Here is a 113,534-nt window from a genome sequence, read left to right on the forward strand (position 1 = left end):
GCAAACCCACTGTCAGCCTCCAGGGAGATAGAGAAGGGTTTTCAGCTCAATAATTGCCCCACGTGTTTCCACCACCAGTTTTAAGGGGATTTGCATCCTGCAGAGATGAGGTTTTCCAGGTGTTTTGCTTTCGTCTTGGTACTGAGGCTGTAAGCTCTGGGTAGGAGATAGAATCATAAAATACTCTGAGTTGGAAGGGACCCAAAAGGATCATTGAGCCCAACCCTTAAGTGAATGACCCATATGGGGATTGAACCTGTGACCCTGGCACTATTAACACCAAATCTTTTGTGTCATGGGTTTGCCTCCTCCTCCTTGGGATGTAACACACATCCATGAGATGATTTCCCTGCCCCTGTTGCAGAGGGGTCCACGTTAGAGAGTGATGAGACCACACAGCCAGGGCTCAGGATGCAAAGCTGATGAGTATCCCAATCTCACCTCCTCCTCCAGCATGGGGGGGATGGCCCACAGGGCCAGAGCTTGATGGGAATTGGTGGTGACGCTGCTGTGCTCAGCAGTGGGGATGCTGCAGCTGGAGCATGAACTGCACATTCCCAGCCGGTTCCAGCTGTATCCCACACTGGATGAGCCCCTCACCAGGCTCCTGCTGGGTGGTGGGCAGTAATACTGGCTGCAGAGAGAATTGACAACTGAATGATTGGGGGGGTTGTCTGTAGAGTACAGATGTTGAATTAGCCCAAGGAGATGCCCTACACTTGCTGTACAATTTCCACTGGTACAACAAAGCCCAACCTCACCTGAAGTCCTCTGTACCTGGAGAGACTTCACCCACTGCTCCAGGTCTTTGGTCCAAGCACTTCGGGGATGTAGTGACCAAGGCTGTGTGATGACACCAACCTGTCCAGGAGCCACCTTCTGGCCCAACACAGACCTGGAACCCCACAAGGGTTAAAAGCTGTGGAGGCGGAGAGGAGAAAATTTTCTTCTGATTTGCTTAATGAACGTTAATTAAGAAGACAGAAGATAGCAGATTCCTTCAGGGTAGAGATGAAAGGCCCGTTAATTAAATCTGGAGAGCGAGGAACAGGGCCGACTGATCCTCCTTCTGATCAGACCTGACAAGGCAGGCGCGGGGCAGGAGCGAGGTGTGCCGGATCCCACAGCCCCTCATGTCCCACAGCCCAGCTCGAGGCTGGCAGCTCGGCCAGGTTTTGACAGGGTGCGTGGGACTGGGTGCCACTTACCTGCCTCCAGCACCCATGAGGCTGAGGGTGGCCCCATCCATCCCCTGGAACTGGGATGAGAGCTGGGTCACTGCCCCTGGCTCCACTGGGGTGGAGCTGGGGCGGTACTGTGAGATGGGCAGCCCTTAGTTTCCAGCAGGACCTTCTCCAGAAGGGATGAGCTGACCTTGCTGGAGAAAGGGGAAGACAGGATGGCCAGCTCCACCCTGAGGAAGAAGAGGAGAAGGAGGTTTGGTCACCCAGCTTGGTGGGTTGCCCCAGGTCCCACCACCGACAGGAGCTGGCCACAGGTTAAATGGGAGAGGGTCAGAAAGGCACTGACCACCACCTTGTGCCATGGAGGGACAAGCCTCTGGGATGGACACCTGCCTGTGTTTCAGCACACACGCTGCCTCACCTTTCTGGAGCGGGCAGCTCCTACCACCAGTGATTTGCCAAAAATGGCTTTTCTGCCTGGAGCTGAGACCTGGAGGCTGTGGCACAGGAACAGGATTCTGCTGGCAGCCTGCTGCCTCCGTGCTCTCCTCCAGCTTTCAGCACAGGCTTATTTTTAAAAGCAGAGCAGTTGAGCATCCCAAATCACAGCCCAAAACCACAGCAGCCCTACCTGACCCTCCCTGACACTGTGGCCCGGTCCCTCTCCCACCCCATCCCTCACCCTGGGACTGGGGCAGGGGTTGCAGGCAGGTTGAGCTGCAGGATGCCAGGAGCATTTCAATGAGCACAGACAATGCTCTGCCGCTCTCCTGGCATGCACAGCCCTGTGAGGGGGGACAGCCGGGGTGATGGGGTGCTCTTTGTCAAAAACAGCAGCCCCTTGGGCACAGAGGAGGAAAGGGCAGCTGCCAGCACACCCCCCAACTCTGGTGACCACAGAGTGAAGACCCCACCTTCAGAGCAGCAGAAAACTGCACACGCAGTGTAAATGATGGCTGGAGCATCTCTCGTGTGCACTGGCTTATTTTGTAAACCTGAACTTTGCAAAATGTCACAAAATGGAGAAACGAGAGGCCTGGGATGAGTAAATCTCTATTAGAAATTCCCTGGGATGGCAGCAGTCATGTTCTCACTCGATGATGGCACATTACAGCCCAGCCCGGCTCGGGGAGCGGGGTCATGCATGGCGCTGATTGCGGAAAGTATTTAATTAACACTGCTGTAAATACGGCGCTAGCGGTGCCAGGCAGACCACGGTGCTGCTGAGCTGCGGAAGTTTTGCCGAGGCAGATGGGAGAAGATGAGGGAGGGCAGAGAAAATCCAGCAGATTTTGCTCCCTGTTTTGCCACAACACTTGGGGGGCTTCAAGGTGTGAGGGGAAGATGGGACAGTGACACTGTCAGGATGTGCCCTGAGCAAGAAGTGCCCAGACGAGTGGGGAAGCCCCATAACGGGGAAAGCTCTCCCAAAGCAATTGTTGGGCCCACATCACCATCCTCTTCCCTGATGCACAAATGGTCTGAAGTCACCTTTTCAGAGATAATCATCCCCAAATTCTCTCAATACCTGGCAGACAGTGAAAATAGGAACATCTCAGCTTCACTCGTGCATGACCAGAAGCTCATCATCTCACTGATGAGCTGAACAACACCAGATCTGACCCAGCTCAAGGACACAGGGTGACAGCCAAGCCATCACCATCCCCAGGACACACATTTCACCCATCCCACGGGACTCAGGAGGTCGGGGACCACAACAGGAGGAAGCACCAGGTCAGAGCAGGACCAGCCAGTTTCAGGCACAGCCAAAAAGGACCTTTCCTCGCCTGAGCTCATCAGCAGCTTAATGACACTGGCTAAAAAGCTTCAGAGTCCCTAATCGCTCATCATATTATGGCTGCTCACAAGTGAGGCCAACCAGTACCAAGCTCCTCGAAGCCTTCTAATTAACAAGCAGAGGCTTAGGCTCTCCCAGCCCAAAAGCAGCATCTCAGATAAAACCAGCAGCCTCCTGCCAGCCCCGCTTCCCTTGATAAACCCCTTTAATGGGCTTGTCAGCATCACCTGAAGCCACCCCATTGGCTAACGAGGCACATCTGTCTGTCTGCCCTCCCCCCTGCCTCCGTGCTGTGGGTGGGGAGATGTCCATCCATCCATCCATCCATCCATCCATCCATCCATCCATCCATCCATCCATCCATCCATCTCCAAGGTGGCAGGAGCCATGGGATGTTCCTGCCTTGGCTGCCCCTAACCCTCTGCTGGATCCCTGGACATGTCCCCTGTGTACCCCATCCACGAGGTGTCCGGATTTCCCCTTCGCCAGGAGGGTGGGTGACAGCTGAGCAGCAGCAGATGCCACCAGATGGTCACCACAATGAGACACCCGGCTAAACCGGTAACTGGGAGGACACTGGAGCCCCTCATTTGCTAAGTGACTCCTGTACTGGTCCCAAGGGGAGTGAGCTCGGGATGCTGGATGGTGGCACTGAGCTGCTGCCCACAAAGCCTCAGGCACTGGGACACCTGCACTGGCACTGTCACAACGGTTTGTGGCCACAGTCACAGCCCTGAGAGTGGCTGAGCACTCACATCTCATCACAGTGATGGGTTCTCAGGGGCTTTGGAAGATCAGGCTCACAAAGCACTTAAGCACTTTTTGAGCCTCCTTTCCCAAAGCCCCCCAGAGCCCATCGCTGTGATGAGCGGGGAGTGCTCAGCCCCTCTGCCGGGGGCTGCCTCCTCCCTCCCTCCCGCCCCCATCAGTCGGAGATGCCCCAATACACTCTGTGACAGATAAGGAGTTGTTGTGATACCTTTGACTTTAAAGTAGGAGAAATGACTCCTCTGTAACGTGATCTACCGTGTCTTTATATTCCCGAGCGTGTCTCCCCGGATCGGGGCTGGGGCTCTGATTTAATATTCTCATGGAAACAGTGCCCTCATCCAATTACCACGGGGATTTCAGTGCAGGCAGCAGCTGAGCCGCCGGTAGCCCCCAGCATGGGACTGAGCCCCACGGGCGACCAGGCCCTGGGTGACCTCACTGGGGTTACTCCAGAAGTGCTGCAGGGGGACCCAAGTTAATTTGGCACCCCCAGAGAGCGGCTGTGGCAAGGACTGGGTTAGACTGGGAAGCACTGGTGGGAACTGGGAGAGCAAAGGAACGGCGAAGCCTCGCTCCAGGCGGCGGCAGAGAGCTCTGTGGGAAACATCCCTGGAGATTTCCACTTACCACGGGAATAAAATCCTTCTGTTTCGAACTGGAATGCCTGCTGCTCCACATCCCCCTCCAGCCACGAAGGCTGGATGCTCCCTGGTAATCCTGCATCATTTATTTTCATTGGCTGACAGAAAAAAGTGCAGTCAGAAAAGTGATGTTAGCTATGCTGGCTGGCATAGAAAATGTTGCTTTAATTGTATTTTATTTGGCAATAAGAAAAGAGAAGCAAGAACAAACCCTCCAGATATTCCCTCTCTCCCCCCATTTAAAATTTCAATTTGGTAATTTTATGACAATGTTTCTGATAAAACCCAACAAAGCACATTAAAGTGAGAGAAGTGATTTATCCTTTTCAGTGGCACATGATCTTTGGACACACTTCCCAGTCTATATATATTAAGACAGTTGGAAAAAAAAACCCAAACAAACTTGTTTGCTTCTTTTCCCTGTCAACTGTTATTTTTCAACCATAAACCCCGCTATTTTTTCCAACCCTTGCTTCCTGCTTTCTGATCTCTAAAGGGAAAACCAGGGAAGGATTGTACAGCCCGTCTGAAAAAACCGTCATGGAGCAACCCCACTTCCTTCAGCCCAGGCCTGGCCATCACACCATGTCCTGCTGTGATTTTACACTTTCAAGGCCGTTTTCCTTGAAAATTTCCCTTCCATCCTATTCCCAAAAAAACTATGTCATTGATTTGCTGTTGAAATTGGAGGAAGAGCTTGGCTCGAGCTCTGCCTCTCCTGGTGCCAATGCCAGCTGGGAGCTGCATGGGCTGGCCACGATTTGGGGGTTCCCTGACCTTTTCCGGGCATCTCCACGAGTCAGGAGGATAAAACCTTCAAAGCTAACGTGACATTTAGAAACCAAACCATCAATACATAAACCTGAGGGTTTCTCTGTGCCGCCTGGAATCAAACACTCTGAGTCTTGGCCAACCAGCCCGGCTCAGTTCTCCCACCCAGCTGAGCATCCCGAGCTTCCTTCCAGCATCCTGCAGATTTATTTGCTGCATAAATCCCTGCTCCCACCCAGTGTGGCAGCCACGCCTTCAAAGCACCGGGTGTTCCACACGGAGTGTGGGGGGCTTGGGAAGGGGTTAATGGGTGGGCAGAGGCAGCGCTGGGGAGTTGCTAGGAAACTTGGGGCTTTGGGATGCTGGATGTGATGCTCAGCCAATGGAGGAGTCCTCTGAGGAGTAAATCTGCTAATTTGGGCGTCATTGACTGCCAGGGCTAGGGGTGGATGTGGGTGCTGAGCAGAGCTGACCCCGACCCCCTCCTCCCAGCCCCACAGTGATGCTTTCCCATCCTGCTCCTGTGGTTTCAATTAAGGCACTGAATTAATCTCTCGCAATAAACTCAGCTGCTATTGTAGTTTGCTTTGGGATTCATCACCACTTTTGCAGCAAATACAGCAATTAAACAGAGCGGTCTTGGTAGCTCAGGAGGGAAAGCTGGGTTCCCCCAGGCTGGTGTTTGGGATTGGGGTACCCAGGCCCCCCCCGGGGTTAGTTTTCACCAGCCCAAAGCCCTTTCTGGGGGCTGCTGAGAGCGAGGGAGCTGGAGGAGGCACCACTGCCCCCCCTCACCTGCATATGCTCCTCCAGATGGCCCAGGCTGCTGCTCTCCATGTGGGAAAAGGTTTTAAATTAAAATCTTCCCTGTGTTTTTTGGCGAGTTTTGGCTGGGTTTCTTTCCCCTCACTTTCCAGCTCTCTGGCCCATTTGCCATCATTAAGTGTAGATGCAGTGCCAGCACGGTGGAGCTGGGTGGCTGGGTGGGCACAGGGGGGTCTCCAGCCAGAGCCCACAGAGGCAGGCGTGCACCCCACAATGAGCCCCTTTCAGGCTGGGGTCAGCCCTATCTCTCCACAGCCCTCCTTGGCTGTCAGGAAATGGAATTGTTCCTCTCTGGAGAGCCCTGCTGACCACCCCCAACCAGCTCCTCTCCCCCCTGTCATCATCCCCTGCTCTCCCAAAAGGGCAGGAGAGCTCCTTCAGAAGCCCAGCACTCTGGATTTCCATCCCAGTGGGATCTGATGTGGCTCTGCTCCAAACCAGTGCCTTTTCCCACCCATCAGCTGCTCATGGTGATGCCCTCACCAAGTGTATAGCACCTGGTTTTGGTGGGATGGGATGGGATGGGATGGGATGGGATGGGATGGGATGGGATGGGATGGGATGGGATGGGATGGGACGGGGAGGCATGCAACCTTCCTTCTATCCACAAGCCTGGCAGAGGAGCAAGACCCACATCGGGGCAGGATCTGGCCCCTCCAGGGACTCTGGGATGCCAACTTTTCACAGAAGCACTGGATTACAGCACATCAGCTCCAATCAATACTTTGCCGTGGCAGAAAGCAAAGGGAAAAGAGGAACAAAAAGAGGTTTCTCATTTGTGGGGGATTTGGGGCTTTTTTTGTGTTTGGAGGGAGGAGGAAAACAAAGCTTGAGAAAGGGCTGGGAGGGAAGGGCTGGGGATGGGGACAGAGCAGCCCCCACCCCTCTGGGACACTGCTGTAGGGTGGGACTCTCTGAAACGCTCGGGGTGCCAGGGAGAGCACATGGGCATGGAGTGGGGATGGGATGGGTACAGGGTGGGCATGGGGTGATCCAGTGGCACAGAGAGTTTGATTCTTTCCTCCCCAGACCATGGCACCTGCAGCAAAGCCCTCCTGGCTCTGGCCCCCCAAGAGGGGCAAAAGGTGGAAGAAAGGATTTGGCAGAGGAGAGAGAGGAGAAAAGGTGCTCAGCCCCTGGTCTGGTCCCGCTGAGACCCTCACAAAGTACAAGCAGGCTTGGAGACGCTTTAGACAAAACAGGGCTGTTAAAGGAGGGGTTTTGGAAACCCAGGTATCTTGCAGGGAGAAGAGCAGAAGTGATGCCCCAGGAGCTGCTGCCACTGACCCCGTGCTGGCTGCAGCCCAAGACCTCTTTGTGGGTGGTTCGTCTCATTGTCTGAGCCATCGATTCCTCCCGTGGAAGAAAAAGGCCGTGACACAGCGAGCGGTGTCCTGCCGTGTCACTCAGTGATGGACAGAGCACTCAGCCCTCGGGAGAGAAGCTCCTTCCCCGGCAGCCAAAACGGCCTTTCCTGCTGAACGAGGGGGACAGGGGAGCCTGCACAGGGCACTGCTGGGAACAGGAGCTGGGGACACCGTGGGCTGCCCTGCTCCTATGCAGGGACCCCCCCAGCAGCCAAATTCCCAGCAGGGAGAGCACCCAGCGGGGACCTGGCAGCTTTTTGTCATTCCAGGTCAGCGGCCTGGTGAAGGACCAGCGAAGGACCATCCGGGCACCGCAGCGCTCTCCCCGCGGCTGTTTGGGATGAGGCTCACGCGTCTCCTCTGCATTCTGCGCTCTCGCCGGCGCGGGGACGAAGAGCTTTGAAGGAGCTGCCCTTTCATTATTAATATGATGATGATGTCTGACGCCGTGCGTGTGCAGCGACGGCTCTGCCTCCCGTGGCTCCCTGCCAAGGAAAGCACACGCTGTTCCTGGGGGAGGGCTCGGTGTCCCCCCCCAGCCTTTCCCCAGCCCCGGCACTGCTCCGTGTCTCGGACAGTCCTGCCCTGCACAGCCCCTCTCTGGGCTGGACCCACGGGACATCGGTGCTCTCACCAGCTCTGGCCCCTGGCACCCTGGGGATGCAGACCAAGTGTGGCTGAACACAACAAAGAGGGGAAAGTGCCACCAGGCCCCGTCTTGTGGTGTCCCGCTCTCTGGAGTGTCCTGTCCCCACGGCGGGCACAGAGATGACCCGAGCCCAGCCCCTGCCCGCCAGCCCCGCTGCAACTCTGGTCGCTGTCTTTGACCGACCACAACGTAGAAGACAGAGTCTGAAATGTTTAAAAAAGACTCGGTTTAGAGCTTGGGTCTGATCCTGTGTTGCTTCAGTCATTTTCTTCCCCCAGGCCAAGCCGGGACCCCGGGGCAGTGCGGGCAGAGCCGGCTTCGAGAGGGGAAACGCTGCCAGGAGCCGCAACTCCCAGCAGGACTCGCAGCCTCCCGGCATTCTCACATCAAACCTCTCTCCCGTTTTTGCCCTCGGGCCACAGCCTGAGACATGAATCATCCTCTCCGATGCCTATCGATCCGGGCTGGGCTGCTGACAGAACCCCCTCCTCACCCCCTCCCCCGCCAGCCCCCGGGGGGAAGGGTCCGTGCCCATCGGTGCCGAGCCGCCGCCGTGTGCCCAAGTCAAGGTGCACCCTGAGCACCCAGTCCCTCCCGACACAGCCTATGGAGTGGATCCAGGGCTGTGGGGCCGTGGGTCTCAGCTGGCCATGGACGCCCCTACCCATCACGTCCCCAGTTCCACAGCTACAGCCGGACCCTATGACAGGCAACAGGAGGTGACGCGGCTCGGCGTAAATCAGTGACGAGCCAGGCCAGTGTTCCCGCTGGCCCTTGGCCCTGGCAGGGCTCATCTCTCAAGCTCCCAAAACCACGGCCCCCTCCGCCAGGCAGGCGGCCTCCATCCCGCTCACCTCACTGCGTGGAGACCGGCAGCTGGGAACGGCACTGGGACCCGGGCGAGCCGCACCCTGCACCTGCACCCTCGCAGGCACCCGTGTCAGGGTGCAGTGGGGACACCCCACACACGGCAGGGCTGCGAGGGGCCAGCCCTGCTGGCACACCCCGGCCAGCAGGCTCCCAGGCATCCCATCCTGCACCACCTCCATGATTCGGCTGTGGGTAATGTCAAGGTATGTTGGATTGCAAATTAACCGTCAGCCCGCTGCACGGTCCCGGCTCCATCTGCAGAAAATGAGTTGCTGGACTTGGAGAGTGTCCAGTTGTGCAGCTCGGCGTGCCTAACGCCCAGGGCTGACAAGCCACTGAATCACTCCTCCCCGCGCTGCCAGGCCACATGAAGCCAAGATGCATTTCTTTTTAATGATAAGTTTTTATTGTTTGGAGTTCGGCTTAAACAGCTTCCCGGGGGCCAGCGCCTCCTGCTTCCAGCACGGCCGAGTGGAGCGGGGAGCCGAGCCCGGCTGGTGTGGGCGCACCGAGCACCAGTGGCACGAGTTGGCCAGTCTCAGCTGTAAAGGGAAGTCCTTGAAAACCGTCCATGGGGAAGGAGCTGGGCTGCCAGCCACGAGCATCGCCCGGTAAATCCACACAAAACATCTCTGCAGCCAAAGGCAGGATTTGCACCTGGCCAGGAGACAACACACACACACACCCCACACCACACACACACGGGTACCGACTGCTTGAGGCAACGCCTGTGCTTCCCTCCCCGCCCCAGACAGCTCTTTGGGAATATTTGCCAGCCCAGCACGCATCCAGCTCTTCCAAAAATAGGGTGTGTGTCCTGGAGAGAAGCTGCTTGGACCCCTCGTCCCCTACACATACCACCTGCCACCCCTGTGCCACACCTGCCCCCACAGGGAGGCAGCCCCCACCCCAGTGAAGCTGCATGAGAGCTGCTGGGAGGTCCTGACTGGGGCTGAGCTCCAGGGAACAGAGACCCAGGGGGGTTTGGAGGAGCCACTGTGCCGCCTGCCCAGGGGACAGCCTCATGCTGTAGGACAAGGGGCTGCAGGGCTGCCCAGGAGGTTTCCCAGGGGATTCTTAGCATGGAGAGAGAGCTCAGCCTCCCCCCAGCCGGATTGAAGCAGCGCTGAGCCATCGCTGCTCTCACGATGCTCCTCTGAACCTCTCAGCAACGCTCCTGCCCGCAGGTCAGACAAGTGGCAAATAAAAGATTTACGGGAGGTGCGGCAAAGCTATGGGAAGGAAAACCAAATCCACACGGGAGTGGCGGCACATCAGGCCGGGAGGGAGCCCTGGCACGCAGGGCTTTGGGCTGGGAACACCGGGGTTTGGGCATCGCTGTGACCCTGGAGGGGGTGGGGGGCGGCTGCTGCCTCCCCCCGCCAGACCAGCTTCCCACAGTGCGCTGGGCTTTGCTCAGAGCCTCCCAGCACTTTGGCTACCCTTGGGCACAAAGGTTTGGGGGGGTGGCAATGCCAATGCCAGCCCCCCACCCCCGCCCAGCACCCTGCCCATCCCTGCCCACCGATGGGATGAGGGGTGTTCCACGGGAGGATGTAGGGGCGTATCTTTGGAAAGGGGGTGAGCGGGTTCCGGGGCCATTCCCCCCTCTCCCCCCGGTCGCCTGTAGCACCCCCGATCCCGCTGGTACCAGCCCCCGCCTTACCTGCTGCCGCTCCTCCAGCTGTGCTGCCACATCTGGGCAGCTGCGGAGCCCGGGGCTGGAGGGGGGTCCGGGTCCGGGTCCGGAATGATTGGGGCGGCCGGGGGGCCGCGGGCGGTGCTGGGGGGGGCGGGGAGATCCCCCGGGGCATCACCGGGCGGGGTGCCCGAAGAGGGACCGAGGGAGCCCCGGGGGGGATCGGGGCGGGCAGGGAGGGAAGATCCACCCCCGTGTCCGTGCCCGTGTCCTCCCTCCCTCCTCTTCCTCCCTCCCTCCTCCTCCTCCTCCTCCTCCTCCGCCGCCGCCGCCGCCGCCGCCCGTCCTCTGCCGCGGCCAGCCGGGCAGCGCGGGCGGGCCGGGGGCTGCGCCGCCGGGGAGGAGGTTTGGGGGGGTCTGGGGGGGTCCGGGCACTTACTTAGGCTGGAAGTTGGCGGCGCGATGGGGAACGAGCGTTGGAAAACCGTGGGAGGAGCCTCGCAACTTGAGGATGGGCAGCAGGAGAAATCACAGGTACGGGGCGGGGGGCGGCGGGGGCCAGGGGGGATCAGCCAGCCCGGGGGTCTCAGCGACCCCCCAGTGTCCCCAGCGAGCTTTTCTCCCGGCGCACCCCAGCGTGGCGAGCTGCACCCCAGTCCCCCCCGTGCGAAGCCCCCCGGGCTGCACCTCCTCACCCCCTCCAATCAATGTGTTTATTAACCTGGAGCAAGGGCTTCCTCCCAGCCCCGGGGCTGCCCCGGCCGGGCAGCGGGCGATGCTCCGGGGCTGCCACACGCCTCTGCTGAACCGCTACATGCTCTGAACTGCTTAAATAACCCTTTAAAAGGGATTTGGCATCTCAGCTCCGCGCCGCAGCCGGAGTCATCCCTCCCGGTTCGGGGGCTCCCGGCCGCCCGACCCGCTCTTAACCTCCAGGAGCCCCGCTGGTTTTTGGGGGGAGGCCGGCGCTGCGGCGGGGTGCGGTGGAGCGGCGGCAGAGCCTGCGGTGACACGCGGGGGATCCGGCACGTGCCGGAGCCTGTTTGCACATCCCGCTGCACGTGTGCCAGCTCCACCAGCCCGGCGTGGCCGGCCACCAGCCACCGAGCACGGCCGAGCAGGTAGGGAGTCCGGGAAGCCCAGCGTGGTTCGGCTTGGAAGGGACGTTAAAGATCACCCAGTTCCAACCCCCCTGCCATGGGCAGGGACACCTTCCACTAGACCAGGTTGCTCAAATCCCCATCCAGCCTGGCTTTGGACACTTCTAGGGATAGGCACAGGCATGGTTGCACGCTGAGTGCAGGCAGGGTGGGAAGAAGGAGCGCGGAGTATGGGCAAACGTGTCTGGGAAGAGCTGGAGGACAGCGAATCTCCGGCGAGCCTGTGAGTGGAGGGAAGGAGCCAAGAGCTGGCAGTGCTGCCCTTCCTCGGCACCCAGGAGCTGGGCAAGGATGGGGGGAGCAGACTTGAGACACGCTCCACCCCAGGTCCGCCACTTCCCTGTCCCCTGACATCCGCAGCAAGGCAAGAAAGGGGCTTCTGCCTGACTTCTTCCTTCTGCACACCCTTCCCTGCGCCCTCATCTCCCCGGACAGCCCCTCCATGCCGAGTAGCTTGCGCGCCTCTCTGGAGAGGGGCTGCGCACCCCAGGAGACTTCTGAGCCCCCGAGAGAGAAACCACCCTACCCTCGTCTCCCTGGCAGAGCTGCCTCCCTGTGCGCAGCCCCTGCCCGCAGGGATTCGAGCAGCGCCATCCGTTTGGAGCTGCCATCCCCGGCTTTGTGCCCCCCGCGGCCCCGAGGGTGAGCCGGGCAGGGTGGATCCAGCCCCACCACCCGTGCGGGGCTGGAGAACCCAGCGCGGGGCTTGATGGTTCAGGGTGGGTTGCAAAGGATGTACAGAGTTTGCCGTGCAGCCGGAGCTGCGATCCCAGCTCCCGCAAGCTCCGGTGCAATCCCATCGCAGCCCGCCCGCATGCTCACCCACAGAGCCGGCTCCAGCGCGCTCGCCATCCTTCCCTTCTCCTCTCCTCTTCCCGATCCGCAGAGTATGGTGTGCCGTGGGAGCGGTCGCAGGCAGGCTCTGGGTGACGGAGGGAGAGTAGGAAAAGGGGAGCGGGATTCAGTTCACCTGCTCCGTGCCCGCGGGGAGCCGGCGGAGCGCGGCGCTGGGCTCCGGGAGGGCGGCCGGGACACAGCCCGGGCCCAGGGCGAGGGGACGGGGGCTGCAGCCCTGCGCCAGGCGGAGCAGCAGGGCGGAATGGGCAGGGAGGGTCGAGAGGGACGGAGCAGTGGAGAAAAATGATGCAAAATGAGCTGCTCTGCTCGGGCAGCTCTGGATGAGCGATAGGTTCGGGATGAGGGACTGACCCTTGCTGCCCTGGGGCGCCTATAGCGCTGGGTGGACCCCGGCAGGAAGGTGGGGGTACCTGGACTGAAGTTTGCACCAGCAGCTGAGCCTGGGCAATGCAAACCACAGTGTCCACTTGCCTCGGAAGCAGGACACAGGTTCTGGTTCTGCTTCGTACCTGGCTGAGGGCACAGACCAGAAGGAGAGCAGCCAGGCTGCTGGACTGCTGCCTGCCGTCCCACAGCAGCGCTTGTCTGGTGAGCTGGGGAGGAGCAGGGATTTTGGCAGGAGCAAATGGGACCTCCTCATCTTAGAGCATCTCCCAGGGCAAAGCTCAGCCTCTCCTGCCACCACTCTCCATCCATGCCCTCCAGGGACCGGCCACCTCCGGGTGCTCAGGGGACAAGCCAGCTTTTGTCGTTCCCTTCCCACAGGCTGCACGTGCTGGAGCTGCTTGTCTCCATCTCCAGCGCTGGCCGAGTAGGCTGGGAGATGCTTTGAGGGGCCTGATGGGGTCCAGAGCTGCTCATGAAATGTGGCTGGGTCACCAAGGACCCAGCCCCCACGGGTGACCAAGCATAGATCTACTGCCTGTGCCAGTGCAGAGCACGGAGAGCCCAACTCAGCTTTGCACTGAGGACACAACCATCCCTCAGATCCTGCCTGGGGCTCCCTCCCAGGCTCCAGAGCAGGTTTGCAAGTGAAGATCTGCTCATCCCAAGCGCCACTCAGTCTCACAGCTTCTGGTCTCCTTAGGAACGAGTGATTTGAAGATACTGGGACCTCCAGCCCAATGGATGTCCCCAGGAGAACATCAGTAACCAGGGAAGGGTGATGTCCTATAGCTGTCCAAAAGTCTTGGCGAGAATTCCAAGGCCATGGAACAGACAGCAGGAACCCTAGGGATCATGAGAGCTGTGGTCATGGTGAGGCAGGAGCGTGTGGCAGGGGTATCTGCAGGGTCCCATGCCAGCAGCTGGGCATGCTGCTGCAGTGTTGCTGTGCTGGAGGGGCTTGGGGGGACCCCCACTCCAGTTTGGAGTGTTGCTGGTGCCACTGGCTGAGTTTCCCTCCTCTCCCCACTGCAGGTTGCCAGGTAACACAACCTGCCAGCAAAATGCGTGGGACTCATGAAGCTGCCGCCACTTAGGATCTTGCAGTTGCAAGCAGAGGGGATCATTTTGGAAGGGGATTGGCCCCCAATTCCTGTTGCCGGTGGGAAGGCAGTGGTTCTGGGGCTTGAAGGCTGGAAAACAGCTGGATACAGCTTCCAGTGTGGTGGTACATCCGGGCAGAGCTGCGAGATTTTGGTGTGTTACAGCCCAGTTGGGATTTGTGTGGCTGTGGGAAGCAGAACATCATCTGTTCATGGCTCTGCTCTGGGAACTCTTACTGCTCAGAGGGAACCCTTGGCCTTTGCAGCCCATCCATGTGCCCCTCAAGATGGGGAAGGCAGCAGTGTTGGGAGCAGCAGCAGCAGGATGGGAGGGCACAAAGTCCTGGAGATGAGGGTGCTGTCACAGCCAGGACCACCACAGGGACATGGTCCCTGCTCAACCTGTAGATCCCAAACCACCTGACAGTGGCCTTTGGTCAGCAGCCACCCCTCCTGTCACTTCTGTGCTTGCAAGCTGCTGAGGGGCCCAGCTGAGCCCAGGTCGTGAGTGTCCACACAAGGATCTCAGCAATGAGCATCTCCCACCCCTGTCTGCCACCATCCTGCTGCTCCTGGGTGTCCCCTGTGCCCCCAAGCCAGGGCTCCATATCTACACACACCAGACAAACTCCTCAGCCTGCTTGCCCTAAACTTCCCTTATTGCCTTTGACATCTCCTTTTAACGTGCACCGAGGGGCTGAGCCTGGGCCTCTCTCCTCACAGAGATCCCTGCAGGTGGGTTCCCATTCGGTGCTGCAGCCTCACTCCTGCAGAGTGGGGGAGTGGGCGAGAAACCTGGGGCATACCTTGGGGCTGGTGGTGCATCCTTGGCCCCCCAGCCAGCCCCGCTGCCTCTGGGGTCACCTTAATGCAAATGATTGCGTGAGCGTGAATGGAATGAAGGGTGCTTGAAGGAAGGTGTCACTCCAGATAGATGTGCACGGGAGGGGACAGGGCCTGGGAAATCTTTGCAGATGCAGCAATTTTCCCCTCGTTTCTGGGGAAAGTAGTCTTTGTCTCTCTGAATCTGCAGTTTGCTGCCAGCCCTGCAATTCCTTGTGACAGCCGTGGCCAGGGTCAGGGGAAAATCACAGCCTCTGTCCTGCAGGTGTAATGAGGAGGGGAGGTGGAGGGGGACTGGGAGCTGACGGGATCAGGTGGCAGCTCACTCGCTCTGCACTGCCTGCGCTGGCACTTCAGGCTTTGCAGGTGAAAAAGGCTCTTGGTGGGCATGGAGCAGCTCCCATGGGCTGAGCCAATGGGTCTGAACAGCAGCGGAGCTGCCAGAGGGGCTGGGGGGGTCAGAGACCTTTTCCACAGCAACTCCCCCTTGCTGGGAGGCTCTGGGACTGATCCAAAGGCTCTGGGAGCAACTCTTCCCCCCTCCAGCAGGAAATGAGGTGACAAAGGGGACGGAGATATGCGGCCTGCCATAGCTGGGAGATGCCACGTGGAGAGCAGGTCCCCACGATGCTCAAGGCAACGTGACCCCAGCACTGACCCACAGCCTGCCTTTGTTGCTTTCCCTGCGGTCCCTGCTGTGAGGGACACGAGGTGTTTTCCCCTTTCCTCCCCATATTTGTGCCCAAGGCAGCAGGGAGCCCCACACGCATCTCCCAGGGAGCCAGGGCTGCTCCAGCCGAGGATCACCGCCGTAAATAAAACATGCCAGCGGGAGCCGGCGGCTGCTGTGCCTTCGCTCTCGTTATTATTTCATACCCCACTCCCAGGTGGGTTTAGCTGCTCTGCTCACTCGGTGTTTGCCTGTGGCCTCCACATCCCTGGCAGAGCCGCAGGGCTCCCTGGGGTCCCCACCCTCCCTCCTCTGCTCCAACGTCATTGCCAGACCTCCCAAAGCCCGTGCGGGTTTGACCCTACCTCTGGGATGAAGGGGCGCGGGATGTGTCTGTCCAGAGGGGTGCTGATGGTGTGTCTGTGTCTCTGCCTACAGAGGATGAGCTGTGGGTACATCCTGTGCACCGTCCTGCTGTCGGTGGCCGTCCTCCTGGCGGTGACAGTCACGGGGGCCATCCTCTTCATGAACCACTACCACACGCCCGTCACCGAGTCGCCCCCCGTGATCAGCACCAACCCCGAGGAAGCCAACGCGCTGGTGACCATCGAGAAAGCCGACAGCTCCCGCATCAACATCTTCATCGACCCCAACTGCCCCAGCGCTGCCGGCACGCTGGGCCGCATGGAGGGGCTGCAGACCTCCCTGCTGCGCGCCGTCACCGACCACGATGCCGAGGCCAAGGCCACCAAGAGCCAGCAGAAGGCCCTGCTGGTCACAGTGGCAGACGAGGTGGCCAAGCTGCTGACCCACGCCGTGCAGCTGCGCGCCGACTGCGACGGCCTCAAGAAGGGGCACAGCGCCATGGGGCAGGAGCTCAGCGCCCTGCAGGGAGAGCAGGGCAGGCTCATCCAGGTGAGCCGGGGCTGGCAGTGCCAGGCAGGGCTCCCTGGGGATAGAAAACCCTGTCCCAATGTCCCCGGGAGTATGGCTGCTTGCAGCCCCTGCCCACAGTATCCAGGGGAGAGCTCCAGGAGAAGGAGCTGAGATTGAAGGCAGGTGCTTGGGAATTGGAAGTCGGGAAGTGTCTCCCTGCCAAGCCACCCCAGTGCCAGTGAGCATGGTGTGCAGCCTCCCACGCTGGGGCCTCCCAGATCCAGGTCCAGTTTGAGGGCTCCAGTCAGAGCCAAGCACAGCACAGAACCTTCTCAAGGGCAGTTCATGCAGCAATCAGCCCCCCCCTTTTCACAGTCCCCAAAATTTCCCAGCCAGTGAGCTGTGTTGAAAGCTTACCTGAGTATACCAGGGGTCTGCCAGGTGATCCTGCAGCAAGATCCAGGCATGGCTGGATGCTCCAGTACCTCCTGGTACTCAGCTGCCTCTGTCCAGAGCTGCTTGTTTCTCGGTGCTTCACTTCGTTCCTCATCCTCCTGCCGTGCCACGGCCACCCCGTGTCACTCTCCCAGCCTGGGTCACCTCAGGGGACGATGAAGAGCTGGCAGCTGCCTCAGGACACGGCTATTCCTGCCGCCTCCGTCATCCTGTCCTTTGCCGAGAGATGCTCTTTATCCCATGGGGTGGCAGCACCAATGCACCCAGGTTTGGGGATTTCTCCTCCCTGGTGGCAATAGGTGCTTACCTGGACCCTGGCCCCTGCCAAAAAGCAACAGAGATGTTTTATGGGATCTGCTGTGGATTTATGCCCCCACCAGCCCTTACCCTGGCATTGCTGAGCGGTGGGAGCAGGCAGAGTGGTCAAGGGGCTGGGATGTGGAAGGGATTTACCAATTTAGCCACAATTCTGTGCCCCTCCATGTGTCACATAGCTGCTCTCGGAGAGCCAGACCAACATGGCTCGGCTGGTGAGCTCCGTCAGTGACGTTCTGGACACGCTGCAGAAGGAGCGCGGCGGGGCCCGGCCCCGGCTCAAGGCTGACCTGCAGCGAGCGCCGGCCAGGGGAGCGCGGCCCCGGGGCTGCTCCAACGGTGAGCCTGCATCCCTGCCAGTCCCTGGGAAGAGGGATGTGCCTGCAGCTGCCGTGGGAGGGAGAAAACCACCCAGGGATGGGGCAAACCATCCTGGAGAAGGGATTTAATACAGTTCAGGGGCTGGCAAGGAGGTGGAGAAGGAGGGAGATGGGAAAGTGTGTTCTGGAAGGGGAGGTTCTCACTGTGCAGCCCCCAGATGTCCATAAACCAGAACAAAAGCCCCTTCACACCCCTGCAAACCCATCTGCTCCCAACAGAGCATAGCAGGGGCACAGGCAGAGCAAGGAGCCACCGTTCACCTCCATCAGGTGTGGAGGGTGGCCCTACACGGGCTCGGCATAAACAGTCACATTCCTCAGCATTGGGTTGAGATGCAGCTGAGTGAGTCCATCCTGGAGCTGGGAGCATGTGCCCACAGCCTCCCTGGGCATCGACTCTCCCTTGTCCCTGTCTGGGCCCCATCTTGCCCTTGGCATCACCACGGACATGGGGTCAGTCCCTACCAGCTCCTGGGGGGTCCCCATGGTGGCTACGTCCCCCTGGGCACTGCTGGCCCTGAGCATCAGAGGAGAAAAGATGGAAAGAGCAAAGCACCAAGCTGCCAACTAGAGCTGGAAGCAAGGTTGAGAGCCTGGCAGAAACGGCAAGACATTAAATTAGATCATTAATTAACCAGCTTTCCCCTCATCCCACCCCATCCCAATGCCACGCTGCAGGCTCCCGGCCCCGAGACTGCTTTGACATCTATGCGAGTGGACAGCAAGAGGACGGGATTTACTCCATCTTCCCCACACACTACCCCGACGGCTTCCAGGTCTACTGTGACATGACGACAGACGGGGGCGGCTGGACGGTGAGCTGCCACCATGCTGGGGACACTGGGTGATGCCACCGCCAGCCACGGGCTGGCCCTGCGCCAGGGCACTGGGGGTGGGAGATGTCACTTCTGACACTTGGATGTGTCATCAGGACGGACAATAAATGTCAAGGGGGCCTGACTGTGCACCCAGAGCTTCCCAGCGGTGCCACCAGAGCCCTGAGCTGAGGCCAGTCCCTGCCCTGGACTGGGGAGCTTGGCTGGAGCTGGAGGGGGGTTTCAGGCAGGGAGTTGGATGCCACCACTGGAATTTGTCCTTCTCAGCAGGACTGGGGCATGGTTGGGGCACAGTGTGGCTGTGGCTGTGCCATGGGGCATGTGGCTGTGCTTTGCCCCATCCTCATGGACCCAGTGAGCCGGTGCTGGGGCTCAGGGCAGACCCCAAACCTGGCACGTTTGGCCTCATCTAAGGCCGGGGTGCCCGGGGCACCTCGGATGCTGCGCTGATTCACTCCCTGTCCGATTCACTTTGCCACGGCAGCTGCACTGGCCCTGTAATCACAGTAATGGGGGCAGGGAGCAGGGGGATGGGGGGACATGGCACTGCCAGCCCCAAGCCTGGAGCCCCCCATTGCCCCAGGCACCACTTGGGTGCGAGCAGCCTCTCTGCCCTGGAGGACATTGCTCGGTGGGCCAGTAGGACAGAGAGGGGGTCCCAGGAGGTGGTGGGGTCTCAGCAGGAGGGGTGGGCAGGCAGCGTCTGCCCTGAGGACACGCTGCATGAGCCGAGCTGGACAGCACCCCTCCAGCTGGGTGCTCTAGGAAACAAATCCCCACGATCTGATTCCCCTAAGCAGCTTTGAGCAGCACCAGGAGGGAGCTTAGCCCCCCTGCCCTCAGGCACTGATGAGCCTTCGACCTCCCAGAGCCCACCCCGGGCTGGAGGAACCTGTGGTGTCTGGGTCTTACCAGCAGCTCCAGTGGGGAAACTGAGGCACAGCACAGCCCCGGGACCTCAGCTCTTGGGGGCTCACAGAGGGAAAAGGGGGGACGCTTCTGGCTCCTCGGGGTGCGGAGGGTCCTTGCAAACCCCGTGCGCAGTCTGCACAGCCTCCACCAGCCCCAGCCATGCCTGAAGAGCAGCCCAAGGTGATTAGCGAGACACTCAGAGGCTTATTTAAAGCTGCTGCAGGCGGGAGGGCTCGGGCTGGGCTGGGCAGGGGGCACGGCGAGTGATTCTAAGCCCGGCAGCACCGGGGGGTCTGGGCATGGAGTGGCACAAACACCTCGGCTCAGCCGTGCCTTGATGAGGCAAGGAGCCAAACCAGGGGCTGAATCGCAGTGGTCCAGAGACAGCCAGAGCAGGGTTGAGGGTGCACACCCCAGGCTCCTGTTTCTTGGGGCTGCTCTGCAGTAGAGGGTCCCAAACGTGCCTCCAGCCCCTTGGGTGCAGGGATTGTCTCAGCCATCTCCCAGGGGCCGGGGGTGTGGGGATCTGGCTGATCCAGGCTCCAGGTAAGCCATGGCACGGCTGGGTGCCGTGGTGCGGAGCCTGGGAAATTTCCCTTCCCTTCCCTTCCCTTCCCTTCCCTTCCCTTCCCTTCCCTTCCCTTCCCTTCCCTTCCCTTCCCTTCCCTTCCCTTCCCTTCCCTTCCCTTCCCTTCCCTTCCCTTCCCTTCCCTTCCCTTCCCTTCCCTTCCCTTCCCTTCCCTCCTCCTCTCCTCCTCCTCCTCCTCTCCGGAGCGATTACTCCTGACATTTGGGCTTATTTGCATGTGGGTGGGTGGGTGGAAGCGATGGCAGCAGCTGAATCAATTTTGACTCGGGAGCTTGGGAGCTGCTGAGCTCAGCTTTAGCCTGCCTGGACAGCTCAGAGGCCACGGGGAGTGGGGCAGGGGGAAGAGCGCAGAACCTCACTGTCCCCATGGCATGATCCACAGAGGCAGGGTCCTGGTTGCTCCCTGTCCCCGTCCTCGGGAAGGCTGAGCAAGGCACGGCTGGTTTGTGCCCCCTCGGTCCTGCCCACCAGCAGCAGGGCCCCGATTGCAGCTGGTGGGGATGTGAATCTGGGTCAGTGCCCACCGGTGCTGATGGGAGCATCCAAATCCTGTGCCCAGCACTGACTGTGATTGCAGTGACTGCCCTGGGACTGCCCAGCCCAGCTCCCCCCTTGACACTCACCCCTGGCACTTTATTAGTAATAATGGGGTGACAGAGGTATGGGGAGGCTCAGCATCCCAGGAGGCCTCAAAAAGTTGCCTTTTCAGGTGATGTTGTCTTCAGAATGTCTTTGCAAATGCCCCACACTCCTCCCAGTGCCCCTGAGCCTCCATTACTGCTCATCTGGGGCGAAATCCCCTGGGATCAGCATCTCAGTTCCATAAGCAACGGTGCTCTGTGTGCCTCAGCATCATTTCCACACACAGCACGTATTGGGAAATGGTGGGAAAGCTGAAGGATGCAGAAGAAAAGGCTGTGCCAGCAGGACGAGGGCTGTGGTAACATTAAGTGACAGCTTCCAGCTTCAGGGGCACCTGCTGTGCTGGGACACTGGTGGGGAGAGCTTCACCAGCCCGGTCATCCCCCAGTGGAGAGGGCCTGGAGAGGGATGGGGGCTGAGCAGACACTGGTGCACTGACACTGGGCTGGGGTAAACCAAAGGCAGGGGGTGAGAGGAGCCTGGAGAAACACGTGCTGTTTCCAGAGGATGTGGTTTATGTGTCACCACAAACGGGGACGAGACAATTGTGCTGGCAGGGCCAGGCAGGAGCAGTTCCTGGGATGGGCAGTGCTGCCAGCTGTGGTGCTCACAGGCTGTCCCATGGGATCAGCACTTCCTGGAGACTGGCTCTTCTCCCTGGCTGAGCCCAAAGATGGTCTCCCTGCTGTGACAGGGCTCAGAGGACACCTTGGGGACAGGGCTGTGGGATCTGCACCATGGATGCCAAAACTGGACCAAGAGCCTGAGCACTGCAGTGGTGGTGAAGTGATGGCTGAGCATGTCCCCAGCTGGGGAGTTTCAAGCCCACCAGGAGTTTGGTGGAACTGAGGGAGAGGAGGCTGCCAGTGCCATGGCAGGTGCTCCCAATTTTCTCTGCTTTTAACCCATTTTTCTCGGCTGGCAGCTTTGTAGGAGCCTGTCCCTTCCCCATGGGCACAACTGGAGGAGGCAGAGAATGAGGGAGATAAATATTTCAGCCTTGCCCTTAAAGAAGGGAGGGAAATCCTTTTTGCTTAAGAGGGGGTGATGCATATTTGATGAGGAGGAAAAAAGCAGCGAGGCAAGGCTGGGAGCACGATGAGCCTGTGGGTCACCCCAGCCTTCCCAGCATCCTGGTGCAGGGGGTGAGCAGGAGGCTCCCACATCCCTGCCTGCACGTGGTGGGTGCACAAAAGAAGCACGGAAGGGACTGTGCATGGGAGATGATGAGGATGGAGCAGAAGACTCAGGAGGACACAGAACCTCCAGCACTCACCAGGTTTCAGCAACCAGTCTGGTTTCAACCCCCTTGGGGCTGAGCCTGGTGGGCAGTGCGGCACTGAGGGCTCCTCCAGGGCGATTCCTGAGCTGTGTCAAGGCTCAGCCAACGGGGCCCTGTCCCTCATGCTTCCCTGGGCACCACTCAGGCAATTGGCCTATTTACAACCGTGGGTCAAAGCCGATTAAGAGGGAGCGCTGCTGCTGCGTCCACCGCCTTCCCCACACAGCAGTGCCGGAGCCAACACTGGCCAGGGAAAATCAGCTTCAGGCTCCTGTCCAGCCACACCGTCCCCCTTTCCCAGCAAGCCTGAAGAAAGCCCCTTTAAAAGGGCTTAACCACAGCTTCTCAAGTGCTCAGCACAGGGATAAAAATTAAGGCTCTAATTCTAGAAGGTAAGTACAGCAGGATCAGAGCCGTGCCATGCCGAGGAGTGTGCCGGAGCCTCAGCCGGCACACGCAGCCCCAAAAATGCCCATCTGGGGAGGGGCAAACCAGTGAGAGGTTCACAAGGTCCTTCTGCTTCACACGCCAGGATGAAACCCGGCATGTGCAGGAGGGCAGGAGCAGCCAGGGGGAGCAAAGCATGGTGGCTTCCCAGCTGTCTTCGGGGCTCATCTGCATTCCTCAGTCCTGGGATGCTGGAAGCTCAACTCGGCAGCGCAGCCGAGCTCTGAAGATGGGGTCCTCTGGCCCCTGGGCTGCCAGAGCATGGGATGGCTCCGAGTGTCCCAGCTGTCCTCACCACGGCCTCGGGAGTGTGGAGATCGGTGGGAGTGGGGCGGGCTTGCTCAGCCAACTTTAATGCAATTAATCCAGGGCTGGAGGCTTAATTAAGTTCAAATGGTCGGGCATGAAGCAGCATTTCCTGGATCGCTGTCAATAAATCAAACCCAAAACTATGGATAAAAGGGGATGAAAGTCACAGAGCACACACGCCGATGAGCAGATGGGAGAGGAAAAGGGAAAGGCTCCGAGCAGAAAAGCTGCGCTGAGCCCTGGGATCTGGCTGGGATCTGGGAACTCTGCAGGGCTTGGGGCGGTCAGTGCCCCACAGTTAATTTCTCTGGAAGACTAATGAGGCTGTCACAGAGATGATGCTTTATGATGGGGTGCCTGCCCAGGAGAGCAAGGAGATCCAGGAGGAAGAAATCAGCTGCTGGGTTCTTACACAGTCCTGAGCAGCCACTGCTGGCAGCGGAGCTCCAGCCTGGGGGTCTGCCGTCCGTGTCTCTGCTCCCATGTGCGGTAGCAGAGCCGGGCTGTTCAGAGGCAGGTGCAGGGTGTCCACCACGCCAGGGACACCCAACGACTTCCCAAGGAGCTGCAGGTTCCCTGAGCTCTGCTCACATTTCCAGACAGGATCCGCTGAAGGATCGGTTTTATCAGAACCGACTCACCCACCCCTGGGAGCCGGCAGGCAATGATCCAGCATTTCCCCGGGGACCTCTCCCCAGCATCCCTGAGTAATCACTGAGCCGACAGGGTTTAATTTGTGCCTGTGTCTAATTAGGCGGTGGCAGGGGGAGGTGGGCAGCACGGTGGGGAGCAGAGGGGTTGCCTGGGGTACACAGGCTGAGAGCAGCCCCACAACTTTTTGTTTGGCCTTTTTGTCTCCCCAGGTGTTTCAGCGGCGGGAGGATGGCTCTGTGAACTTTTTCCGTGGCTGGGAAGCCTACAGGGACGGCTTCGGGAAGCTGACAGGAGAGCACTGGTTAGGTGTGTGGGGTTGGCTGTGCTCGATCCTGGGCAGGCTGGCAAAGTCTGGGCTCCCCTGCGGAGGTCTGGGGTTTCCTTTGTGATGGAAGGGACACTGAGACCCCCCTGGACAGCACCCATGTCCTGGGAGTGACGGGCTGGGCAGACACGGAGGGGATGGGGTGGCTGCAGAGGGCAAGGAAGCCATGGGGCTGTTTGCCCCCGAGCTGAGCACGTCCACAGAGCGAGGGGTGGAAAGTGCGAACTGCTCCCTGTCCCACCCGGCACTCCCTCCCCGGGGACTCCTGGCCACCCCATCCCCACGGGGTCCCCACACTCACCCCTTTCCCTCTGCCAGGGCTGAAGAGGATCCATCTGCTGACGGTTCAGGGCAGCTACGAGCTCCGCATTGACCTGGAGGACTTTGACAATGGCACCGCCTTCGCCCACTACGGCAGCTTCGGGGTGGGACTCTTCTCCGTCGACCCCGAGGAGGACGGGTACCCCATCAGCATCGCTGACTACTCAGGGACAGCAGGTAGGGCAGCAGGATGGGGGGGCACACGTGGGCCCATGGGCAGGGGGAGCCCACAGCCACAAAACCCCTTTGCTGGGGTGCTCCAGTGTCCTCTGGCAGCAGCAGCGGCTGCATCCCTGTGGCCTCAGGGAGCTGCAGGCACAAGCAGGGCTGCGGTTGGGCATCTGCTGGAGGAGCCCTGTTGGAGGAGCCTCACTGGGGTACCCAGGGAAGTCCCATGGGGCAGGGACCTAGTCCAAGGGCAGGAAGTGCCCATCAGGACTCCTCTTCCCTGGGACAGGTGACTCCTTCCTGAAGCACAACGGGATGAAGTTCACCACCAAGGACCTGGACAACGACCACTCGGAGAACAACTGCGCCGCTTTCTACCACGGCGCCTGGTGGTACCGCAACTGCCACACCTCCAACCTCAACGGGCAGTACCTCAAGGGCCACCACAGCTCCTACGCCGACGGCATCGAGTGGTCCTCCTGGACCGGCTGGCAGTATTCCCTCAAGTTCACCGAGATGAAGATCCGGCCCATCCGGGAGGAGAATTAGCTGATGGCATGAGCCCCCCACACCGTGCCCAGTCCCCTGCCCTTCCCCACCGCCCTGCAGACCCACTCCCTCAGCTGCCATCCTCTCTGAAGGCTTGCCCACCTCTGAGGGGCCCCTAGGGAGCACCTGCTGCCAGCGAGGGTGACTTTAGCTCCTGGGCACCCACAGACTTTGCCAGACCTTTGCTTCCCACTGCCACGGCTCCCCTGCAGCCAGAATGGGTGTCCTGGCCAGAGTGTGACCCACGGCCTGTGCTCATGGCTAGGGCAGAGAGGATGCAGGGACTTGGGCAGAGGTGCCCAGAAGGGTCCTGCAAGGAAGGGAAGGGGCTGCCTGGAGGGAAGGAGGGAGGGATGCAGCAGCCCAGGGAGGCTGAGCACCTCTGGTCGCCTCTGCTCCGGGCACTGACACCAGGCAGTGGGCTTGCCAAGCTGGCAAGGGAATGGGGGCACTTGCCATGGGGAACCCCAGGTCCCCCAAACCCACAGGACTGGAATGAGGCTGCTGCTCCACAGCTCCAGCTCCCCCCATGGTGCTACTGGTGATGGGGAGGGCTCAGCTGGGCCAGCCTGACTGTGCCAGCGATTCCCTCTCCGGACTGCGGGACGCTCTCCTCCACCCCTGCTAGAGCAACGCAGCTGGGGAGGGATGACCACCAGCTCATTAGTCCCTGTTGTCCCTGTCCTGACTCCTGGAGCCTCCCAGCAGGTCAGAACACCCCAAAGTGAGCCAGCACAGTGCTGCAAGGACGCACACCCAGAACCAAGCACAGCACAGAGCTGTTTTGGCAGTGCTGGGGAAACAGGGAGCACAACAAGGAAGAGGAGCAGGCGAGAAAGGCTCACTTCCCACCACAGCTCTGCCTGCATTTCACAGCCCTTCCCTCCCAACCAGACCCATTTGGATTCATGTTGAACTTTCGTCGTCCAAAAGCTGTGACCTTTCCCCAAACCCTTCAGGCAGCACAGCCACATCTCCCTGTGAGCCCTCTCAGCTCGCTGCTGGCCTGGGCACCTGCATTCCTCTTCACCCCGGCTGAGCCGCGGTGCTGGCTCGGCACCTGCAGATAACCAAAGCCTTTCATTTCCTCAAATCCCGTTAAGGTTTTGCAAAAAAGAAGCCCCGAGTGGGGCTTAGCATCTGCAGGGCCCTGATAACCAGGCGGCAGCACCAGCTGGCCCAAGCAGGAGCTGCTATGGGGTGCGGGACTGATGTCTCCTGCTGGCTCTCTGGAAGGACTCAAATGGGGGATTTTGTCCAAAAAAAAAAAAAAAAGAGAACCAAATGTGAGCAGACTCTGAACAGGGAGGGGAGGGGACAGATGGAACCCTGCCACCCTTTACATCATTTTCTGCCTGTGCTACAGCAGAGCCCTGGCCCCAAGAAACACCATCGGACAGGCAGAAGGACTGAGGAGGGGAGGAAAACTCCCCCTGTCCCCATTTCCAGGGGGGCTTAAAGCATGGGGAGATCAAAGGCTCAGCTTCCCGACTGTGCCAGGTTTCTACTTCCCTCTGTGATTCTTCTTTTTGTTAAGCCTTCCCCAGCTTGGATCTTGTGCTGGACAAGCTCTCTCACCTACTGGGTGAGTCCCTGTCCATCTGCCCTGACAGGGAAACAGGGACAAGTGATGCATTGGGATCACCACAGCTTTTTACTCTGCCAGAGAGATTTTTCAGAGCCCTCAGGTGAGGATGAGCTCTGAGTGAAGGCACCAGCTTTACCCACTCCATCCATGCCCGGAGTAGCTGGCCAGGCTGGCTTTCTGGAGCGATGGGAACTGGGGGAACTCAGCAGTGGCATTTCTCAGCACAACAGCAGGAGCTCTGACAGTTTCCAAGGAGCTTCCTGCATTCCACTGGACCTCTCAGGAAAGGGTCCTGCCTGCACCCATCTTTACTTTGCGATCAGTTATTTTGGTGGATTAGCTGTAACTGGCTTCTCTGATGCTTTGGGCAGGAGTGCACACAGAGCCATGTGCCAGGTGGGAAGGCTCAACCCCTCCCCAGACCCCTCCGTGGTGTTCTGCCATGCCAGGGAGGGAACATTGTACGTTGGTTTGTTGGTAGCACACCCTTGTGTAACTGCCCGTGTCACCCGGGACCCCCAGAGACTTTGACTTGCACGAGAGGTATTTGATCCATGCCAAGATGCAGGATTTCCCAGGATTATTCCCAAGAGCTCACACATTGCCCCATGGCCCCAAATTAGGTTAAACCCATCCGTGGTGACACCTCCCTGGAAAGGGGTGGGCAGGGGTGACCGGGGGTCTGGGATATGGCCATGAACCTTCCCAGAGAAGCCCTGGGCCAGGCTGTGGTGTGTAGCAGTGCCGTGAAGTCTAGGTTATGTGTGAGTGTGTCCAACGCTGTACATGTGGACTTTCTAAACTCCTTAATAAAAGGATCTCATCGTTACCCACCGTGTGACAGCCGTGCCCACGGCACAGCGCGGGGACACGGCCAGAGGGACCTGCTGTGGTGACAGCAAAGGGAGTGACAGCGGGTCACTGCAGCTCCTCGCTGCGCTGGGTGATGGCTCCTTGCCCGTGCCAGGCTCATGGCATGGCATCCCTGGGAACGTGCCCACCACGCTGAAACCGCTCTGCAAAACAAGAGCTGGGGAGACCCAGGGAGCAGAGGAGGCTTCTCAGGGCTCCAGCCCAAACCCAGGCCCTGCGGGACCTCGGGGTGGCCCTAGGGCTGGGACTGGGAGGGTGGCAGGTGTCTGTGCCAAGGGGACCTGCTCCCTGCTCCAGTGGACAGAGCACCGAGCGATGCCCCCAGGCCCTTCCAGCTGCCCCGGCTCCAGGCTGTTATTTTCCATTCAGTTTTACCTCCCCTCCACAGTATTAATCACCAAGGAGCAGGAATGAAGGGCCTGGAATGCTGCCTCTTCCCAGGCACCCCAGGCACCCTAAGGTGTGCTCAGGGGAGTTCAGGGATCCCATGGCCCCTCACCTGCCCCACATCACAGCCTGGCAGGAGCCCCTTTCCTGACAGAGGGTGTCACATCCCACTCTGCCACAGCCCAGGACAGACCTGGAGGGGACAGCAAGGTGCCTTGGGGACCATGTCCCAGCACTGGTGGCTGCGTGCGTTGACCAGAGAGGGTGGGAGCACTTGGGCATGTCCATGTGGGGCCAGGCTCTGGGTGGGTTTGGGGGTGCAGGGGTCTCCAGTGGTGCCTATGCACCCATCACACACACTTATGTGTGGGACCCCCAACAGCTGCACGCAAGGACACATCAGCCAGATGAGGGGGACACACTTGGGCCCCCAGACAAGACCCTCCCTCCCGGCAGCATCCCTGACAACTGCCAGGGACACAAGGCCAGCTCCCAGCTGCTCCTCCAAATGAGGCAGCAAACGAAGGCGGCGCGTTAATGAGTGGCGTTGCCGCGCTCCCATTGTGGCAGCTCCACCAGCCCCTGCCCCCTCCATCCCCCTCTTCAGCCCCCTCCCCGAGGATCCCACCCTCTTCTCTCTGTGGCCACACGTCCAAGGGGTGACATGGCAATCAGCGCTGGTGACTATTTAATGGCCCAAGGTGGGCTGGCCACTCATCTGGACGCAGGGTGGACAGAGAGGTGCCAGGGCTGGCAGCACCAGCCAGTGCGGAGGAGCAGAGGTGAGTGACCAGTGACCGTGTGTCTGTCTGTCTGTCTGTCCCTGCTTTACACCCCTGCCTCGATGGGCAGCACAGCCAGGAGGAGGCAAAGGCTGGTGGGAAGCAGCTGGGGACCCACCGGCACCCCCAGACCCCAGGACGGGACTCAGCAATTTGGCTCCACGACGGGCAAAGGGGTGCAAAAAGGACAGAGCAGAACAGAGGCAAGGTGTGAAAAAGGTGGGGAGTGAAGCCCAAAGAGAAGCCTCCAGGCTCAGGAGTGTTTGGAAGGGCAGGCAGGGGCTTGAGTGCACCTGGGTCTGGTGCAGGAGAGAGAAACAGCCCCCTCAAGCCAGCATAGAGCAGACACCCTGGCCCCCAGCACCTGCAGCAGCTTTTAAGGCAATATCTCCAGATAATAGTAATAGTAATAATAATAATAATAGTAATAATAATAATAATAATAATAATACAACCCGTTTCCTCTTTCTGAGCCTTTGTGGGAGGAGGAAGGGAGGCAGAGCAGCCCTCCCCCTGCTGAAGGTCACCCCCGCCTGTGGCACTGCACGAGGCTCAGGACTTCACTCCCTTCTGCTCTGCTCAGACCCCTCTGCCAGGGCAGCTCCGAGCCCCATAAAGCAGAGGGATGTCGAGCACCTTCCTCTGCCCCTGCGTCACCCGAGCGGGATCCGCTCGTGGGGACGATCAGGGCGATGCTCCCGCGGTGCCTCCAAGCGGAGCGGGCAGCTCCGGAGCCGATCGCCCTGCCCGGCTCTCAGCCCCCTCAGCCCCCAGCCCAGCGCTCGGCAGCGAACCAGCGGAGCAGCTGCAAGGCTGGAGCGTGTGAGCACGGACTTGCTGCCGATGTAGGGCAGCGGGGGTCCAGGAGGCAGGGGGGAGCTCAGGCCCCCAGCAGCCCCGCTGGTGCTGGGTGCTGGTGTGGAGGCTGCAGAAGGAGCAGTGGGTGACTGGGGGGCTCTGGCAGGGGCGGCAGGGCTGGTTTGGGGGTGCCGCAGCAGGGATGGGGAACTGCCGAGGGCAGCCCGTGCTGCGGCCTCAGCCGCTGCCCGAGGATGTTCGGTGCTTCACTGACATTCCTTCCCCTTCCTGTGCTTCCCCCAGATGAGAGCACCCTACTCGCTGTCCTGCCTCTTCCTCCTGAGCCTGGGAGCCTGCTTGCCTCCCGGCGAGCGGTGGGAGCCGGGAGACCCCGGGGAAGGGGCTCTGCTCGGTCCCGGCTGGCAAACGGCGGCGGAGGGCCGGGGTCCCGGCTGGAGGGCAGGGGCAAAGCGGAGGCGAAGCGAGGAGCTGGACGCGCTGCTGAGCATCGCCGGGGAGCTGCGGGGATACGGCACGGCCGGGGCCGGGCAGCGGCCGGGCAGGCGGGGGGACCCCGAGCTGCTGCCCGTCGGAGGGGAGAAGCGCAGCGGCACCCTGGGGAACCTGGCCGAGGAGATCAACGGCTACAACAGGAAAAAAGGGGGCTTCACCTTCCGCTTCGGGAGATGAGAGCTTGGACTCGATTCCCCACGTCCTGCGGGTCACCCCGTCCCGTCCTTCCCTTCCGTCTCACCTAGGTTTGCTCGGACAAAAGGATATTGGGGGGCTTTGCTGCTGGGGTTGCCTTGGGGAGGGGGGACGCTGCGTTTGCTCCACTCCCAGCTCTGCTCTAGATCTCCCATCCCTGTTCCCAACCGATGCAATGGAGGAAGACGAGGGTGCCTTAAAGAGAAATCACCAAATCCCTTCCCTGGTCACACACAGCTCTTGTCGGGGCACAGGGAAAGGGCCAAGTGCTGGGTCTCCAGTGCTGCAGACCTGGCAGAGAGCAGGGATGGCACACGGGCATGGGCAGAGGAGGGTGGCACAACGGGATGGGCAGTAGGGCCGGGCAGCAAGGCTGGAGGGTTACAGCAGGATAGTCCTGGTGGTGACAGTCCCCAGGGAGTGCCTGTAGTCCAGGGCCAGCTGTCAGGGAGGAGAGGGTCCCTCAGAGCTCTCCACCGAGTGGCTGCTCTCCTGCCTATTAAGGAAAAGTCCCTCCGGCAGCAAATTCTGCTTAGTGTCAAATGCCTCTTACACGAGGCAGCTCCTGCCCGCAAAACCAGGGCAGAGCAGCGGGGTTCGAGAAAATCTTGTCCTTAACAACCCCTGGCGCGCGCACAGAAAGCTGCCCTGGCATCGCCAGTCCTGCCACAGCCCCACCTCCCTGCTCGTGCCCCGAGCCCCAAACTCCTCACCCGGGTGAGACAGTGATGGCCAGCCTTCAACGTCCTTGTCACATCACCCCGGCTCCTGCCTGACAGCCTGGCCCTTCCTAATGCCTTCCTGGTCTCATTACCACCTATTCCGAGCTGTAGCTACTGCAGAACTTGAAGTAGGACTGACCTTCAGTAGTAGAACTTCAGAAGGACTGAAACAAGGACTTCTGCACCTACTGGGGCCCCTGAGAGGTGCTCGGTGGTTGTCCAGTCACCAGGGGTGCAGCTTTGGGAATCATTAGCCCCAAAAGCCAGCACAGTCACAGTAGCACGGAAGAGCCCCACTGCCCAGCCACTGCCTTCCCCTCCTTTGGGCAGATTTAGCTCTGCCAATGCCGGTGTTTTCTCTGCGCCTGCCAGAGGTACCAGCAGTTAGAGCTCTAACTACCTGCTGCAGGCACTAATGGCAACTTACACACTGAGCCACTGCTGGTATTTCATTGCAGGCACAAAAATGAGCCAGGAGATGATTTGCAAGCGCTAAATTGCACCCTCAAAAATCAGAGACCGTGGCAGGATTTGGTTGGGGGAGTAAAAAGATAAAAAAAACCCTTAAATCAGGCTGCAAGAGGTGCATTGTAATATCCATCAAGCAGACAGACCACTTAATGCAGTGCTGCGTGAGTTGTTCTGGCAGCAGGAGTGGTGACTGAGGCTGAACGGAGGAGCTGGAACCCAGGGGAAAACAGTTGTGGGGCAGCAGGTCCAGGGAGGAGCGATGGATGCACAGGACCAGGCTCATCAGAGCCGTGCAGAACGGGAGGGACTCCAGGTTTGCAGGGACACAGACAGTGGCAGGATTTGGCCCTCACACGAGGACGGCGCCGGCTGCGAAGGTGAGGAAGGGCATTTCCTGCCCCTGCATCCCTGCTGCCCTGACCGTCTCACACTGGGGAGCACAGCAGCGACCGACGGCACTCAGGGTGGCTGAGCCCACGCCAGCCCCCACCCCAGGCACCCCCGAACCCACCTGCATCCCTCTCAATTCCCGCCCCACCGAAGGCCCCCTGTTTGGATCGGGACGCAGGCGCCGCGCTCGCATCACACAGCGGAGACGGAGCTTTATCGATGTTTCTACGGCAACGGCTTCCCCCCACCCCCCCTTTCTTTTGAGTGTTCAAACCATCAATAAACACGCACTGATCAATTTTACCCTGCGCTGGAGTCGGGGGGAGGGCTGGAAGGGAGGAAGGGGGAAGAGTTTTGGAGTAACTCTGGGTCAGTGAGGGCCGGTAAATCCCTGGCTTTGCTGTGATGGATCATTGCAGGGGAGAGTGGCACTGACTGCTGCAGAAAGGGAAAGGAAACCTGCTGGGCAATGCTGTGGCTGCGGGGATGCCTGGGCTCTTGCACTCAAGTCCGGGAAAGGAACAGGCTCAGAAGAGCCTCATAAAAGCACACACATAACGAGGCTTTGATTGATGTGCAATAACGTCGGTAGAACTCACTGAAAATTGGAGCACTTACCTGGCAGGTGGGACAGTTGGGCTCCGCCCCCACGCCTCAGGGCTCCTTGATGCCACCAGGGCAGTGCCATCACCCTCTGCACCCTCTGTTTGGAAAGGGGCTCCTGCCAGGCTGTGACGTGGGGCAGGTGAGGGGCCATGGCATCCCTGAACTCCCCTGAGCACACCTTAGCGTGCCTGGGAAGAGGCAGCATTCCAGGCTCTTGATCCCTGCTCCTTGGTGATTAATACTGGGGAGGGGAAGTAAAAGTGAATGGAAAATAACAGCCTGGAGCCTGGGGGTGTGTCTGGGAGGAAGGAGGGGGAACATGCCAAGAACCCCTGCACACTGGCCACGGTATCTGCCACCCAGCTCCCACAGGAAACTACACCCCTTCCCAGTTCCTCTCCTCCTGAGGAAGGGAGCAGCTCCCGAGGGGACCCTGAACACCTTTGAGAGGCAGAGAGCTCTCAACCCGCCCTCACACCAATCCCTAAGGAGCTGGATCAACCAGGCCCTGGATTCCTCTACACGCGGCCAGTGCACCGAGAGAGCGGGAGCCGATGCAGACACTGCCATCACTGCTGGGACTCTCCACGAAACACCCCGCTAACCTTCCCTGCCCAGGCACAGCCCTCAGCCCTGCCCTGGCCTCTGCTCATCTGTTCCGCTCCCCTTTCCTCCCCCCGGGCAGACCTGCAGCACTACAAACACACACAACGGGAACAGCGAATCTCAGAAACCCAAAGGATGCTCTGCAGAAGAAGAGCCTGGTTTAATTGCGTCCAAGGGACTCATGAAGAGGCTCTGTGTATCATAACTGGGTCATGCAGGCTCCAGGAGCACAGGTGGGACCTTTACCAGCAGAATTGATGGTAGGACAAAGAAAGAACCCTCAACAGGGAGGCGATTGCTGGGAAAACATTCAGCATGGCCGGGTTTGCAGGTCAGCTTTCTGCTGAGCTGGATCTACCATTGAGCACTGAGCAGCACTGCCAGGCAGGACAGCTCTGAGCCCGGCCTCAACACTGAAATGACTGAGGGCTGTCCCTCACCCACAACGTTAGGAGCACTGGCACAGCCAAGGCATCAGGACTGACCAGGAATCGATCCAGGAGCATCATTCTCAGCAGCCCACCCAGGCCAGGTTTCATCCTCAGACAAGGAGTGTGTCCCACTGTGCTGCCAGTCCCCTTTTAGATGCACAGGTGATGACAGGAGCCCTCTCCTCAGAGATGACACTGTGCTTAGGTGTATTTTCCTCTCTTTTCAATTGTGGAAGGATGAATGTGAGCCAAGGAAGAGGCTGTGGGCTGTCCCTGACCATCCCAGGTGACAGGCAGTGGTCTGGCACATCCAAACACACCACTGGCCCAGCCAGGCTGCCATGCCAGCCTGACCATAAAAACATGGGGTTTGTAAGAAGAGTGAGCATAAAACACTGACCAAATTTTACACCTTGTGACAAGCAACTTCTCAACAAAAGGCAAGATGACATTAAAGGAAAACGTAAAACAGGGAACATTGTAATTTCAACGACACAAAACCCAAAACAAAACCACAAACAGCTATTTTTCCCTCAGAGCACTCTCACTTTCAAGCTCAATAGCCTTGAAAATTGGAGCAATCAAACTGTTAAATGCATCGATCTGTTAAATCAACTCCTACTGTACTCAGCTAAATTTAGCCTTTAATCCCCCGTCCCTTACTCCCAACACCACAGATCTGGGGGCTTTCCGCAGCCAGGTCAACCGGCCTCTGCCTTCCCACGACACCATGCACCAGCCCCTAAGCCAGCAGAGATGCAGATCATCAGGAGTGGCTGCACTTAGGGGCAGGTTAAGCTTCTCCATCTTACCTCAGCCCACAGCTGCTCACCACATTGAAGTTTGGACACTGACCTTTGCCAGGGTGTTGGTCACCATCCCACCCAGACCTCGCAGTGCTGCGGCTCCGCTCACTGCAGACCCCTTTGCTGTGCCTGCACCTTGCCAAGTGCAGGCCATGCATGGTGTTTATACTCACCAGTGCACCTTCATGCTTCTCCTTCACCTTCTTCAGCCTCACCAAAAGCAGCCCAATGCAGTTGCTGTCACAGGAGGCCAGGGTTTCTCATGAGCATTGCTCCCCCAGCCCAGGAGTGAGCAGATCCCAGTGCCAGGCCCCACAGATTGCACCATAGACTTACTGAGGGAATTAGAAATGGGAAGAACTGGGTTATAACCCTAAAACATCACTGTGGAATGGTGGGACCTCGGGCACACCACGCACTGTCACCCGCCGTTGTTTCCTTCTCATCCTTTCTTTAGTCTTTAGCATCTTCATTAATCAAGGCAGTGGCTCATTTTAGAGGCTGCTCAGTACCTGGAAACATCCCTCCCTCATAATTTAGAGCCTTCAGCCAGAAAGGCTGAAAGGAAACAGAAAATAAGAATGGGCAACCAGATATGAGGGAGGGAACTGTATGAGGAGGGAAACTCATGGGTCATTTCATAGCAGAGGAAGAGGTAAACACAACAGCAGCTGAATTGCAGAATACAAACCATTAACAGAGGAAAAGTTCCATCAAATCTCTTGATTTAAATCTCCTTGAAGACAGCAGCAAAGTCTTTGATTCAAAAGAGGTGATGACACAGTCTTTACTCTGCGCATCTCTTTTCTCTCCTGACTTTTCAGAGCCAGATCAAAAGAACATGGAAAAGGGCTGCTGGCCTGGCTCTGACCATCCCACTGGGCTGAACCCCCCGATCAGGGAACTCCTGGTTTTGGAGGCAAAGTCTAAGGGAAGTCAGCTGGGTTGGGAAAGTCTCACTAACAGACAAACACAAGTCTTCTTCAACATTGATTTATTTTTAAATATACTACGCAAGAGAGACTGGAATAAAAAACAAATCAAAAAAAATGGAAAATAGAGAAAGAGAGAAGAAAGAATTGAAGTCGTGTACAGAAACAATCTGTACTGGACTAAATTAAAGGGGAAACGACCCCCTTAAGTATCACAGAGATGAAGGACAGAGCTATTTACACACTGTAAAAAAGACAAGTCTACAAAAGTGTGTAATAACGAGATACAAATGTATAATATAGTGGCACAATATGTTATCAAAGTAAAAACAGTACCTCCAGGAAAGAGACAATTCAAGGGTTGGGTTTTTTCTTAAGTTTTTAAAGGCAGCCTGTGGCAGAAGTGTGTATTTTCTTTTGAACATTTGTCACGTGTCATGTCATGGCTGTTTGTGAGGGCGAGAAGTGGCGTGAACACACACGAGTGAACTACTAGAAATCATATACAAAACAAACAGTTCCAAAGAGAACAGCATAAAATACAATTGAAGGCAATCAGTGTTTAAGATACACAAGAGGGGTCACAAGTTACAGGGGAAAAGAAAATGGAAAATGTGTTTTTCTCATGTTTGGAACTGTTAAGAGGAGTTAAATTGCACTGTTAATAGCCCTAAACCTTGTTCTTTCACTATTGTCATGAGTCACAGTTAGTTCCCAGCATTAATTGGGAAGGTCACAAGACCTTGGCAAGGAAGGCCAGGAGTCTTGCTGTCAGCATGTTGTGGCAGTTTCCTTGGGAGATGCACCCCAGAGAAGTGTCTGCAGTCTTCACAGATCCTTTTTTATGCTGGATGGAACCATGCTGGCATGAAGGTAGAAATGCTTTTAACCCAAGTACTGGCACTGGACCTCCTCCCGGGGGGTTCCAGTGGCACAGAAAGGCAGGCACCACAACCCCTCAGAGCACAGGGCTCTGCAGGAGGGCTGAGGCCAGGCTCCATCTCCCTTCACAAAGTTGGAAATCCAACTGGAGACACAGCAGTTCTCACCCACTGTGATGTGCAGGGTCAGCCAGAACAGCTGCTGGAGGCACAGCTGTGTGCTCCAACAGAGCCCAACCCCTCCCTTCCCACTGCCACCCTCCCAGCTGCCCAAGCTCTGCACCCCCACCCCAAACACCAGCCCCATCAGTGTCAGACATCACGAGAGTGCCACAGCACATCCTCCTCCAGACCTTCTCCAGGCCTGTTCTGCTGCCGAGGGAGCTCTGCAAACAGGCTCCTGAGCTGTGACATCCAACACTGTGAGCCCAAGCAATCCACTGGAGCTGAAGAACATTGAGAAACTACTGAAAACACAGAAATTAAGGGTAGCAGGTGGAATCAGAGGAAGAATTTGGGCAATCATCACTTGTAGCATTCTGTCATTAAAAAAACCTTACATTAATAATTTTTCCCCCTTCCCTCCCAAGCACCAAATCTGTTGCATTAGTGTCAGACAAATGTCAGACTTGGGCCAGGGCCATGTGCTGGGCAAACTCTCCCAAGAAATACAGTGGGTATATTGCTATCCAAACACTCATCCTCATGTATAAGGGGGCAGAAGGAGGGGACAAAAAAGCAGTACAAAGTCCTCCTGAGGAGGATGGCATCTCAGTGTCCACCAGTCTGGCTTCAGTCTTAATGGTCTGTCCAGAACAATAAAATATTAATAAAAAGGCATGATGTGACATCAGCATTTAGACTCGTAGTCCACAAGGCAAGAACTCCACAGATAAGACGATTACAATTATATGAAACACAGGGAATCTGAGTTCAGAGGGTGGGAAATGCCTCCTGAACACAGCCCTGCCCTTGGGAGCTGGGGTGTCCATTCACAGTCTGTGTCCCTGGCACAGCCCTAACCTGAACGCCCTGCTCCTTTGTCAGTCCACACGTTACTCCCTCCACAGTCGGCTTTGGCCCATTACAATTGATTGATTCACTTGTTTTGTTTTTCAACCTGGTTTCTTGCTACCTCTGAACAATGTCGCTGATTTCTTTCACTGAGCTGAGCAGTTTGCTAAAGTCCTGGGTGGCCGCAGGGCCGCTGCCAGCGGTCGCTGGGCAGATCTGAAGCTCCCGTAGGTTGTTCTCCAGCTTATTGATGGCCTCCCGAAAGGCAAATTTGTTCCTCATCTGCTGAATGGAGTCCACGTAGCTCACGCAGAAGGTGTAGAGGTTCTTGCCAGCCTCCAGGACGGCGCTGTGGCTGGCCATTTGCTCAGAGTTCTTGCTGATGGCGAGCCGTAGAGCCTCGGTGCTTTCCAGCACCACCCCTTTGGTGATGGTGCCACTGGCAATCCTCTCTGGGGGCTGCCGGGTTTTCCGCAGAGAGACCCTGGTGGATATGAGGGGGATGAAGGCTGTGGATGACGCCTGGTCCCCGCCTGGGGCAGAGGGTACGGATGAGGAAGAGGCAGCTGGGGTTGCCGTGCTCAGCAGCAGCTTTGTAGAGGACTGTGGCTTTGGTACAGAGGGGATCCCCAGCTTTTTCACACCTTCCCCTGACTGGTTTGGCTTGACAGCATCACTGCCTGCAGCCTCTCCAACCTGAGTCAACTGTTTGGATTTCGGCCCAGACACCACATCTGCTGCTGCTTCATGGCTGGGACTGTGAGAAACCTTCCCAGGCTTGGCAACGGAGGATGAAGACAGTGGGAGCGGAGGGGCTGGTTTCAGCTTCGATAACTTCCCTTTGTCCTTCCCTGCCGACTCCGAGGTCTGCTTGAGCCTCCTCAGGCGTGGCTCCTCAGAGGAAGCCCTGCTGGCCCCCACGAACCCAGCAAGGTTGGGTTTGGCAGCAGAACCTTGGTCCATCGTCACAGTGGTACCTAAGGCACTGGATTTGACTCCATCGTCCTTGTGGAGCCCACTGGAGGAAGGAGGCGCAGCAGGTTGCCTACGGCCAAGTTTTGGCGTCAGGGTGGGAGGGCTGGAACCAGGGCTCGACTCTGCATCTTTGAACACGTCATCAGTGGTCTCTTCATTCTTCTTAAGCAGCCGTGGAGGAGGGGTCACTGTTCCCCTGACAGCAATGTCAGTCTTGGCCTCATTCGCCCGCTTCCGAGGCAGTGCTGGCTTTTCACTTTTGTGCCCCCCAAAAGTGGAGGAATCAAACTGGCGTCCCGTGGACTGCAAATCCCGAGGCAGAGTCACAGATTTCCACTCTGTGTCCTTTGCTCCATGGGGCACACAGGAGGCTGAGCAGGACCTTAGGAAACGCTTGCTGGAGTTGGAACTGCTCTCCTCCTCACCAGCCACCCCTCGACTGCTGCTCATCGTGCTGGACTTCTTCCGTAAGTGGGGAGATAAGAACCCAGAGTTCCCTGCCACAACCCCATTGGTGACACCAGCCCCATTGCTTGGGCTCTGGAACTTGGAGAGGTCAGCTGTGTCTGCAGCGGGGGCAATGAAAGCTCCATTGCCAGCATCCCTGCACTCCTCCTCCCCGCCCGCCCTGCGCTCCGAGTGTCCGTCCATCTCCCTGAAGGAGCTGCTCCGTTTCGGAGGGGTAGGGGCAGTTTTCTTCTTCTTCTTGATCAGGGCACTGAAGAGGTTGTGTTTTTTGTCTTTTGGAAGCAGCCGCTCATCTTCATTCAAACTGCTCTCCAGGGCCGCCCTCTCCTTTCGTGGGAGCAAGGGAGAAATAGCAGGTTCATGATCCAAGGGGTCTGCATGGGAAAAGGACAGAGGTTTTGAGCATTGGTCCAAGAGCCAGGATAACCCATTTTCTTACAGGATCAAACCACTGCAAGCACCTCCAAAAGGTGCAGGTTTTCTAAACAGACACAACTTCAGAGCAGAAATAAAGTTAAGTGCAGTCACACTCACTCCTAGACTGAACATGGTCTGTGATCCTGCTGCATCCATTCATTCCTGAGGTGGCTTGCCAAACTACTTTCCCTGTGGGTTTTTGACTGGAAGAGTGACATACAAACACTACATGTTTGTGTTCAGATTCCCATCCTTGCATCTGGAGACTTGTCTTAACTTGACATTGTGAAGAAGATAAATACGAAGAGGCCTTTGCTTTAGTCCCTGTGCTATTGCTGTCTTTTGAATCACTGACCCTCTGAATTAATAAGGCACCTCTGTAACCCACCTCCATCCCCAGGCTCCTCGTTCATTTTCCTGATGTCATCCTTTGTGGGGAATGGAAATAACTGTTTCATGAGCAGAAATAGAGATCAAAATATGACACTTCAGGTCATACCACTGCGAAGATGCTCAGCTTTGTACCGTAACAGAAAAGGGGCAGTACCAGCCTCCTTCAGCAGCACTGCAGCAGAGGGAAGCGATGGGGTGACCCTCTCTCCACTTACAAGCAGTAGTTAAAAATGAATAATGGTTTATAATAAATTCATACAGAGTCCTGAAGGTCTCTGTGTCTGACTGACAGAGGGGCTCGTTCCTAGGCCAGGCACTCCAATGGCATTCTAATCCAAAGGAGGAATGCCTGCAGGGCAGCATATACATTTACAGCTTGACTAGGCAGCAAGAAGGGAGATGAAGCAGAGTCATAAGGAAGGATGCTTCTTAGTCACAAACTGGTGATCATCATGCTACGGGTAGGATTTTGGCTGAGGGATGGATTTTGGCTGAGGGGAGAGAATTCAAAAAGAAATAGTTGTGTGCTTTGAGAAGACAACATGTTTGCACTGCAGTTACACCATTCCCACAGGACTCGGGGACCTGGACAGCCAGAAGAGCCAGGCCGTGGCCTTACTGAGTACAGACACAGTGGAGCTGCAGAAATCCAGAGAAAACTAGCAGCTAGCACTGAGGATCAGCTTCCAGCTGCTGGACTTGCTATGGAAACACTGACAATTGAAGGGAAACTGCAATAAAACTTTATTGTGAAAAAAATTCTTTCACAGTAAAGAGTGAAATGATTCCCAGCATAATGTTAAAAGCATATTATGCCTGCTGTACTTGAATTTCTCAAAGCCCTCAAGTATTTAAATGAAATTATTTTACTTCAAAAGCTTGTAATAATAGGCAATTATATTTCCTATATATGGTAAATAACCTTCCTTCCCGAGTCACTGATACTTCTTTATCCAACATTTTAAATACCCTCTTTTTTCCACCCCCCTTTGTCTAGGTGGACATTGGTTACTGAGACATGTACTACTGGGTGAATCTGACATTACACAGAAAAGGTCAGTCACAAGAACGGTCAGAAGAGGCAACCTCAACAGGAGTTGGAAAAAACCCCACTGTATTTCATTTTACATTCTTGTTTGTCAAACACAGAGCTAGATACAAATCTCCTGTACTCATTCAGCTGTTTACCACTGCTTTTATTACCTCGGAATGGAAGGTAAGTGCCTGAAGAAACTGATTGGAAGTTTAATTTTATGGAAGAGTCTGTAAATACCTCTTTGTCCCTTGCTGAAATTATATTTGGTGCCTGCCAAGAGTAATACTCTTCTGTGCTGCAAGCACAAATCTGGTAGGATGGAACAGTGAAGAAACCTCCCTGATGGGGCTTGCTAAACCCTAGCTATCACCTTGCTTTAAATTATGCAGTGTGGTAGTGTAAAGTGGCTTGAACACAGCAGATTACCAGCACTCAGATGCAGTGGGAGATCCCACTGATAGCTCCTGCCAGGGAATGGGAAGAGGATATGATCAGAGAGCTCCGTGCTCAGGGTCTGGTCTTTAGGGAGCTGCAGGCAACAGCCATTAAGCTAAAAAAACTCCAAGGGCTTCTCTAAGCAAAGGCAGGGAGAGCATCAGTCCCTCAGCCAGTTAAGGATTCACACTCCCAGCTGCTGTGTGTATCTGGCCCCAGAATTAACAACCTACCTTTCCAAAAACTAATAAAAGCAGTTCTGGACCCAGGACAGCAAACTCAGCAGCCTGTCACCCAGAAACACGGTGCTGGTACAGAGAGATGGCACCTGTTATTAGGCACAGCTTTGCCTACGTGAGGGCCTGGAGCTAGATGTGCATTTTGTTTCCCCCTGTATTTCCTGAAGGAATAATGACTTTAATTAAAACCTACCACATTCCCCCTGGCCTCGAGCATGTGCAGTCTCCAAGCCCTCGTTGGCATCTTTGCTTTCAGCAGCTCTCCTCGATGTTCGCGTTTTGGTTGGCAACTCTGGGGCTTGGAGGAAATTGCTCACTACACTCCTCATGCCCTTCTTTCCCAATTCCTTCTCCACCTCTGCAATGCACAGAAGAAAAGCAATCATTGCAATCAACTGAAGATAAAAAACTATTGCTCTGTTTGGAATTAACAGCTCAAAAGAAAAGGAAACAACATGAAACAGGGGTTCCTTGGGGTTGTTCAGCCATTTGGCCCTTTAAAATGAGATGTGTGCCCAGAAAAAAACCCCCACATGTAAACAAGTAACTGCTTTCTACATCATTTACACCAGGTTGTATAACACAGGACTGAGTTTCATTGCAAAGCAGTCTATGAATAATGGGCAGAGTTCAGGATGCAGTCAGCCCTTTCCCCACCCCAACAGGGACCCAGACCTACCATCCGATATGCTGGATTCCTGAAACATCGTTTCAAAGGCCTGATGGATCTCAGCAAAGGATGGTCTATCAGAAGGACTCCACTGCCAGCCTGAAAAAAACCACACCACCACTCAAAACTTCCCTCCAGCAGCAGACACGCAGAACCCTGCACCAGGAGGAGCCAGAAATCACAGTTCCCTTCCAATACACTGAGATAAAATACTGACATGAAAATCTGATTTACAGGGTGCTGGGTGTCTGCAACCACTTTGGCTCAGTGACAGCTGCAGACACCCAGCACTCCCTAAATCAGGTTTTGGTGTCAGTGTGTGACAGTAGGTGCTGAGCACTGCTGGGGTAAAGTGCAGGGCACTGAGTCATGTACCAAAAGGCCACAGTGAAGAGTCACAGTCAGTCCTGCAAGAAGCCAAATGAAGCTCCTGCTTCATCCTTGGAACACAAGCTTTTCTTTAAGTTGTCAGGAAAAAGGAGACAAAGGAAGCATTGAGATCCACAACAAATCTCCTCTCCGAGCCTGTGGGCTCCCAGTGGAGATGAACAGCTGGTTTCATAGTGTGTTCATCCTCCAGGGAACACAGTTTTAACCAAACACTTCCACACAGCACTGCACCTTCCCTGCAACAGGCAGGGAGTTCTCGTGCCTTGCTGTACATAGCCAGATCCTTGCACTTTTACTGCACCTCTGCAGACCTAAAAAGCAGCATTTGCAGGGCTAAGAAACACTTACATGCTCTCATGAGCTCATAAACTTTCTCAGGACAGCCTTCAGGACGCTCCATACGATAGTCCTTCTCCAACAGCTCATAGACTTGAGACAGGTCAATCCCAGGGTAAGGGGACATACCGTAGGTTGCAATTTCCCACAGCAGAACACCAAAGGCTGCAGTAGAGAACAAGAGGGAAGAAAAAAAAAAAGGGAGGAAAAAAATCAATAAGCTTTGTTTTCATCTTGAATTTGAGAGGATGTTTAGTGGGAGTAGTCACTACACAGTGCTGCACACTTAGACCAGCTCTGGATGGCTCAGATCCCATGCTCAGCAGCAGCTTAAATGTTAAAGAAGCGTAACAAGCCTCTCCATCAGCACAGACAAGTCTCCTGCGATATGACAGGGTAGAATTAGACTAATTTTCAATGTATCAGTTGTCTCAAACCTGAACGCCTTGAGATCCTTCAAGTCCTATTAGAGGCACAATTAAGAGACTTCACAGTGGATTAGCTGAAACCGCTTCACTGCTGCACTGCAGTCGCTCCCTCAGTGTGACAGCTCCTCTCATTTGCAACCTCTCCCCGGAGGACTCGCACATTTTAATAGCTCAGTGTTTTTGGGGTGCCCTTGTGTAGCTGTAGCGTGGTCTAGAAGGGAAATCTGGGAGGCAGCAGTGAGAGGAAAATTTCAGCAGTTGCTACCAACAAGATACAGAGAGGGTGAGACATTTTGGTCCCAGGGAAAGCTGAACAGGAAGGGGAGAGCACAAAAAGGGTCTTGGAACAGGCGAGGCATTCAAGTGGCAGCAGTCAGTGGGGATGCAGGTCAGCAGCGGGGTCAGGCAGCTAACCCAGGAGTCAGGCACACAGAGTAAACCCAACACCAGTTCAACAACCTGCATGTAATTAGTTCAGTCACCCTATTCTCTTCTTAACCTGAAGAGAAAGCGATTACAATTCTGCATAAGTAAGGAAATCACATCACATTACATGGCAACGCCACCAAGGGTAATTTACATTAGACATTTCTGTGCACAATTTTCTTTGATTGCTGTCTTGAGGCAGTGAGGTGAAAACATCTAAACCCTGGCGTGCCCAGCAGCAGCCCTGGCCTCCGGGGACAGCTGATCTCTGATGAGATCACAAAGTCCCCTGCCCCAACTCTGCTTCCCAAGGTTACATTAACCCTAACTAAAGATACCCCGTATTCCTTTGGGATCTTTCCTCCCCTAAGTACTCTGCTATTGAAATGCAACAGGGATCCTGCAGCCACCACAGCAGTACAGCAACATCCCAAGACTGTGGCAGATACTCCGCACCACATGGAAACCCAAAGCAGCAGAAACACCTTGGTCAGCAAGCACATACTCCTTGAGAGGCTATTTTGGCTTTTCCTCCCTCATCTACAAAACATTTTACATCAGCCATCTACCTAAAAGTTTCTCCAACATGAAGCCTTTCTCTGCACATTTTCCCCCAAACTGCAGAAAACTTCATCTCTGCTTCACTACTGTCTGTTGGTTTATATATAGAAGATGCTCAAGATATCATTTTCCAAGTGCCTTTGGGACCACATTCCACAAACTTCTATCTCATGTCACTGGGCACTTCTGAGAATTTGACCAACAGCTATGGCAGAGATACAAAACCCAAAGACAGGCTGATAAAAGTACAATGAGATTTTCTGTGGTCAGATTTGATACAATACAGCTCCATTTAACTAAGCCTACTCTTATCACCGGCACTTCAGGGCTCTTCAATAACCATTTGTCATCAAATTTTCCCTCTGCTTCTCCTCATCTCATTCCAAAGATTATTCTTTTAAAATGCAGAAAGATGAGCTTGGAGCTATCACTAGACAGATACACACATAATTATTTTTTTTAACATAAAACGAACCAGATTCCCTCCTCCTTGAAGTAGTTATAAAGTTTTTGGCTTTATAACAATGTATCACTTCATAGTCTTGTGCCAGGACTCCATCAAGGCAGTAGCACTGGTGCCCTCCAGCTCTATTTCATACATTTCTACGAACACCACAGTATCCTTTACTTTCATATTTGCCAACAACTCGGATATATCTAAAATCAGGTCGGCATTCTCTGTGCTCTGCTCTGAGACTGCTCAAGCAGAGATTAGGTCCTGCACTCTGACAAGCTCATAGAACAACGTGGCTCAAACCAGGAAACCTGCTGCTCCCTCCTGAAATGCTCCACAACGGCCTAATTTCACATCCCTGGAAAAGAAGACTATCATCTGCATTCATCTGTCCATGCAAATTCTTACCCCAGACGTCGGATTTAATGGAGAACTTGTTGTAGGCCAGGCTTTCTGGTGCAGTCCACTTGATGGGGAATTTTGCTCCGGCATGGGCTGTGTAGGTGTCACCCGTCATTAACCTGCTCAGGCCAAAGTCTGCCACCTTCACCAAGTGGTTCTCCCCTACAAGGCAGTTCCTGGCAGCAAGGTCCCTAAAAAGAAGACCAAAAATAGGCAATGAGAAGTCTTTACCATCTCACTTTTAGCGATAGCAAGGAAGCCTGCTGTTCCCAAAGAAACCTGGGCCTGTGTGATTATTTTGATCCAAATATTACACAGAAATTCTGGAGTTACATGCACACACACACAAGAGGGAAAGTTATTTTCCATTCCGTCTTCGTAAGACTGTCATTCGAACTTTTTTTTTTTTCTTCTAATTTGAAGTGAGAGCTTCAAGAAGCCCCCTCACTTTCAATAAAAGCTGCCACCCTCAGGATAAAAATATTTCAAAGAAATGTCAGTGCTCAAGTTATCAATAGCTGGGGATGAGCACTGAATAAACCGAGTTTCAATTCCTCACTTCTTGCCCACCTCTGTAGTGCTTCAGTCACCCCAGTCAACACCAGTCATTCTCCAGAACTCCTTTTCCAGTCCTTGCTCAAGCACCAGAGTTACCTCTTAGGTCTGCTCTTCCTTCTCCCTGGTGTACCACCTTTTACCACACAACTTGTTCACAGTCAGCATATGGCCTTGCAAACCTGCTGTAGCCTCTGCTATCAGTGCTGGCATTTTCAAAGAACTGGGCAATAAGCAAATTTAACTTTTTCTCCACTTTTTTTCCACCACTGGCTCCACCCTGGCAGGGGAGAGATGTGCACATTGCATTTACCACCTCCCTGGCTTGTACATGCTGTTTGCATTCTTGGAAATGCTTCAGGAGGATAAAAATGTAAAGCACAGAAGCACGTTTCTCCTAATATTAGGTTTTGTTAAAAACACTTTTCCAGATTATGTCACATTGAACTAAAAATTGATTGTACCAGGAAGCTCCTGTGAGATCTTTAGATATGAGGCAGACACTGCTGTTTCTGTTGCTTGTTCTGCTCAACTGGAATAAATTAAAAACCAGAAAAAAGTACATCTTACTAGATGCCCATTTAAATTTCACGGTGTTTTTGAATGTACCTTCTTATCAATGCTGATTACTACAATGTGTATCTAAATAAAAGCTCCTCTCCATAATCAAATTCTTCCTTCTTCCTGATTCATTAAATGAGGTCAGAGCCCAGCATTTGAATCCATGGATGTGAATTGTGACAACTCTCTTCAAATAATTGGGTAGGTGGTTATGGGGCTGGCTGATAAGGAAAAACGCTACTATTTATTTTAGATAAATGGGTCATCAGAAGTAAGAAGAAATGAAATGAATGGCAGAGAAGACAAATGAGATTCACACAAAGGAGTTTTTAAAGTTTACTTCCTGTGGGCTGAAGGGACAAAATCCTTTCAACAAAGCAAATCAAAGGCTGGAAATTTTAATTGGCAGCATCACTGTTCAATTTACTGACTGATAGCAGTACTTAACCAGGCCTTTCAAGCAGCAAAGGCAACTCATCGCTTAGAGGAGCACCTAGAACTTTACACACGATCTTCATATTTGTCTCTATGAAAAAAACCACGTGCTAATTCCATATTCCAGTTAATTGGGCAGGAAAGGTCATGCTACGACACCGTGAGCATCTTGTACAAAGCTCAGCCACTCTCCAGCCCTGCTGCAGGATGTGTCATTACATTGCCAGGAGCCCATTTCTGCAGACGAGGAACGCAAAGCTCCAGCCATAATTGCAGCACACTTTAAAGGTCAGAGTCCCTGAGACTTTTAAGACAGCAGACATGCTTATTAAAGTGAATACACAATCTGGACAATAGCAGGGAACAATCCCTGCAGCGGAAAACAAAGTGAACCAAACCAGAAAGAACAGGGGCTGAGGTGGCGCTCCGAGGGTGATTCTGCTGCAAGGACCTGCACATACCCAGCATCACCAACTGCAGCTGGTTTGAAAGGCTGTTAGAAACAATGAAGTGGCTTGTCTGGTTCATTAAAAGTCCATTACTTTGGGCTTAAATTTACATTTAAGGCCTTGCCCAAAATAGGTAAGTACTGATGTGTCTTTCACCTGCATCTTGCCCTTTTCTCCAAAGGCAAGAGAAAAGCCCTGAGAGAAAACCCATCCTTTGGACAGGTTAATAGACTGTGTCAGATATGCACTAGTGTGTTAAATATATGACACCAGTCAATGCTGTGATAGCCTGAAAGGCAGGAAAATACATCATGGGGTGCTCTGTGCTCGAGATTCAAGGGTGCTCACTGTCTTTCCCACCTGTGGATGAAGTTTTTCTTCTCCAGGTACTCCATGGCCGAGGAGATCTGAGTTGCCATGTACAGCAGCACCACAGCATTCACCTCCTGCCTGTTACACTCACGCAGGTAATCCAGCAGGTTCCCATATGTCATGAACTCCGTGATGATGTAGAAAGGAGGCTCCCGTGTGCACACCCCTGGGGAACAACATAAAGCTGACGGTGAATGTCGGAGAATATCAGTGAATCTTCAGCTTTTGTCCTCGAGGGCAATTTATACCTCCAGAAGGCAGAAAAATGGGGCTCATGGAAAGAATGGATTCTGCTTGGAAGTGGTTAATAGAGGGGTTTAATTTTCTGCTTCAGGCTCTGGCAAATTAAACATTAGGAAGACGAGATCATTAAAAATCATGTATTAGTGGTACAAATTATGAATTTTGCCAGACAATAAGTGTCTGTATTTAAAGCCTTGGTATGGTAAGCAGCTTATCTGCTCCTTAACATCCATATCACTGCACAAGGGTTTAGCTCAAATCCCTCTGCTTGGTATTTATCACTTACCTAATAATTGCACCAAGTTCGGATGCTTGATCTCCTTCATTACTGCGGCTTCTTTCAAGAACTCTTCCACTTCCATGGTATCCTCCTGCAGAACAATGGCAAAGCTTTGGCAAAGGCAGTGTACACAAAGGAGGAACAGATTTTTGCATGAGGACACAAAAAGAACTACAAACTGACAACATTAAGCCACAGTTCTTGCAAGGTAATTTTTCCCTGTAGCCACAACACAAAGCCAGGGAGTTAAAAACATTAATTTTTTGGTATGATTTAAAAAAAAAAAAAATTTGTAATTCTTATACTAGCTGAGCTTTCTGGGGCAAGAAAATCCATATCCCTTTTGTGAAGGGACTCTCACAGATCACTCACAAGCTGAAAAGGAAAAACAAGCTTGTTCCTAACAGGGGAAAAAAAAAGATAACATGAAATAAAAAGTACAGAAAAGGAACAAGAACGAACACAAAAGAAAGGATACACCACAATCAAATGCTTGAGAGGCTGCTGAAATGCAGGCCCTTGGGTTCACTGGGCAGGAACAAGAAATCCCCTCTCTCAGTCAGGGAGGCACAACCGATGGCAGCCACTGTGTGACTGAAAGCCCAAAGTTTCACAGATTCATTTCTGGCATTTAGAGCCTGACCCATGACATATCCGTTCTGGGCAGATGTGTCACTACCAATTTGTTGGGTGCCATGAAGTTCCTTGGCACAGCACAGAACCAAGGAAGATACTACCTTGCTCAAAAGACATATTTTTCTGAAGCAAATACACCCCAAATGGCCGGAAGGTCATTTCAAAGTGGTGCAAAAATACAGATCTATTCCTAAAGCAATGTTTCTTTCTATATCCATTTTTTTTTCATTGATGGATTAATGTTGACAGGCTACATGGACAAAGTGTTTTAAGGAAGGATTGGAAAGGATTTACTGCTGCTGGTGAGAACGATAACAGTGGGCTGCCACTGTGAGATCCAGCCAGCCCCCTGCCCTGCACTTAGCACTGAGAACATTTTTCCAACACTTCCAATCAATCATTTACTATTCATTGCCAATTAGCTTGATTGACAGCTGTGATTTGCCCAACACACTGTCAAAACTAATAGTCCAAAGGTCCTTGTGAGCAGAACCTTAAACTGTTCCCTTTGGCAAAGGAAATTGGGTTAATAATCCAGGTTGCAAAATTATCCTAAATACGCCTTTCTCTTATTCATGCTACACAAACCGTGGAAGGTTTGTCCTCTGCATAGCTGCTCCACAATTTGAAATTTCTTACCTCTCAGTGACCATATTAATAGGAAGGACACATACAGAGAACCACTGTAGCAATGATCTCTCTGAAAATCTGATCTCGTGCAAAGGACCAAGCTTAACCGGCTTCCAGCTCCCACTGTACTAAACCATGGCAGAAATAGAACAGTTCTGGCTGTACAGCATTTTCCCAGCACAGCACAGGGCCATGCCATGGCATTAAGGGACACCAGGGTTACATGTTGCCTAATTTAAAACGCAGGCTACTCTGCTGGGGGAAAAATAAAGAACAGAGAAAAAAACATCCAAAGAAAAAGCAGAGGCAGTCCTAGTGGCAGCAGAGCTGAGGTGAGCAGTAAGAAATGTGCTGAGCTGACCAGCTCACAGCAGCTCAGCCATTAAATGGCCCTCAGGAGAACCTGCTGTGGCCACAGTCAAGATCAGCTGCACTTGGTCCAGTGCAGGTCACAGAGCTCCCTGTCCCCACAGCCACTGCCTTTTGCTCCTGTCCAATTTGGGGGTAAAAATACAAATTCAGAGCGTGTCCTGTTATAACAGACCCTGATAAATACTGACGTGTCCTGTACAACTCACAGAGCTGCCAGGGATGAGTTTTAATAGGCAACATCTCAGCACCAAAACATGGTCTTGCCCTCTCCAGTTAAACACTGAGGAACAGCACGAGCTGCTTCGATCGCTCCTTCTCCAGCTCTGTGCCAGCCATGAGCTATGTTTAGACATTTGAAAGAAAACTGAACAACAAATGGGTGTTCGTAAGCATCATTATTCAAAAAGATGCTGGAAGGACTTTTCTCCCCCTCCCTCTTTTAGTCTTCGCTCTCCTTTATCTTTTGTATAGAGATATCTGAGGTAGATGGGGAAGGAGCAAGAAGAATCATACAAAGTTTTGAAAAACATTCTCTCAAAGGAAAATAAAATGAGTCATCTGCAGATTTGGGAAGAAGCTGCAAAAGGCTTGTTTTTCCCAGTAGAACTGGGATATAAATGTGATTTTAAAATGTTTCCCAAAACTTTGAAGAAAGCTATAATCCCACCTGTCAGGCAGTAGACTAATGGATTTAAAAAAGGTGGATTATAAATTTGCTTTTAAGGATGGTTTTAGCGTGCATAATTGCAGGTTGAAGTGTTTCTCAACTCTCTTCTTGGTTGTTCTTACACTCCCCAGTGGAACATGCTGCTCCATACTACATTATGAACCATTTTAGTTGCGTTTCATTAAATATTTATTTGATATATTTGAAACAGCCACGGTCTGTATTAAGGCTTCTCCTTTGCACAAACAGATTTGATGGGATAACATGTAATTTGTCTTTGTTGATGGGTTTTAGGGAGAAGAGAACGAAAGCAACAACTTCAGTTTGGAGCAAGATGAGAAGTCTGAAAGCGCCAGGAATCCTCACGCTGCAACCAGCAGCAGGAAGATGTTACTGCAAGCAGTGCTCCGGGAAAGAGCTGAGCTCTCCTCAGTATGAGCAGGTGTTTTGCTGATCCTGGTCACGTCCCAGCTCACCTGCACCGCAAGGCTCCGAGCGATCCCGAGCAGGGACAACACTAGATGTCACTCGCTCCCTGTGCAAGCGGCACTTGGACTCCCCCGCTGGGAGCAGCAGCAGGAACCTCCAGAGTACAGAAAAGGCCAAAGTGAAAATACTTTCTGCAGCCATGGCAACCCAGAAGTACTGAGGCAGCCGCTGCTCGGAGAGCAAGGAAGAAGTATTTTCCCCAAATCAAGGGAAGGTTCTTCCCCTGACACTGAAGAGTCTACACAGTTCTCTCCACTTCAAAATTTCCATTGCAAAAAAACCGAAAAGAAACAAACGAAACCCTCGGTTCTGTTTGTTTCTGCAAGACCATACCATGTCCCCATTTGAGGAGAGAGAACATGGTGTCAAGTTTGCATAAACTCCTATTAAGCAATCAAATGCAATGCGTGCAGATGGTGCCAGAAGATCTCAAGACAGTTTTATAAACATAGATGAATTAAACAATGACCTTATGAACTCACAGAGCACTATTTGCATTTCAAGAGACAAGGAAACCAAGATGCAGAAATCAGGGAGCAGAGCCAGAAACAGAACTGATTATCCAGTTCTTCATTAAAGCCACTTATGAATTTTAATATACCTTAGCTTGCATACCCTTTTTCCTCCTCTTGTGTCTTTTGATAAGAAGCAGCTGTGAACAGTTGCTTAAGACTTCAGGAATACAGGGAGCTTGTCTTTTGGGAAAGATGCCACATAAGACAGAAAATCAAAACATGTAAAGCCTCCCTGAAGCACAGCCTTTGAATTTTATGTTGACTGACTCACAATCCACAATTTTCCTTAATACACCAGCTTGTGCTGGTGTGTTCATCCGTGAACAGATCACCTTTACCACACCCTGAATGCGAGACATTGCAGCACTACTGACTTTTCTAAGGTTTCATCCTTTCTCCAGTAAAAATTGTGCTGTTAACATCCTCCTTTGTTTAGATACGAGTGTTAGAGGTATCATATAAACCGTAAGAGGATCAAGCTCTTTCAAAAATACTCTATTTCCAGCCTACAGCACACAAAGGGAGGGCCACCAGCAACACGAATACCTAACCAGAACTGCGGGCAGGCAGCTAGCTTGGACTTGCTTCCTGCTGGATGGGGAATGCTCTGAGATTGAGTCCTACCTTGAGAGTCTTCACAGCCACTGTGAGGTTGTACTTCTTCCAGACCCCTTCATACACCTCTCCATACTGGCCTCCACCCAGCTTGTGCTTCATGGTGATGTCGGTGCGCTCGATCTCCCACTTGTCGTAGTTGGGGGACACGCCGTAGATGGTGGGCTTGTTGCGCTTGGGCGCCGGGTAGTGCAGCGTGGTGATGAGCCCATCTGCCACGGTGGAGTGGTGATGGACCAGCTCTGCCAAGGTGTTGAAGCGGCTCTCTGAAGACACATAGAGCTGGGAACCAAAGGGGAAGGGAAAAGCTCGTTCAGGTAACGCCGCTCCGTCAGAGAGCTCGTACGCAGGAACTGCATCATAAAATTGAGAAAGCAAAGTGTGCCGTTGCTTCTACTCGAGCCGTGGAACTGTGAGCTCCACAAGCTCTGTAACCAGCTCCAGAGCCCAGAACAGTCAATGCTTACATGGGAAAGGCATGGATTCAGGAGAAAATACATGCACTTTGCCAAAACAACAGGGCAGAAATGGCTGCAAATTGCACTAGACTGGCATGCTGTTGCTTGAGATGCCTTTTTTCAAAAAGCTGGTTGGTAGAGATTGTGGGACATTTCCTGGAGAGTATGGGGGGGTTGTCAGCCTCAGTGTCTCTATTTCACTATTACTATTTGGGTTATGACATTTTCACCTGTCTAAATTCTCCTTGAAGTGTCACTGGCAAACAAGACTTTTCCCTGCTTTAGGCCTGAGCTTCTGCAGAGGTTTAGCATGAAGTCAGGGAGCTGGTCTGCTCCATTCCTGTGAGGGGCACTGATCAATAGCACAGAAGGAAAATCATTACCACTGAATGAAAACCTGCTGCGAGGCGTGATAACCCATATTTGTTACCTCCTTAACATTTATACAGAAGATCCATTTTAAGCCTAAAATCCTGCTAAAGATAACAGACAACTGACTCCCTCCCACCAGAGCTGTGTGTTACCAGTTTTCATCCTCAAGCCCAGTCTTCTGCCAGGCAAGGTGAAAAAAGCTAGAAATTTAATTATGTGAAAAATGCTGGTTACACCTCAAGGAAAGGGAAAAATCTTTGCATCAAAGTGCATTTTGCATCATAGTCTAGCCTAAAACACAGAAGATGGAAGAACTCAATTTCTCACAAAGGACCAAGGTCTGGCAAGGGACAAGCTCGCAGGAAAAGCAGCACTATGTTGGCCACCCAAATTCCTGTCCAGTCCACACACTAGTCCTACTGCTCACATCACATGCCAACAGCTATGATCAAACTTCCTAAATGCTTCTGACACGCTGGATGTACACTCAACAGTTTCTGCATGTGCACTGGCCATCTGTTTGGGATTTCAGGCTGGGAAGTTGATGGGGATGCCAGGCATCCAAAAATCCCAAGACTGAGGGTCAAATTCTGCTTCTTTCACCTACACAGAATTTTTGGATGGAAAAAGAAAATGCATCTGTGAAGTTCCAGCAATAAGAGAGTTATGTCCAACAAAAAAGGGAGCTGCATTTGCAAGAGAAAAAAAATGTTTGCAGGAAGGGACAAAACCACCCTCAAAGTTGATTAAAGTCTTTGTACTCTGGAAAATAATGGCAACCTCCTGAGGAGCATGTACACAGCTCTCTACCAAAATGAGTCAGATACTCTTTTGGTAAATAACTGGAGCAAATCTCATTTCAACATTATGGCTTAAAAAATCCCCTCAAAACCCCCTACAAAAACCTACAACGCTTTTCATGGTCAAAGACATGAAATCACGTTAAAACCAGGTGTTCTGAGAACAGAAAAGTGACAACATAAGAGGCTTTTACAGCTGCTTGTGTGAGTGACCAAGCATTAGCCAGTACAACCACAATTTAAAACAAGCCACGCCTGTTGGGGAACGACTTGAAGTACTTGCAGTGGTATGAGCAGTTCCCATGTTACACTGAGAATTAAAATCTAAAAATATGGATGTAGAAAAAGCTGAACTCCAGGATTAGTTGGAAGTATTAGAGAGGCATGGAGAAGGAAGCTCCCCCATGGTTTTATGACAACTTATATCTCAGGAAAATTAGAGAGATCTGTATTTAATGTGACAGATTGTATGATCCTGTTATAGAAGGTGAAAGAAGCTAAATAAATGGCTAAAGGTTTCAGAGAAAACCTGTAGCAGAATGAGGATAGGACTCACAAGAACAGGCCACAAGAACAACACTCTATGCCTTAACACTCAGAAAGTTTTCCATTTACATTAAGAAAAACTTCCACCAGTAAACATGTTTATTCTGTAGGCAGGTTTTTTCTAACCTCTCACTGATGACATCCAAGCAGAAAACCATGTGGTGCTGCTGACTTGTACTCTTACACAGGTGACAGACCCAGCACCTGAGTTTTGTAGGAACTCACAGTTTGCTTCCTGGCTACACTGTTGAGACATTATTTCGTCAATTTTTGTGTATCAAACAAACCATAAACACCAGTTCCGTTCCGAGGGGCTCTGCTTGCACAAGTGGGCTGCTCATCTGCACTTCTGCCACCAGACCACATCTCTTTTTCCTGGCTGGAATATTTTATACAGGTGGTTAAACTGGTCCATGCTAGCCTCAGTACATCCTGAATCCAATGGCACTCCCTCTCCCCACTCAGCAGACGAAACTGAACATCCACACCAAAAAATGAAGATTCAAGTCTGCATCCAATTCAGCCACTGGAGGATCCAAGAGACTCAAACAGAACCCCAGTCCTGCCTCCTTCATGCTTCCTTCATAAGGACAGCAGGATTTGAAAAACTGGCTGTTTATTCAATTGGGTTACTCAATAGAAGGCTTTGCCTCAAGTACTATCAAGTCAGGAAAACCAAGTCCTCTGTACCACGGAAGTGGTTTACCAGATGACTGGCTGTAGTGTGCCAGCCAAATCGAGAAAGGTCACTTTTAATACCTTCCTTAAAAAAACCCCAACCAACAAAACAAAACATTAGAGGGTGGTCCAGAAAAATATGACCCGTTAAAGTGGGAAATAGAGAAAAAATTCCCAGAGGAATTTTTTTAAGTTGTTGAACACCAACGCATTCAGTATAATTTGTACTAAAATTAAGATGTACAAACCTCTGCTCTGTTTCTAGTCCCTTCAATCTTCCCCCAGGAAAAAGTCTGGGTAAGGCTTTGCAATGCAGGACACACCACCATGCCGAGCAGCAGCTGCTCCCCATGTTTCTCTAATACCTCTTTCTCCCGAAGTGTGTTCTGTCAGGCACAGGATATGATCCCACCAAAGCCATTCATCCTTACTGCAGCACAGGGAGATATTAAATTCCCTGGACAGTCTGACTAATGATACAGCAGGCTGGGAGGGCCCCAGGTGCTCAGGGCAGTGAAGGTAAGAGCTCTCCTCCAGCACAGCCATGATCTGCTGTGAAGCCAATAATAAATAGAGTGCGACACGAGCAGCTCAGAGCAGGACCGGCTCTGGCAGCCTCCATTCCATGGAGGGACAAACAGGGATATTGGCTGTTTCTCTTCCCAGCTCCTCAGCTTTGACAGCCAGGGACAGGGTGCTGGAAGAGCACAGCGTCCCCAGCCCAGCCACACATCTGCTGCTAAGATGTCGCAATTCCCTGCCCTGCTCGTTAACGCAAATTGAAACCGATGAGGTTTAACACGCCAGGCTGAGAACTGCAGCACATGATGCATGGACGTGGCAAACTGCCCCTTCTGCAGGGATGCTGGCACTTGGCACAGCATCAGCAAGACTGTGGCTACCCCTTTGCTTGATCCTGCAATGCCCAAAAGCCACAGGTCTCGGTCACCCCTGCTGCTCAATTTTGTATTTCCAACTACCATGAGCTGCAGATCTGCTTTAGTGAATTGTTCCAACCTGCACTTTTTCTCAAAAACACTAATGCAAGCAACTTTGTGGAAAATGAACAGTTAACCTGGCTAACACAGGCCTGAATGGATTACTGGAGCTCTGCAGAACTGTTTTTCTGGGATAAAAACAGCTCTGCTGGGATGAAAGCCTTCATATGCCAAACCCTGTTACAGCTCAAATGGAGAACACGTGCTATCTCCTCACGGACACATGCTTATTTACACCAACCCAAGGAGCCTTCAGTTCAAAACGTTCACATGTGAGCACTGCTCATCTGCCAGCATCTATGGGAATAGAAGGAATATCCACTACACAGACAGAGTGTAGGAATAATATTCTAGATTGCCATGTAGTCCTTCAAGTATGCTGCATGTCAGCACTTCACAGATCTGATGCTGACCACAGAGAGTGTCTACATGGGAGGGAAAAGGAAGAATCAAAGCACCCTAAGTTGGAAATACGTTGCCTTAAATAACATGGTCAGAATTGTCTCAGTTACAATCCATTTGCTAAAGCAGACAAAAAGTATTTCATCACTGAATAAAATCTGGTTATCTCATTGGAGGTCTTAGAGTGCTGAGTCTGATAAACAGGAAACACAGTGTATTGGTTCTCCGTATTTTCATACCAAAGATTCTGCTGTCAGCATTGCTGTAAGAAGAGTAAAGCTCTCATAGGACAAGGGAAAATTGGGCACAGTGAGCTGCTACTATACTTGATTACTTTTATTTTTTTCTTTTGAAGAAATTTAATGGCACAGAATCTGTCATCTATTAGATGCTGGCAAGAAGAGCCTCAGCAGCCATGCTCCAGACCCACACGTCAACTTCTGCACAGGATCTAAAGAGACACTGCTTAAAATAGATTTGTTAAAAAACAACATTTTCCGAAATCCAATGCCAGTAGAAATGTTTCCATGAAATTAAAACAAAAATCTGTGGAAAAGTACACTTTTATGCTAACATTTCTCTGCAGCATCCACAAAGCACAGCATTGCCACACTGCTACAGCACACAACAATCTAGGGAAAAAATGAAGGAACTGGGGACAAAGCCCATATAAAAGTGAAAGTGCCTACCCGTCTCCAATGATCACGCTGAAATACTGTAGAGAAATCAAAACAGTAGTTAACAATACTGCAGAATAGCTCAGAAAGCATTTTGTCCCTAATATTTACAGGATTATTAGCAACAGGTGCTGGCTTTTTTGATTTGGCAGTCAAAGAGATTATCTTTTGAACACAGAGGACAAGAATTCCCAGAATCTCTTATTAGTGATCTATTAGATTCTGCTCTAATTTAACTCTACTATTTTCTCCCTGAAAGTGCTTTACTACTACTCTGTATTACACAGTTTGCTAAAGGAATAAAACTGCTTTGCCCCAGCCACGTCGGAATCTCACAGTCTACTGTAACTAGAGATGACGAGCCCCGTGACCAGAGTTCAAAACCAATCAGTTCGATTGCTACTGCTTGACCTGGTGCAGGCCAAGTACCCCAGCAAGGTTTGCACAGCCTGGAGCCTACCTTGCCGTCGGAGGCAGTGTTGATCCTGTAGTGGTAGACCCTTCCCTCGTAGCGCAGGGAGATGGATCTCTGGCCGGGGCTGCTCTCGCTCTCCCGCACCAGGAAGCTGCCGTTGATGCCGCTGCTCAGGAGGTACTCGGCAGCGTTCCGTGACACCGGTCCGTGATACCAGGAGTGCTTCTCCAAGCTGTTCACCGGGGTGATGTAGTTGCTGGGGACCCAGCCCTGCCCGTTCTTGGTCTGTGCCTCGCACCACTCCCCATTGTGGTTGTAGCCCAGCACACGGAGCTTTTCACCTTGAGAAAAAGAAAATGTGTTTAGACATGGCAAGGCCAGGAGCTGAGGACAAAGATAGGTTCTTTCTGTGTAAATAATCTCCTATAAGAATAGGTATCTGACTCAGCAGGGAGCATGTGTTTCTCTTTAAGCTTGAGTGGACCTCTCCAAGCCAAATAAAGTCACACACTTCAGATTTTTAGGCTCTCCTGCAGTTCTGCACCAGCTCCAATACTGCTCAAGTTTAAAAAATGAATCAAGCAAATTTTGTTTGAATTGAGTTGGCTTGTTGGAGCTAGGAAAGAACTGGAGTGGATAAACAATAAAAAAATAATTTCAATTAGGAAGGTAAGTAGATGTGACTTGGCATACATACAGTGTTTTCTTACTCAATCCTTCTGGTCCTTATATCTGTACAGCCATTTTTCATACAGGGACTGTGTTTTGGAGAACTGCGAAAATAAGAGGCCAGCCTCCAAAGTCAGCTTAGGTTACTTTCTCAGTTCAAATTTTTGCTCCAAATGGAGACTTTAGTTTTGACAGACAGTTTTTTGCCCAATGCAATAAAAAGAGACAGTTATAACCTTTAAAAAGGTTACGACTTTGTGAAGTATTTGTATTTGTTTAAGATGATTTCCCATAGTAAAAAAAATTCCACAGGGTTTGGTGTAAAACTTAATTATTTCACAGCGACTCTCCTTCCTACACCTTCTCCCACACTCCCCGTGGAATTCTGGCCAGTGACCTTACCTTTAGTTATGCTGAGAGTGTTGTCCCCACTCGCCACAAAATCATACAGTGCAACAAAGAGATGGGGGTCATTCTCACTAGGGCAGGACAGAAGGTTTTCCTTGGAGTTCCAGCGAGCTGCTTCGCTCAGACCCTGCGGCTCAAAGTCTGACACTACTGGTCTCTGAAGGGCTTCTGGAGGAGAAAGAGGGAGAGAAAGGAAAAAGCAGGTTCATTTTGGCTGATAAAAGCCATCTGGCCAACCCACGCACTCTGACTTTCTAAGTTGCATTGTTTCATGACACGTGTGCTCCTCGTGCGTCAGAGGAGAGATATGGACAGTGCCTTAATGCAGATCTCCTGCCACATCGGCAGGATGCTCTAGTTCCAGAGCTGTCCCCAGCCTTGCCAGAGCCTCCCAGGACATGCAGGAGAAGGAAAGCCCCTCTCCATCCCTCCAGTCAATGCAGCTCACGTAGGCTGTTTGCTGCCTGTAAATCCTTTGGCTCACACCTAACTGCTGGAATGGTTAGATTTGAAAACAAACCCAGGACCTTTAAAAGGTAAATCCCTTAATTATCCTATAAATGAAATGGCCAGAATGTGCAGCAGATGGAGCCAAGCAGGGTGAGATTTGTAAGATATGGTATTTAAGAAGGAGTTAGGTCTTTCTGTTCTTCATAGCATTTTTAAACATTTCTCTTATTTGAGGACAAGGCAGTGTCTTTTTTGTTGCCCTCTCTCCTGCCCATCACTCTCAAACCAGAGCAGTGTTGAGCATATTTCTACATTTTTAAGAACCCTGAGATACCTCCAAAGACAGAGATTCCTGAAAACTGAGCTTTACAGGTGAGTAAAAACCAACCTCCAAAGTTTTTTGTATACTGGAGCACATTAGGCATGTAACATTCAGTAAGTATCAGGCAAGTCCAAATACAACAGGGAATTTTACTACAGTTGTTCCTGCAAGTCCTTCCCTTTGGAGCATGATTCTAAAGTTTGGAGCAGAAATGCTCCAGATACACGCCACCCCCAGATGTGCTAGCAGCACCATGCCTGACTGTGCTGGCACAGAGCCAGGATAATAAGTTGTGAAACTTGTATTTTGAAGGGTCATTCTCCATCTGGATGAGTTTGTTGAGTGAGGTCACAGTGTTGCACACAAACCACTGCGTCAGCACGGCTCTGGGGACAGGAAACACGGCACTGTCACACCAGCCCCTTGTGCCACAAACTGCCCTTCATTATACAGCATCAGCCCCCATCTGCTGAATCCCTCCTCTCCCAACAGGGCTCTGGACAGAGAAATCCCATGCCAAGTGTTTCCTACACTGTCAGGTCACCTGGGAGCACAGTACTCTTTTTATACCTGCAATACTCAGTAGCACTGTGCTGCTATACAGATGCAATCCCATCAAAATATGGTTTTAATGCTACTGTTTGTTTGGCCTGGAAATCCAGTATAAGCTGTGCCAGTAAACCAGTGAAGAACTGATGCAAGTGACACCAGAAAAGGCATGGAAGTTTAGTGTGGATGTGTCCAAAGTTCCGAATGGGGAAATGCCAAAAAAAAAAATCCCACCAACCCCCCCAAACTCAACCCTACAAATCCTAACAATACACATTATTTTCTAATATTATCTATTATCGTTGATAGTGAAAGTGCAAATAGTAGTGGTGGCCACTATTTACCCAAAGACAATCTGGCATCCTCAATGTGTTGGTCAGGTGACTGACTACTGGTAAAGGCTCTTTGGGTGGTTATTTATGTACGTGAGTACTACTGTATTCTTTGGAAAATATGTATGACAAATGTGAGCAAAACAGCAAATACAGACACTGCTGGGGCTGTTTTCCTAGCTAAACTGTAACTGTAGGGAGATATATTTCCATAGTGAATCAGGGCAGTTAAGTATTCCACTTTCTAAATGATTCCACAATCAGAAAAAGTCGTAGTGTGTTGGGTGGTTATTTTGAAGCACCTTCACCCTGGCTTCCTCTTCCTGTGTCCTGCAGAAGAATGTATTTTAATAGCCTGGGTTTCCCTCAAGAGTGACAATGAGAAAAGAAACAGAAAATCCACTTTCAGAAATTAAGCTATAATCATTTTACCATGAAAACGCTTTGATCCTGTCAAGCCCATTAAGCTCCCTTATCAAACACAGGGCACTGCAGTGACTGGAGATACTCCAAGGAGTTACACCATCAGTGAACACCTGGAACGAACAGACAGCAGAGCTGCAAGTGGCAGATACACAACCCCAGCAAGGAGCAATGCTGTGATGCTCTCCCCCAAATACAGGACAAACCAGCACTCACTGCTCCGTGGGATGGACCGTAACCTCCGACAAAAAGGAAAGTGACTCCCACACAGGGCACTGATTCTACAGGAAGGCAGGAAATCCAAGGAAGGCTCCCCTCCAACTCCAGTGTGATTGCAGCCCAGCAGAGGATGGCTCAGGCACAGACAGGGATGGGGATGTGGGAGCAAAGCCAAGCACTCCACAAGAATCCCTCTCTCATGCCCAGGCTGCGGCGAGGCTGGGACTGACTCATTACACACGGATGCCAAGGTATGCGCTTCGATTCAGCTGTGAGACAACACCGTGCCAGCCGCCAACAACACCCACGAGCTGCGGTACGGGAGTCAGGGAAGGCTGGTTTTGCTCGATGACATTCCTACAGACACTGACTCAGTGGCAACACCTGCAAAACCAAGGACCGGCAAGAGCAAGGGCTGTTAAATACACAAATGACAGCTTGCTAAGCTGGAAAACCACACCGGTCCTCCAGTGAAATCAGAGGATGCTTATACCCTCTGTCTCTCCCAGTCTGACCCTCCCGTGCAGCCACAGGTACCCCAACAGAGGTGCACACTGTGTGTGAACGTGCCATGCAGGAGAGCACGATGGGGAGATGCCAAACACAACTCTTGGGCTGAGTGGGGCTGGTTTTTCCAGAAGGCAGGAACCCCAAGTTAAGAAGTGGGGTGGGGAAGGTGGTGAATGACGCTTGAGGAGTGTCCAGAAAGGGAGGACGAGGCCCTGAGTCAACAGGGAGCAGAGCGTAAAGGAAAGAGCAGAATTGTGGTGACCCAAGTGTAGCAGAAGCTTGATAGACCGTGACAAAACACACTTTTAAAGGTCTGGGCCCCAAGAGGAGACTGTCAGCAGACTGAGGACACAAAACCATGAAGCGAGAGAAGCAGACAGGACATAGCCATCTGGGAGCCACGTACAGCCGGCTGTCAGCAGCGTTTATCCCTCTGAGCGATTCTCCAGCAAATCTGCCCAGACATTCCAGTCCTTCAGAGCAGGAATTAGACATTGCTATTCCTACATATTGAGGGTCTTTTTCAACACGCAGCTTCTTCACCTCCTACTGCTGGTTTTAACTACAATTTTACAGCACTGCTGAGATCTTCAGTGGGCCAGATTCCTCCTAATAAATCAGCCTGGCTGCTGTACCTACAGGAGGCCATCCTGGCACGGCGATGGGGCAGGAAGCGAGCGTAATTCAATCTGTTATCGCTGAGCTGTCGTTCCTTCCACACATCCACTTTGTCTTGTGCTGCAACCCAGCAAGGCTGCAATTTATTACTCTGATCATGCCGTGCTCTGGATGACACCTGGGTTCCTGATAGGAGTCCTGAAGCGGCATTGTAATTCAGTTCTCCACTAACACCAACTAAATGATGACTCTTAATTAAAGCAGTGCGGAATTTGATATAAAACAACAGCAGCTTGTATTTTGAGGCATTAGCCATAAGAATGTCATCATTTCCCCCCCAAATTAAGTTTTTACTGGAAGGTATTTATGTTTGTACACTAGAAGGTTTCGTAAGTGTAACTATCTCCTGCTCATTACTGTTCATACAAAGCCATGAATCATTGTTAGGAGCTGTGCAAGAAGTTCTCAGATATGAACAATTCTGGTCTAGATCAACGCAAGCAGATTTTCTTCACAACGTAAGGGAAGGGTTGGAAAACAGGCAGGAGTACAGAATTACGCTCGGCTACTCCATAGCTGACTGTGAGGCAGTCCCGAGGGAATTGAGGAGACCTCCTGTCTCCCTACAAAACAAACATCCTGTGGGCTTACAAACTGTGCTGGCATTTTTTCCACAAGGTTTGTAGAGCAAGGGAGTGCAGAACACATCCAGTAATCTCTTTGGAAGCACAGCACATGCACCTAAGCCTTCTCCTTCCTCTACAGTCCCTCTACTATTCTTTTCCCCCAGAAGAAATTATGATAAATGGCAGAATAGCAATGCAGATTTAATACTTCCAAATGTTCCTGACTCTGAGCACATATGATGGAGCAGCTGCCTCTCTGTTCCAGTATTTTTCCTTAGTGGCCCTCACGGATTCCCTATGACTGATGGAATATGGATTTAAAAATAAAATTAAAGAACCTGTAAACCAGATCTTTCCAAAAGAAGCAAGGTTTTGTGATTTATTTCAGATCCATCCCTTTTGTGAGATCAGGCTCAGCCTCTCCCATCACCCACTGCACAGCCCAGGCCACAGACCCTTCTGCAACAACGGCAATTGCTGGTTTTCCTGCTATTGGCTGATACTTGTAAAGTCCACCTTCTTAGAGCCAGCATGAGGATAATCTCTATATATAAATACTCAATGTTTAAAAAGTGGTGTTTAAGTAGTGCAGAAACTGATCCAGCCTCTTCCAACCAACCCCATTCCCCTGAGCTGGGCCAGCCTCCCCAGCTGTGCTGCCCTTTTTCCCCTCCTGCAAACGAGGCACCTTCCTCCTGCAGACAGGCTGTGCTCCCTCCACATGGACACCAGGAATTTCCAGTGTTCCAAGTACCAAACACCAAGACTGCTGAATGCCAGCGTGAGAGAACAAGGGTACCCATGGCTCCTGCTGGATTGTCCAGGCTCAAACAGACCCTCACAGCCAACTGCAGTGTTGAATCTTGTCTGAGCACCCCTGGTGATATGGCATCTCCCACTCCTCCAAATGATGATTCCATCACCTCAGAGGTTTTACTGTTGTTTTTTGTTTTGTTGGCTTGTTTGCAGGTTGTTTTGTTGGATTTTTCTGCAAGTTCACTCTTACACAGACCTGCAAGCTCTACCTGAGCTTATTCACTGAGTTTGTTCCATTTATAACCCCTTAGTGACATGGCAAACATCTTTCTCCAGCCAGCTAATCACAGTTGTAGATGGATGGAGTGGAATGGCAGAAATTTGAACTTTCTTCCTAGATCTGCCACTAAGTTCTGCCTGACCTTAGACAATAACCTGTGGGAGAGGAAGGGAGAAGAGTAATCAGATTCAAGTGAACTTCAGTGACACGTCAGTATTTCTGACAACTTCACTTTTATAGCTTTTGGTTTTGTTTCCTTACTAAAGGAGCAGAAGTAGGGAAGTGTGCCCGATTCTGAGCCCTGGGCAGGGAAAGCACCAAGCAAGAATCATCAAGATTTACTGTTATATTCCCTTGTTTTACAAAGCAGCCCCACAGACTGCTCAGGGAAGACTGACATGACTGTGGATGATCTGTTTTAGGTCTGAAAACAGTTACAACTTTTCCTGTGAAATGATAATCCTTTCCTAACCACATCCCATGGGAAACCATAGCAAGCACCATCAGCCAGATTTTTTAGTAACGATGGAACAAATAAAAAACACTGGAACAAGCACAGAACTAAGAAGCCACTACGAAGCCAGAAATGTGTATAATAGCAAGAATTCTACTGAGTGGTGGTAGATGAGAGGCCATGAGGTGAGGAGCAGAAGACAGTCAAGGAAAAGAGGAAACAAACAGAAGGGAGGCAGCGACTCCAGGTTTATGCATTTTCTCTCCCTAACAGGGTGACCAAAGCCCTGCCTGCTGATCCCAGTGACACTGGGGCAGATGAGTTGCTGTGCTGCTGATTTAGGTCTGGCTTAATATGTGCCCAAATGCATTACAAAAATCCCTCTCCAGAAACAGGGAAATGGCTACAGGTTGCTGCTCCTCCCCAGGCTTGTGTACTCTAGCTGTAAGAAGACATGCTAAAAAAAATAAATTAAAAAAAAAGGAAAGCCAGTCTGACAGCTGGCAGGACAGGAGTCTTTTCAGTGAGAAAACAAAAGGACTTTTCTAGTGTACCCAAAATGTTTTTTTTTTTTTAAACTTCACAGAGAACACTGACAGGTTTTAAACAAAGCTTCTGCCTTTCAGTGATAGAGCCAAGCCCAAAAAGGCAGCAAGACTATTTCAGCCCCTATTTGGGACATGGACACGTTCTGTTTTCCTGATCAGATTGGCAGCAGTACTCGCTCTGCCTCTTCCCTTCTACTCTTTACCCTTTCTTGGTGTGAAGTGGGTGAGGAATTATTCACTTTGGCAAAGGCAGAAAGGAGAAGGCAGATGAGAGAAATTCAGATCTGTCACATTTTAAAATAATATTTACTAGTGGGAATAGAAATGAGGGCAAAGAAATGCCCAGCTCAAACACCCATATGAAAACTCAGTCATTGTAAGAAGCAGTTTGAACTTATTTTTGATCAACTTAAGAGAAGATTTCAGCCTTTTCAGGGAGCAAGACAGTCTGCCCTTGCACAGCAGCACATGGCTACGGGCCATAGCACCTGCCAGCCCTCCACACCACACACAGAGCATCTCCCAACAACCCTCGTTCCTGCAAACTAGCAGAGCATAAAAGCCTTTCAGAACGGACCACCATGAAAAGAAAAACCACATTTCTGATTACCTGGTCAAAGGACAGGTACACCTACACATGTGCCTCACACCAAATCCAGACTCAGAACAGTAGTCTCAAAAAGTGTGTTTAAAAATACAACACTTGAGTTTGCTACATCCCACGCTATTCATCAATCAAGAATCAAGAACCGAATTGTTTTTGTTAACATATAAATACAAAAATAAGGAATTAAGTAAAATTTCAGCTAGTCCCCTGGCTGCAACTGGTTTTCCAAGCACCTAATGGACCTTTCAGCCTTTAAGCCATTATGTTCAAGGTTTCCTGATCTATTATAGTAAAGAAATTTCCAGCTTTCCATACAATTAAGATAACAACAGCAGAGTTAAATCCTCCAATGATATCACCACCATCTCATTAATTCTTTCAGAAGCTTCACAGAGGCTGAGTGATGTGCATGGAAATGAACTGGCCATCACAGGCTGTTCACAGGGATCCAGGAGCAATGATCTGGAGTTTCTGACCCTTGACACAACCCTGTCCCCTTCTCATGATCTGCCAAGCTTAAAATAACAAATCCGTATGTCAAAACTTGTTACATTCTTAAGGGCAACACAAGCAAATGGATTTCACTTGTGCTTTTGGAATTCAGAAGTTTGGGACAAGCCACCACCATTCTTTTGGAGGAGTCCTCAACAACGATTTCAACTTCATAGTAATATTTATAAGAAAGCGGCCCAAGAATACATTCAGCTTTAGAAAGGAGTAACAGAAAATCCTACTTTTTTAAACTTCTTTTTTCTCAGATGAGTATCTCACCCTGCTCTCCAGGAGTTCACCAATCAGTTATGGGGGTTCTGGGCTGTCTATGACCTGACTGCCACATTAAATTTGCAGTTGCCACATTTGTACACTTTTAACACCCACTCTGACACTGCCTTTGGGTTTGCCCCATGCTGAGCTGAGAAGTGAGACTGAACTACTTCGAGAGATCGTTTAAAAGTGGTCTCAACGTGCATTTCCCATTCCATCATAAAAAAAAAATGCAGCCACAGTCTCAGGGAAGCAAAAGGTGGAAATACTACAATATTAATTGTGTCCAACGTTCTTAACTCATACTGCCTATACGGCCAAGTCAAACCATGCTCTAATCCTATTATGCAACTGCATTGCAAATTGGGATGGGGGGAGTGGTTGTAATGAACACAAAAGAGAAAACTTGCAAAAAGAGTCAGGGCAACACCCTTGTAACATCATCCTTTAACATTCATTTCTGCAGAGGGAAATGAGGCCCCAGATGCTCTGCCTGTTCTCCCAGGGCTGTGTTGAAAGATCCAGCAGCACAGACAGGAGGCCCAGAACAGCTTGGAGCTCCTTCTCAACACACAGCCTGAGCAATACCAGAGGCAGGGGACACAGACAGAGGTTTTGTACACTCAAAAGATCACAGAAGAATTCAGTCACATAAAAACATCAAAATTACTCATGCATCTGCCCACCATTTGGTTTCTGAAACTTTAAGTAAGCAGAAAAAGTCCTCTGGAAACTGTTCTTTGATTTTAGAGAACATAAAATTCCTCAGAGTCACTGAATGTATCCAATAAATACAGACTCTTGATCCAAAACTTCTTCAAGTGAGTTTGCCATGAGCAGCCATTTGTAGATTTTGAGATTCCTAACTTACTGAATTTCCGAGGGCCGTTTCTGCACTGAGTATTTGAGAGTCGAGCAACAGCGACTTGCGATAGGCCCCTGGAAATCAGCTGCTGCCTTTCGTGCCTCTGATTTGATGAGTTAGCACGGTCCTCCTGGCAGGAGGATTATTTTTACTGAAACAACATCCAGCAACACAAAAGGAGTTGAAGGAGCCCGGACCAGTGGGATGGACACAGCCCTGGGAATGCTGCAAAGGGGCTGAACAGAGGGACCACAACGCTGTTCCACAGGCAGGGTGTGAAGCCACGTCAGGGTGAAGATCTTACCTGAGGTCACGCCAAGCAAGACCTCAGCCCCAAGTCCCCCTGCCCAGCGCGGTGCCTCTGTCGCCCAGGCTTTCCATCCAAACCAGCTGAGTCCATATGTTTAACATCATAGTGTCTACAAGTAACCACGCGTGTGACTCAAAAATCACTTTTTAAAAGCAAACATGCAAGAAAATTTGGTTAAATAAATGCCTGTGGAAAGCACACTAAGAAGGGGGATATCCAAAATGGACCAAGGCACTACGTATTAACGCACGCTGAAAATATTTTACCGATGGACTCATCTAAATTTTCTTCTTGAGTATGGAGTTGGGTTTTTTCACGTCCAAAATAAGGACGATTCCCCCACCCCACCCCCCCCAGGAAAAAAAAAAAATAAAGCTGAGGCCTGAAGATAGGGATTTGTTTATGGGCTCGGCAATAAGATCACTTGACATTTTACAACCATAAATGGTAGAGCCGCGCTCCCTCTGTAACTGCATTAATGAAAGGCACCTGGGTCCGCACGCCGCCGACACCGCTCGGTTTTTCACCCCCGCACGGGAAAGCCCAGCCTGAACCTGGCCAGTTCCAAACATCCCCCCAAACCTGGCCCCAACTTGCAATCGAGGGATAAAACTCGTGTCCGGGATGGTGGTGATGTGATCGGGTTGTGCCCCCCGGAGCACGTCCCAACCCCGGCCCCTGTGGGTACTCACCTTCCAGGTAGCAGCTAGAGGAGGAGGAAAGCCCCTTCTTCGATTTGCAACCCACCAATTTCAAGCAAATCTCCAACATTTTCATTTGTTAGAGTTTGGCTTCGGCTGTCTGGTTTCCCTTCCCCCCCTCCTTCAGCTTCTTCTGTGTGGAATTATCCGTTAGAAGTCTAAATTAAAAAAAAAAAAAATCTAAAAAGATCCGGTAAAAGTCTAAAAAGTCCAGGAGAAGTCTAAAACATATCCAGGAGAAGCCTAAAACAAAATATCCAGGAATATTCGACGAAATCCAGCGCTCCGCAAAGCATTACAAGGGCGAGCCCGAGAGGCGGAAAATCCAGGGGCCCCGCACCTCCTCTCCCGGGGAGTTAACTCCAGCCATCTTCCCTCCTTCCCAACTCTTTTGGCGGGAGAGAGAGGAAGGGAGGGGAAAAAAAAAATAAAAGAAAAAAGAATAAAAGCAGAAAGAAGGGAAAAAGCGAAGCCAAAGAAGTTGGGCAGAGTCAGTGGTGCCGGCCGTGCGCGGCAGCCGCCGGGCGCTGCTGGGGCTCCGCTGCCAACAAAGGGCCCCTCAGCCGCCGCCGGCCTCCATGACATCAGGCAGCCAGCAACGCCCTCGCTCCTTAACCTCCTCCTGCCTGCGCCTCTCCCAGCGCCGCGGAGGCCGAGGGGGGAACCAACAGGTTCGGGGAAGCGCGGAAAAGGCGGGATGGAGGCGCGACGCCGCCGCGCTGGCGCTTTGTGCGCGGCCGTGCCGCCCAAGGAACCGCGGGCGCTCGGCGAAGTCTTCAAAGCGCGTCATTTCACAGCCCATTAAGGGGCTGTTCAAACACCGCGCCTGCAGCGGGGAGAGGCAACCCGAGAGCGATGCCCATTTGTAACCCGGCTCAAAAACGGCGGGGGAGATGCAGCTCCTTCCCAGGGATCCTGTTTTAGCATCTCTGCGCTAATTACAGGCACAGGGATTCAGGTTTCGGCTAATGCGGTTACACACGGAGGACGCTGCTCCTCTGGCACACGGGCCCAGAAGTTCTCACTCTCCCACTACCAACTCTTCTTTTCCCCTACAAACTGTGCCCTTCCCCTGCATGTTTCTCAAGACTGCACGCCAGTTAATGCTCTCTGGTTATGCATTTTTTATAGATTGTTTTCTGGCATTATTGTGTGTGTCCTGTTTAAAACAACCATCATTTTTGTTATATATATTATCCATCTATCCATCCGTCTCTCTCTAAAGGAGACAGCATGTTGGGTATGTATACAACTGCATTCTTTCCACTCAAAAATCCTCTTTTACCTCCCAAAGCTTGGGGTGCTTTTGCTACTTGGAGCAAGAGGTGCTCAAGGGTGCAGAGTTCATTAGGGGCACAAAACATAGAGCCTGGGGAAAACGGCCTGGGAAGCTGATCCCAGCACAAACCACACCGCGACGTGTGGAGTCCTTGGTGTGTCACACACAGAGTCAACAGAGCAGCAAATCTTCGTTTTTGTCCCTGAAAACTTGCCTTCACATCTGACAGTTTATTTTGGCAAGGTTACTGACTAGTGCTCATGGTCTTTTGCCCTCCAACGTTTTCAAACATTGAATACTTTAGGGGAAACTCTGCATGCTTCCAGCATCTGAGGTCTGTGCCTCCGAAACAGCAAACATTGCTCAGACTCTTTAAACATTATTTTACAGCATCACTTTGCCTCAGTCTTCTGATCCATGGGATGAAAACATGAAAGACAGCTGGGAAAAAAAATCCTTGATCTCTCAACCCATACTGAACTGCAATAAGAGCATTTGCTTTTTTTTTTTTTTTTTAAATACCACAAGTCACATTTCTAGCAGAGAAATAACAGTAAGGACAGTATGATGTTCAAAGTGCTTTCACACTTTTCTCAGAAAACATGAATATTCCCATTCAATACACCAGAAAGCAGGTAGAGAACTTCAACATTTCCTCAATTCAGACAGTTCAGCAAAGAGCTGAGGCTCCAGATCCCGTCCCCACTGCTGGCAGCCTACATGGACATTAGGAAGACAACAATACAGTTCTCTCCACCCTCTCCCATCCTCTCTCCACTTCTGGAGAATTTCTGTTTTATGGAAGCACCAGAGTTTTAAGAGAAACCAACACCTATCGACTTGTTCCTTGCCAGCCTAACAGGGAACTTGTGTGCAACTGTACTGGGGGAGGGAAAAAAAACAGAAAGAAAAAAAGGAGGAGTTAAACACAGATTTGGAGGAGAAAGATTACACAAATCACCGGAGGATCTCGGTCCTCATGTGCTTCAGCCCAGGGTCATGTTTAGGGAACTGGGATGAAATGAGGTTTTAAGAACAGACCAAGCATCTTGCACGCAACTTCTTTTCCACGTGACGAGCATCCCCATCCCTATCCCACTTCTCCTGCAGCTGTAGGAACACAGAATCCCCAAAGCATTCCCTGGCAGTACAAAGGCTGCCCCCCATGAACACCACCCACCCATTACAATTAAGGTTAATACAATGAGTGCCAGCAGAATTAATGCGGATTACATTTGTGATGAACTCCTGGGGTTCTTATTCCTGAAGAAGAATGCCTCATCTCAAATTAAATTAACCCACTTGCAGAAGAACCTCACTGTAGGAGAAACACATCCACTTGGGGAGTTAAACACAAGGAGCTATCCGAGATAACTTCCTCTATAGATAAACAAATTAATTCCCTTTATGCTTCCAGGCAGGCACGCTTGTGTGGTCCCTGTGCTACAAACATCATCCTTCAACGTTTCCTCTTTTGTGTCATGGCAAACTGAGCTGTAAATACTTTGAGCAAATACCCTCTGCCTTTCCTGAATGCCATGAAATTAACTGGTGATACAGAAATAAAAGCCGTATTGGTAGTGTCACACAACATCTGCCACTCTTACTGCTGCCAGCTATTAATCCCTCTTACATTTGTTTGTCATATACACATCTTAGAATAAGATCAGTCGTGAAACGTGTGCAGATTTCTGGACTACGGCGACTGATGCAACCTTCGACTCAGGCTCTCTGCTGCAGAATGGCAAAACAATTTGGTTGGGAGAAGGCTCAGAAAGTCTCCAGTTCCAGCTCCTGCTCAGAGGGAGGCTATCTCTCTACATCAGGATTTTCCAGGCTCTATGCAGCTAAACTTTAACCGAATCTGCTGGGCAGTTAAACACTTCTTATCCTCTCATTCCTACCCAGCTTTGCCTTGTTGCTAGTTTTAATTGTTGCTTCTCCTCCTCTTGCTGTGCACCTCTGAGAAGAGTCTTCCTAGCCACCAGTTGGGTGCTTATGAAAGCACTGGGACCCCTTCCATCCCCTCTCTCCCGACCAGGCCAAGGCAGCTCCCTCAGACCCGGGGGGCACCGCCAGCTCCAGCCCCTACCAGGCTCCCCTCCAGGGTCTCGGCATCTGCTACAGGGGAAGGAGCTCCAGATGTGGCTTCACGAGAGCCAGAAAGAGGGAAATAATCACTTCCCTCGACCTGCTGGCTCTGCTCTCACTAATGCAATCCAGTATCCATTAGCCTTTATTGTTCATGCTCCTACAAGAGCATAAACCTATTTAGCCAATGGCCTTTGTTTGAGCTGCTTCTAGCAGGCAGATATTTTATTCTTTACGTTCTTAATGCTACCCAGAATTTGAGGACAGATTTTTTTCCAAAAGAGAATGATCACACACACACGACAGCAGCAGCGAAAGGACTGGACTCCATGAACAGAAAGTGAGTTTTGGCATGATCCCACGTGTTAGCAGCTGGAGTGAATTTTGTTGCGATACCATTAAAAACAGCTTGAGTGTTCGTCACCCATTTAAAATCTGAGCTTAATTTTGTTTTCAAAATCTTTTCTGAAACATGGAAAGTTAACAGAGTTTCAAGTCCCAAAGGCTGGGCATTTTTTGATAGGCACATTCAGCTGATTTGGGATGGAAAAAGTCACTTGAAATAGAAATATCACAAACCAGTGGTTAAAGCAAAGGAGTAAAGGAGCATGCCATAAAAAGAGCAAATTTTTGCTTACAATTAAGTTACCTGTCCTTATCTTTCTCTTCTATAAATGCAGTTGAGAATTTCCCCACAGGTCATAAAGACTAACTCAGTGTCAGCTGTAAAACAGTTCTTTTGTCTCTGGAGCAAAAAAAAAGTCAAATCACATAATTTATGAGATGCATTTTTCGTAGTAAGTGGTAAGACTACATGTGATTTGGGGCATTCATAGGTCACTTTCTTTAGGATTAAAAATAGGTCCATGCCACAGAACACTCCCATGCTACACAGCTCTCTTCTGATGGCATTTTTCACATAGTGGAATAACACATCCTCACACCATTACCTGATAAAAAATATGTGCATGTGTATATGCAAATGATCAAAGAAACCTATGTTGAAATCCATGAATGACCACAGCACGTGCTACAGATGCAGCTGTAACAAAGCTGGGCTTTGATCCGACAGCAACATTGCCTGGTTTCCTGGGGGCTAGTCCTGCTTTGTCTGACAGGTTCCAGTTTTCCTTTGGGTTTTCAGATCCTCTACCATTAAACAGCTTCATCCACTCTTAGACACAAAGTGCCAAAGGCTTGGGAAGATAGTGCTGTCAGATAGAGAGGACCAGCAGCTTTAAAATCCTGGCTACGAAACTCTACCTTTTTGGCATGTGCGGCACAAAAACTCTGGTGGAGTCTTGTAGAGCTGTTTGCAGTGAATGCAACAACTTCAGTGAGTCGAGCATGTTGAGTTGTGAGAGCTTTGTTATGGTAGAGAAATTCCTTCTGCCAAAGAAGGCACAGCAGAAGGTGAGTCCAAGATTGACAGGCTTAGAGGTGAGTGCACATCCCACACCCAGACAGTTAAAAGCCACCTCAGATTTAAGCAACTGTCTCCTGAGTCAGTCACCTCTTAGTCTTAACTGATTGTTCAGACACCTTGTAGCTACGCCAAAGGACAAGTGAAAACAAGTCTTCCAGGATACTCCAAGGTTCTTCACTTGCTGGGCTATGACAGCACTACCCAAGAAGGCAATGACATTTGGGATTTATTTGTAATATCTGCCACGTAATGAGCAGAGGGTGAGAAAAGTCCTTGCTGGTGTTTTCACACAGAATGTGCTCTACGTCAGCCCAGTAAAACTCTCCAAGTGTGTTCACACACACCTCAAGAGAAAGCCCAAGTGACCACAATACTGAGGGATCTCCAACTACCACTTACTTGGTGAGCTCTAGGAATCCATAATACCACTGGCATTAGGAATGCACACCCAGAAAAACCACTCTGCCCAGATGAACCTTTGTGCCAGAGATGTGTGTAAATGCCAGCCTTTCTCTACCACTGCCCTAACTCAGAACCACTCCACCAGTGCTGCCAGCATCTCTCTTCCAGCTTTTTATGTAGAAACCTTGGTCTCTCCTTTTCCAATTCACACACAAAACATTTTTACAGACTGCTGTTCTACCTTCCTGTTTAAGCTCTTCTCGAGATCCAGCTGACATGTTTACAACAGCTAGTTAAAACAGCATGTTAAAAACAAAAGCCTCTTGCTACTACTCTGACCATTCTACAATAGGTATTATTGTAAATAAAATAAAAAAACCCCACACATGGATTTGAACAAAGGCAAGTTAACACCTGAGGGCAAAGAGTGTTTTTCTTCCTTCGGTCACCATCCAGAACAGCATGAAAGGCCCTGCAAGAGCACAGAGAGGTATCTGCACGTACAGGGAGATATTAAACACTTCTGGTACTTGGACTTACGAAGTCCCACTCTCATAAGTAGAAACTTCAAAAAAACCAAGAAAAGCCAGGTTACAAAAAGTCCACTGTACACATCAACAGAAAGGCCAAGGATTTTGCAATAAAACATGTGCATTTGTTGGTTTTTCTCCTTGATTTAACAGATGTTTGTTATTTGCAATTTTCATGAGCGAAGGAGGCGGCTGGGAAGTGGTGGGATTTCAGAGATGGGATGTTCAACTGTTTGAAATTCCTTTCAAGCAACAGAGCAGAATCCTTATTTTTTTAAGGTAGTAACAAGGCAGAAGGTACTACTAAATTCCTTCAGTGATGATCTGTCTTCACAAACTATTAAATTCCTGCAATGGTGATCTGTATTCACTGTACTCATGTGAAAACACAAGATGGGTCATGAGCTCCGCTGGGAGTTGCTTGGAGTATTAGCATTGGAAGCCTGCAAGGTTAAATTCAAGTCCAAAGAGGCTCATCACACATCACTGAAAAAGTTTTGGGCCTCTTCCACTGAATGTTTTTTGAAACATCTGCAAGCAAAGAAAAAAAAAGAAGCTTCTTGCACTTTTCAGATCTAAAAAAAATAGCAGTGTACCTTAAAGATACAAAAATTGCATAAATGCCTACTGACTATAATGACTGAACTGCCATTGTCCAGGCAGTTTATTAAGGTTGCAAAAGAGTGAGCAGGGACTGCAAGTTCCTGTGCAATAGGTAGAATTCCATCAGTTTAGGGATCCTGCTGAAGTTCAGTATTTTCTGCCAGCCCAGGGAAGAGAGAGATCACAGACAGCCAGGACACAATCAGAAAACATACATGCTTGGAAAGGATCAGCAAATAAATTTTAGAGAAATATCTTTGCCAAATACTGACTCAGATCTTGAGTGGGAGCATTTCCGTATTTCTTTTAAATGAAAAGGCAAGGAAATGCAGATGAAAAAGTAAAGGTGAAAGAAGAGGTTAAAATGGGGAGCTCAGGGCTGATGACTTTGTGGGCTTTTCTTGTGTAAATCCAAGCACATCCGCAGGAAGAGCCAGAGGGACCAGTGAACAGACCAGTGAACAGGGGCTAGTCCTGGCAGTAACTAAGTGGTTAATTTCTTCCATTCAAGAGCTGAAAAATCTGCCAAAGCAGAAGAGCAGGCCTCGGAGATCAAATTACACATGAGGAGGGGGTGGAAGGGGAGAAGAAGAAAAGAAAACAAGTATTACTGAACCACTGCCGCATGAGACCCAGCGGGGATTAGGAGGAACACGAAGGAGGAGAGGTTTATCCAGGGCTGGCTGTAAACACACGCCTGATCCATGCCCGCACCTCGCCATTCCCACTGCGGGAACACTGACCTGTCCTGAGCCCCTGAGCACGGGCCAACGTGGAAAACCTTCTGTGCATCAGCTATTGAATTCCAGTGATGGGACCAGCTGGAACTCCTTTCTCCTGCTGGCTCTCCCCACCCAGGCAAAGTGGTTGTGCTGCATTTTCTCTCCCAGCTGGAGAGTTTAGGCTGGGGCACAGATCTATGGACGTGTCCTGCACGCTTTGCCGCTGCCACAAGTGTGGGAATCACCAAAGTACTTGAAAAGCAAAGGGCTAAAAGCCATGCAGAGGAAATAATAATGCACAAATAAACAAACAGTCCATCAAAACTTGTAGCAATTCAACTCCTTTGCCTTGAAGTTGATCGCACAAAGGAGGTCTCACAGCAGTATTAACATTTCCACAGCCATTTCAGGACAGGTGAAGGTTCCCTTCCCAGCCACACATCATTTCTGTCCTCACTCAGCTAAGCTTTTCCAGCACTGAATTCAGCAAAGATTATCATAATTTAGTGAATTGCAGAAAATTTCAAGTAACACACGCACACAGCAACAGGAGAATAGGATAAATTCAATTGCAGAGATCATTTTTCTCTAGGGATCTAATCCTAGACAGTAAGTGCCTTTGAACACTATCAATATCAATGGGCAGAAACCTTTACAATGTACAGATATTTTGACACTGCAATGAGTGTGCTTTTTTCTCTTCTTTTAAATTAATTTTTTTTTTAAACCAAGGGAAAAACCCTCAGAAACCCAACCCAAACCCCCAAATGCCAGTGCCTTCTGTTCAGGAATTCCAGGTGTCACTAATTCATCCACAGGAGAATACATATTATTTTGAGAAAGTAGTAGAAGCCCTTTATAACTATAGAAATAAAAAAGCATCCATATAAGCATAAAACCCACTATATAAAGCCATCTACAGTCACTTGATTTGAATTACACTATTTATCCACCCTCAGGATCTACTCTCAGCCTCCCTCAGATGTGCAGGTAAGTGCCTAGTGCTCCATAGCACTAATTGCTTATTATTCCCAGAGTAAGAAATTAAATATATACTCCCAGAAAGGAAAAGCTTCCAGTTAATTAGAACTGCCTGCAGCAATGGTTCCCTCCAAACAGTTCAGCATTTTATTTTGTTGTCAGGACACAATATAAGAAGTTTTAAGAATCCTGCTGGGACTATGACGTAAAGGCAGGACCATATTTTTTCCTGAGAAGGCTGGGGCCGACAGGAAGAAACTTCAGACAGAAATGAGCTACTTCACCATGAGGAAAGGCAAAAGTAAAATGTATATATACACTTCTGTCCTGGTCAAACTGGAGCAGGGATGCAGGAAGAGGTCTCTAATTTGCTCATGCACTGGTGAGCATAAATGGATGCAGTTCAAGTGCTGAACTCTCACAAAGGTTGAATGCTCTTTTCCAATTCCCAAACATAAAAACACATTGAAAGAAGTGTTTTAATTTGGATTTTTTTGGAAGAGCTAGGGAACATTCTCCCTAGGTTGCACCATTAAGACAAAGCAAAAGACTGATGCTGAATTCATAAGGGGCAAAAGTTATTAAGCTGAGCCCTTTCAGGATGAGGTTTTTTGGTATGCTTAATCATGCTTGTCATAACTGAATAGAGATTTAGAAAATTACATGGGACTGTGCACTACCTCTGTATGTTTTCTGCCTTTCCAGGCAAAAGTGGAAAGATAAAGGAAGGTGTAAAAAAGAAATCAGTGCTACTGGTCTCCAGTAACCCCAAAAGTTCCTTTCTATTCACTCCCTCTTTACCTGCCCATCATTAATCACAGCCATTGCCAGAGCAGGTATGTTACATGTAGCCTGAGGTTTCCAGCTGATTCTGTCTACCCACATACCAGACAGAAAATAGGGAGAAGAGCCAAGTATCAAGGAATAACAACCACTGGCACCCTCCAAGCCATCCCACCACGCTCCAAAGGGTGAGCTAGACACTTCTCTGATGTCAGGCTCAGCTGAGTCACTTCACTGTTCAGGGAAAGAAGAGGATCTTGAGGATGTCCACAAATATTTAAACAAACACAAACCTAAAATACCTGTGAGTGCTCTGAAAACTTGCACAATGGAGCAGCAGGGCAGGAAGCAGGCAAGTGCTACAAACACTGAGACGAGCTGGGAAGAAATCCTGCTGACACAGAGTGAGGGTCCTCAGCCAGTTAACCCCATCTAAACACAGAGTGCCTCGGTCCCACCTTTCCCATCTTCTCCCTTTTGCTGGCACTGCTGCTCACACAACCATGTGGTGACCCAGTTCAAGAATGTGAAGACTCTCATCAGTGTATGTTCACACAAGTAACAGTGCTGGCATCATGAGGGGGCCAGCAAAGCTGTTCCTTAATTCAAAATGCTGAGTAAACCATCTGTATTGACAAGTTGTATAAACAGCTTAATCATAGCAACCTTTCCTACTGAGAGAGCTACAAACAAATCCCAAAGAAATAAATGTGAATATAGAACTGGACCAGCTATAGATAGACTTCATCAATCATTCAGAGACCCTCAAATAGACCACAGTTATTCAGTGCTGGGAGATGTGCTTCCACCTGAAATGGAAGTATTTCATCCAGCCTTGAGTAACTGGCTGCACTCCAGTCTGAATCTAGGGAATGCAGTGCCTCAAATTCCTAGAGAGCTGACAGATACCCAGATATGCAGCAGTGCTGCAATACAGACAACAGTCCCTGAAAACACAGCTTGGTGAGAAGCCCTCTGGAGTAAGAAGTGTCCTCTGCAGCTCCAATCTAAGCCTCTCCTGATTCAGGGGTTGTTCCATTAAGTTCTAGATAGAAGACACCACAACTCTGTAGTTTAATTCACGGCTTTTCCTATTTCTCATTGATTGCCAGTCCACACTGAGGTCTGATGCCAGTGATATGCAAGTTCCTCTGCCTGCCCAGCCAAGTTAGAGATGTCAAACTGAGTTATTACAAGAATAAAGACTAAAAATTAGTGAACTAGCAAAAGCAGCCTGGAACATACAGGAGAAGGAAGGCTCTTGGCTTGAACTGACATCAGGTGAGAATACCCAGAGCAAAAGTCAACAAACTGGTTTTTGTTAGGCCACACATCCTGATTTCCTTCTTTCCTTGGTTCAGCTCAGTCTTTGCAAGTCCAGCGTGACCAGAGGATTTTCAGATGGTGAAAGAGCTGCTGTGTTCCTCTAATCCCTCCCTCCCACATGCACAGCAGTCAGGGTGCCAGGAGAACCTATTTTAAAATTAATCTCAAAGCAGAGGAACATTCATAGAAAGAATCAGGACCAGAAATCTTCAGCAGCTTTGGAGTCAAGGGGGATGAAGCAAAGGCACTGCATGGACAGTAGAGGATATTGAGGAGGTGACATAAAAGGATTTTAAGCCAGGTAACACACCATTTATAAAATGGAAAAACCCCAGAGACCATGTGATCTCTCATTTTTTAATTCTACCTGAAGTGTTTATAAAGGACATCACAAGGTCACTGGGAGGATTAGCAGGTTATTGTTTTGGAAAGACCTGATGATGGCTTGGGTCCCTTTTGCTTACACTGTCAACCCCTCAAGCAGGGCCTGGATTTTAAGAAAAAAATACTTTTAGGAAAAATAAAGAAATAAAATAAGGGAAAATTAACTATTCTGCTTCATGCTATGAATAGACATGCTATGATTTTAGTTCCAACTCTTCTTTAAGATTTCTCCTATCACTGTGGATAAACAATTACCTGACTTGCATCTCCATTTTTTTTGCAAATGTAACTACTACAAATCTACAAACTACAAATCAAGTCCCAGCCTCAGGAGCCACTGTTAGAAGGTACTGCATGAATGTGAAACATTCAGTAACACACCCAATACACCAACTTCCAGCTTATAAACCACACTTCTCATGTACTTCAAGGGCACTCACATTCTTTCCATCAAGTGGGGCTGCCTCGTGGCTGTGGCACAGGGCAGGATTTTAAGACTCCTGACGTTGAACTTGAGGGAGGCTTTTCACAGCTCACCCAGGGCGTGCTCGGCATCACCAACACACCCCGCACCACCTGCGAAATGTCTGCACATGTAGAAATTCTAACAGACATGAAAAGGAGATAGTTCCAAGCACAACAGACCATTTTTTCTCCCCTTGCAGAGAAACACTTTGTTTGCATCCAAGAGAAAGGAGGTTTTCATGTGTTGGAGCACCAAGAAGCCTATCCTGGGAGGAAAACCAGGTATCCCAGGTGACAAGCTGTTCCACATAAATGTGCTGGGACTCCCTGGGGTCTCCTAGCACAGACAGAGGAGTAACAGAAGCACAGTGAGCTCGACAGCCTGAGGACAAAAGTGCTCCAAACCACTTCAGTCTTGAAAGCTTGAGGAGTCAACATCATGTTAATTGGAAAATACAAAGGCTTCCACAAATGCCTGTGAACACTGATTATTGCCCTTTTCTGAATCCACTCTCTTCCAGCTTCTTATAATATCATAAGAAAAAGCAAACATGAACAGCAATGAGGAACAGCCTATTCTGAAACCACTTCCAGGAACAGGGATTGTTTAAACAAAATACATTAAGTGAAACCATCTGTATTAAGGGTCAAATGCCATCTGAGGCTGAATGAGCAGAAATAGCCATTTTACAAAATTTGGGCAATTATCCCTTTGTTGTTTTTGTTTTTAACATGAATAATCAGTGTGGTGGAGGTGTTACCACGGGGTCAAAGCTTGAGGAAGGAATTTAACTCCGCAGCTCCCAAGCTGACGGTGCCAAGAAATTATTCCTGTTAATCTTGGTGCTACCCTCTCCCAACATGCTGGGAGAAAGGTTTGCTGAATCCCATGTACAGAGTATCCTCTCCCCAGGCAGTGAGGGGTCCAGGGTGGGGTCTGGCCATCCATGGCCCTGGATTGCTCCCCACAGAAGGGTCCTCGTCCAGCTGCCAGACGGTCATTTGATCTGAATCACAAGGGATGCTGCTTTCACAAGACTTGCTGGCAAAACAGAGGTGACAGAAGAGGCTCAGAGAAAGAAAAAAAAAAAAGGCAATTTAAAGCTGCAGAGGCACCAAAGATGTGTTTTAAGTCGTTTCAGCAGGAAGCACTAGTGCTGGAACTCAGGGGGATTCAAAGACGGTTGGCCATTGCTAAGGATAAATACTAAGCTAAAATATTCGACATTTATGTGGAGCCTATAAATGGGCATCTTGTATGAGACTGACACATTGTACTGTTTCAAACACACGTTGATCCTTTCCCTCCCTAAATCCATCCAACTTACCTGAACTTTAATCAGAGCAGCTGGGGAACCTCGGTGCCTCAAAGCAAAGGGAACGGAGCAGATCTTGGACACTAAGCTCCTCATCAAGTATTTATTTAATATAAAGTGTGAACTGGTATCACTATTCAAAGGGGGAAAGTGCCATGGAGGGAAACCTGCCCTCAAAGATCCTGCTTATTGCAACAACTACCTCTGAGTATGGTCTTAGTCACCTGCTGTGGATTTGATAACATCCAATTAACTGCAGAAATATTTCCGTATTCATCACTAGTGAAGTCAGACTGCAATCAAATGTTGCAGCTGCAAAGGCAAACGCTCATTAATCATTTTTTTCTGGAAACCAAGAAGGATGATGATGGAAGGGAAAACTAAGATTCATTTGTTTTCAACAAAACTGCTAGCAAGAAGGCCCAAAGAATACCAATTTCTAATTTTTTTAAATTAATATTTACATGCTAACATGTTAATGCCTGCCAGCTCTTTAAGTGGACAAGTATTTAATGGATCCAACATAAATGTATATGCCAGTTATCAGAAGTCAAATTGCACAGCTATGATGTAATGAAATAGCTTTGCTTTATGAGAATGAGGTCACAGGTTTGAAATATGGCCTTAGGTGTAAAAAAAAATAGATTTTCCACAGAAGTTGCAAAACTGTAATGCAATTACTTGCCTAAGCCTAATATTTTATAGAAATTTAAATTCAACTCTAAGATATAAATGAGTCATCGATTTGCATTAGGATGGCTGGGAACCGTATCACTCTTCAATCAACATGAACTAATGAAGCTTTCCTGGTCTGAATAAAACAGCTAAACTGTAGCGCTGAGGTGCATACACATCACAGTCACAAAATGCTTTTATGTTCTTGATAATAAAGTGTCAGAATAGCTCTGAGGGAGCCCAGGGACTGAGCTGCTCCTGCTCCAAAAAACCCAAATGAATGGCAAAAGCCAGGTTTTCTCATTTTTCTTCATCCTCTCCAGAAGCTCATTCTTTTATTTACAGAAAAGTCACTCTGGAAGTTCATCTTGCCTGTAAAGGGCCTGCTTGCTTTGATGCCTCCTACCCTGCCCTGCTCAGATAAACCAACAAAGTTCAGCACCTGAAGTTACTCTGTCCCAGCAGGGAAAGAGCCTACCTGGAGGGGAGATTTTTCAGGACTTTTTGCTGTGTTCTACTACCTCTGCTGGGAGGAACAGCTTTGTTCTGCTGGCCTGGTAAATGAGGAAAACGGGCTCTCAATTCTGAAGCAGAACCAATAGGAAATATATGAAGCATAAGACACTGTCTTTGACTTCCATGCTAGGCCATTTTCCCTCTTTTCTTTGTATTTTTTCCCTCCAGAAACAGACCATAAAGATTAATTCAACTTTGGGTTTGAGGCACCCAAACACTACAGTGGTTCACACCCCTGAAAGCTTTCAAATAAAACAACCAGCACACCAACATGGTCATGACAGACCTTGGCTGTTTCATCTACAGCAGGAACTGAAAGCACTTTAAGGAGGGTACACATAATCCCTGAAATGTCCTGCTGTGGATCACTATTGGGTTTGAAGGAAGGAAGTATACCATGTCCCCTTTGTCTAGCTGGGGGTGGACACAGAGAAAGAGCAGCATCCACTGACAGCAAACCTCCCCATGGTGGTGACACAGCTCAGCAAGGACCTGGGCACATCCTTACAAACCACGCAGGGTTCTCTGACAGGACCTGGGGCATCTCCTGGGCCAGATGAGCTGGGCCAAGAGCAATCCCAACACAGCTGCACTGCAGCAACACGCAGCTCGTAATGCTGTGGAAACCATCCCAAATCTGAAGGCGGTTGAAAACGTTAAGGAAAAGGATGAGTGGGGGCCAAACCAAGAAGCTGCCCCCACCTTCCTTCCTGTCCCTCCCCGTAAGTTATTCATTAACATACCGAAATACACATATCAATGAAGAATTCATGGAGATTCCCTGAATACCAAATTACTGAGTATAATGGCAAGGAGAACTTGCTTAACACCCTCTTCCAGTTCCACACCCTGTCCCGGGTGGATCACTCATAAAGCTCCACTTGCATTTTACAGCAGCAAACCTGAACCCCTTCCTCACCAATGCCTTCAATGAGTGCAGACCATCTCTGAAGAGAGCAGCAGCCACAAATGCTGTATCTTTAAATCCATCCCCATTTCGTTTTCCAAGTTTCTGTTTGAGCTGTTACAGCTCCCTCAGGACTCCACTGACTCACTGCATTTTCGGGATGACGCAAGCATGCTCTTCTGCACGGCTTCAAAACAGGCTCCAAACATTTCCAGGCAGAAAGTGGCCACCAAAGAACCATGAAAATTAGGTGTTCTTCCTGAGCAGGCATCACCTCACGAAGCAGGGGGCAAACTTCAGTTCCTATCCTTATTGCAAATGGATTAATCACTGGCACTTCTCCCTGGGAATACTTCTAGGAAAGCTTAAGTTTCCACTCTGAATCCTGTGGAAAATATTTTGGTCCTGACAGAACACCTACAAGCACTGGTTCACCACTTCCTCTGACCCATCTAGCTCTGCCCCTACTCCCATGGGCTTGTAGTTCTAGCTCTATTATTGAGTGCAAACTTCTGCTCTCAAGCTGCACCCTTTCAAAGCACCCTGAAAATTTAAAATGACACTTAAATTTTCCAAGCTGATTCCCACCTTCGCAGTTCTATCTTCCCAGCAAGGGCAGGCAGGTAAAAGAAAAGAAGATCTATTCCAGGAGGGAATGTTTAGGGAACAATCCAACAGGTTAAGCATACGTGCTTTTGGGTGGACTCTGTGAAGAGACCTGAAACCACCATGGGGAGAGATGCATGCAAAAAACACTGGATTGGGAAAAGCATTTTCCATGACTCAAGACTGAACTCTGTTTCTCTTCCTTCTGAATCCCTTCACTCAGCTCTTTGTGTTCTCCCAGTCACTGCAAGTCAGCAAACAGCCCTTTTATGTACATTTTTTTTTATACAGGAATGGTAACAAAAGCAAAATAAACATTGGACTTCTGACTGATGTTTGCAGCTTGCTAGCAAAGGCAGCTGAAAAATTCTGGTTTCTTGCTTGTAGCCTTCGGCTTTTATCCACTGTGAAAGATTTCACCATGATAAGAGAACTGGAAGTGACATAAAAATGTAAAACTGGATAATGAAGTGGAGAACAAATTTAGAGAGAAAGATGGGTGTCTTGTTTTATCATCTCCACTGACATCGGTAACACACATCTTAGGGAAAAGGCCTTCTTGCTGGAGAGCCTGCTCATTCCATTCAAGCCAAGTTAAGGAAGATAAATGTCTAAGACAAACCTGTTCACACTTCACTCTCTAGAGCAGAATGTGAAAAGCCTTTCCCTACCAGAGGGTTCCTGATTCCTGCCTCGCAGGGAGCACCTGCCATTCATTTCCTCACTCACTGCAGAGTAACACGTGTTATCACAAACACTGCAATATCTGAGCCTAAGAATATGGAGCAGATGAGGAGCTTGGAGACACCAGGAGAAGAGCAGGCAGCAGGACCAGAACGTGTACGTGCTAAGAAGTGCAGGATGGCTTCACGTGGGCCAAGAGTTCAGAAACCACAGCCCTGGCTCCATTACTACTGCAAAATGAGGACTTGGAGGGTACCTGCAAAACTTGCTTTAATCCTTATTTTCAGTCATTCGTTAAAAAAAAAAGCACACAGAGCTTTGCATTCTCTGCACAGACATTGGGAGCTTTATGTTGAACCACATGTGAAAAAGATATCTAGTGTTAATATATGCAAACAACTTTATTTAGATATAGATTTTTAAATTAGTATTTGCACTATCTTGGAAAGACAAAGGAGTGAGGATCCTGCCAGTTCTTAACAAAAAGAGCAGATTTTCTATCAGAAAAACACACTCGGTTTTACAAACGGTGAACTGAAAACTGCACACAAGGAATGCTTTTGCTCACTATCAAGTTATTGGTCATTTATCACATCTCTACAGCTAACTAAATTTCTTTTTCTAATTTTTTTGCATCTCCTGGTTCACTCAAAGCAACAGAGAAATGAGCCACAGAGTCCTGACGTGGGATTAATGCATTGGTGTAGGAATTTGGCAAACTTTTAAACTGCTTGAAAGCTCTTTTCTTCCAATCAGACTGGATTGGCAGCCCGTGAACCAAGGACGCACTAAGGACAGCAATTAGAAAAGTGTCAGGAATTATGATTCAGAGAGGTGAATCACCAGCAGCTCCCCTGGGGGGTGGATTTGGGATAAGCAGACCCAAACTGCAGCCCTATGCCAGATTACACAACCGCGGGCAGCAAGCGCAGGATCGTTTACTTGGAGACAGAACTCAGGTCCTCGTTCCCAATCCTCTCCCGGCGGAACAGCACAAGGCGCCTGCTGCTCTCGCTGGGTTGTTTCCACTTGCAGCCTGAGGTTTCTCTTGCCCAAAGCCCACACACCAGCACAGCCCCGCTGCCAAGCACGCGATGGAGCCCTGGCATGGAAGTTGGACTTGATCTTCTCAAGAGCTGTTTGTTATTCAACAGCCACAGATCAGCCAGCTTCACTCTGACTTCACACGGGAAGAGCAGCAGTGGTGTGCTTTAATCCTGGTGTGCTCCACTCCACTCTTTCCATTCTAGACATTACCTTTGCACAGCACAGGCTTTGATTTTGCCCAATAGTTTTACCTCTAAGAAAAGCACATCCCAAGCTCAGTACTAGGTCAAATAATCTGCAACACTTTCAGAAAGTGCGTTTTGTTTCATGGGAAGCTCTGAGATGCATTTTTATGAGGGTCCTTTGAATCACAGGTGTGCAAACAGGGAGAGAAATTCTGCAGCCCGTATTTGAAGACAGGTGATGGCTTTTTGCTCAAGTAGGATCAGTGGAATTTGACCTGCAGTGCTTCATCCAAGCAGCCATCTGATCTCATGACTAAGTGCATGCAGAGCAATGGGGGTGGTGGGAAGGAAGAGATGCAGGAAGATGGAGCTCTTCTAGTAAACATCTGAGCTCTCTGGAATCAAGGCTGTGCTATTAAAATGAAGCCACTGCTGGTTTTCCAGTATCTTTCCCTCTGTTTATCTCAGTTGCCATGGCTCTCACTTGAATCATCTGCACAAATTGCATACACATGTCCCAGGCCACATTATTTCCACTCGCTCCACAGCTCCAGATCAACTTTCACTCACCTGGCAGCCGCTCGTGCCAAGCAGTGTCATCGTGGCCAGCGACGGAGCGCTGCTTCACAGACACCCCCGGTTGGAAAACGATGGCAGTTATTTCAAAAAGGCTGATTAATGTTTCAGGAATTGCAGAAAAGGGGAAGAACTTAGAAAAAATGGCCTCATGCTATCCTTCATGACCTGGGTTCCAAGAGAGTTGAGTCTCTGGTGTTGACACAACCAAGAGCTCTTCTGGGGCAGCTGGAGCAGGCCAGCTTTGAGCTGCTGAAGCTGCTCCCCTGCTCCTCCAGTGTATGAGCAAGATTGAAAGGAATGGAGTCAAAATTCATCTCCCTGGCACATCAAGCTATCTAAATAATCCAGTATATTGTCCTCTGGCTATGGTTCTGTGCCACGTGTTCCAAACTAATGACTTACACAATCCAAAACTAGGTACCAGCCTACTGAAAGAGGGTCAGACCCTTGGTGCTGCTGATCCACAGCTCTGAGAAATACACTGTATTATGCTGGAAACTTGGAGCTTGACAAGGTAACCCTAAAGCATCCTACACCTGCAGTAATAAAGATGTATTTTCTGAGTGTTTCTCTTTGCATCAGAGAATTTACAGAAGGGAACCACACCCAGCCTTAAACACAGAGCATGAAAACCAAGCTCTACCACTGCTGCCATGTCAAAATCAGGAATATGGAAGATTTCTGCCCTCTCCTCCCCCTTCCATCCTCTCCAGACCATTAAGAATCAGAAGGCGAGATCTGACACTGTTTGAAAGCAGCAGCTGAGGCAGCACTGCAGACAGGATCCTCTGCCCAGACAGAGGATCTACTGCTGCTGGAGACAGAAAGACGGCTTAGAGAGACTGCTGTCCTGTGTCAGAGACAGACAGCAGACACCCACACCACCAGGACAGGCTGCTGCAGCTCAGGTTGCACAAAAACAAGTATCCCTCAGAGTTTGTCTTGGGAATGACTTTTTGCCTGGAACTGAGCAAGATGGAAACATAAGAGGACTGCTGTCGTGGTTCCAGAAGCCAGATTTCTCCCGCTCACCTGTGTCCAGCCCTCAGCTCAGGGAAATCTCGCTCATCCAAGCCAGTGCTGTGCAGGTACCTGTACTCCCCGAGCTCAGAAACAGCTCTGAGGTATCATGATGCTGAAAATGGAAAATCATTTTCTACAACACCAATGTTCCTGCCCTGGGAATTTAAGAAACAAGCAAAATGCAACAAGGAAACTTCCACTGTAATGTTTAATCAAAACACTGTAATGTTTTAATCGAAGGTTGCATTAGGTGAGGAGCAGGCCCAACATCAAAATCTCTCTGTTGCCTTCAGCAATCGCATTAAGCTGGTTTATTCTAGAGGAAACTAGCCTTTACCAGGTTTTCTTTCTATCTGTTTTATAATCCTGCAATAGAGCTGCAAATTAATAAAAGAACCACTAAAAGGGACAGTTGTGGCCTTGGCAGTGCAGGGTTAATGGTTGCACTTGATCCTGGAGGGCTTTTCCAACCTCAACAATTCCATAATTCTGTGAAAATCACTAGCGCTTTGACTTCACTGGGTACCTCCGCAATTCTGCTCTGAACTGAACACAACACAAATTATCTCATTTTGCAGCACACCAGATTTCAGAACCCAAGAAAATTGATCCAAAATTCTTGAGATTACTGATTTGCTTCAGGACTATCACTGCTAGAAAGGTTCTCCTGGCACCAGCAGCATGAAATCCACTAAAATAACTTAATACTGGATGGGTTCATGAATGTTTCAACAGGCAAAGTGTTGCCGTAGAGCAGCACAAAAAGAGCAAACTTAATTTTTTATTTTATTCTACTGCACTGATATTCTGGGAGAATTTTGCCAGATTTGAATGGAAAGAGAAGATAAATTGGAATGATTCAATGAAGATATTCTGTGATTAGTCCAGTACAGTATATATGCTGGTCTCACCAGCTTCTACTGTGCAGGAAGATTGACAGATGAGCTTTCCCTGCTTCTCCCTCTATTCCTGGGTTAAATTTGGCTATCAGTTATTAGGTGTGGACCAGCTACCATGCAGACACTACCCAGGAAACCTGCCTGAAACATATTTTCTTCACTTGAAAAAAGGCCAGCTAACAAATTCACTGTCTAGAATAAATTAACAAAAACCTCACCAGCACCAGGATTGTGCCTTTGCATGGAAAGATGAGCAGCATGGCCTGAACAGCCTTTAAGACACTGCTCACAAGGTGTGAACGTGTGGATATGTGTCACCCCTGGTGACAGCCTGAGACACATTGCAGTGATGGAGACCTGCCATTTACCGCGTTTGACTGCTCCACAAAAAAGTCCCACCAGCACATGATATTCCAGGGAGTGATTTAATGAGAACTGATAACACGGTATTTAGAGCAAACTGGCATTGAGGAGCTGAACCCCTGCACTCTATCTCCCATGCAAACAAATCCCTGAACTGCATCCTCCTTTACTCTGAGATTTGCTGTGGAAAAACACACACTGGTCAGTTGAGCTCAAACCTTCCTTTAGTGGTGATGATTTTATTTTAAAAGACTGTCACCAAGTGGCAGAGCTCCGAACGGCTGCACAAGGTCAGCAGAGCTGCAAACACACCATCAGCTGGAGCAAGACAACCAAAAATCCACTGTCCCAAGACATCTCAGCACACTGAAGGAAATGTCGGGATAGGTCGTGCAACTAACCCAAAATAAGCCATGGAAAAAAAAAAAATTATCTCGGAAAGAAACTTCAAATACTGCGAGGTTTGTTCGTTCAGTATAAAACCTGGTAGATTCAGTTTCTGATCCTTTCCTTTGAAGCACAAAAATCAGTGACAACAAAGCCTGATGACACTGTTTCATGTGAAACAGCCACCCTGGGGGCTGTAAAACAAAAAGAAGGAAAGACACAGCCTCCCACTTTAATCTGCAGTTTGAGTCAAAATGCAATGTTTTATACCTGACATGAAGTGATACAAGTTATTTTTAACTATTATACTTAGTGTTTTCCCAAAGCACTACAAAAGGCAATTTTTAAGAGTACATACATCTACGCAAAGCAGGCATTTGAGGATTCATCTATTAATCAAGCTGGAGCCTGGCTGGTGAAGCTGCTGGCAAAACCATTGTGCCCACAGGGATGGAAGACTCCTCAGCTGCATCAGGCACACTGTGATCCATATAGGAAGTACAGGATCGATTTGTTTCATCCCATATTTGTAAGTAGCCATCTGCACTAAAACAGTAGCCAGGCTGTGCTTTTTGTTACTCCTCCCAGCAAAAACACCACAGTTTCTCTTTTAAGTTGCTTATGATCTTAATTCATTTGAAGTTGTGATCTCTCTACATGTAACTGAAGGTGAATAAAGACAGGGAAGGGCATTGCCAGGAACCACCAAGATTTACATCAACAACAACCAATTTTCATGGGTTACTGCTTATATACAGACTATATCCAGAGAACAGAGACCATCAGAGCACACTGATGGAGCACGTGATACCCAAGTAGTCTCTTGACAACTGCTGTCAGTGCTTTAGAAAGAGCTTTGATGCACCATCATTAAAGCTACATCAGCTCTCTGGGTCTAAACTTGCAGCAAATAACAGAATCACAGAATACTCTGAGTTGGAAGGGACCCATAAGGGTCATCAAGTCCTGAAGCTTGGAGATAATTTAGGCTACCTGTGCCTGCTTTCCTGTTAGAAACTTACCTTCTAGTTTATTTGGGGAGTAAACTGAGTTAACATGGAATTTTCTTTGCACTCTCTATTCGTTACCCAGAAATCCAAAACAGTGTTAAAGATCTGGGAAGGCCTTCAAGAATAAATTGGAGGTAGTGACTTTCTTGCAAGCCTCCCAGCACAAAGCTGATGTTTATTTAGGCCCGCTATAGGGTTTTCTCTTCAATCAACAAAGTTTCCCATCTCTCAGAAGTTACAGAAGTTTGACAGATTTCCATCTTCTGTTCCAGGCTGGCAGGCCCAGCTGCAAAGGATTCACCAGCTGCTGGATTTACCAGCTGCCCACAAAGGAATTGCTCTGAACAAAGAGAAGATGGTGCCACATTTCTTCTGCAACTGACAGCGTAGTTAAAAACAGCATCACCTGAGAGAGGAAAACATCAAATCTGCAAACTGGAGTCTCTGTGCTTCTGCTGTGGCTGCGCAATGCAGTGAAAAACACAGTCTGCCAGGCTGAATGAAGCCTGGTATTTGTTACAGCACAACACACCTGCATGCCAGGGCTGAAAACAGGTCGGTTTAGCTGCCCCTTGGCTGCTTCCAGCACCGGAGTTGGCTGCCACAGCCACAGGGAACCCATCAGACCCACACTCCAGGGCATTGACACAGACAGGGACATCTGTGGATTCAGGAGGCTGGGAGCACCAAGGAACCCAACTTGTCCCACAGAACCCACAAAACAATGATTCCACTTTACTAATTGCTCTATTCTAGATCCCAAAAATGATGCAAAAGAAACAGCCGCCAGCCACGCCCTGAAATAACCCATCATTTCCACCATCCTTCTTGTCTCTCTCAAAAAAATAAATCCTCCTGCCATAGCAAACTGATCTGGAAGCTTTACAGCTCCTGAAGGAAATCTTGCCTCATGCCTAGAGACCTTTAAAAAAGCACTGGCAGCAGAATAAATTATTTACAGTACTATTTCTGACAATATCATCTCCATAAATGATACAAGATTGAAGGGTTTAAAAATGTGTGCGTGTGGCATAGAGCCCAAGCATGTGTCTGATAGAAATATTGATTAACTCTATTTCTACAGACTCTGTAAACAGTCTGATGAAAACAGAAACTGCAAGTAGATTGTTTTTTTTCCTTTACTGTAAAGTAGGACAAAGCAATCACTCCACCCGTTCAAACTAAGCCAAATTAAAGCAGTTTTGGACATTTACAAAATTATTTTCTCTTTAAAGCAATTCAATCTACATGTTGTTTACCTGATTCTAATTCACAATTTAGTCCATTTCCCCAGAATAACTCAGTCAGTCGAGGCTTCTGGCTTGCAGCAAGGTTCCTGCTGTTTACTTAAGTTTTCCAGCTGGGTTGAATGATATGCAAAAAGGTCTGAGGACTTGCTGGAGGTCATACAGAGAGGAAAGTCAGTTGGCTCCGCTGGCGTAATAGCCCTGCACTTTTACAGCTCCCAGGACTTTGCTCTAAGCACCAGGCTAACCTTCTCATCAAAAGATATTAAATCTGTTCTCAACATTTCAAACATTCCCCTGTTCTTAGGAAAAGGCACTTCCCTCCATAAAGAGTTTGAAGCAACCCTGCTAAAGGGCGCGATGAAAATCTGAAGGCACTGAGTGCACATGCTCACAATTACAAAATTCAGTGGAAACTGCCAATGTGCAGTTTTCCATTTTCAACAGCAGAATTTCAAACTTACTTAGGCAAGTAATATAAAAGAAAGGAAACTGAAGAGGATGTTTAAATAGAGCCTGACTATTTTGTTTAAAGGAGCTATTTTCATTTTGGCTAGAATTTATAGGGCAAAACATCCCAGGCAATCCATAATGGCCATCAGCCTTCAATTCATCCTACTCCCTACACGGCCAAGGACAATCCAATGCATTCCCTGATGCCTCTGTTCCTGCAGAGCCACAAGGAAGGTAGGGAGTTCTCCCTCAGGTTTTCTCACCCCTGCAATTCCACCAGGATAAACTGGTCTGCTAAGCAGGGCTCTGGAGCATTGGAATGGCTGCAGAGCTTTTGATTTGTGATGTTTGGTGGCGTTGTCCCCAAGCAGCAGCAGGGGCACCAACCACTAGAAGAGCAATTCACCTCTCTTGTGCCACTGCAAATGTGCTTGACATAAACAACACCCCTCCTCCCCGAAGCACTGACAAGACAAAAGCAAGGGCTGTAAACTCCTATTTGAACACAGCACTGACACTAAGAGAGATTAACAATGATATTTTGGAGAAAAGGCATTTTGCTAGCAATTCAACACCCACTCCCATCCATCGGGGCAGAACCGTTACAATCCATTCTCCAAGAACTGCAGGGCTCTCCAGCAAAAGACCTTCCCACTTCATCGCTTCATCCCAACTGGCCTCTTGCCCTTCAACATTTATACTTCTGTCATCTAAAACCCACTGATTTTCACTTCCAAGCTCTTCAAATTCATGCCCTGATGTTCCTCAGCTCCTCTTCTCTTCCATCCCAGAATAATTCAGGCAATTGTACTTCTGAGATCTGCTCTGCCAGCTCAGCTGTTCTAATGCCCTCTGGCTCCAGTGTGGCTCCTCAGCCCTTTCTTTTGCTCCTCCATTGCACCAATATTGCATCAGCTCCCATTTCTCAGTTTAGTATTCTTTAAACTTTCTTCTTCTTTTCAACCTTCACAGTTTATTCTCTTTATTTTCTCCCAGTGTTCCTTACTCTATTCTCCTAATGGACATCACCAATTAAACCTTAATTATATCTCATACCAGCAGCTGTTCTCAGGCTGATGAGCACACTCTAGAAGAAAACCCAAGGCAAAAGGTCTTGCCTGTTAGACACTTTGCTATAATCCAAAGGTCACACATACAGACACATAACCCAGTAATTTACACTTACTCCAGCATTACAGGTTTCTTTTTCTGTTTAAATTACTTTAGAAGAGGTTACCCTACCCTTAACAAGGTTAAGTATCTTTGCATGGTGAAGACTGCACACGTCTAAAGCTTGGCAAGCTGTGTTGCTAGGACAGCAGTGCTGGCTGGCTGGTTCAGCACATCAGTCACAGGATGAGTCTTTTCTAGGTGCCATCCCCTCCTGACACAGCATTCCTGCTGTGTCATGGTGGGCTCAGGCCCTGAGCTGGCCTCTAGGCTCCAAGCACACAGTTAAGCAGGCCTTGAGTCTGGTTCTGGGGTTACCATGGTTCTCCAGCCTGACCATGAACCAGCCAGGACAGGGGGTGGGGATGGAGAAGCCAAGTTATGCCAGGAATGAGCCTGGGGAATGCAGCAGAGGTCACATTGCAGAGCGGGTACCGACACATGCCGCTCGTTCCAGCCCGCAGCTCGCTGAAACTCCTGGATGGAGGGCTCTCCCAAAGCCTGGGAAACTGGCAGTGGGCGATGACCTGCACCCACTGGATCCTCATCCTGCTTAGCATATGCCAAATACAATAAGACGCATTAAGTCAAGTCTTCGCTCTACCCAGCGCATGACGTGATCGGCAGAATAACCTTTTTTCCCCCTCTAATTCTGCTGATAGTATGCAATTCTGTTCATCCCTTTAGCCTTAGCCAAATATTTATGTCAAGCTGGGAAAAAAATGCCAGGCACAGAGCAGGGGGCGGAGGGAAAGCAATCTAGAAAAGGCTTATAAACCAATTTTTGTGCATAAAGAACTAACTTCTGCACAGTCATACTCAGATTAACAATCAGGTCCCTATGCTGGCCATTCCTATTTTTAATTAACCTTCAACAGGTTAAACAGCCCAAGATAAAGCTTTTAGATGATCAATAAGCCTAGGTGCTAATTCCATACACACAACACAATTGTTTTACTGGGTTAGGATAAAACCTCAATTGCTTGTTAGACACAGCAACTACCCGCTAGCGGGGGGGCAGATGGACCCTAAAGTAGTAATGATCCCACATTCATGGATACTCCAGCCTCCCTGAACTGCATTTGATTCTTCAGTCACACTGCTGCTCCCAGGCAGGGATCTAACACATACATCACTTCTAACACTTACCGGGTTCTGGATGAATGGGAAAATTCATTATTCATTTAATTTTAAGTAACAGCCAAATGGCCCAATCATCAGCAGAGTGCCCCAATGCTGTGCCAACACAGATGAGGAACAGCTTCTCTCTCATGCAAAGAGCTCAGCACTGTAGCTCTTGGGGTAAGAATATGCCATCATTTTCTTAGGAGATTCAAAAGCAAAAGCAAAGCCATAAATTATTTTCTAATTGTTTAGCACTGAACAAAGGCAAAATGGGCCTGCTGTGTCGCAACTCTTCCAAAGGCACACGTGAATAAACAGGACTGCTGGAAGCCTAACAAACTGACAGCCCATCCCAGGGAACACAAAGAGGAATGTTTGCCTAAACACTGTCTTTCAGCAAGACTGTAATCAAAGAAAAAAAAACATGTATGATAAGAAAGATTCCTGGTGGTTCTGGCACAGTGATTATTCTCTACGTAATTGGGAAAGTTTTGAAACATTTGACTATGCTGTTCTGATGGCATGCTTTCAAAAAACGCTAAAAACCCAAATGGAGTAGTTCAAACAGCAAACAAGGCCCCAAACCAGTTACTAAACCAAAGTACTACAGATTGACAGGAAAAAAACCCCACACATTTCTTCACATTTTCTGCACTATGAATGAAGAGATAATGGAAGCCTGTGCAGATACCTGGTATTAGCCTGTCCACAGGACAGGGGTGTAACTATTACAAGTTGAAATAATCAACTTGCTTTTATGGAGGAGTCAAACAAAAGGGCAGAGAGGGGAGCTCCAGCTGCACATCTCAGCAGCAACAGGACTGGGCAATGTGACACCGTCAGGTATTGTGGCCTGAACACTGGCTCTCCTGTGAGGAGCCCAGGAGGTCAGTATTTGATGGCTTTGAAACTGATCCATGAGCAGTTTGCAGGAAATCAAAGAGCCAGAAAGATCATGGAAACAGGAAAAAAAAATCAGGAAGAGCAATACTACCAGTCAAAACAAGTGAGTAATAGAAAGAGAGGAGGATAAACTGGCCTTCTCCTTCCTAGAGAAGTAGGAAGATCTTGCTTAAAAGCTTCTTAGAACTATGGGAGCACCATTTCAAAATCCTATGAAAAGACAGCATGTCCTGAGAAAACTATGTTCTCCTCACAAAAAGATGAGTCCAATCAAAATTGCTCCTGAAAACCCACGGATCATGGGTCACTTCTGTACTGCTCATCAGCTCTCCCTAGGGACAGCTGCCTGCAGGGAAAGGATTTACCTTGGTACAACTCACCTGTGCAAGGCAAAGGCAGCACAGCCTATGCACACAGGGTGTGGGGTTAAATACAAGCTAATACTGTTCATCTGAACTAGGCCAGAGGCAGCTGTGGGATATAATGAGATTGTGACAGAAAGAAATGCACGGCCTGAACCTCTAAGCCACAAAACTGAGCTAAGCCAACAGTTCATTAGTTACTTTTTCTAAAACTGGTGGAGGCAGGGAGGGTGATGAATATCTACTGAAATATGAGCTAGATCACTCAGCAGGTATTTCTCAGATGCATGGGAATAAAACATCCTGCAAGGCATTATTAATGTTTATTATGTAGGTCTGTTACAATACTGTTTGTCACCAGCTATCTTCAACAGGCTCAACACCCCAGCCAGAATTAGCCTGGAGTTTTCCAGAAAACAAAACATGTGAGTGCACAGCCTGAAGGGGATCTCCCCCAGGCAGAGCTGTGCCACTGCTCCAGCAGTGAAGTCTGTAGACTGGCACTCCGCAGACTGACGCCCACAGAACCCCCAAAATGCCTCCACGTGCAAAAGTGTATCAGTGAAAGGAAAGGAAATGCACAACCCCTTTCATCAGTCATACTGACAAATCAGAAATAACTCAGGATATCTTAATTACAAAGCCCAAAATTCCCTTTTGTGGCTCTCTGGGAGTTGTCAGAAGGGAATCAATCCTTCAAGGGAAAGGAATGAGCTAGTTCAGGTTCTTGGGGATGATAAAGGGGCCACAGATGCTGATTTTAACTCAATAAGAGCATTTTAATTAATCATTCCTAAGAATAAACTTTTCTTTCTACACTGTTATTTTATTTTCAAGATGCTTGCTGTCCTGTAACAACTGGAATAAAGAGATCACCCTGAATTTTCCCACTAGCACCCACAAGCCCTCAAGTAGACATCCCAAACCCATATACCCTGAGTTACTAAACCAACAGTCACAGCACATTTAAGAACTCCCTGCATAAAAGCCCTATTGAAGGCAGTTCTGCAGAGGGACCCTGCACGTTGACCCCAGACAGACGTGGCTTCCCTGGCCTGAAATGGAGAGGTCTGGCATAAAAAGGTGTTTTGTCCAGGAGGCAGAGAAACCCCCCCAACCCAAAACACACCTCCCACAAACAGCTCTACATCATGCAGCTCTGCAACAGCAGTGCTTTAAGGCATTCACAGAGTGAAACAGCCTTAGGAAAGCCTGCTCAAGCCTCCCCAGAGCAAACAGGGATTCCACCAGTTGCCCAGATCTAATATAAGCTGTAAAACTAATTTCAGCTTCGAACAGGGAGCCGGCTCCTCTCACTCTCTCTCTCTCTAATTGAGTAGGAGAGCAAGCCATGGGGACAGGAGAGGAAACCTGCTCTTGTCCTCTCCCAGGTAATGACATGATGGCAGAGCGTTTCTATCAGCTCCCCAGACTTCCAGAGCACCATTCATCAGGAGAATGGACCAGGAGAACAATCAGAAATCCATTAGCAAACTGCAGCTCCGCCTGAACTCCTGATCAAATGTCACAGCGCTGAATGGCTTCTGTCGCTCGAGAGGACGGAAGGATCAGGGAATTGTTCCAAGGCAATAAAGATATTATTACAATTTTTAGCTTTTATTAGCATGAGGGCAACCATTTGCAATCTACATTGTGCCTTTAGGAAAGTTTCTCAAATCCGGGACAAAAGCTTCCAGAGTAATTAAAATGGAAAGAGATCTCCTCCAGTACCACCAACTGGCACCACAAGGAAAACAGTGGGGGAGAAGGAAAAGCTGGAGATGGAGGGAGCGCTGCTGGATGGTTGTGATCAGTGCTTTTACTGCCTCTATCCAGCAGCCAGGGCTCAACTAGGAAATACTGCAAACTTGCAAGAAAATAGCAAGAATTACCAACGCTGCTATTTACTAGCAGGGGAGTGACCCCACAGGAATAAATCAGCTCATCAGCAGCATTTCGCCCTGCTCTTCTGCAGGCTCAGTCCTGCCCTAAGTAACACTTCATTGTCCACCTATCACAGCAGGAGACAGAGCCAAAACCAATCGGCTCAAAATCTACCCGAGTTACTTCTTCCCTCAGATGAAGTGTGATCAGCCCATTTAAAAAGCAATGCAAATAACCAGGTTCATAAATACGTTTATCCATTAAAGAGTCTGCACCATCTCTCTGCAATGTTATTTACGTGTCTGAAAGCTGTTATCCAAGCTATTATCCAGCACAGAGACTAGAAAAATATATTCTGAGTGTATTAGCAGCATATTGAAATGATTTGTGCAGATTCCTTCCATTCAGATACTGTTGATGCTTGAAATATAATGAAGGGTCTCAAACAGGAAACTTGCACATGTACTATAAGCAGGGAAAAAGCAATAATTAAAAAAAAATTAGGAATTCTCCAGTGCAAATATTTCCAACTGCAAACTGATTCTCATTATCTTTCATCTGCCAGAAAACCAAATTAAAATATCAATCAAATGTAGTGATCCAGGTAAAAGTCTTAAACTGCATCTGTGGTTCAATAACAGCAATTACTGTGTCACCATTTTCAACTCGTTGAGCTCCTCAAATGAGATCAGAAATGACTACAGAAAAAAATCCAACAACACAAAATCTGAAAACAATCTGTCATCTACAAGACCTGAATTACATTTGAACAATGACATTTTTGTCTCCAAAACAGGTAACAGCAAAATGAAATTAAGGTTGTCAGCACTGCTGTTAAGAAACATTAGCCATAAAAACTGCTACTGTAGAATTTTCATTTGGTTTATTTACTAGAATTTTTCTTTTTTTTCAAGAGAAAATCAGTCTGAAGCTTTGAAGTGTGTGAAAACAACATGTCAGTATCAGATTCTGGAGGAGGAAAGGCTGCTGAGCATGGCTGAGAGACATTTACTGTGACACTGCAAGTCCACCGTGGGTACAGTGTTTGTTTTACACCAGGGTACGGAGCTATCACGAGTTACACCCAGGAGTAGATCTTAAAGCTCTGTTTTCCACCAAGACAAGAGGAAATGCATATCCAGCAAAACAACACTTGGATCCACATGAGTCCCAGCAACTTTCCTTCGTCTGTGCTGATCAAACCATACACATAAAAATTAAAATACTGTCCAACAATGGAATGCTAGAACTAGCAGCAAAACTCTTCCTGCAATGTGCAGCTCCAGGTCTAGCTGTAGTCCCAGTGCTTTTCAAGTTGAGATTTCCTAAGGAAATTCCCTACAGCAATACCTCCAATATTATCTTTATTCTGGAAAAGCCACTTAGGGGTATTCAGACTCCGATCTCTCCTATGCCAACTGTCGGCTGAGCGTGAATCCTCTTTAAAACAATAGTTAAGCACCAATGGAGGAAGGGTAATTTCCTTACTGGTACGAGGTCTGGTTTTCCCATAGCCCATCCTGACAGGGATCAGCCATCACAGGCATCCAAGAACTGTGGTGTGGCTGCTACCAGATGAGATGAGCTATTAGTTATGGCCCAGCTCCTACAGGACAGATGTCCTCCCTGCAGTCCATAAGCACAGCCATCAGCCTTGCAGACAGCATCAGCAGCTGGGGAAGTGGGCAGGACACACTAAAATGCCCTTTCTCTCCCTAAAATGGCCAGAATCCTTCCCTCAGGCACCACACCCACGCTCTCACTGTCACTGCCTGTAGATCTTCAGGGACTCCTCTGCCAGGGGTTTCAAACCGACACCTTTTGAAGTGCTACGTTCATGTAAATAAGCAGTTTTTTTAAGAACGAATTAGTTGAGCATATTCTATGAAGTTATTTCATTTGTTTTTGGTCCTGTTCATTTATTCCAATCTGCTGCACCTTCCCTTGGAGAGGTTATTAAATGCTCTGCTAATGGGCGCCAGCACTCGTTTAATTCTTCCTAATGAATGTATGAGTGAGTAGTGGAAGCTATTATGTAGGGCTTAATAAAGGGCGGGAAGGAATTTCCTAAAATTTATTGCCACAGGCTGCTGCTTGAAGATAAAATAAATGGTAATTGCTTGGAACAGGAAAGAGGAGGATGATAAAATGTCCCCAGACATGAGGTAAAAAAAATACCAAGTGCTCCGAACCAAAATCTCAAAGCCCGAAGGATCATGAAGACAAGATGGCCTCCTCCAGCTTTAGCTTTTTGATAATCCTTAAGACTTTTCCTTTGAATATGGATGCTGAAGGATGAACTCGATCTCAGATGGAATGGTTATTTTATGACACAAAAAAGACATATTAAAAAAAGGCATTAATTCAGACTGCATCTTATGAAAATAGTATTTGTAGGAAAGAGACAATGTAGAGGAAATGGAAGGACAATGTTTCTGGACTATTGAGTCCAGAAATACAATTTTCCCTCAAATACAGGCTTTGAAGATTGAAGGAGACATGTGTAACATTTTGCTACAATTATGTTTCTTCTTTCCCATCGGTGTGTTGGTCAGGGTTCATGGAAGAAGAAATATTGCCAAGACATGAACCTGTGCATTGTTTCTTCAATTTCTGCGTCTGTTTGTTAAAGGAGATAAAAATCTGCAGGCTGGATGAGAAAAAGTGTCTGAACTGGAAGTCCCCAGTGCCTGTCCTGCTCCAAAGTGCTGCAATCACACCGCCAGCCTCCTGGCAAGCTCCAGGTCAGGCCTCAACAACTGGTGAGAACAAAGTGGAAATCTAAGCCCCATCCCCTGTAATTGCAATGTAGGAGAAAAACACCGGTTTTCAAAACAAAGCTTCTCGTTATAACTCACAACAGCCTCCTGTCCACATAATCCTTCAGGCTTCGTTCAGACAGAGGGATCCAGTCATACAGATGAGTTTGGCTAAAAACTTTGATCCATCTCATCAAGAAAGCTAAAAGTTTCCCAAGAACAAGTCTGATTTTCTGGTTCCACTGAGCTGTTGGAGGGGTATTTTGCACCTTAGAGACTGCAAAAGTGTTCTCTACCATCAGGCTGTTCAGGAGTTACACCAGTTATAATTACAGAAGCAGTGATCAATAGCTCAAGGGTCACAAGCTGTGGTGGGAGAGGAGAGCAGGGATGTCAGGGATGTCTGGATGTCACTTTATCCAAGTGCCACCGGCCTTTCAAGTCCAGCTGTCCCAAAAAGGACACTGCCAATCTCTAAGGACCATCCTCCCAAAATGCAGCAAGAAGGAACAAGGACAGGAAGATGCCAAAATATTGATTTGAGTGGGCAAAGCAGCCATCTCCCTTTACTTAAAGGGGCAGAAAGAAAGAAATACTATTTTCAATAGTAAGCTAATATATCCAAGAATTTAAAAGCTGACCTGAGAAGAAAAACAAGATTAGGTTTGCTCTTTTTTGCTGCTTTGCGAAGACAAAGCCCCTCTCAGAAAACCACCATTTTTCATGCCAGCTTTAACTATCTTAAAACCAGGGAAAAAAGGATAAAATCCAATTTTTCTTTCTTAAATCCTTGGCAGGTCACCTGCAGGAGCAGGCCAACAGCTTTTCTAGGAGGCAGTAAGAAATTAGTACTTTCTTTTCTAAACAAGGATTTCAGTGGCTTCAGCTCAACAGCAGGATTTCCATAGTCTTACACAATACAAAGGAATCACTCAACCTGCAAGAGCATCCAATTTGAAAACGGACAGTTGTTTCTCCAAGAGAAAAAGCAACGAATTGATAGAGACAAAGAAAACCAACAACAAACAACCCCAAAATAATCAAAACTAATAAAAATAATCCGCTTTAGCACACTGGAAGACAAAAGGTGAGCAGTTACAAGATGAGTGAAATATCAGGGGATATACAACACAGATTTTTGAAGGATCAAAAAGGATCAAATTTGGGTGGCTATAAGATAGGCATCTACTAGAGAGCATTATCCAGGAACAGTTTAATCTTCCCCCACTCCAATGAATAAATCAAAGCCAAATAAACGTGCACAGCATTCTATTTTGGCATCAATACCTGTACAAAAGGCAGAGCTTCCAATCTAAACCAGCAAACACAAACTATTCCATCTCTGAGGACCTTCAAGCACTTCCACACTTTTAACCCTCTTCCCCTCCTAGGAAGAAATCTTATAACCAATTTATATGGGTTACAGAGCAAGAAGTTGCAGCTTTATGATGATAAAGAACATGAAGATGAAGGATCTGGTTTTGACTTAGGAACAATCCAAGCAGGTACTTGTTAACTACCCGTGATGCCATTCCCTGCTGCAAGGAATAACACAGCATTTCATCTGCCTCAGCACCGGTGCACCCCTGGAATCACTCCCTACACAAACCTCAATTACCCAACCTGAAAATATACATTTTACGTATCCAAGGACAATCCCAGCACTGAGGGGAAATTACTGAAAAAAATCTCAATTATTCTTTGCAACATAACACTGATGTTGGGAGCGAAGAAAAAGCTGCTTTTCTTTCTGTATTATTTGGTCTGCATTTGGTAGCACATCACAACTGTGTGCAAGAGCCAGATGTGGGAGGAAAAGTGGAGGTGGCACAAGGGAAAGCAGGATCCAAGGCCCCGGTCGTGGTTTATCTGTGGTCTCACAATAACAGGGGCTCTGTCACCCAGGCTGGCTCGTAGCCACCCCCGCAGCAGGAAGCGGCAGAAGAGCCCGGGAGAAGCCGTGAACATTTCCATGGCTCTCCTCCCCCATCCCTGTTATCTGCTTTTACTTGTGCATCTCATAAAACACCCCCAGGCCAACCCCTGGCAAGGCCAGCTCCTCAAGCCAAAGCTTCATAAAATATCCCAGGTATGATCCCGGGCTAAAAGCAATTCCCTCACCACAGCTGCAAACCTTGGATGCTCAGATTGACATGTCAGCCTCTGAAACCAAGAGTCAGGACGGGTGGTTTGTACTCCAGAGGAGCGGGAAGTGCTGCATGGCATGAGGAGGTGAATTCCAACATCCCTGGCTCCAGCGGGGCTTTGTTTGGGCAGGAGCTGCATTCACACAGCTTGGCCCACCTTGGAGTCAAGGTGTAGGTACACTGACAGAACTTAGCAAAAGCTCTCCCACAGACCACCTCCTCCACCCCTTTTTTGCCTGAAGTATTGCATTCAGATTGGTTTTTTTAAACACTTTTTTTGATGGGGAGAGAGGCACAAGGAGAAATGTCCAATATACTCAAATCCAGTTTGTTGTAGTCAAAAGAAATCCATTTGTTCAGCTTTGCATTCAGCATCCTTGTGATGATGATTTTTAATAGCACTGCTTATCTGGATCCATTTTAAATAATTCAGAATTTGGTTACAAGTCAGGAATGCACCCTGCAATTACCTTTTGAGTGAGTCCTCTCAGGTAAGACCTTACTCTCCAGAGGAGGCTGCAGAGCTCCCCTGGACTCATCCCTTATGGATCCTGCACAAATTGACACCTCCACATGGCTGACCACGGATACCAGCAGAACACACTGCAGCAAGACAAAGAGAATTCAAATCCAAGTGTGATTGTGTAAGACTGTAGTAAAGAGGTCTTGGAGTAGAAAACAGCACCTTTACTTGCGCAGGGTTAGTTTTACTCCTAAAAATTTAAGAAGTTAGTACATTTTTAAAATTCAGCTGCTAGCAATTCCAATTTGAGAATCATAAAAAGTACTATATTAATAATTGAAATGTAAAATGCCTGTCTGATTCACTCCAGCCCTCAGTCCCCCTCCCCAAAGGGCTTGTTTGCCTTAGGGGAGCATTTCACAAGCAGCACATCAACTTTCTGAAATACAACTTCAGCAGATGAAAGCCTCATAACCACAGAAGAGCCGCCGTCCTTCTACAGCTGGAATTTTAAAAGCTGTGACATCCATGGAGCAATTTAAAGGTAGAATGGCCAAAATAGTTCAGCCCAACCAAGCACTGTGGCTACCATACCATGTAGTTATTTCAGAAGTGGCTCACCAGCCATCTCCCCATTTCAGCCACAACATCCACCCTTTATCTCCCGGCAGACAAAGTTCTGCCGCCGCCACCGTGACTCATGGGCACCGGGGTGACGAGGCACCCTCAGCACCGGCTGACTCAAGACTGTCCACGGCCATGAAGTGTGCCTCATTCCAGGGGCTCCACATCATCCTGCTCCAGAGTCCTGCTGAAGCCCACCACTTCCTAATTTGGGAACGCTGCAGATGACATAGATGTCTGAGCTGGAAAGCGACTGCTCTGTTGGTCTGTGTCTTTCACCTCAATGTTTTTAATGCCTCTGTAGTTATGCAGGACAAAATGATGTGGGCGTGGCCAACACAATGCAATATTCACTTTTCTGGGGAAAAGTAACCCAAGTTAACAAATTAGAACAAAAACACTTCACTGGATTTGTGCTACTTATTCCTATGAGTGGAATGTAAATATTTCAAGTTAACATTTCACGGTTCTTTGAATCCTTACCTGATAATAAATGCAGCACTGATCTATTTTCATTTAATGTTTTTCAAATCCTGTGTTTTTAACCACAATTACAAAGTCACACTGCTGCTCAGTGAAGTTCACAATTCCTCTCAGGAGAGGTCAGCTTATCAACATTGCAGCAGGTCTTCAATGAAATGTCATGCACTGCCTTTGCTTTGCAGAGGCAAAACTGCAGTCACCAAGATGATTACATTAACATTTCAAGCTAGCATTTGCCTCCAAAAATCCAACCTTTCTCATTCAAATTCATCCTTTTGGTTGGCTCAAAATATTACCTGCTTAAGAGGTAGCTGAGTGTGTTTTGCTAACCAGCCACAGCCTTCAGGATTTGGCCCTCTCCAGACCCACTGCTGCAGCAAGTCCACAATTAACTCCCAGATTATGTCTCCAAGTTGTATTTAGCAAGCACAACAACCCACACCACACCTGGTGGTGTACCTGTGGTCATAGAAAGCCTTTTCTACCCCCACTTTTCAGCAGAGCAAGGTAAAACCCACCAGCAGTTCTCACAGTGAGGGCTAAATTAGACTGAAGCTTCCCCAACACATTTTTTTTTTCCTAATGACATGGAATTTGAAAGGTTGAGCAACACTTACACTGTCTAATGTGATCACCTCATAACAATAATTACTACTTAATACCTGAAACATGATAGCACCTTGACATCCAAACCTCAGTGTGGGAGGCACTATTTAGACACAACAGACAATCTGCAGAGCCCAGGGAAATTGCAGCTTCTATATGAACATCAACAGTATCAAATGATGGGAAGAGCCTTGTCTTCCCTCCAGTTCATTTCCTGTAAAGGACATCTATTTTCTATTAAATAGCTCCACGTTGAGAAAAAAAAAGAATGTATATAGCAAACACATTTAGTGCAATCCATCAATAAGTCTCGTAAGAAGTAAAGGTTTGGCTGCAGAGACTTTTAAATGCAGCTTCTTATCTATCCAGCTAAATATATTAAAGAAGAAATAACAGCTTGGCATTCATTCAAAATTTTTCATTTGAGCTTTCCTAAGTTATTTGCAAACATGAGATGTAGCCAGACAACAATAGCTCTAATAGCTGTTCCAGTTATTCAAGCTAAAATGGGACATCGTTTTTAAATGAACATTACATGTAGTCAGACTTACATAAGGAATGAAAAGAACTTAGAGCCAATAAAAATAATAAAAATAAAGCCCAATTTGCACATACATATTTATAGCTTAAACTATTTTGCTAGATACACTAAATATCTTCATTATTATAAAATTCTCCCACACAAAAGAGATTTGAGTAAAATAGAGTATTACTAGATTACAGCTTTGCTTTTGTAAGCATTGTTAAGACTTCATAACAATTTAACTCCACAATTAGCTCTGTGAGAGCAATTCTGACATTCAGACAACACCAACTGTGTGAATAACTGTCACAGGCTGAATTTGTTTCCAGATATTCCCTCAGCATCCTTGCCAGCAAAAGCTCACATTCACAAATGCTGAACTCAATGCTACAAGAAGATTTACCAAATCAGTTTCTAAACCAAGAGGAATCTAATATTTAATATTAATATTAGGAAAGTATTTCTGTTTTTAAAAAGTCAGTGCAGCATAACAAAAGAAGTAGGGGAATTAGATCAAATGCAGAAGATATCAATAAGTGAAAAGGAATGCAGAACTGAAAACTATTTCTTTTTTTTTTTTTTTTTTTGAAACAAAGAACGGGCTGAAATGGAGCTTGAGGAGATGAGGGAGCAAGATTTTCCCATTAACAGTGAAAGCAAACATCACCTACCAACCTTTTTTTTTCATCAGCAAGTAGGCACACAAAGATTACAGGTTCTAATAGTATCTAAAAAGACTTGACAGCCACAATTTCTGAAACCCACGGTTGTCACTTCTGACCCTGATTCTCACCATTAAACTTTTGCTCATTTCCAAGATGCTTCTCACTGCAGGGATTGTTTTAATCAGAGCAAGTTAGTGAAGAGTCACAGAAGACATCTGGTGGCCAGTGCCCCAAATGACAATTTCATTTGCTTTACACCTTTGTAATAAACCTTACATTTTAATTAAGTAAATAACCTTAAACACTTTAAATTAATTAAATAATTTTATTCACAAGAATCCAAGTGAAAACAGTTGTGTTTACTGCATAACAGCCCTGTGATAACCCTCTGTGGTCAGGCCAGGAACTGAGAACTTGGGAACAGCCCTTCATCAGGTATGTTAAATGAGGCAGAACCTAACAAGCAGCCTTTGAATTTGGGCAACTTGAACATGAATGACATAGCAAACATTTCCTGAAAGCCCAAAGAATTTCCTATTTAAAGTTTCCATGTCTTTATCCCACTACCATTTCACACATTCAGCCTCTGGAAAAACAACCTTGTTTATTTTGGGAACACACACACACAAAAAAAGTCCGTGAAATAGCCATCAGTTCCCCCAGGTGTGGATTGGCAGGAGATTAGCTCACTGGGGTCACTATAAAACCTGACAGAGCTCATGTGTGTGTGTTTTGGTAGATTCTGGATGCGCAGAGCAAGTGAAATTTCCTCCTCTACAGCGTCAGTGTGACGGGAAACACAGGGAACATGCCCAGGTCACTGTACTTCCAGCAGAGATGGACATTGGACAGGGAACAAACAGCAGGTCAGCAAACGGGGGAATCCTGTCCTCCAGCAAGCCTTGCCATCCAAAACCCAGGCATTTAACAGGCAGCAGAGTATGTAATTCAATAAAGTCTTCATCCCACATTATTCCCCACTTTCTGAGGCCATCACTCCCTCTTTGATGCAAATGTGGAGTGCAAACCACAGCAGAGGAACATTGAGCCTTTTACTATTTCATGAGCTCTAAGGAGAGACTGGACTAAAAAACACTTGCTACTGCTCAGACAGCACTTCAAAGGAGGAATCTACAGAGAGGCAGACTGGACACAGCTCAGGCCCCAGGAAGATGTGGCAGGAATAAGGTAGGAAAAGTCAGCTGAAATGATAAATGCACCAGAATGCCTTAGAAAAGCGTCACTAATGGATAAGCAGCTTCTCAAGGCAGGCGACGTGTAGCAATATTGATTCTTTAATACACACAATGAAACCAAAGTCTTAATGATTAATAATCTGTTGTGAAACTCTATTCATTAGGTAAAAACAGTGCTCAGAGATGACACAACATAAATCAGGCAGTCTCCTCACTCATGAAAGAATGATGAGCTCGCTTACGTCCATGTAAATTAGCAGCAATCACTCTGCATAAAAGCAAGCTCCTGCTTTTCACAACCCAGCTGGTAACAGCCGGGAAAAAATGCTGGGAAAAAAGAAAAACAACACATGCAAAAAAAAAAACAAAACCTAAATCTAATTTCAACACTAATTTCAGAAAGTACTTAAGCAAAAACTAAAGCAAGCTGGTATTCAGGACACACTTGTCCCGGCATTACAAGGAGATGCGTGGAAAGGGATTCCTCCCAGAGCACAACACACCATTTTAGCAGAATTATATCAAATTTTGCCATGAGCATGATGAAACTTCCAGCCATTTCACAAAAATTTATACTTAATATCTAAGTGCAATGCTCGCATTAAACACAGAACTTTAAAGAAAGGCCAAAGTTAAGAACTAAGATCTAAGTAAGAACTAATTTAGTTAAGAACTAAGGAAAGACATTGCCTTAGGCAGCTTTACTCACTAAAATTGAATGTTCATTACCTTTTTGCCCAAGAATCCTCCTTAAACCAATTAAACGGACACTCTGGCAAGCAGATTAATAACCTCTACAGATTGTTTAGATCGATCTTCAATCAACATAGAGCAGAGTAAGAGCTGACTGATGAGAGAGTCACAGAAGCAAAGAAACAAGAGTCCCTCTTGCTTCTGCTGGAACTGCTCTGGATATTCCTACAGCAATGGACTTCTGGGATTCACAACAGACCTTTTCTAAGGAGACTAACTACTTCTCACAAGAATGGCACAGCATGGCTGAGCGCTGCTGGGTGCAGACACCGGTGCTCCTCACACAGCTCTTAACAGACACAGCAGAGAGAAGGCAGCCCCTTCCCCTGACAAAGAAAAGAAAGCAAAGTCCATCTGCAACAATAACTCCAGAAGGCCATTAGCATTTCAGACACTTCCTTCAGTCTCTGTAAATGCAAATCAGAGTGTTTTATACAGCTGAAAGAGATGGCACCTGCAACACACCCAATGTCCACCCACACAGTACCATGGTCATCCAGGTTTTAAACTTTACAGGGTGGATCAAGTACACTGAGGGAGCAGCAGGAATGTCCTGGTGATGCTAAAATACTCCAAACAGGGCTCAAAACTCAAGGCAGGGTGCTATGAACTTTACTGACCACAACACTGGTATCAGCTGGGTGTTAAGAGCTGGACTAACTCCTCCAGCCCTGCACCACCCCTGCCTGATGTCAGCTAAGAGCACTCCTCACCTGGCACCTGCCAAGGCACTGGTTACAGTCCCATCCATACCAGGGCTATCAAAACGCTATCCCATTATTTCTTGTCTGCTTTACCACAGTTCCTACAAGCACAGCTGGAAACACATCCCTGTTGTTCCAAGGCACAACCCATCAGCATCCCCACCTTGAAGTGACAGTCAACAGCACAGGACTTTCCAAGGCCACTTTCACCTTTCTGCACCCTCATGATTTGCCACATGCCACAGAGCCTGACCCTGAGAGCACCAGGGATGAAATCCAGGATTGTCAACTCTCAGCAACAGGACTGTGTCAACTTCACACTTTCAAGCTTAAGATTTAAACTTTCCAATGTAAAATACTGTGAGCTTGATGGTAAATGTTGAGGTGTGCTGAAGAGATGATCACCTACAAGGAAAGATTTCTATTCTAACACCCTGCAGCTTTCTCTTGCCTCCCTGTCCTGATTTCCTACCATAGCCTTCCCTATTAAAAATTGTAAATAAGAAGCAGAACTAGCATAATCTGTTCATGAAAGCCTGGCATATGAGCAACTGCTACCTATTTGTCATGAAGGAGATCAACTGCTTAAATATGGCAAGTTATCAAAGATTAGTCAGTGCACAAAACAGAACTGCTTTTGCCCAGGAAAAGGATTAGCCTTTCCCCATCATCATCATCATCCACCTCGGTCTGTGGAAAAGCAGTTTAGAAAGTCTTATGTCTCTTTCCAAACATATTCCAACCACAGATCAAGTTTTGTGGAGGAGCTTCTTAGCAAAACCTAGTGGTATTTGATAATTGGAGCAGTCAAAAATACAGCAAGCGTTTTTTATCATGAAAAGGGATATAGTCAGAGGCCATAAACAAATCTGCATTCGGCATGCAGCAGATGTCAGCATTAACCAGGCTAATACTGAGGCACAGTGAAGTTGGATACAGAAGCAATGATCCCAAAAGCCAGGGATAAGTCTCTCCTAATAGAGATGGAAATTGAAATTTGGGAGCTGCCAAATCTCCAGCCTAACAATGAAGAAAGTTTTGTCAGTTCAGAACGAAGACCTGAAATACTGAAGGCAGACTCTAAAAAATGGATTCCAATTAGGCCAGTGCTAACAATCCAATTTCAGGTGAATGGTCTAAAGTGGAGTCCACAGTAGTAAAGCAGTTTCTTTGAAGTCTCAGGTTTTGCAGCTGGTGAAGCAGACACAAAGTATAAAAATGCCCTGAGGTACAATGGAAAGAGATAAATGCAGCGGGGTTTAAGTACATGGGTTTGAAGAAACAGTTCTAGTATGGAAGGAATCTCATTTAAATAATTTCCATGTATGGGCAATTGACTATCTAATAAATGTATATTGCATATAAGGAAGACATATTGAGCTCGCCTGTAGGATAAAGGATAATGAGTACAAAAATCAGACCTTGAAGATGATCTTGTTCCAAAACCCTGCCATGGGCAGGGACACCCTCCACTACCCCAGATTGCTCAGAGCCCCATCCATCCTGGCCTTGGACACTTCCAGGGATCCAGGGGCAGCCACAGCTTCTCTGGGCACCCCGTGCCAGGGCCTCCCCACCCTCACAGGGCAGAATTTCTTCTCTAATCTACCCTCTATCAGTTTGAAGCCATTTCCCCTTGTCCTGTCACTCCAGGCCCTTGTCCAAAGTCCCTCTCCAGTTCTCTTGGAGCCTGTTTAGGCACTGGAAGGGGCTGTAAGGTCTTCCTGGAGCCTTCTCTGAGGCTCTGAACACCTCCAGCTCTCCCAGCTGTCTCCAGAGCAGAGGGGCTCCAACCCCTGGAGCATCTCCATGGCTTTCTCTGGACTCTTTCCAACAGGTCCATGTCCTTCCCATGCTGGAGACAGCACTGCAGGTGCAGTATCAGCACAATGGAGTAGAGGGGGGAGAATCTCCCCCCGTGCCCTGCTGCCCACACTGTGGGATAAGCCCAGGATATGGTTGGAACTGATTATAATGTAATTTATTTGCTTTCACAATTCAAACACTTGAAACATGAAATCTAACAGCATAAAACAAGATATATTATTAAACATAGACCCTTAAAATTTTATTCTTAATCAATAATGTAGGAAAGGGTACTTTTAGTTGTTGAGATTTTTCCCCACAGTGAACTGTATAGGGCACATCTCCAACTGGCAGCTGTGGCAAGCTGGTGCTATGGATCCATTTTGCACAATTGCTTCCTAATTAAAGCAGTAAAACTTTCAGCACCCTTGTAAGAAAAAGAGTTCAGATCTAATATGACAGAGACTGTAGTTGGCTGACTTCAGCTATATTCAGCACTAAAGGTATAAAAAAATGGACCCAGTTCTGCAGTTTATCTCTCTTTACAGTGAGGTAAACAGCTCATTTAAGCTTCCCTATCACTCACCTGCTGGAAGAGAAACTCTAAGACCACATTTTATCACTATGAAAGACTATGAAAAGGCCATTTTTGTCTGAGTGCTTTATCAGTTTCTTCCTCACCTCAGCATCACATATGTAATGATTAGACTTCATTTTTTAAGCCTTCAAGTGCTGCTTTTGCTTGGAGATACTGTTCAGCCAAGATGCTTCAGGGAATCTGCTCATCATTCAGTGCAGCAACACCTCCACAAGACAGTCAGAGAAGGTGTGGTGTTTGCCAGTCACTCCAGTCAACTCCTGCCTACTCTGGGACCAGAGCTGAGCCCTGTGGGAACACACCTTTCCTTTCAGAAGTTTGAGTTTTGCCGAAATTAACGTTCTGGAAAGGCACAAGATACACTAGTGTGCAAATTTCAAGGTGCACTGACAAAGCCTTTCCCATTAACTGTCTCTACTGACCACAGCTTTTCCTTCAGCTGGATAGTCCCAAAAAGCAGTGACTATAAACTCATTTCTCACCAAGCAAAGCAGAGAGAAAGAAGCAAACTTTGCCTTTATAATTCCTCTCAAGTTCAAGCTTGCAAGCAAAATGTGAGCTGGAGTAATCTGCAGGGTGAAATTTGTAAAATCCCAGCAAGAGCTACTCTGCTGCCCTGGGTAACGACACGAGCATGAACTCCAGCTTGTAAAACACCCTCCGTGGGGAAAGTAACAGCACAAAGAGAGAAGACCAAAACTTGCCCATAGATTACTTTTTTCCCCTTAAGGCACTCCTCAATTGTCAGCCCATGACAAAATTTAGAGCCTTTCTGCATTATTCTCACAGAGCATTTGAGCACCAGCAGAGCTGATTTCTGGCCAGTTGCCTCCTTGGCTTTTCAGAAGCCTCTCAGTGTGTTGCTTTGGGTGCTACGGAGAGTGCGACAACCGAGAAATGGAATTATTTTCCTGAAAGTTATTTTGCCTTACGCAGTTAGTACCTGATAATATTTACTAACCCTTTCAGCTAAAATCTGAAGCAGTCCAGACCTTCCACTAAGTGCCTGCTGAATGAGCCTCACTAGGACTTTGCAGGTAGTGGTCTCACCAAAACGGGATCATGAATACCTTTATAAAAACACAACCCTAAAAGGAGAGCCCTGCTACTAAAAGTTCCACTTCTTTTGTTTGTTTTATCATGGGCTTTAATATACAAGAACTTCAGACAAGTACATTTAAGAATTCACCTGTCTCTAGGGGGTTAAGTGGCCCACCATGGAATTTCTTCTTAAGCATTTCTTAGTCACGAAAAGCCAGAAACACGATTTTCTTGGGACAGACTAGTACTCACAGTGTGACAGAGAAGCCAGATACAGTGTCTGGTGTTTAGAAGAAACTGTGTAATGACAGTACTGAAAGGCAAACGTGCAAACATTTAAGCCCTGAAAAAACACCAATTTTATTTTTAGGAACAACAGCCCATGGCACATTATCTCAACAGGACTGAAGGCATTAAATACTGATCTGTTCATTAATTATAAAGTATGTCAGTCTATGTATTTCAAAGACATACTACTGAGAGGAAAAGGAAGAGCTTTCTAAAATGAACTTTCTTCCCCTCTTAATTTGTCCAGATATTTTAATACAGCATTTTTCAGGACAGGAGCAGCCCAAATACAAAAGAGAGCTAAATAAAAAATGGTGGTACTGCCTTCTACTGCCAGGACTTGGAAGAACCTTTTCATCCACTCAAAGGAAGAAACTTTTCCTCATGTGTATAAGCGAGGCTGATCTTTTGCAGTTCTCTTAACAGATGTCCTAGCCCTGATGTCCTCTTTCAAGTTTATTCTTTTCTAAATCAAGACACCACAGTCTCTCGTGGACATATGGCACATGGACATTAGAGATGCCATTTTTCCTCGTGAATGTGCTGGGATCTGCTGACCTCAGGTCACACTGGCAAGAAGTTACCATCTGCCTATTGCTGTTAGATGATCAAAAAGGAGCGTTTCTCGCCCTTCTGCTACAGCAAAACACCAAAGGGACTAAGAATATTGTACTGCTTGCAGCTAGTGCTCTGGCTGTATCTCATCTGACCTTGAAACTCTGTCCAAAGTAGGAAAAGCAGGAACGGAACTGGGGGTGGAGGAGTGGGTATATCACAGGACTGAAAGCAAGGAAAAATCCAGCAGCAGGTTTAACATCAGAGGGCCAAGTCAGCCTTTATACTCTCTAACCTTCCCTTAATTACCTCAAGTTCCTCAGCACACAGAGATTGTAGGGGAAAATAAAACACTAAAGTAACTCAAAACAGTATTTCAGCAGAGCAGTACAAACATGGGATCTCTGTGTGTTTGTTGAACACTGCAGAGAATTTCTTGGGCCCTTCTAGAAACACAGAATGAGAAAAAGTTTGAAAGCAAAGCCCTTAAAAGTAAGAACAAACCAAAACTTTTCCTGTAACTAGATTCTGTTCTCAGACACAGCAAATATTTCAATTTTTAGTTATATGAAGATTACAGATGCAGTTTTGTTTTGTTCACAGATAAACCTCCTCTGCAGGACAAAACTGTTGCAGAAGCTTTGTCAAAATCACATTCTCCAGCCAAAGACAGCGGCCAGCAGCACATCATCTCCAAGAACATTAGAATTTTAAAAGTGTTGTGCAAATGCAAGGATTACTGCCGAGAGTTTCAGCAAAACAATGCATTTCTGCACCTCACTTCTGTAGAGATGCCTTCAGTTTACAATTTCTTTGTTTTCAGGGTGGGTTTTTGTTTGTTTTTTGTTATTTGGGGTTGGAGGGCAGTTGGTGTTTTTGGTTTTTTGTTTTGTTTTGTTGTTGTTGTTTGTTTGTTTAAGGAAGAAAACATTCGATGCAGTCACCAAACATACCTCTGAGTCCCACTGAGTTTTTCATCTGGCTTCTTTTCTAAGATTCTGAACTCCCCTCATACTTTGCAGCAAGTGACAGGGTTGCTCTACCCCAAATTTTTGGCCTCTAGCACTTCAATCCATCACAGCACAGATGAAGGTTTAACCAGCTATGAGAAATCACTAAACAAGGGTGCTCCAAATGCAACAAGAAACTCTTTTCACAACAGCAGTAAGTTCACAAACTTTCCAAAATAAGGGTTTTTTCCCTTCCAAGTAGCAAAGTCTCTTCGGCAAAGATAATTAAAGAACACCTGTCACTGACCACAGCATCACCACTGGCTGAGACTGGTCTGTACCATGACACAGACAATTCAAAAAGGATCAAACACTTTCCCAGACTGCAAACCAGGACATAACCAATGCAGAAATGAGATACCTGTACATCGTTAAAAAGTTACTTCCTTGCATTTCACTTTCAGCTGTACAATAACCTCACCTTAGGTTTCAGGCAATCTGACCCAAGTATTTTCTTAATAAACAATCACAGAAGAGTTGCATTAAGCAGGAAGGGAAAGAAAACAAGACTTCCATAAAGTACATGTCTGCATCTGTATCTGCTCTGTAGTCTTGAATAAATCAGTATTGTACCTAGCTCAGCAAACCCAAATTAAACCAAATACCAATTGAAACTTCTCACCATGTTCCACGAAGACGTTGCAGTGTGGGCCCGCATGCCTCGATGACTCCTTCTTCCCTGCTCCTTTGATGAAGTGCAGGGCAGGCAGACTTGGCCTCCTTTGGTCCCCAAGAACTTTTCCAGGCTGCTGCCCCATAAAGTAACTCTGGGCAGCCTTTCCCAGGACGAGAAGTTTTTGAAGAAGTCTGTGATCCCTGATCTTCCAGGCTGGGAAGGAATTTTGAAGGAGAAGGTATTTAGGTGGGTGCACTGGCCGCACTCACGGTGGGATAAAGTCACTTGAGGTGAAGAATTAAGACAGACAAATTCCTTCAATGCTCCTGAAGACAGCAACAAGGCTCCTTAGGTGACTTTATGCAAAAAAAACCGAGTAAAAGTTCCAACCGCTCAGCAATGACCAAGCATTACCAAAGTTTCAGGTTGCCATCTGTAGTGTGTCTTCCACCGGGTAAAGGAGAATTAGTTCATCTCACAAGCAAGAAACCACACATAGGCTCACCCAGGGCAGGAAACAGCCATTCCCACCACAACCAGTGTCAAGGTTTCTTTTTTTTTCCTCCTTTTCTTTTGCATAGCATTGAGTTAGCAAAGGCCAAAGAGCCACGGATTTGGCTTCAAGTATCGCTGAAGTCCAGCAGGGCCAGGTGCGCTGGAACCATGTCAGCTCTCCAGGCGAAGCAGCAGCAGCTCCGGGTGGGCTCCGCACGCTCCCTGGGGAGCGGGGATGGGACGGGGGCTCCTCGGTCACCGGGCTTCGGCTCCTTCCACCGCCGCTACCTCGGGGCCGGGGGGCCCGGCGGGGCCATGGCGGCGTCGGAGCAGCGCTGGGGCGGCCGGGCCGGCGCCCCGTGCCCGCTGCCTCAGGCGGAGCCGGGCGCGGGGCTGCGAGGCCGGGGAGCTCCGGGAGGCCGGTTCCTGCCCAGCAGCCGGGCCAGGGCAGGCGGGGGGGACCTCGCCGGCCGCATCCCCGGGCGGGCGGGCGGGCGGCGGCGGGAGCGGGGCCAGGCGGGAGGAGCGGGGCGAAGGGCCGCGGGTACCCCGGGGCTGCGGGACTGGCGGGGGGCGGCGGAGGCGGCGAGGGAGATCCCGGAACCCCCGGGCCGGCGGGCGGGCGGTCACATCCCCTTCCGGCCCCTCCTCCTCCACCGCCCCCGCCTCCCGCCCGGCGCTGCCTGATCCTGGCCCAGCTCCCGGCTCCAGGGACCGGCCGGGCGGGGAAGGGCAGCGGGGAGGGTTCCCGGGGAGAAGCCTCTGTGGAGCGTGGCCGGCAGGGCGAGGGAGGGGATCCTCCCTTTACTCGGCCCTCGTGAGGCACATCTGGAGTGCCGTGCCCAGTGCTGGGCGCCTCAGGACGAGATGGGCAAGGAGCTGCTGGAGAGGGTCCTGCGGAGGGCACAGAGAGGATTGGGGGGCTGGAGCATCTCTCGTATGAGGAGACATTGCGGGAGCTGGGCCGGGTTAGTCTGGAGAAGAGGAGGCTGAGAGGGGATCTCATCAATCCATGTAAATATCCACGGCATGTCCGAAGATGGTGCCAGACTCTCCTCAGTGGTGCCTGGTGA

The 113,534-nt window shown here is 49.1% G+C and overlaps 3 protein-coding genes across 4 annotated transcripts; 2 read left to right on the forward strand and 1 right to left on the reverse strand.

Annotated features, from left to right (window-relative positions):
• Positions 1-10,977: 10,977 nt before the first annotated feature.
• Positions 10,978-24,594, forward strand: FIBCD1 (fibrinogen C domain containing 1; the record flags this gene model as incomplete). The annotated part of the gene is made up of 7 exons (XM_082295445.1): positions 10,978-11,049; positions 15,972-16,448; positions 17,360-17,519; positions 18,239-18,375; positions 23,441-23,537; positions 23,875-24,054; positions 24,335-24,594. 7 exons carry the CDS (start codon positions 10,978-10,980, stop codon positions 24,592-24,594), a joined length of 1,383 nt encoding a protein of 460 aa, XP_082151571.1.
• A 4,731-nt stretch (positions 24,595-29,325) lies between these two features.
• QRFP (pyroglutamylated RFamide peptide) lies at positions 29,326-29,712 on the forward strand (the record flags this gene model as incomplete). Its single annotated transcript, XM_082295261.1, has 1 exon — positions 29,326-29,712. One exon carries the CDS (start codon positions 29,326-29,328, stop codon positions 29,710-29,712), a length of 387 nt encoding a protein of 128 aa, XP_082151387.1.
• Positions 29,713-35,896: 6,184 nt separating this feature from the next.
• Positions 35,897-113,006, reverse strand: ABL1 (ABL proto-oncogene 1, non-receptor tyrosine kinase). 2 transcript variants are annotated; one of them, XM_082295037.1, is made up of 11 exons: positions 111,973-113,006; positions 57,456-57,629; positions 56,430-56,725; positions 51,048-51,320; positions 47,121-47,205; positions 46,580-46,757; positions 44,226-44,410; positions 41,961-42,113; positions 41,232-41,321; positions 40,746-40,910; positions 35,897-38,406 (listed from the first exon to the last, which is right to left on the reverse strand). In XM_082295037.1, exons 1-11 carry the CDS (start codon positions 112,106-112,108, stop codon positions 36,707-36,709), a joined length of 3,435 nt encoding a protein of 1,144 aa, XP_082151163.1. In that variant the 5' UTR covers positions 112,109-113,006; the 3' UTR covers positions 35,897-36,706. The 2 variants fall into 2 exon arrangements, with proteins under 2 accessions (XP_082151163.1, XP_082151164.1); XM_082295038.1 differs by lacking the exons at positions 56,430-56,725; positions 57,456-57,629; positions 111,973-113,006 and adding an exon at positions 54,141-54,245.
• Positions 113,007-113,534: the final 528 nt, after the last annotated feature.

Source organism: Coloeus monedula, assembly GCF_965178545.1.
Source record: "Coloeus monedula genome assembly, chromosome: 21".
NCBI classification, from domain to species: Eukaryota; Metazoa; Chordata; class Aves; order Passeriformes; family Corvidae; genus Coloeus; species Coloeus monedula.

Coding starts and splice junctions, on each gene's coding strand:
- ABL1 (XM_082295037.1), bottom strand. CDS start 112,108: ATGGGGCAGCAGCCTGGAAAAGTTCTTGGGGACCAAAGGAGGCCAAGT. Junction 57,630..111,972: donor CAACGTCTTCGTGGAACATG/GTGAGAAGTTTC, acceptor TTTCTCCTCCAG/AAGCCCTTCAGAGACCAGTA. Junction 40,911..41,231: donor GGAATCCAGCATATCGGATG/GTAGGTCTGGGT, acceptor TGTGCATTGCAG/AGGTGGAGAAGGAATTGGGA.